General features: G+C 42.4%; 2 protein-coding genes across 9 annotated transcripts; both read left to right on the forward strand.

Moving 5' to 3' along the window:
• Window positions 1–14115: 14115 nt before the first annotated feature.
• Window positions 14116–17118, forward strand: LOC109892714 (arsenite methyltransferase-like). Its single transcript, XM_031826621.1, has 8 exons — window positions 14116–14316; window positions 14429–14565; window positions 14872–14941; window positions 15481–15562; window positions 15764–15895; window positions 16134–16276; window positions 16408–16530; window positions 16950–17118. Exons 1-8 carry the CDS (start codon window positions 14140–14142, stop codon window positions 17064–17066), a joined length of 981 nt encoding a protein of 326 aa, XP_031682481.1. The 5' UTR covers window positions 14116–14139; the 3' UTR covers window positions 17067–17118.
• A 469-nt stretch (window positions 17119–17587) lies between these two features.
• LOC109892715 (ubiquitin carboxyl-terminal hydrolase 25) lies at window positions 17588–66883 on the forward strand. Of its 8 annotated transcripts, none has more exons than XM_020485449.2 (26): window positions 17588–17800; window positions 22221–22298; window positions 23309–23510; window positions 26044–26167; window positions 26393–26555; window positions 27151–27237; window positions 28739–28876; window positions 31289–31362; window positions 31671–31744; window positions 34571–34725; window positions 42817–42944; window positions 43131–43226; window positions 44484–44648; window positions 44824–45053; window positions 45145–45215; window positions 45420–45648; window positions 46422–46652; window positions 46870–47012; window positions 53350–53586; window positions 54660–54755; window positions 55151–55329; window positions 55846–55924; window positions 58687–58766; window positions 59262–59385; window positions 62392–62584; window positions 66061–66874. In XM_020485449.2, the coding sequence occupies exons 1-26, from the start codon at window positions 17759–17761 to the stop codon at window positions 66231–66233; spliced, it is 3591 nt and encodes a 1196-aa protein (XP_020341038.1). In that variant the 5' UTR covers window positions 17588–17758; the 3' UTR covers window positions 66234–66874. The 8 variants fall into 8 exon arrangements, with proteins under 8 accessions (XP_020341038.1, XP_020341040.1, XP_020341044.1 ...); XM_020485451.2 differs by having other exon boundaries at window positions 23309–23453; window positions 31286–31362; XM_020485448.2 differs by having other exon boundaries at window positions 17625–17800; window positions 31286–31362; window positions 66061–66883.
• Window positions 66884–144179: the final 77296 nt, after the last annotated feature.

Raw genomic sequence — 144179 nt, forward strand, 5'->3', positions numbered from 1 at the left:
ACTGTGTTTCTTAGGTGGATAACGTCAGTGCCTGATTGAAATTGACAGTGTAAACATTAATAAATAAGTATTATCACTTTCAAATATATTATCGACTCTTTTGCGCTTCTGTCATGGCTGGCTAGCTAGCTAGTGTCGGGTAACTTTAGAAACTGTGGTGAAAGGCGAGAGTTGGCTGTTTATGCATTAGCATAGTGATTGCTGCATTAGCCGCCAGTTTGTTAGCTAGTTGTGTAGATGGCTGCATTCGTGCATATCTCTCACCCTTGAATTACAGTGCCTTCCACATTTTGTTGTGTTCAGCCTGAATTCAGAATGTATTTTTTTTAAAGTTCTACCCCATAATGACAAAGTGAAAACATGTATTTAGACATTTTTGCAAATGTATTGTAAATTAAATGCAGAAATATGTCATTTACACACCCCTGAATAAATAATTTGTAGAACCCTTTGGCAGTGATTACAGCTATGAGTTTTTCTGGGTAAGTCTCTAAGAGCTTTCCACACCTGGATTGTGCAACAGTTGCATATTATTGTTTTCAAAATTCTTCAAGCTCTGTCAAATTGGTTGTTGATCATTGCTAGACAACCATTTTCAGGTCTTGACAAAGATTTTCAAGCAGATTTAAGTCAAAACTGTAACTCAGCCACTGAGAAACATTCAACTCATCTCCCAGTGTCTGGTGGAAAGCAGACTGAACCAGGATTTCCTATAGGATTTTACCTGTCCTTAAATCCTAGAGGAAAATGTTTATTTTTTTATTCTGAAAAACTCCCCAGTCCTTAACAATTACGAGCATACCCATAACATGATGTAGCCACCACTATGCTTGAACTCAGTAATGTAATTTAGGAATTTGTAGCATTGGATTTGCCCCAAAAACGTAACACGGTATTCATGGCAAAAAGTGAACTACTTTGCCAAAAAATGTTGTGCCTTGTTGCAAACAGGAGCATGTTTTGGAATATTTGTATTCTGTACAGGCTTCCTTTTGTTTGCTCTGTCAATTTGGTTAATATTGTGGAGTAACTACAGTGTTGTTGAGCCATCCTCAGTTTTCTCCCATCACACCCATGAAACTCTGTGACTGTTTTAAAGTCACCATTGGCCTTATGGTGAAATCCCTGAGCGGTTTCCTTCCTCTCCAGCAACTGAGTTAGAAAGGATGCCTGTAACAGCATACCACCCAGCATCCCACTGCTGGCTTGCCTTGGAAGCTACTGTAAGCAGGGTTGGTCCTGGTTGGTCCCTGGATGGGAGACCAGATGCTGCTGGAAGTGGTGTTGGAGGGCCAGTAGGAGGCACTCTTTCCTCTGGTCTAAAAAATAATATCCCAGGGCAGTGATGGGGGACATTGCACTGTGTTGGGTGCTGTCTTTCAGATGGGACATTAAACAGGATTCCTGACTATCTGTGGTCACTAAAGATCCCATGGCACTTATTGTAAGAGTAGGGGTGCTAACCCTGGTGTCCTGTCAAAATTCCCAGTTTGGCCCTCATACCATCATGGCCCGCTTCCAATTGGTTCCTTCATCCCCCTGTAACTATTCCCCAGGTCGTTGCTGTAAATGAGAATGTGTTCTCAGTCAACTTACCTGGTAAAATAAGGGATAAATAGAAGTAGTGAGGGTGTGTATTCATACACCATCCAAAGTGTAATTAATAACTTCACCATGCTCAAAGGGATATTCAATGTCTGCTATTTTATTTTTACCCATCTACCAATAGGTACCCTTCTTTGAGAGACATTGAAAAACCTCCCTGGTCTTTGTGGTTGAATCTGTGTTTGAAATTCACTGCTCGGCTGAGGGACCTAATTGTATGTGTGAGGTACAGAGATGAGGTAGTTGTTCAAAAATAATGTTAAACACTATTATTGCACACAGAGTGAGTCCATGCAATTTATTATATGACTTGTTAAGCACATGTTTTACTCCTGAACTTATTTATTCTTGCCATAACAAAGGGGTTAAATACTTATTGATTCAAGACATTTCAGCTTTTAAATTGTTATTAATTTGAATAACATAAATCCACTTTGACATTATGGGGTATTGTGTGTAGGCCAGTGACAAAAAAAAAACTAAATTTAATCAATGTTAAATTCAGGCTGTAAAACAACAAAATGTGGAATGGTGTCAAGGGGTATGAATACTGTACTTTCTGAAGGCAATGTAGCTAGCTAGCTAGCATAATAAACTGTCAGCTGGTTGAGATTACTTGGGTATCACTTTATTTGGAAAGACCATCTGTAGATCAGTAACATTTCAACTATCTACTAACCCTAGCTCTAACACTAACCTTAACCCTTATTCTAACCCTAAACTTAACCCTTACCCTAGCCATAACACAAACCTTAACACTTACCATAACCCTTATTCTGAACGTAACCCTAAACATAACCTAGGCAAGAATGGTGCTGGAGGGGATGGCAGGAGGGGATGGTTGCCGTATTACAGGCTCCTTACCAACTGTGCTATTGCGTTAGTTTTTTCGCATTGTTTGTAACTTATTTTTTTACTTATTTTGTACATAATGTTGCTGCTACCGTCTCTTATGACCGAAAATAACTTCTGTATCATCAGAACAGCGATTACTCACCTCGAACTGTACAAAGATTTGTTTGTTAATGAGTCCGACGCGAAGGATATACTGCCTTCTCGGGAATGGGCGCAAATCCCTGTCATTTGCGTGGAGAAAAGACAGAGAAAAGGGGGCGGATGTCGGCCTTCTGAGAATTCATAGGCAAGTGAGTAAACCTCCACTACCATCTGTTCTATTGGCCAACGTGCAATCATTGGAAAATAAATGGATGATATACGATCAAGACAATCCTACCAATGGAACATTAAATACTGGAAGATCTTATGTTTCACCGAGTCGTGGCTGAATGACGACACGGATAATATAGAGCTGGTGAGAGTCTCCATGCATCGGCAGGACAGAGAAGCTACGTCTGGTAAAAGGAGGGGTGGGGTGTGTCTCTATTTGTCAATAACAGCTGGTGCACGATGTCTAATATTAAAGAAGTCTCAAGGTATTGCTCGCCTGAGATAGAGTACCTTATGATGAGCTGTAGACCACACTATCTACCAAGAGAGTTCTCATCAATATTATTTATAGTCGTCTATTTACCACCACAAACCGATGCTGGCACTAATCCGGCCACTTATAAGAAATCCTGCTACACCGTCAGACGAACAGACAAAGCATCAATACAGGATTGATATTGAATCCTACTACACCAGCTCTGACGCTCGTCGGATGTGGCAGGGCTTGAAAACTATTACAGACTACAAAGAGACACCCAGCTATGAGCTGCCCAGTGACGCGAGCCTACCGGATGAGCTAAATGCTTTCATGCTCGCTTCAAGGCAAGCAACACTGAAGCATTCATGAGAGAACCAGCTGTTCCAGACAACTGTGTGATCAAGATCTCCGTAGCCGATGTGAGCAAGACCATTAAACAGGCCAACATTCACAAACCTGCAGGGCCAGACGGATTACCAGGACGTGTACACAAAGCATGCACGGACCAACTGGCAAGTGTCTTCACTGACATTTTCAACCTCTCCATGACCGATTCTGTATTACTTACATGTTTCAAGCAGACCACCATAGTACCTGTGCTCAAGGGAGCGATGGTAACCTGCCAAAATGATTACCGCCCACATAATACTCACGTCGGTAGCCATGAAGTTCTTTGAAAGGCTGGTCATGGCTCACATCAACAGCATCATCCCAGATACCCTAGACCCACTCCAATTCGCATACCGCCCCAACAGATCCACAGATGACGCAATTTCAATCGCACTCCACACTGCCCTTTCTCACCTGGACAAAAGGAACAACTATGTGAGAATGCTATTCATTGACTACAGCTCAGAGTTCAACAACATAGTGCCCACAAAGCTCATCACTAAGCTAAGGACCATGGGACCCTGGTACTAAACACCTCCCTCTGCAACTGGATCCTGGACTTCCTGACAGGCCCCAAGGTGGTAAGAACAGTCTGCCACACTGATCCTCAACATTGGGGCCCCTCAAGGGTGCGTGCTTAGTCCCTTCCTGTACTCCCTGTTCATCCACGACTGTGTGGCCAAAAACTACTCCAACACAATCATTACGTTTGTAGATGACACAATGGTGGTAGGCCTGATTACCGACAACGATGAGACAGCCTATAGGGAGGAGGTCAAAGACCTGGCAGTGTGGTGCCAGGACAACAACATCTCCTTCAATATGAGCAAGACAAAGGAGCTGATCATGGACTACAGGAAAAGGCGGGCTGATCATGCCCCCAATAACATCAATGGGGCTGTAGTGGAGTGGGTCGAGTTTTAAGTTCCTTGGTGTCCACATCACCAACAAACTATCATGGTCCAAACACACCAAGACAGTTGTGAAGAGGGCACAACAACACATTTTCCCCCTCAGGAGACTGAAAAGATTTGGCATGGGTCCCCAGATCCTCAAAAGTTTCTACAGCTGTACCATCGAGAGCATCCTGACCGGTTGCATCACCTCCTGGTATGGCAATTGATCAGCATTTGACCGTGAAGAGCAACAGAGGGTAGTGCGTATTGCCCAGTACATCACTGGGGCCAAGCTTTTGGGGTCCAAAACATTTGTGTGTTGAAAATTCCTAACCACTTGTAAAGTCTATGCAATTCAAACAGACATACAGTTGAAGTCAGAAGTTTACATACACTTAGGTTGGAGTCATTAAAACTAGGTTTTCAACCAATCCACACATTTCTTGTCAGCAAACTACAGTTTTGGCATCTACTTTGTGCATGACACAAGTAATTTTTCCAATAATTGTTTACAGACAGATTATTTCACTTATAATTCACTGTATCACAATTCCAGTGGTCAGAAAGTCAGAAGTTTACATACATACATACACTAAGTTGACTGTGACTTTAACCATCTTGGAAAATTCCCAAAAATTATGTCATGGCTTTAGAAGCTTCTGTAAGATTAATTGACATAATTTGAGTCAGTTGGAGGTGTACCTGTGGATGTATTTCAAGGCCTACCTTCAAAATCAGTGCCTCTTTGCTCTACTTCCGGCGCCGACAGAGATGGCCACCTCACTTCGCGTTCTTAGGAAACTATGCAGTATTTTGTTTTTTAATGTATATTTTTTTTATGTATAGAACATCATTGGACTCTATGTAAACTGGAAACCACATATCCTGAGGCTGCATTTATTGTAGCTGGGAATATTAACAAGGCTAATCTGAAAACAAGGCTCCCTAAACCATCAGCATATCGAATGCGTGAGCCGGGCTGGCAAAATTCTGGATCATTGTCATTACTCATCATTACTCTAAATTCTGAAACGCATACAAAGTCCTCCCTCGCCCTCCTTTCAGCAAATCTGACCACGACTCCATTTTGTTGCTCCCAGCCTATAGACAGAAACTAAAACAGGAAACGCCCGTGCTCAAGTCTGTTCAACGCTGGTCCGACCAATCTGATTCCATGCTTCAAGATTGCTTCGATCACGTGGACTGGGATATGTTCCGGATAGCGTCGAACAACAACATTGATGTATACGCTGATTCGGTGAGCGGTTTGTTAGCAAGTACATCGGTAATGTTGTACCCACGGCGACAATTTAAACCTTCCCCAACCAGAAAGCGTGGATTGATGGCAGCATTCGTGAAAAACTGAAAGCGCGAACCACTGCTTTTAATCAGGGCAAGGCGACCGGAAACATGACCGAATACAAAGAGTGTAGCTATTTCCTCCGCAAGGCAATCAAACGAGCTAAGCGTTAGTATGGAGACAAGGTAGAGTCGCAATTAAACGGCTCAGATACGAGAGGTATGTGGCAGGGTCTACAGTCAATTACGGACTACAAAAATAAAACCAGACAAACTTCTTTGCTCTGAGGACAATACAGTGCCACTGACACAGTCCGCTACCAAAACCTAAAGGCTCTCCTTCGCCGCAGCCGACGTGAGTAAAACATTTAAACGTGTTAACCCTCGCAGGGCTGCCGGCCCAGACAGCATCCCTAGCCGCATCCTCAGAGCATGCGCAGAACAGCAGGCTGGTGTGTTTCTGGACATATTCAATCAATCCCTATACTGGCCTGCTGTTCCCACATGCTTCAAGAGGGCCAGCATGGTTCCTGTTCCCAAAAAAGCCAAGGTAACTGAGCTAAATGACTATCACCTCGTAGCACTCACTTCCGTCATCATGAAATGCTTTGAGAGACTAGTCAAGGATCATATAACCTCCATCCTACCTGACACCTTAGACCCACTCCAATTTGCTTACCTCCCCAATAGGTCCACAGATGACGCAATCACAATCACATTGCACACTGCACACTGCCCTAACCCATCTGGACAAGAGGAACAGTATCTCCACCCCACTGATCCTCAACACTGGGGCCCCACAAGGGTGCGTTCTCAGCCCTCTCCTGTACTCCCTGTTCACCCATGACTGTGTGGCCTTGCACGCCTCCAACTCAATCATCAAGTTTGCAGATGACACTACAGTGGTAGGGGAAAAAGCGCCTCATCAACCTCAGTAAGGCTGAATAAATTTGGCTTGTCACCAAAAACACTCACAAACTTTTACAGATGCACAATCGAGAGCATCCTGTCGGGCTGTATCACCGCCTGTTACGGCAACTGCTCCATCCACAACCGTAAGGCTCTCCAGAGGGTAGTGAGGTCTGCACAATGCATCACTGGAGGCAAACTACCTGCCCTCCAGGACACCTACACCACCTGATGTCACAGGAAGGCCAAAAAGATCATCAAGAACAACAACTACCCGAGCCACTGCCTGTTCTTCCAGAAGGCGAGGTCAATACATACTGGCTCAAATCTCTATCCACTTTAATAATAAAATATTTGATGTAATAAATGTACTACTAGTCACTTTAAACAATGGCACTTTATATAACGTTTACATACCGTACATTACTCATCTCATATGTATATACTGTACTCTATACCATCTACTGCATCTTGCCTATGCCATTCGGTCATCGCTTATCCATATATTTATATGTACATATTCTTATTCATTCCTTTACACTTGTGTGTAAAAGGTAGTTGTGAAATTGTTACATTACTTGTTAGATATTACTGCATGGTCGGAACTAGAAGCACAAGGCATTAACACTGGCATTAACATCTGCTAACCATGTGTATGTGAACAATAACATTTGATTGGATTTGACATCATGTGATAATCAAAACAAATCAACCAAGACCTCAGAAAAAAATTTGTAGATCTCCACAAGTCTTGTTCATCCTTGGGAGAAATTTCCAATGCCTGAAGGTACCACGTTCATCTGTACAAACAATAGCACACAAGTATAAACACCATGGGACCTCGCAGTCATCATACCACTCAGGAAGGAGAGACATTCTGTTTCCCAGAACAACAGCAAAGGACCTTGTGAAGATGCTGGAGAAAAAGGGTACAAAAGTATCTATATCCACAGTAAAACTAGTCCTATATCGACATAACCTGAAATGCCGCTCAGCAAGGAAGAAGCCACTGCCCCAAAACCACCATAAAAAAGCCAGACTACAGTTTGCAACTGCACATGGGGACAAAGATTGTACTTTTTGGAGAAATGTCCTCTGGTCTGATGAAACAAAAATAGAACTGTTTGGGCATAATGACCACCGTTATGTTTGGAGGGAAAAGGGGGAGGCTTGCAAGCCGAAGAACACCACCCCAACCGTGGAGCACGGAGGTGGCATTATCATGTTGTGGAGGTGCTTTGCTGCAGGAGGGACTGGTGCACTTCACAAAATAGATGTCATCATGAGGTAGGAAAATTACGTGGATGTATTGAAGCAACATTACAAGACATCAGACAGGAAGTTAAAGCTTGGTTGCAAATGGGTCTTCCAAATGGACAATGACCCCAAGCATACTTTCAAAGTTGTGGCAAAATGGCATCAGGACAACAAAGTCAAGGTATTGGAGTGGCCATTACAAAGCCCTGACCTCAATCCTATCGAAAATTTGTGGGCAGAATGAAAAAGTGTGTGCGAGAAAGGAGACCTACAAACCTGACACCAGCTCTGTCAGGATGAATGGGCCAAAATTCACCCAACTTATTGTGGGAAGCTTGTGGAAGGCTACCCGAAACGTTTGACCCAGGTTAAACAATTTAAAGGCAATGCTACCAAATACTAATTGAGTGTATGTAAACTTCTGACCCACTAGGAATGTGATGAAAGAAATAAAAGCTGAAATAAATCATTTTCTCTACTATTATTCTGACATTTCACATAATTAAAATAAAGTGGTGATCCTAACTGACCTAAGACAGGGAATGTTTACTCGGATTAAATGTCAGGAATTGTGAAAAACTGAGTTGAAATGTATTTGGCTAAGGTGTATGTAAACTTCCGACTTCAACTGTACGTACCCCACCAGATATGCCATTATGGGTTTCTTCACTGTACCCAAACCAGAAAAACATTTAATGCGTCACTCAGTTATGTACAGAGCCATGTCATCAACCACGAGAGTTTACTTGGGGGGAAAAATCTAATTTATCTTAAAAAAATAGAAAAAAAGCATCCCTCCTCTTTCTAAAGATCAAATTTAACTGTACTGCATATAAAAAAATATAATTTTTCATATATTATTAAGTTCTATGTGGACCCCAGGAAGAGTAGCTGCTGCATTTCCAGTAGCTAATGGGGATCCTAATAATCTAAATTAAACTGCATAAGGAACATTGGGGCTAGTTGTGGTCATATAGCTAGCTAGTCTACTGAATGTGCACAGAATGGCAGCTTGCTAGCTCAATACATTTGGTTATCAAGATCAGAGGCATCATGCCAACAGGCGGCACAGGGGAACATGCACCCTCAGATTAGTCATGTTCATATATATATATATATATATATATATATATTCAAAAAACAATTGGTTGTTGTTTCTCTGTAGCCACCTAGCAATTTTATGAACTTGGCTTTAGCTAGCCTAGATAGGTTTCCAGTCTCCCAACCACATAATCAGCTACAAAGAAGCCATTTCAGGCTGTCAATCAAGTTAGAGTAGTTAGCTTGTCTAATGTTTGGTTGACTTTAGAAGAGCAAGAAATTGCTAAATGTACTGAATAAGATTCACATTCCTTTCAATATTTTACCCTGATTTTAGCATAGATGCAGAGAGGGTTTGTCACGCCTTGGTCTTAGTATTTTGTGTTTTCTTTAATTATTTGTTCATGGGTTTATTGTGTTGTCATATTGGGGGTTTTGTAGGCATTGGGATTGTGGCTGATTAGGGGTGTGTCTAGCATAGGCTTGGCTGCCTGAGGCGGTTCTCAATCAGAGTCAGGTGATTCTCGTTGTCTCTGATTGGGAACCATATTTAGGTAGCCGGGGTTTCACTGTGTATTTTGTGGGTGATTGTTCCTGTCTCTGTGTAGTATCACCAGATAGGCTGTAATAGGTTTTCGCGTTCCGTTTGTTGTTTTGTATATATATATAGTTATTTCATGTATCACTATTCTTCATTAAAAGACATGAGTAACCACCACGCTGCATTTCGGTCCGACTCTCCTTCAACAGACGAACGCCGTTACAGGGTTGGCTAGATTCTTAACAAAATAATAATCACCAGTCAGGAGGATAAAGACAGCTGAAGACGTATGCTTAGATATGTAGAACAATAAACATATTTTTGTCATAGAATGAAGCATAATGATTATGGCTCTAGATAGCAGGAAATAAACAGTTTCAGGTGTTTGAAAAATGCTTTATTCTCCAACTACCCGACGGGGCCCCTCCGAACCATCTTTACATACAGTGGGGCAAAAAAGTATTTAGTCAGCCACCAATTGTGCAAGTTCTCCTGTCTGTCATAGTTGAAGTGTACCTATGATGAAAATTACAGGCCTCTCTCATCTTTTTAAGTGGGAGAACTTGCACAATTGGTGGCTGACTAAATACTTTTTTTGCCCCACTATAATTTGTGCCCCCTCTGATTTTTGGGATGCATGACACCCCTGATCAATATAACATATTTGAACAATGTAAAATCAAAGTAACTGATAGTGGAGATGTGGCTGAGGGAAGTGAGAGGAAAGACATCCGCAGCCACGTGCTCAGCCATCTACAGAGTCAGTGTTCACACCTTGCTAACGGGCTTGCTGCTAAATCACTATGCTGACGCATAAACAGCTACAGCAACTCTCGCCATTCCATCCAGTTGTTTTGTGCCCCGATAGAATCGCAAAACAATCAATAATATATTTTAAAAGGGATCATTACTTTTTTATCCACGTTTGAAGGGTCAATTTCAATCAGGCACTGACGTTATCCACCTAAAAAGCACAGATAAACTAGAAACAGAATTGAAGCAGAAGTGCAAGCAAATAATTGACCTCTGAAAATTCTAAAGCTGTGAGCTTTTTCACGCTTTGACGTCACAATCAGAGTCAATCAGAAGCGTGAAAATAATCACAATAATACGATTTTTCACATGGCATCCGACATTGTTCACTTGAAATTCTAAAGTTTGTCAAGGATCTGCAGATCTTTCCACTAATGAGGGTAATTCAAATGTACAAAAGTTCACAAAAGTGTGTTTAAAAAAAAAACTTTTATTGGGATGATGGTCATTGAAACTGTTGTTTTTATTTTCTGTCCTATTTTATCAAATCCTTTTGTTTACTCACATGGGGGCCATGCACTGCCAACACTTGTCTTTAGTTGTCATGGTGATTGTTCTAATGCATCCCCCCACAGATGTTCAGTCATCCCTGCTTATACTAGTATTTGATCTTTGAGCACATGGTTTGACCTGCCGTGTTTTGTACTGTAAACACACACAACAACTCCCTATGGAGGAGTGCAATTAACATTTTATGGGTAATGTGACCTCCTTTGAAAGAGGTGTGTCAGGCGCTCCTTGTCCTGATGAGAACTTCACAATTAGAAGTAAAAGAGTGAAAAAAAAGAGTAAACATACTAAGAAACCTTAAAGCATTTTTTATTTGATACAATAGATTAGCTCTTTGAAATTAGATGGTTTTAATACTTCAATGAATGGATGAAATTTGAAAGTAAAGGTAAAACTTGAAGAGAACCAACATAAAATCAAATAGAAAATAGAATAAACTAACCGGGGGAGGAAAATCCTGTTCTTAGAGAAAGAGGTCACATTTGTTAATTTTCCTGCCCTAACCTGTTTCCCCAATGGGGCCTTAGCTTTTGAAGATGTACCTCTTGTGAAGTCTGGAGCCTTAACCCCCAAAGGTCATAACCTCTGAACCTCCTCTCAGCCTGACTGCCCTCTGTCTCTTGGCAGCCCAGGATCAAGTGTTGCCCCGCAGCTGTGAGCTGGGCCCCCCTCCGCTTCACAATTCCATTCTTCAAAGGGCCTCCATAAATATAACAACTGGCAGCATGATTTCAGTTCTTTCTTTTAATCACACCTGATAGCCTTTTGACCTTTGACTTTCTCTGCTCCCAAGACCTCTCTGTGGGTGAACATAAATGTTTTGGTAATTATTACATGTCATAAATGAGTAATTATCTTGATGTGTGGAATGGCACTTTAAGATGATTTCCGTGGTTCTAGTGATAGTTACAATTCAATAGGTTAATATAGAATGGACTGAAAATATGATGGTCTATTAGAGCTAATGGATAACTGTTCTGTTTACTAAGACAATGTTTACTGTGTCAAGGAAACCTGTCTCAAAGACGCACAGGGTTCACATTTATTCATTTATTTGTAATACTTTTTTTTGCAGCAAAAAAACAAGTGAAAGACAAAAATACAGATAAAAAATAAACAACTAAAACGGTTTGCAGGTGAGGTTGGATGCCCAAGGTCTTATATGAAAACCAAACCACAAAAAAAAACGATATACAATACATAAGTACACAAATTTAATTGATCAGTAATCACAAAGAAATATATGTTTGGTTTAAATGTGTGTGTGCCCTAAATTATTGACAAGGTAAAAAAACAAACACATTTTGTATAGCCTGCATATTGATGGTCAAGTGAATACATGTAAACAGAGTGAGTGAAATATTAATGATCCCTAAGAGCGTCTCTCTGCAGTCAGAGCTTCAGTGCAGCAGCCTGCCTGTCTGTCCATTTGAGGGATCTTGGCTGACAATGAAAGAGCATGGCTGACGTCTGCAATGTCAGACAAGCACAAGGGTAAATGTTTTACAAACTGGCTGGGGAGAGCTAGTGGTGTCAATCTCCTGTCTGTTAATGTCTTCCTCCCAGGAAAGTACTCACATATAATCCTTTCCCCCACTATCCTTAAACAAAACCTTTTACTAATATTTATGCCCTTCGAGGTGAGTATACAGTATTCCTACAAAATGCCTAAAGATTTTTTGGGTTATTCGCAATTACCTAGGCCAAATGTCACACTGAGCAGTAAAGTTCAACATTGGCTAGAACTGAAACTGCACAGTTCTCAATTGTGACTATGTCCCCATTAGCCAAATCAAACAATTAAAAAAACAACAACAATGATTAAAATTGATTTGACCAATTTAACCCCATTTTCAATTCTCAAATATTTTTTTTTTAAAGAAACAGTTTAATTGTGATTGTCTGTGCAGTCCCACCACATATGATGACACTGTGGCCATGAACTTTCCAAGTAAACATTTCTCAAAAACACCAGTCGAATGAGAAAGGGCAGTTCAGTGTCAGCTGGTCTTGCTGAGACCAGATTGAGATGTAAACTTTGTGCCAGTGGAGTCCAAGGGCCATTTAGGGGAAACATGCAACATTTAACTCTGTTGTTGACTGGTTTCTGACCTGCAGTTCCATGGGTTGAGGGGAGGGACAGAGGCTCAACATTACTTACTGCATCTGCATTCAGAGGGGATTTTGAGACATCTCCAACTCACATAGCTTGCATATTTATGTTATTATGCTTTGAACTGTGAAAGATGTGCAGTCAGAGATGACACAAACTCTGTGTGGGACATGAGGGGATAGAGGAAAACATTTGCTATACGTGACTCAAAAAACAATGTTCAGTACAGTACAAAGAAAGTGCCTGGACAATTGACAGGTAAAATCATAAAGAACACATTAAGGAATACATTCATGAAAAACATGAATACAACTGAAAAACAATTGTAGTTTGTTGCATGAAGTGGGGGTAAGTGAACTTGGCCTCAACAAATCGTCAAAATCTGGTACTATCAAGTTTGGATGGATTTTACAGGACATAGGCCTCTGCTGGATGCCCTTTTTCCAAACTCAGCTGGCTTTAACTAGACCAATCAGTTGTCATAAAATCAATACTCACCTTGCTCTTAGATCTCAATAAATGCAGAGAGGGGAAAGGGAACATCAACTGTGAAGCGATCTTTCTAGCCAGGTAAGCTCTGTCATTTCGGTCAGTCCTACTACCAGCTAAAACATTGTATGAAAAAAGAATTATGTCAATTAAAATCAGCAGGGACTACAATAAATTCAAGGTGTGCTTACACCTTACACTAGTAGTATCTCTGTTACACAGTAATAGCAAATCCGCCCAACTGTCTTCTGGTATGTGAATGTTTCAGTGTGTGCAGCCTATTAGTTTTGTGTTTTGAACAAAAAAGTGTTTGTTTTCTTGGCAACAATTGAAGTGAAACCAGCTATAATCAGCCTAAAACATGGAAACCTTGGAATACCATGAACTTGTTCAGGTATATATTTTCCCTCACTAGCATACTGTACTGTTATTTAACAGATTTTTGTCACTGTATCTGATGTTAAATGTCTGAATCATATTTATTTGAACTACTATAATCCTCCTCACTGTAGAGATACTATGGCTCTCGCCTGGAGATACATGGTAATCTAAAGACCAGTGCATCATGCATGTCACCATCCACCCCAATACCCCAGAGCACTTTTGATGCACTTCGACTAGTCCACCCCTCGGTCTGCAAAAAGTATGCTAAGTCTCTCTGGTTTATAACCCCATATTGTTATATTGTTGTGTTCCTAATAATAAACATGTTGTAACTGATAACAGGCTAAATCAATAACATCTAATTCACTGTTTGTCTATGTGAAAAGCATCAATACTATATTTGCATTGCACCAGCATTGTTCACTCTCAGTAAGAATGCACCTTCAATGCATTAGTATCTACTATCATGGGTGCTACTGTGCTGTTCTGCAGATACTCTGGTTGTGGGCTGGTTGTTCCTGAGAAGCTACAGGGCTGTAAGGTGCTGGATCTGGGCAGTGGCTCTGGCAGAGACTGCTTCATTCTCAGTAAACTAGTGGGCCAGAGCGGTCATGTCATCGGCATTGACATGACAGCAGAACTGGTAGGCTTACCGTGCCGCATAATATATTTTGTGGGAATTCCCTACCTAATATCTTATCACAAAAAAAACTGTGGATCACAAGTGATTTTCATACTATGTATCCTAAACCCAGATCCTGGCATCACGCAAATATGTCCAGTACCACCAGCAGAAGTATGGCTACGAGAAGCCCAACACCATATTTGTGCAGGGTTACATAGAAAAACTGAATGAGACGGGAATACAGAGTGGTTCGCTGGATGTTCTGGTGTGAGTAAAGCTGTTCCTTCCTTCAACACCCTTAGGCTTGCTTTCTGCTGGGGATCTTTTCGAGTGAGTGTCTTACTGAAGAAAATCCCACACAACACATTTCCAATGACAATCCCTCCTCTCCATCTCCTTTGAGCTAATAGTCTGTTAAGGGAAAATGCCTTATCTATTTACCATTTATTCACTGATTGGTTCACAGATTGATTTATCAATTTGTTCCCTGATTGGTGACCTGATCGGTTCCCAAATACCCTGACTAACTGATGTCTCTGCCGTCTTCCTGCCTGTCTGTCTGTCTGTCTGTAGGTCAAACTGTGCCATGTGTCTGTGTCCTGACAAGAAGCCGGTTCTCAGGGAGGCTTTCAGAGTGCTCAAGGTAACCTTCACACTCTCTGGTGGTCAGCCAATACCTCAGCAGCATGCTGCATGCCTCACATAAATATATAAAATATTGATTAAGTAGCAATGCTGAAAATTGGAAACAAGACTATGTGATTTTAAAAGCTACTTGATTTACAAAGTGGCATCATTTTCATGAATCATTTGCTTTTCCTCATTTATCTTTGTCGGTATGTGAACCTATCGTTATGCAACACGCAGTGTGAAATCAGATACTCTATTGCCATCTGCTGATACTCTATTGCCATCTGCTGGAGAAACAATGAAATTTTACTTATGAGGATGTGGTTTGATTTACCTTCACCTACAACATTGTAAAACATTTATTTTTGTAAAGATTAGCACCAAAATACATGACCAAAATAAAATAATAAAACTATTCCCTCATAGTATATCACATGATCTTCATACAACAATATAGTATTTTGATTGTCTCTTGAGCCTTCTTGTCAGAACTCTGATAGGTTTTATAGATTGTAAAATGTTTAATTCATGTCAAATCCTATGTATTTACAGGAGGGTGGGGAACTTTACTTTAGTGACATATATTCCAGCAAGGCTGTTCCGGAACATTTGAAACAAGACCCAGTTCTGTGGGGTAAGAATGCTTGCTTTGTGACAGTTGACAGAGTTAAAAGTTGAATGTATGCTATCTGACAGGAATAATGATGTGGAGCCAATGCGAGACCCAATAACACACTGTTCTAGATACATTAAAATATCAACAACATAGCAGTGGAGGGGGTTTGAGTTGGTTGGGAATTGTTAATCTAATGTCATGTTTTCTGTGTTGTGACAGGTGAAGGCTTGAGTGGTGCCCTCTACTGGCGAGACCTGATCTCTCTAGTGCACGAGGTGGGCTTTAGTACTCCATACCTTCTCACTGCAAGCCACATCATAGTCCACAATAGTGAGCTACAGAAGAAAGCAAGTAAGATGGCACATTAATGTCTGCCTCTCAATGATCTCATGAATAGGACAATGAGATGAAGGTAGACTTCAATGTCTAGCAAGGTTCAACAGTTCCGTTCTCTGTTACCATCTCTCTTGAGCATTATTCTGAAACATGATTGGGTGAGAACAAATGAATATATTGTTTAATTTCAACCACTTCCATTACCAACTATCAGATCAAAACATCTGTTTCTTTGTTTTCTTGTTCCCCACAGGTGGCATCACACACACCTCTGCAACTTACCGCCTCTTCAAGTTGCCCAAAAATAGAAAGCAGAGCGACGCAGTTGTGGCTTACAAAGGAACGGTCCCTGACCATCCCGACCTACTCAAGTTTGACATGTATCATTGTTTTGAGGTGTGTCCAAGTAATTTGTCACCAAACCTATTCCCCTATTAAAAAGCTGGCAAGTATTCCTCTTCTCCCTTTCTGGACCTGCGTTTTGCCTCTGAAGAGCTGTGTTTTGTGTTTCTGCTTGATCCCTACAGACAGACATAGAGGTAAGCGTGGATGCAGAAATGGCAGCCGTACTTCAGCATTCCCGATTCTCCTCTGACTTCTCCATCCAAAGCTCAGACAAACCTGCACCAAGCCCTAAATGTGCCCCTCAGGTAAACCCTCTAGTATATTTCCTCTGGGCTATCCAGAAACCATCATGCATTTGTATATTTTTCCACCATACATATAGACCATAACAATATGTGCTACATTACATGAAGAGAAAGAAAGAGAAATTCTAGTTAGCAATTCTTATCATTGTAATTAATAAATCCTCATAAGTTGATCCTATGGTCATGTATCTGGCAGGGCTACATGTTCTCTGTTATGTAGAAGTACAGCACTTTCAGCACCTTCATCCCACTCAGGTCACAGCATCACTCTGAGCAGGAGGAGGAGGCTTACCACACAGCTCAGCCCACTCAGTGTCTCAAAAGCCCTACTGTTCGAATAGATAGCTATATGCAGTAGTCTGAAAGCACCAGTAGCTAATTCTTTCTCTCTCTCCTCTCCTTTGTGATGTGCTTTTCAGAGCTGCCACCTTAATAACCCATTCCTACTTGCTGATAACCTCAAACTTCATTCAAAGCCCTCCACCAAGATTGGGAACACTGAAGAACCAGTGGGAAAGTATGACACTACCAACTGAAGGGAGATACTATTTTCTTCATGAAAATGAATATAATAAACATGTTACATGATTTTGTTAACTACATTTTTGTGTGATTTGCAAATATATTTAATGTGGGCTCTGTTTAATTGTTAATACATTGCTATTAGAAATTGACTTGAGTTGGTCCCTAACCTTACACCACACATTTAAGGCATTAAAGTGTAATCTAGAAAATACACACATTGTATCAAGGCTGTCTTTCTCTCTTTGGGAAAAATAGTTATTATATTATATAACCCACATTATTACCCTTATTCATAGTCATTGGTAATCACACAAGACACAAATATGTTCAAACCTTTAATAGTGAAGCTGACATGTTATTAAACTAAATCCAAACCAAAATGATTGGTTTCGTATAGGAAGAAATGAAAAGGGAAAGTATGCAAGAATACAGAACTGAAAGTTGTTCATTACGTAATTCTAAAACTAGATCAGTGACGTAAATGCAGTCCAACAAGGCAATACTAATCGAGAACAGAAAAGCGATCGCTTGCCAGCTGCATTTATTTTTCCTCCATGCCTGCATTTCCCATGGCGCCCGCTATCGTGTTGGTTAACTGGGGGACATATTAACTGTTATTTCATTTAACTTGGATATAACTAGGTATTTTTTTAAATATTTTTTACCTTTGTTGAAACTATTTTCGTTTAATTCTCAACCGGCCATGACCGTGGAGCAGAATGTCCTCCAACAGCATTCTCAGAAGGTAGGTGCATCGTAGTGGCAATGTTTTCCTTCTCAGCCTGGTTGCTAGCTAGCAAAACTGCCAGAGAAAGTTAGCTTGATGTTTGTTCCCAAGTGTGGCGTCAGATCCTTTGATATTTTCTCAATCGATTGTACAGTCCCTGAAAGTATTTACAAACAACATGCATCGTTAAATAATCCCATTGCCTTGTCAAAGAAATCACGAAGGCAGATCGGTATACAACTACAGTAGCTAATTAGGTATCTAGACCTATCTACATTGTCAGCAAGTTAGCTAGCGCGTTATCTTGCTAACGTTACAGCTAGCCCCGCTAACATAAGTTTACCAACAGTGACACGCCTATGAGGGCAACGGCTAGCTAGCTGGGTAACTAGCTAATGTCGTCAATTCAGCATTACAAGCTGGTCGTTACTGGGTGGCCAAATGTTAGCTACCTCAAGTAAAGACAGTCTTTGCCCTGTGATCATCTGTCGTCAGATGCTAGCAGCTACCGTCAAATGTAGCTATATTGTTAGCTAGCTAGTCAGCTAAGGAGTCAGAAGCGTTAGAAGTAATTTACAGTTATTGACTGTTGAGGGGTTATAATAGCAAGTCACTATTGCTTTCAACATGCAAGCAAGACACTTGACCCAGGCTGTGTGCTTGGTCTGGTTTGCTAACGTTACTGAAATTACTGTTGGGATATGTTTGTTTACGTGCAGTGACTGCCAGGCAGCCAGGAGTGACAACGATGAGTGAATGCAACTGCATTACTGCAAGCTTGCTGGGTGTGGGTTGGTTAGTTTAACAGGTTACGTTAAAGAACATATTTGATAAATACGTATCTAGTAGAACTATGCAGATATGCATAATTGATTGTGTTTTGATTGTAAGATGGAAAAACATTGGTCACATTACACCTTATCTCTTATTTGTTAATTGGATTTGGAAGAGGAGGTGCAACAACATTACTTCTTAATTTTAGTTAATTATTAGAGGGCAGAATGAGCAATAGGTTGTTAACCAATATTAACTATATGAAGCAAATTATCTCGCCTAGTACTAGTGAGCTGGCTGCTGACAGCATAGCCCTCACACCATAGCAGCTGGTTACGTAACTCAACTCTTTTTAGGTAAGGTAGCTAGCTACCTACCAGCAGTATTACACTGCCATGGGATTTGTCTGAGGGTGTTACCATCCCTCAGGTTACCATCCAGCACCACATCCTTTGATCAGTGTTGATGGTGACATGATTTGGCAACATGTTTAGATTCTACTCTCTTATTGACTTAGTTCAGAACAGCAGGAGGTTTATCATCATCGTGTTATTGGACTATATACGGCTATTTATATTGCTGCACTGTGAAGTTGCAATACACCTAGGTAGTGACACACAGTTAGCATTCAAAACAGTATATTGCCTTCATGCCTGGTTGCATGTAGGCTTAAATTCACTCACATTGGATATGAGATAAGATTAGCATTCCTGAAACATTATTTTGTTGAAATAAACTGTTATCTCTGAGAAATTATGCAAATTGATTGCAAACAAATGGACTGCATTCATATAATCTTCAGTAACAATAGTACCTAATCAATTCACTTAATTTCTCAGAGAAAATTATATTTTGACAAAATAATGTTTCAGTAATGCTGATCTTATCTGTTTCTAACTGCAGAAATTATTTCAGAACAATCGAGTAGATGGTGGATGTCAATCCTCTTTCTTGTGCTTTTTGAGGTGGCATGACTAAAGGCTACTCCTGTAAACTCATTGGTCTTGTCACACTTAGGAATGCTCATTCCTGTAAGGCTCGCTGTGCTAGTGTCAATCACTGACCTCATGGTAAGGAGAGACTTTGTGCGACAGACAGACAGACGCTCTAGACTTGCCACATGAGGATGAGTTGAGGTGTGTTCCAGGCAACTGGAAGCTGGTAGCCTAGTGGTTAGAGCGTTGGGCTCGTAACCTAAATGTTGCAAGATCAAATCCCCAAGCTGACAAGGTGAAAATCTGTCGTTCTGCCCCTGAACAAGGCAGTTGGCAACATGTTTAGATTCTAACCCCCACTGTTCCTCGGCCGTCATTGAAAATAATAAGAATTTGTTCTTAACTGACTTGCCTAATTAAATAAAGGTCAAATTAAATCAAATATAAGAAGGCCTGACCCCTCTCACCCACGTTCACATTCTGCCTGCTTGTAGCTAGCCTATATAATGTGTTCATAAACGTGACCAAACTAAAATGCACTTTCTACAAGACAGTGGTTTGTTATTCACAACGCAAGACGGAGTGCCTGGATACAGCCCGTAGCCGTGGTATATAGGCCATATACCACTAACCCTCGAGGTGCCTTATCGCTTTAATAAACCGGTTGCAACACAGTAATGCAAGGAACTACAAATCTAAATAGAAAATGTTGCTTTAATAAGTCAATTCATAAATGCACTTTGCCTGAAGAAGTAGTACGGACAAAATTCTTAACCACATGCTAGCTAGCAAGCTTACATTAAATGTATGCCAATACCAAGCATTAGCGCCACTTCTAGAGTGACTAACACTCGCCAATTATTTATTAATGTTGATCTGAATGTTTCCATTTATTGTGCACGCATTAAATAAATTGTCCCATGTTATTGTTTGTTGGCTCCGCTGGAAATTGATGCCGTTCTTTTAGCTGGGGAAGATGCTGCTGTGTAGTGCTCCACCGCTTCCAGATTTGGCATCCAGTAACTTTGAAGCAAGGTTTAGAATCTGTGTCCACTGACATACATTATTTCTCGTGCCTCTAGTCCGGTATCCGACAGTTTCTGGATCATGGTGGTTCGGAGGCAGTGGTTGGTAAATCTGCGACCTGCCAGCTGTTTTGAAGATCTTTGGCAACATTGTTGCGAGGATGTTCACACCCATCGGCTCTTTTGTGTACCTGAAATGTAAGACAACATAACCTTAGCTATTAGTTAGGTCTACATAGAGACTGGTTATATTGCCAGGATACATTAGAATGATTTAGCTAGCTAGCTAACAGTGAACCATAAAAACCCTGTAGAATGAGGTTCCGCTCCGTTTTTGATGTATCCCCAAACTCACAATGTATACATTTTTCTTCACAACAGTCAGTGATGCAGGTAAGTGCCCACTTTGTTTATTTCACAATGTTCGTTTCGGATTCTCTCAAGTTCAATTAAACTCACATTTTCTACACCGGCATGTCAAGCTATTGTTGATGTAGCCATTTTATCAAGGTGAAAAGGCGCAATGATATCAAGCTGAAAAGACAAACCTCATGGTATACGGTGTCACATACACACGGCTAAATGCTGTTTTAGCCAATCAGCATCCAGTATCCAAACTACCTAGTTTATGATTAGAATTAAGAGACACCCAATAATAGTGAGATTCTTTTGAATTCCAGTATGGGGTGGATTGTGTTTGTTTGGCTCAAAGAGAACTTGGCCTAGCAGCTGTCTCTGGGTTTGACTTACTGTCCTAAGAGCACTGCCTAGTAGTGTTTACTGCCTAGCCTGCATGGGAGCTGGGCCAGAGAGAGAGAGAGCGACTGAGATGGAGGACTTGGTTGGTGTGTTGTTTATGTTCAGTTACTCTAACAGAGGTGTGAACTGTGTTTTCCCTCTCTCTCGTGGCCCTGTGAAACACAGGTGCCCCAGGCAGGACCAGAGTGAAACTCTTTCACTTTTAACCCCCTGTGAAATATCTGGAGCTAGTTGCTAAGGAGCTGCTGCACAGTGGACACAAGTGGAGAACTAGTACACACTACGCACCCATATATATTTTTACTCAAACATGGGCCGTTCATGATGACATCTTTGCAGCACAACAGTCACTTTTAACAGTGTAGGGCCTACTTACTGTACAACCCTCTATGGCTACGATCCTAGGACCTAGAATAGTGGCCTGAGCCTCAGGCCCTGACAGTAAGTGTTCTCCATCATTGTTTGGAGCGTTGGAGTGCACTTGGGCAGTGTGTGTAATGCACTGGCTCATTGTTTAGTGGACACAGCCATTGTGTGGTGGTAAGCCCTTGCATCCCAGCTGGGGTTGACATGCAACAGTTACAGCAGGGCAGACATGAGTGCACAGTGCAGTCTCATCCTCTCCACTAGCTAAAGCCTAACTGTCTGGTGTTTAGAGAAACGGTCAGGGGTCCAGATAAGGCCTGCATGGATTCAGTAAAACATTGTAGTCTACTTGCAATGCAACACCCTCTGCAGCCTAGCGAGCTTGGTTCACTTATGATTCAGTCAGACATTATGTTTTCCTGCTGATGTGTAGTGCAGTTAGTGAAGTGATGGAGAGTGATGTGTGTCCTGTCCTGTTATGTCCTCTTCTCGCTTTCTATGAATCTCTCTGCCTCTTCCCCCCCAACATCTCTGACTGCCTGTTTCTCTGATGATGTGTGCGTCTCTCGCTCCTGACAGCACCAGCAGACTCTACTGAACCAGCTGAGGGAGGTCACAGGCACCACAGACGTCCAGCTGCTCCAGCAGGCCCTGCAGGTAACACTCACACAAGGCCCTGCGGTACGGGTGCAGTGATGTCAAATTGCGAGATCTTGTTAGATTTCTCAATTTACAATGTCTGAGTGTTGATCAAGCTGTTGTATTTAGTCTGTAGTGCTGAACGATTTAAGTAAAATGTGTTGGTTGTTTAGTAACTGGAAAAAACAAATTACTCAAATTCCATTTCGTTTTTAGTTTTTTTGTGAGCCGAACATGCTGTTTCTTAGAGATAAATCAAATCATTCACTAGAGAAGTCAAGAACTATGGGACGCTAGGCTGAAAGGAGTTGTAGTTTTCATTTAGCAAATATCCAACCTAGTTCAGCACAGAAACGTGGTAATTAACTACTTAACTTTTTTCAGGCTCGGACAGAGTGACAGATTAGAGGGGAAGAGGCAAAGCTAGTGGTTTCTCTGTCCAAAATAAGCCCAATAAATTTATATTTGCTTAATTTGGACCTAAGTTTGTCTCCTTCCTTTTGGACGACTCCCCCCATTGGTAGGGCGGAGACATTCTATACAGATCTCTGGACGGTTACACTTTTACGCCTGCTACCTTAGGCTAGATCGTACAGTCATCGGGCTAGATGCATACAGACCGCATAGACCGCAACGAGGGGGATCAAGACAGTTTGTGAAAGTATGCCTTATCTACTTTGAAGAACGAGTAAAATGATTTAATCAGACAGCTCTGCAGCATACTTCGGCATATAGCTAAAAGGATGACTGTACAATATGGGGAGCACATAGATACCATTATATGGTCTGGCTGACTGACTGATACAGCCAGACCATATAGCGGATATTGATTTTCAGGGATGCATTTCAAAATGGTTTGACACAATTTGAAATGTTACCAATTTTATGTTCTGAAATCTCTAGTGGGAGTTCTGGAAATTGCTTATTTTCACCCAATTCATCAGCTTTATTGATATCCCAGAGTAAGTGTTGACAGTCTACATCTAAACCAGTCTGACAGTAGAGCTCTAACCCTGCTATCCCTGCAGGTCAGTAATGGAGACCTGGCGGAGGCGGTGGCCTTTCTGACAGAGAAGAATGCCAAGGTGCCCCAGCAGGATGAGGCTACCTACTACCAGACCACCCAGGTGGGCAACGACAGATACATCAGCGTGGGCAGCCAGGCAGACACTAGTGAGTACTTACCTCACCCAGCACTGCCCGGGGCAGTCCCTAGCCAGGGAGATACCAGTGAGTACCACTACCTACCTCATCTCTGGTGTGTGCATAAGAAAAAATCTGTAGGCCTCAAACCCATTATATACAATGCATTCGGAAAGTATTCAGACCCCTTGACTTTTTCCACATTTTGTTATGTTACAGCCTTATTCTTAAATGGATTTTTTTTAAATCCCTTATCAATCTACATACGATACCTGTTAACAACAAAGCAAAAACAGTTTATTTGATTTTTTTGCAAATGAATACAAAATAAAAAAACACATTTACGTAAGTATTCAGACCCTTTACTCAGTACTTTGTTGAAGCGACTTTGGCAGCAATTACAGCCTTGAGTCTTCTTGGGTATGACGCTACAAGCTTGGCACACCTTTATTTTTTTTGGGGGGGGGGTTCTCCCATTCTTCTCTGCAGATCCTCTCAAGTTCTGTCAGGTTAGATGGGGAGCGTTATGCACAGCTAATTTCAGATGTTTGATCGGGTTCAAGTCCGGGCTGAGCCACTCAAGGACATTGAGAATTGTCCCGAAGCCACTCCTGCGTTGTCTTGTCTGTGTGCTAAGGGTCATTGTCCAGTTGGAAGGTGAACCTTCCAACAGTCTGAGTTCCTGAGCGCTCTGGAGCAGGTTTTCATCAAGGATCTCTCTGTACTTTTCTCCGTTCATCTTACCCTCCATCCTGACTAGTCTCCCAGTCCCTGCCACTGAAAAACATCCCCACAGGATGATGCTGCCACCACCATGCTTCACCGTGAGGATGGTGCCAGGTTTCCACCAGACATGACACTTGGCATTTAGCCCAAAGAGTTCAATATTGGTTTCATCAGACCAGAGAATCTTGTTTCTTATGGTCTGAGTCCTTTAGGTGCCTTTTTTTAGCGAACTCCAGAGTGACCATCAGGTTCTTTGTCACCTCCCTGACCAAGGCCCTTCTCCCCCGACTGCTCAGTTTGGCCGGGCAGCTAGTTCTAGGGAGAATCTTGGTGGTTCCAAACTTCTTCCATTTTAAGAGTGAAGGAGGCCAGTGTGTTCTTGGGGACCGTCAATGCTTCAGACATTTTTTGGTACCCTTCACCAGATCTGTGCCTCAACACAATACCTGTCTCGGAGCTCTGTGGACAATTCCTTCGACCTCAGTGCATGTCAGAGCCAAATCCAAGCCATGTCTCTGGGACTTATAGACCGGTGTGTGCCTTTCCAAATCAATCAATTGAATTGTAGAAGCCACTCAAGCATGATCAATGGAAACAGGATGTACCTGAGCTCACTTTCGAGTCTCCTTGCAAAGGGTCTGAATACTTATGTAAGGTAATTCATTTTTGGGTGTGTGCAAACATTTATAAAAACCTGAGTTCACTGTGTTTTTATGGGGTATTGTGATGTTTGATGAGGATTTTTTATTTTATTTAATACATTTTATAATAAGGCTGTAACATAACAATGTGGAAAAAGTCGAGGGTTCTGAATTCTTTCTGAATGCACTATGTGAATGATTAACATTACTGTCTCCCCTAATTTATATTTGATCATATTTTGCAAATCTTTCCCATTTAGTTTCGTATTGAAGCTCGAAGTAAGCACTTAGCATTGTATAAAGGTCTGTGGGATGGCTTTTAGTAGGATGCCTCCTGGTTCTCATGTGAGACAAGGGGTTACTTTGTTGAAATTAAGTGATGTCATCTCTGTGGAATTTTCTGAGATGGGCACGAGAAGTCCTGCCTTTACTGCAGAGGCATATCCTTCTCTGTTCGGGAACACCATATCCTTCTCTGTTCGGGAACACCATATCCTTCTCTGTTCGGGAACACCATATCCTTCTCTGTTCGGGAACACCATATCCTGATACGCCCCTTTTGACTTTCATGCAGGAATGGCCTGATTAATGAACTTACTCACTCCTTTGGATATGTGTCAAATAAGGAAAACAACCTATAACAGGGGTGTCAAACTCCTTCCACGGAGGGCAGAGTGTCTGCAGGTTTTAGTTTTTTCTTTCAGTTAATAGCTAGACAACCAGGTGAGGGGAGTTCCTTACTAATTAGTGACCTTAATTCATCAATCGAGTATGAGGGTGGAGCGAAAACCAGCAGACACTCGGCCCTCTGTGGAATGAGTTTGACACGTGACCTATAATTTAACCCAGTCAATAGAATTGAGAGTTGTCTGAGAGGAGGGGAGAACCTTTTGCTCTATTTACTACTGTGATGATGACTCACCTTAGTCTTTTTATAGGTTTGTTTAATATTATAGGCTACTGCACCAAATTTTAAGCTCTCCTCTTCTCTTTGTGGTCTTTTAAGCTGGGCAAAAAAAAAGGATATTGTCTGCCCTTTCCTGTCTGTGAAACACCGCAGCATGACTGGGATTATAAAATCAGTAAGGGTGGGATTTGAACTTGGAGTACTTAACTTTAAGCGTAAATCGTGCATTGATGTCAGGGGAAGATTGGTGTGAAAAACTTGAGTTATGTTATGAAGAAGGTCTAAGTAATGTAAGTATGTATATGTGTGTATGCAAGTAAGAAGTTGTACGTATGTGTTGCTTTAGACGTGATTGACCTGACTGGTGATGATAAGGATGACCTCCAGAGGGCTATCGCTCTCAGCCTGGAGGAGTCCAGCCGGGCCTTCAGGGAGACTGGCATCACCGACGAGGAGCAAGCCATCAGCAGGTACACCACCGTCATGCCATCAGCTGGGCTAAGGGGAGAGGAGGAGCATTCAGGGAGTTGGAGTGTTTGAGTGGAAAAATGTCAATGATCTGCGCATTTGAGGGGATCAGACTGAGCAAGTTGCTGTGCAGTTTCGCTAGTGTGCTTTATTCATGTTAGGGCTTTGAAATAATAAAATATCCTTTTGATGAAAGTGCTTTCTTTAACTTGTTGTACTCTTTGCAGAGTTCTGGAGGCCAGCATAGCGGAGAACAAGGCGAGCCTGAAGCGGACACACACGGAGGTGTGGAGTGACTCGCCCAACCCTCACGACAGGAAAAGGATGGAGAACTGCCCCGTCGGGCTCAAGAACGTGGGCAACACCTGCTGGTTCAGCGCCGTCATCCAGGTGGGGATAAACACACACCCTCCATTTTGACTCTGCTAAACATCCTAAATCAATGTAATGTATTCAATATAGGCCTTGACATATATGTAGAGCTCTTTCTAGAGAGACTTGGAAAGACTAGCCCTCCCCGTCATACGGTATGGATTACGTTGTTAATGTATAGACCCCCTAGTAGAGGGTAAAGTGAGCTGAAATATTCTGAATGAACACTGGATACACCGTCACATGGTCCCTGTCTGCCTGTGTTTGGTCTCTAACCACAATTAGAGATTCAATGAAAGAAGGTGATAAAATGAAGTGACAACTCCACTAATCATTCTCCTTTACTAATTATTTAATATTTTTTTCAAAAGATATGGAAGTTTGGTTCGTAACTTGGAACGCTAACATTCTTCTGTAATCCATCATACCCATACAGCATTCCAGCTAGCAGCAACAGTGTGATAACATCCATAGTGTAAAACAGCTGTTGACTACCTCACTGTACAGCAACATGCATGCTCTCTTTTGATAGTGCACAAATGTTTAGTGCTGGTTCAAAGCTAAATTAATGTTATTCAAGAAAGCTGACTGGTTTCTATCTGTTTGTTTCTAGTCTCTGTTCAACCTACTGGAGTTCCAGAGGCTGGTGCTGTATTACTCTCCTCCTGCCAGAGTCCAGGACCTGCCTCGCAACCAGAAGGTGAACCACCTATCGTCCTCCACTCACCCAGACAACTCATATCAACTCTCAGCAGTGAAGCTTAGGTCAAATCCCCCAGACTAATACGCTACAGAGATAGTGGCACTGAAAAACTCCCCTTCTGTTAGGAACATATGTTAAACCCTATAGGCGATAGCTGGGGAAAGGTCTGGTTAGCTCTCTCCTGACTTTGAGATCCATGGCCCTCAGCTGGACAGCTATCATTCCTGTTAGCCTCTGAGCTGGGCAGTGGCCCTCTGAAGAGAGGCTCGACTCTCTGGGTTGTAAATACCCTCACTGTGCAACATCTCTATTTGGTTGCAGCATGATCTGATTTCCCCTCAGGTTCCGGTGGTTCACGCTCCCCCTGACTGCCCTGTCTATTTAGCACCCCCCCCTCTCTCTGTAGCAGCTGCAGTCTTTTCCTCATTGGTTTCCACAACTGCGATCTTATCTGCACAGCACGTTGCTCCCACCCGCTTCCCATGGAGCACGCCATAGGGTTAGTGGTTAGCACACATCCACTAATCTGGGATAAGCCTCTGCTGCTGTTGCCATATAGCGACAGACTAAACAATTTGCGCATTATGCCCGAAATCTTGATGTTTTTGTTCGTCATGGTCTTCGGGGCAGGTTTTTTTTCATGCTGTTCGTGCAAAAAAAACTTTTGGAGGCAAGTCGAAGTAGCCAAAGTCTACCCTCCTTCTTCGGTGATCGGTCAACAGTACTACTCCTAGTAGGAGTGGAACATTAAGTGTTTGTTTTCATTCAAAGAGAGAAGACTAGTTTTCCTGCACATTTTTTGACTTGAGAAATTCAGACTATTTTGAGGAAGAGTTTCTGGCTATGTTGTTGCTACGACGTCTCGAGGGGCAAATGCTAATATTGACCCTTTTTTAAAATTGTTTTTCAACAGAAGGGCTCCCATACTCATTCCTTTTAGGGCTTGGACCCTAACCTGTCATCAATAGCCTTGAGCACCGAGAGAACCTTGCTCCACTTTTCTTTTAATCTGCTATTTTCAAGGCTCGACTTCGAAGCAAGGCTTTGCTCTTTGCTTTTAACATCTACCATAGGCTTAGTGTGTAATTTATAACTCATTGATTCATTGCCAGTAGTTGTGGTGCAGCCATCCAGTCAGTGTCCTACTGTATATAGAGCAGTGGAGGACACCCTCTGGTTGTCACATCTCGCACCAGCTCAGATTTACTGGGTCAGCTAAGCATCGCTAGGATCCAACAGAAAAACACATTCCCTCGCATAAACTGGGAATATACCCGTTCTTCATATTTTGATAGGCACATTACCACCATCATAAAGCACTGAATGTGAACATATTATAATAGTATTACTTCTCAATGCAGTCTCTACGGTCTGAAAGATGGTTAACATTAACTGGAATATGACTGTGATTTGGAAACCATTATTCCCTTACTCTAGAAGGCGAGTTGTCATGGTAACTAACGTCCCTGTGTGTGTTGTTCCTGTTGTCGTTCCTTAGGAGCACAGGAACCTGCCCTTCATGCAGGAGCTGAGAAACCTTTTCTCACTCATGGTGGGTTCTAAGAGGAAGTACGTGGACCCATCGCGTGCTGTGGAGATCCTCAAGGACGCCTTCAAGTCCAGCGAGTCTCAGCAGGTAAACCTCCTAGCTATCACTCTACCCTTCAAATGTATTTATAATGCCTTTTTTACATAAACCGTTGTCACAAAGTGCTTTACAGTAACCCAGCCTAGACCCCTCAAAAAGCAAGCAACAGCACAGTGGCAAGGCAAGACAAAATGATTTATGAAGCCAGCTATGCCATGCATAGTCATCCAGACATCTGGTGTGATCAAATTCTGTGTATTATTTGATCCAGCAAGTGTAACTATGGGGTACATGGACAGGGCTACAGGGGCTTGCTGTAAAATAAATGTCTGACTGGAGCAAATGCTCTTATTGAGCAATCAATTTAATGTGATTATTCTACTTCAGTAGAACAATGTCTAATGTACACTACATTGCCAAAAGTATGTGGACACCTGCTCTTCGAACATCTCATTCCAAAATCATGGGCATTAACATGGAGTTAATGATATAACTTTCCACTAGTTGTTGAAATATTGCTGTGGGGACTTGCTTCCATTCAACCACAAGCAGTTGGAGTTCCAATTCATCCCAAAGGTGTTCAATGGGGTTGAGGTCAGGGCTCTGTGCAGGCCAGCAAAGTTCTTCCACACCGATCTCGACAAACCATTGGACTTCACTTTGTGCACGGGGGCATTGTCATGCTGAAACAGGAAGGAGCCTTCCCCAAACTGCTGCCACAAATCTGGAAACACATTATTGTCTAGAATTCCATTGTATACTGTAGCATTAAGATTTCCCTTCACTTGAACTAAGGGGCCTATCCTGAAACCATGAAAATTTCAAAAACAGATCATTATTCCTCCATCAAAATTTACAGTTGGCACTATGCATTGGTGCAGGTTCTCCTGACATCCACCAAACCCAGATTCGTCCATCACACTGCCCTGTGGTGAAGCGTGATTGATCACTCCAGAGAACGTGCTTCCACTGCTCCAGAGTCCAATAGTGGCAAGCTTTACACCACTTTAGCCAACGCTTGGCATTGCACATAGTTATCTTAGGCAGCTGCTCGGTCATGGAAACCCATTTCATGAAGCTACTGACGAACAGTTCTTGTGCTGAAGTTGCTTCCAGAGGCAGTTTGGAACTCGTTAGTGAGTGTGGTTGCAACACACTTCAGCAGTCCTGTTCTGTGAGCTTGTGTGGTCTACCACTTCGCGACTGAGACGTTGTTGCTCCTAGATGTTTCCACTTCACAATAACAGCACTTACAGTTGACCGGGGCAGCTCTAGCAGGGCAGACATCTGACCAACTAAATTGTTGTGAAGGTGGCATTCTATGACCGTGCCGTGTTGAATGTCACTGAGCTCTTCAGAAAGGCCATTCTACTGCCATTTGGTGGGTGGGTGCTAGGTCAGCTTGAGTATTGCCGATTGTGGCTTCTATCAACTGCCAATGCTTGTCTTTGGAGATTGCATGGCTGTGTGCTTGATTTTATACACCTGTCGGCAAAGGGTGTGGCTGAAATAGCCAAATCCACTCATTTGAAGGGGTGTCCACTTACTTTGTGTATATAGTGTATATCAGATATGTATGTCTTTTTTAAGTGACCAAGATACCATTGTTTTGTCAGTTGGTAAATGCATGATTAGAATTCTCTCCTACCTTCCCATTGTCCCTTGTCTCTTTGGCAGAGGACTGACCCCTCCCTTAACTATTTGGCTGAGTCAGCAAGGGTAACAAGGCCCAGTGGAAGTTGGAACACCAGGCCCTCCCCTGTCCCCCTGACACCATCAACCACGCTTGTCTATAATGTTAATCCCTAGACCACGATTAGCTCCTTTATGCTAATATGCTGTAATGTAATAGTAATATGACACAGTCCCAAAACTGTTCAGTATCTGCCCCCCAAAACCTGGTAACGATGAGCTAATGTTTCTGTTAAGGTCCTGTGAGGTCGGCCATCTGACCACTGTACTCATCAGTAATGTCTGCAGTACGCTCTGCTCTTGCCCCTTCGTGTGTCTGGGGTTAGAGAAGCGTTGACCCCAATCAGAGGGCGCAATGGACGTCTGTAAAGGATCCTCTGGGCTGTTGGTTGCTTTTGAAGCCTAACGATTAGATTTGACCCAACTGGTAAATTTGACCAACTGGTAAATTTAGCAATTTACGAGTCCCTCAGTATAATCCCACTTACCTCCTTTCCATGTTTTAAACCTTGGCTAAATTCTCCAGGTCTAGGAGTTCTAGGCCTATTATATTCTACAGTGATTTTAAGTGATTGGACCTGTGCTGCTGGGCATAGTTGGAGCCTGTGTAAACTCTTCACTCCTCACAGTTGCCCTTAAAGCATTGTTCTAATTGTCTGGTCTCTATGTTGTGCCCTGAAAGCAGCTTTCTAATTGGTTTGTCTTTGTGTGCTGCTTGTAAGTAGTGTTGTAATTGGTCTGTTTCTCTCTGTGTTCCCGGAACAGCAGGATGTCAGTGAGTTTACACATAAGCTGTTGGACTGGTTGGAGGATGCCTTCCAGATGAAGGCAGAGGAGGACAGGTATGGAAAAACATCTCGCTAATGTCTCACACATGATTTGTCAAAAAAGCACATGAAACACACACACACGCTGTGATTCATTCTCCTAGGGGACAATGGGACACATGCCCTCTCTGTGTTTTCATACAGTATGTACCGTAGTGACTTTAGTAACCATTTTATGAAGGTACCTGTGCAAAAGGGGCTAGGATCATTATTCATATAGCTTAGAGGCCTAAACATCCTCTTCCACGTGGGTGTGTGTGCATGCGCGCACTGTGACACCCCAATGAGTGTGTGTTTTGACTCTGACCTCTTTCCGTTCCCAGAGAGGGTGAGAAACCAAAGAACCCGATGGTTGAGCTGTTCTATGGCCGCTTCCAGGCTGTGGGGGTTCTGGAAGGTAAGAGAGGGAAGCAAACATGTTAGAACACCCCTGGTGTAGGAGGATAGATGACTGGAGAGGGATTGAGAGATGAGGCTCAGCCGTCTGTAGCAGCAATGAGAGAGAGAGAGTCCTTGCCCCCGGTAATGAAAGGTGACCTTGTTTTAAAGATGCACTCTCAAACGTTTGTATAATTTCAGACAGTAGTTTTGAAAGTGGTGCTCACGAGCCAAAGGTGGTCCCCATCAAATTGTGTACTAGGTCATCGATTTCGTATGATATGTTTGTCCCAGAAATCGGTCTTCTCACAAATGTCTGTAGCGTCCGAACAGTTTGACCTACAAACTATTATGACCACTCTCATGAACACGATGCTGTTCTCACACAAGTGTCACAAGAATCGTCTGAAGGTGACCGGTACAGGTTTAAAAAATGTATGGAAGTATGAAGGTAGTTTTGTGCCTACCCCAAAAAAGGGGTTAAATATCTCCTTGATATAGGACAGACACTTCAAAACCTTGATTCTTATCATTTATTTTTTTGACTGTCCTTTTTGCCATTTAGGAATGTTATATATATTTTTTGTATACGTAAAGGGCTCCTAAAATTCCAAATCAAATAGCTAAATGATCCATCTTAACACAATGCCATATGTCAGCTTCGACTAAAGAAATATGTTACGAATTTGTTGTGCTTAAGATCCTGGTGGTCATCTTTAATGAGATGTGGCACATGTGAAAGTACCGGGGCTGCAGTGCATTGATCCTGGAGGACCTTGACGTCTGATTGACATTGTGCTAATTATGCATGACAATACTGGCTCAGAACCGCCAGACACAAAGCTGGACCAGCAAGGCAGCTTCTGCTGTTCTTATGACCTTAATGTCTCATTAGCATGTCCGCTAGCTTTCCCTCTCCACTCCCTGGGTTCTGTTTTTTTTCTGGTCAGTCAGCACTCAGGTGCTGTAGTCAGCGCAGTGGGTCAGCTGAGGGTCTGTGCTGTATGCAGTCAGTTAGTGGATGTGATGGCAACATCTGGGTTCAAATGTTATTTGTTTGGTTGAGCTTGCCTGGCGCAATGGACCAATGGAAAAGGTATAAACCCTGCCCATCTGGCATCCCAGGCAGGCTCAATCAAATGCTTTAAGTATTTGAAACTAAACAAATCCTATTTGAAACCAGGCCTGGCTGATAAATTAGTGTGAAATGGGTCTCTCCTCTCTCACACGCCTGGGCCACTTTCTCCCTAGCCTCCCCATATGGCACGTGCTCGCAAGCTAGGGCTAGGCCATGGAGGAATAGTACTGCATAATCGGGTTCAACTGACTACCAAATCCCAGTGCTTCTTTAATTAGTTGTTGGGTATGGCCACAACTTTTATTGTGAGGTACATACAGTGAGGGGGGAAAGTATTTGATCCCCTGCTGATTTTGTACGTTTGCCCACTGACAAAGAAATTACCCGTCTATAATTTGAATGGTAGGTTTATTTGAACAGTGAGAGACAGAACAACAACAACAAAAATCCAGAAAAAACGCATGTCAAAAATGTTATAAATTGATTTTCATTTTAATGAGGGAAATAAGTATTTGATCCCTCTGCAAAACATGACTTTGTACTTGGTGGCAAAACCCTTGTTGGCAATCAGAGGTCAGATGTTTCTTGTAGTTGGCACCAGGTTTGCACACATCTCAGGAGGGATTTGGTCCCACTCCTCTTTGCAGATCTTCTCCAAATCATTAAGGTTTCGAGGCTGACATTTGGCAACTCGAACCTTCAGCTCCCTCCACAGATTTTCTATGGGATTAAGGTCTGGAGACTGGCTAGACCACTCCAAGATATTAATGTGCATCTTCTTGAGCCACTCCTTTGTTGCCTTGGCTGTGTGTTTTGGGTCATTGTCATGCTGGAATACCCATCCACAACCCATTTTCAATGCTCTGGCTGAGGGAAGGAGGTTCTCACCCAAGATTTGACGGTACATGGCCCCGTCCATCGTCCCTTTGATGCAGTGAAGTTGTCCTGTCCCCTTAGCAGAAAAACACCCCCAAAGCATAATGTTTCCACCTCCATGTTTGACGGTGGGGATCTTGTTCTTGGGGTCATAGGCAGCATTCCTCCTCCTCCAAACACGGCGAGTTGAGTTGATGCCAAAGAGCTCCATTTTGGTCTCATCTGACCACAAAACTTTCACCCAGTTCTCCTCTGAATCATTCAGATGTTCATTGGCAAACTTCAGACGGGCATGTAAATGTGTTTTCTTGAGCAGGGGGACCTTGCGGGTTCTGCAGGATTTCAGTCCTTCACGGCGTAGTGTGTTACCAATTGTTTTCTTGGTGACTATAGTCCCAGATGCCTTGAGATCATTGACAAGATCCTCCTGTGTAGTTCTGGGCTGATTCCTCACCATTCTCATGATCATTGCAACTCCACGAGGTGAGTTTGGAATCTGATTGATTGATTGGCTTCTGTGTAAGGTGTCTTTTTTATGCAGGTAACAAACTGAGATTAGGAGCACTCCCTTTAAGAGTGTGCCCCTAATCTCAGCTCGTTACCTGTACAAAAGACACCTGGGAGCCAGAAATCTTTCTGATTGAGAGGGGGTCAAATACTTATTTCCCTCATTAAAATGCAAATAAATGTAAAAAAAATTGACATGCGTTTATCTCGATTTTTTTCTTCTTCTTCTGTCTCTCACTGTTCAAATAAACCTACCATTAAAATTATAGACTGATAATTTCTTTGTCAGTGGGCAAATGTACAAAATCAGCAGGGGATCAAATACCTTTTTCCCCCACTGTAAATGTAGTTTACATTTCTGTGCTCCTGTTCCCTTCCTCACAGGAAAGAAGTTTGAGAACACAGAGATGTTCGGGCAGTACCCTCTGCAGGTGAATGGCTTTAAGGACCTGCACGAGTGTTTAGAGGCAGCCATGATCGAGGGGGAGATCGAGTCCCTACACTCATCTGCAGAGAACTCTGCCAAGTCTGGACAGGAGGTCAGTGCTGCTGCTCTCTGAGACACACCAACAATAAATGACAGTGGAGTTTGGCATTTTAACTGTAATAGATGTGTAAAAGGGAAAATGAAACTCAAAAACGTCTTCCAAATCTATGGTTATTCACACAAAATGTACAGGCAAAAAGGAAGTACCACTATGCTACTGTTCAACTACCAAATGTTATCAGTAGCCCACTAAACTGTGATTGCTGATCCTGAACACTGGGGCCCCTCAGGGGTGTGTACTTAGTCCTCTCCTGTACTCCCTGTTCACCCACGACAGCGTGGCCAAACATGACTTAAACACCATTATTAAGTTTGCTGATGACACAACAGTGGTAGGCCTGATCATCGACAATGATGAGACAGCCGAACAGGCCCCAATTAACATCGACGGGGCTTTAGTGGAGTGGGTCGAGATTTTCAAGTTCATTGGTGTCCAAATCACCAACAAACTATCATGTTCCAAACACACCAAGCGGTACCGGAGCGCCAAGTCTAGGACCAAAAGGCTCCTTAACAGCTTTTACCCCCAAGCCATAAGACTGCCGAACAATTTAATCAAATGCCCACCAGACTATTTACATTGACCCCCCCTTTGTTTTGTACACTGCTGCTACTTGCTGTTTATTATCTATGCAAAGTCACTTCATCCCCACCTACATGCCCCCTGTATATAGCCTCGTTGTTGTTATTGTGTTACTTTATATTATTACTTTTTATTTTAGTCTACTTGGTAAATATTTTCTTAACTATTCTTGAACTGCGCTGTTGCTTAAGGGCTTGTAAGTAAGCATTTCACAGTAAAGTCACACTTGTTGTATTCAGCGCATGTGACAGTTTTATTTACAGTTGGAATCAGAAGTTTACATAGACTTAGGTTGGAGTCATTAAAACTTGTTTTTCAACCACTCCACAAATTTCTTGTTAACAATCTATAGTTTTGGCAAGTCGGTTAGGACATCTACTTTGTGTATTACACAAGTAATTTTTCCCACAATTGTTTACATTATTTTACTTATAATTCACAGTATCACAATTCTAGTGGGTCAGAAGTTTACATTACACTATGTTGACTGTGCCTTTAACCAGCTTTGAAAATTCCAGAAATGTATGTAATGGCTTTAGAAGCTTAACATCATTTGAGTCAATTGGAGGTGTACCTGTGGATGTATTTCAAGGCCTACCTTCAAACTCAGTGCCTCTGCTTTACATCATGGGAAAATCTAAATAAATCTGCCAAGACCTCAGAAAAACAATTGTAGACCTCCACAAGTCTGGTTCATCCTTGGTAGCAATTTCCAAACGCCTGAAGGTACCACGTTCATCTGTACAAACAATAGTATGCAAGTATAAACACCTTGGGACCATGAGTCCTATATCGATATAACCTGAAAGGCCACTCAGCAAGGAAGAAGCCACTGCTCAAAAATCGCCATAAAAAAGCCAGACTACGGTTTGCAATTGCACATGGGGACAAAGATCGTACTTTTTGGAGAAATGTCCTCTGGTCTGATGAAACAAAAACATAACTGTTTGGCCATAATGACCATCGTTATGTTCGGAGGAAAAAGGGGGAGGCTTGCAAGCCGAAGAACACCGCAACCATCCCAACCGTGAAGCATGGAGGTGGCAGCATCATGTTTTGGGTGCTTTGCTGCAGGAAGGACTGGTGCACTTCACAAAATACATGGCATCACGAGGTAAGAAATTTATGTTGATATATTGAAGCAACATCTCAAGACATCAGTCAGTCATCAGTTAAACCTTGGTCGCAAATGGGTCTTCCAAATGGACAGTGACCCAAAGCATACTTCCAAAGTTGTGGCAAAATAGCTTAAGGACAACAAAGTCAAGGTATTGGAGTGGTCATCACAAAGCCCTGAGCTCAATCCCATAGAAAATGTGTGGGCAGAACTGAAAACGTATGTGCGAGCAAGGAGGCCGACAAACCTGGCTCAGTTACACCAGCTCTGTCAGGAGGAATGGGCCAAAATTCTTTTTTTTGTGGGAAGCTTGTGGAAAGCTACCCTTAAATGTTTGACCCAAGTTAAACAATTTAAAGGCAATGCTACCAAATACTAATTGAGTGGGAACTTCTGTCCCACTGGGAATGTGATAAAATAAATCAAATCTGAATTAAATCATTCTCTCTCCTATTATTCTGACATTTCACATTCATTTCACATTCTTAAAATAACGTGGTGATCCTAAATAATTGTGAAAAACTGAGTTGAAATGTATTTGGCTAAGGTGTATGTAAACTTCCGACTTCAACGTTGACTAGCTTTCTTTTGGATGGTGGACCATTGTTGATACACGAGTGTGAAAAACCCAGCAGTGTTGCAGTTCTTGACACACTCAAATCGGTGCGCCTGGCACCTACTACCATACCAGGTTCAAATAGCTAGGTAGCCCCCCTGTCAGGTAGCTAGCTACAGTTACCCATAGCTGGCTAGCTAGCTTTATAGTTTAGTAATATTTATTCCAATACATTTCAGAATTGCAAAAAATGCTTATGAATCTAGCAATGTTTTATAGACTCCTCACTACGAGACTAAGCCAATTTGCCAAATAAATAATATATAAACTCAGCAAAAAAAGAAACATCTCACTATCAACTGCGTTTTGTTTTCAGCAAACTTAACGTGTAAATATTTGTATGAACATAAGATTCAACAACTGAGACATAAACTGAACAAGTTCCACAGACGTGACTAACAGAAATGTAATAATGTGTCCCTGAACGAAGGGGGGGGGGGGTCAAAATCAAAAGTAACAGTCAGGTCAGTATCTGTAGTAGCATTAAGTACTGCAGTGCATTTCCTCCTCATGGACTGCTCACCAGGTTTGCCAATTCTTGCTGTGAGATGTTCCACCAAGGCACCTGCAATTTCCAGGACATGTCTGGGGGGAATGGCCCTAGCCCTCTGATCCAACAGGTCCCAGATGTGCTCAATGGGACTGAGATCCGGGCTCTTTGCTGGCCCTGGCAGAACACTGACATTCCTGTCTTGCAGGAAATCACGCACAGAATGAGCAGTATGGCTAGTGGCATTGTCATGCTGGAGGGTCATGTCAGGATGAGCCTGCAGGAAGGGTACCACATGAGGGAGGAGGATGTCTTCCCTGTAACGAGATTGCCTGCAATGACAACAAGCTCAGTCCGATGATGCTGTGACACACCGCCCCAGACCATGACGGACCCTCCACCTCCAAATCGATCCCGCTCCAGAGTACAGGCCTCGGTGTAACGCTCATTCCTTCGACGATAAACACAAATCCGACCATCACCCCTGGTGAGACAAAACGGTGACTCGTCAGTAAAGAGCACTATTTGCCACTCCTGTCTGGTCCAGCGACTGGTTTGTGCCCATAGGCGGCGACGTTGCCGGTGATGTCTGGTGAGGACCTGCCTTACAACAGGCCTACAAGCCCTCAGTCCAGCCTATCGAAGACAGTCTGAGCACTGATGGAGGGATTGTGTGTTCCTGGTGTAACTCGGCAGCTATTGTTGCCATACTGTATCTGTCCCCGCAGGTGTGATGTTCGGATGTACCGATCCTGTGCAGGTGTTGTTACACGTGGTCTGCCACTGCGAGGACGGTCAGCTGTCCGTCCTGTCTCCCTGTAGCACTGTCTTGGGTGTCTCGCAGTTCGGACATTGCAAGTTATTGCTCTGGCCACATGTGCAGTCCTCATGCCTCCTTGCAGCATGCCTAAGGCACATTCACGCAGATGAGCAGGGACCCTGGGCATCTTTCTTTTGGTGTTTTTCAGAGTCTGTAGAAAGGCCTCTAGTGTCCAAAGTTTTCATAACTGTGACCTTAACTGCCTACCGTCTGTAAGCTGTTAGTCTTAACGACTGTTCCACAGGTGCATGCTCATTAATTGTTTTATGGTTCATTGAACAAATATGGGAAACCGTCTTTAAACCCTTTACCATAAAGATCTGTGAAGTAAAAATCCATCTTTGAAAGACAGGGTCCTGAAAAGGACGTTTCTTTTTTTGCTGAGTTTATATACGGACGGACGCTCAAATTTGTTGGTACCCCTCCACAAAAAACAAAGTGTACAATTTTCTCTTAAATTGTTTATTCCAGATTTAATAGAAATCAGACTAAGATGTTTTTTTAAATTCAATATAATGCTATAAATAAAGAAACAAATGAATGGCATTTACAAAAATGAAGGGACCCTTAACCTAATATTTTGTTGCACCACATTTAGAGGCAATCACCTCAATCAAACATTTTCTGTTGTTCTGCACCTGTTAACAGAGTTTGGCCCACTCTTCCTGAGAAAACTGCCCCAGCTGTCTCATGTTTGATGGGTGCCTTCTCCAGACTGCAAGTTTCAGCTCTTTCCATAGATGTTCGATAGGATTCAGATCAGGACTCATAGAAGGCCACTTCAGAATAGTCCAATGTTTTGTTTTCATCCATTCTTGGGTGCGTTTTAGCTGTGTTTTGTGTCATTATCCTGTTGGAGGACCCATGACCTGCTACTGAGCCAGAGCTTTCTGACACTGGGCAGTACGTTTTGCTCCAGAATGCCTTGGTAGTCTTGAGATTTCATTGTGCCCTGCAAAGATTCATGGCACCCTGTGCCAGGTGCAGCAAAGTGGCCCCAAAACATAACTGAGCCTCCTCCATGTTTCACTGTGGGTATGGTGTTCTTTTTTGGGAATCTTATTTTTTTTGTCTGTGAACATAGAGCTGATGTGACTTGCCAAAAAGATCCAGTTTTAACTCATCTGTCCAAAGGACATTCTCCCAGAAGGATTGTGGCTTGTCAATATGCATTTTAGCAAATTCCAGTCTGGCTTTTTTATGTTTTTCTTTCAAAAGTGGAGTCCTCCTGGGTCTTCTTCCATGGAGCCCAAAAAAGTGCTCAAAAAGTGACAGATGATGCGATCAGAAACTGACGAACCTTCACCTTGGAGTTCAGCTTGTATCTCATTGGCAGTTATGCTTAGTTCTTTTTCTACCATTTGCACTATCCTTCTGTTCAATCTGGGGTCGATTTTCCTCATGTTACTGCGCCCAGGGAGGTTGGCTAAAGTTCCATGGACCTTAAACTTGTTAATAATATTTGTAACTGTTGTCTCAGGAACATCAAGCTGCTTGGAGATGGTCTTGTAGCCTTTAACTTTACCATGCTTGTCTATTTTCTTTCTGATCTCCTCAGACAAATCTTTCCTTTGCTTTCTCTGGTCCATGTTCAGTGTGGTGTACACAATGATACCAAACAGCTCAGTGACTACTTTACTCTGGTCCATGTTCAGTGTGGTGCACACCATGATACCAAACAGCTCAGTGAATACTTTACTCCGTTTAAATAGGCTGAATGACTGATTACAAGATTGGAGACGTGTGATACTAATTAAAGCAACTAATTAGTTTGAAATATCACTATTCCAATTATTTATTATCTTTTCTAAGGGGTACCAACAAATGTGTCCAGGCCATTTTGGAATATCTTTGTAAAATAAGCAATAATTCATCTCTTTTCACAGCTTCTTTGCTTAATTTTTTGACATACCAAAGGCATGCAAGTATACATGACAAAATATCTTTTAATTCCATCGCTTTTCAGAAGGAATTATTTCAATGAGCTGTAAGTGTACCAACAAGTAATTGTGTGTGTTAGGGATGCATGATATATCGGTGAACATATCGGAATCTGACGATATTAGCTAAAAATGCCAACATCGCTATCGGCCCGATGTCTAGTTTAACGCCGATGTCAAAGCTACCGTGCATACCTATATGATGTAGGTACAGGATGTAAAGACGCCCCGTAAAATGTTGCGAAACCCATTAAAGCCAAGATGATGGAATTCATTGCCCATGACAATCAATCGTTCTCTGTCCTGGGTGATGTTGTCTTTCGCCGACTGGTCGAGCACCGGTACACACTACCAAGTGTGCTATTTTTCCGATGATGTTGCCCTACCGGAGTTACACAGTAATAGCGTCACTGCCATTAGCTTCATGACATACATACTATGGAACTCCGTTTGGTTATTTTTTGTGTGTCAAAAAAGATACAGTAGCACTGTCAAAGCTGTACAAAAAAGTCTGCAAACACCAGCCACGAACAATGTGTTTACAATAGCGCGTTGGTAAAAAGCATAATTTGTTCGACCCCCAACTTCAGGGGTAGCTAGCTTTAACTTGCTACCTAGCTAGCACCAATACAACCAGCCTGAAAACCATGACCAGTAAAAACTGCAGTCATTTTCATTATTCTAAATAGCTAGCCAGCTACTTAACCCTGTTGCCCAAAGTTAACGTTATAAGCAGCCAGCGTCATCTGGCTAGTGAAGCTCGACCAGCCCGGATTATAAGGATTAGTCACAATAGTGGATTTTGCAGTTTGCCTTCAAAATAAAAGTAGGTAATTGACAGTGATACAAATTAATACAAATAGTAGTACTTTAATTTTGAAGGCTAAGCGTAAAGCCAACTACTGTGGCTAATCCTTATTGTGGCTAGCTTCACATAGATGGGTCCGACCACCATTAATCAAATAAGAACTGTCTTAAAAATTAGGGTTATTTTAGATGACACCTAGCAATATAGTTAGCTAGCTAACTATATTATAACTAATGAAACATTGTCGTTTTGCTATGTTTTTGGTGAAGAACTAGTTTGCATCCATGAGCTACCTAGCTTTTTTTTTATATGACCAGCACTGTAGGTGCGCTAAACAACTCTACCAGCATCATAGCATACGTATCGATGAATCGTTGTGACATATGAAATACGAGTGATTGTGTAATCAATGTGTAATAACTACGTAAAAAATGTATCAACGCATTAAATTATTATTTGAAGTACAGTTATATTCAGGTCCTGATTGGTCAACAAGCTTATTTGACACGTCAAATAGTGTTGTTTGACGTGCATCTTTTTTTGACACGCAAAGACCCAAATGGCGTTCCATAGAAATCCGACTGAACAAATGAACAACGAAACAGCACAGCAAATAAGTGAAAGAAATAGGTTTTGATTATGTTTTACTGGTAATGGGGACATATGTAAATGTCAGCAAAATAACTTTTGTGTGTGTGTAACCTTTTTATTTAACTAGGCAAGTCAGTTAAGAACAAATTCTTATTTACAATGACGACCCGGACGACGCTGGGCCAATTGTACGCTGCCCTATGAGACTCCCAATCATGTCTGTATGTGATACAGCCTGGATTCGAACCAGGGACTCTAGTGACTCCTCTTGCACTGAGATGCAGTGCCTTAGACTGCTGTGTGTGTGTGTTAATGCTTAAAAGGCCACTAAAATCTTTAATATCGGGTATCGTTTTTTTGGCAAGGAAAATATCAGATATCGCTCTCGGCCAAAAATGACATTTCAGTGCATCACTAGTGTATGTGTTTTAGCAAGCTAGCTTCATACTTTTTTATGACATGCCGAAACTTCACGGCCACCAGAGTTTGACATGTGACTACAGTTTGCATTGAATTGTGAGTCATATCAACCTTGCAAGTGAAAAGTTGTTCACTTGCTTCCTCGAGCTAAATTGATGGCCGAGGGGGCAAAGTTAGTGAATTGAACCTCCCCTTAAGATGGCAGTCAAACTGTATCTGGTTTCGATGGGGATTCCCCCAAGGGAAAGTGGATAGCGTAAGGGCTGAGGGGGTAAAAATGTGTTTGGACCGCAGCCCGTTTTCTCAATTGTCTCGAGGCTTAAAAATCTTTTAAGCCGTCTCCTCCCCTTCATCTACAATGATTGAAGTGGACTTAACAGGTGTAAGGGATCATAGCTTTCACCTGGTCAGTCTGTCATGGAAAGAGCAAGTGTTCCTAATGTTTTGTACACTCAGTGTATATACCATTATTTATGTCTGCTTGGACATAAATAATAGACTGGAGACACAACAATATTAGTGGGACAGGCGAGTCATGTAGGAATGATTTCTAAACACGCTACTCAAGACTACTCATTAAGAAGGGTCCAATTAAAACATTGTAAAATGTGGTGTTTATGGAAAACCAATGACTTATATGACCTATTTTAGAAAACGGGAACTCAATTATAATGACATATTTGGTATTTCCCCATCAGCACTGGTTTACCGAACTTCCTCCTGTCTTGACCTTTGAACTGTCGAGATTTGAGTTCAACCAAGCCCTGGGTCGACCTGAGAAGATCCACAACAAGCTGGAGTTCCCCTCCATGCTGTACATGGACAGGTAAGGAAAATGTTATTCAACTTGCATATAAAAAAAAAGTTGTGTGTTTAGGGCCTTTTTCTCTGACCCAGATTAAGCATATTCCTGGCCTCAAAAACACATTCAATGGAGATTCTCTATTGTGAAGGTATTTCAGTTCAGGAGAGGAATTTATGAACTTGTATGATTTCTGTTGTATTTCGTCAGGTATATGGACAGGAACCGAGAGATCACCAGGATTAAACGAGAGGAGATCAGGAGACTGAAAGAGCAACTGACTTTACTTCAACAGCGTCTGGAGAGGTACAGTAAACTGAGCTAGGCTGTCACACACACACACACACACATGGGGGGGGGGGGGGGGGGTAAACCATAAAGAATTTTATAACTATTTATTGACGGACCGGTTTGGCTTTTCACTTTACCTTCTACAAGGGTATTTTAATGTTTGATTTCTTACATTAAAATAATTCCTTAATGACAAAAATGGCGCTCAACCATTTTTATAGTGCTAGCTAACTTTCTAACAACAAGTCAACAACTTCAGGAGGGCAAGCTTGCCAAATAGATCCCTAGAAATCGTCCAACTACCTCTAGGGACAAAAGTAAGAACTGCAATTGATGCCAAAAATATAGAGGATAATAATTATTCTCCATAAATGTAATGTTTTTTTTTATGAAATGGAGGCATACTAAGATGAAATAAAACGTGACACTGTGTATGGTTACATGCACACACTAATGCAATTATTGTGGATAGTCAGATTTAATATAATAGTTTGTTTAAAATGTTAATATGATTTTGGGCCTCCCGAGTGCCACAGTGGTCTAAGATGTCACTACAGACCCGGTTCAATCCCGGGCTGTATCACAACCGGCCGTGATCGGGAGTCCCATAGGGTGGCGTACAATTGGCCCAGTGTCCTACTGCCATAATCCGTTTTAATATCGAATTATTAGTGTGCATTATGCAGGACATTAAGACGTTTTTATAAAAATTATTGAATGGAACAAATAACTGTAAATGGTAACCATTGGTTAAGTACCAGATTTTGATTCCTATGTAATGTTCTATAAATAAGACGGTCAGTTTTGTCCTCCTATTATTTTTTGTGAAAGTTTGGTTGAGCAGTATGGAGAAAGCCTATTAAAACCACTACCCATACAGAATATTTAGAAATGTTATTCAGAGACATTATATACCATCAAAAATATGAGATTTTTATCATATCGCCCAGCCCTAACACGTATAGACCTACACACACACCTCTGTTTACTTTCTTACATTGATAAACTATCAAAATGACTGGTCATTCCCTAGCAACAGTCATAGCAACAATACAATACCCACTCCTGGAGACAAAACAGAACAGTGTAATCATTAACAGCTGATTTTATTTCTGGCATTGTTGGTATGTACAACATGTCCCCAGCAGTCACATTCTGTTCAGAATTTCATACTTTAGTAATGCATTTAACATTTTATAATGCTGGTATGGGGTTTATAGAGGCTCTTTCATCCTCTCTCTTCCCCTCTCTCTCTCTCTCTCTCTCTCTCAGGTATCTGAGCTATGGCTCTGGTCCCAAGAGGTTTCCTCTGGCAGATGTCCTGCAGTACGCCATGGAGTTTGCCTCCAGTAAGCCAGTCTGCACCTCTCCCTTGGAGGACATCGACACGTCAGCACCACCCGGTGGCACAACGGGGCAGCTGATGCCTGCTCTAAGGCAAGTCATGCAACACCATGCAGCTACAACCTCCTTGTGTCAGGATTTAAGTGTACATGTTTCTGATACCTTTTTTCCCCCAGTAATTCTGTCTGATTGAACTGTTAAATAAGTGGGATTCAGAAGTACAGAGTTGTGATTTTAACTTCACACTCGTCTGCACCTGACATTACAGCACAGCCGAACAGGGTCCCTCCTGCACCCTTCCAGAGGGTTTGTCCCCCACACCCACCCAAGCTCCCTCCACCCAGCAGAGGGTGCCCATCCACAAGCCCTTCACCCAGTCCCGACTGCCCCCTGACCTGCCCATGCACCCAGCCCCACGCCACATCACTGAGGAGGAGCTCCGGGTGCTGGAGGGCTGCCTGCACCGCTGGAGGAGTGAGGTGGAGAACGACACCCATGGTACGAGGTCTTGTTTACCTCCATCTGTCTCATATGCTCTCAAGCACACAAATATCTTAATTCTAATGATGGGTTGATTTTGCTTCTCCAGATCTTCAGGGCAGCATATCCAGAATCCACAGAACCATCGAGCTGATGTATTCTGACAAGTCCATGATGCAGGTAAGAGATGCCCTGCCTAAACCCGACGAACCACCTTCACACAAAAAAAAAACATTTTTCACTGGCTGTAATACTTAAACACCAAATGGAGATGTTATTGTCTTGATTTGAGAGCACTCACATTTAACACACATTGAGTTAACACAAGTCAGGGGATTGCATTGGGTTTCTGGTCACTCCATTTCCCCCCCCCCCGGCTACCAGGTTCCGTTCCGGCTGCATGCAGTGCTGGTGCACGAGGGCCAGGCTAACGCTGGCCATTACTGGGCCTACATCTACGACCCCCACCAGCAGCGCTGGATGAAGTACAACGACATCTCGGTCACCAAATCCTCCTGGGAGGAGCTGGTCAGGGACTCATTCGGAGGCTACCGTAACGCCAGCGCCTACTGCCTCATGTACATCAACGACAAGAAGCCTTTCCTCATAGAAGGTAGCTACCGCTCACTGTAGATAAATATATTTATTTGGCTTTTGCCTTTCTTGTTATGGTATACTGTATTTTCTTTGTTCTTGTGTTAAAAAGCAGTAATTGCAGCTCTAATCACTATCCTTTGAGTATGTAATTAGGACATGGGCAAGCTTGTTGGTTATTCTTAGGGCTGTTTATGCTGTACATGCACATGACTTTCCATTTCTGAGCATGTTTATAATATACTGTTAAAGGAATTTAATTCCTATATGTTCATCAACCAATTAAAACACTCTGCCCATTTCTAAGAAACTTATTTGCATAAAATGGACAGAGACCAGTCTCAAAATCAATCAATAGCACTGATCATAATACAACGTACATTGGTTTATATCACATTTCGTCATAGCGTTTTGAATGCTGCTCCTCCTTCTCTCTGATACAATGGCAATATAGTCCACAAGCCTTCCCACATTGTCTGCCACCTGTTAAACAATCTACTACAAGCCCAAGGTCTCTCCCCTCCCTGGGTAGAGACAGTATGTCCTGTAAGGAACACAGCTCCATTAGTTTCTAACAAGGAACAGACAGTCCTTCTAATTCTGGATGAAAACTACACACATTACATTCAGTATTATGATTCATACATCCATACAGTAACATAGTAGTATTCTGTTTAGTCATAGTTCAGATTTATAAATGTATACATCATTTAGTCAATATTCATAAAAATCCCTTAACATATACACCTGGTGACTGTAGCTGACTGCCTGGTTGTGTTTGTGTCTCTGCAGAGGAGTTTGATAAGGAGACGGGTCAGATGCTGAGTGGTCTTGATAAGCTCCCTTCGGACCTGAAGGCCTACGTGAAGGAGGACAATGGCCTGTTTGACAAGGAGATCGAGGAGTGGGACACCCTGCAGGCACGCAAGGCCCAGCTGGCCCTGGCCGCAGCCACTGCAGCAGCAGAAACATCAACATCCCCTCAACCTATGAGCACAGAGCCCAGTCCACCAGACAGCTGGGGTGAGGACTAGGGTTCTTCTCTACAACAATTAAACACTACTGAGCTGGTCTGGTTACGCCTTGACCAAAGTTTCTGGACGTGTGAAAATAACATTTCCAGGCCAGCACAATAGTGTATCAATTATATTAGGCAGATTGAAAAATGTCATGAGTCTGAGACTTGTGCTTCCACTGCAGTGTTGGTTTATGTGTTTGTGTCTGTGTGTGGTTCCTCCAGGCCCTCAGCAGGACCCAGAGTACATGGAGCAGCCGTCCCCCACAGATGACTCCAAGCACCTGCAGGAGGACACAGAGAGGGCCATCTCCAAGGCTGCAGCCAAGAAGCAGGAGGAGAGGAGCCCTGAGGGACTGCTTACTGCAGTAAGACCAAACATCTCTCACACACACACTGTCACGTAGAGTAGGCCAGAAGGCTATACTGGAAAACCTAACCTCTATCAAAATAAAAAAGATGGCGGAGACGCAAAAGTTATTCTGTGTAAGGGTGTTTATTTACAAAGTGATTCCGGAACAAAAACAACCGTACTGCCATCAAACATATACCTTTTGGGCCAGCTAAAAACAGATCGAGCTGTGGGTGCTACCCCACCCACAGCTCAATCCAAAATGCCTCCCCATGAACAGAAAGAGAAGCTCCTTTTATAGGGCTAGCCCCTCCCCTCAGAACAATTAACCCATTACCTAGTCAAACCTACATTTTCCATTAACTAAACATACTAAAGGATATACATTGCAACACGTTTTTTAAACAATATCACCACAACATTTACAAAATTACATCACTACTGACGGTGTCTTTTTTAATATGCCCATTTATATTAATGAGCCATTTGGGACAGGCACTAGAAAGTCAGCCCAATTCCCTTAGCTCGGGTCCTTATCCAGCATACCCGGAAGCTACAGAGAGAGAGGAACAAAACAAACAACGCGCTCATCCACAACATAGATAAGTATAATACATATTACTTATATTACAAATGAACACTGACAAGTGTGAAATGTATGTACTATAACAGAAGTTAATGTGTGTCGACCAACATTGTTAACTTATCTTATAACGGAGGAGTGATGAATGTGTGCGTGCGTTAAAGAACCAAATGCCGCCCGCGACCAGTGACGGACTTCTATGTCACATTACCTTCCTCCTCTCCTGAAGCGACCAGGTTCGGGAGCCTTGTCATGGTGGACTACCTATCGTTTTCTTTTCCTGCCTTGTGACAGACACAGAACCTAAAGGGCTGGAGCTCTAGATACCACCTGGTATCACGAGAATTTCAGTCCTTCATGGTCTGGATCCAGGTCAGGGCTCTGTGGTCTGTGTGCAGGTCAAATTCCCTCCCAAGAAGATAGTAACGGAGGCTATCTAGGGCCCACTTTATAGACAGGCACTCCTCGATTTGTAGAATACCTGGTTTCCCTGGGCAACAGCTTCCGACTCAGGTACAGCACGGGAAGCTCTTCTCCTGGCTCTCCTTGGGCCAGTACAGCTCCAATTCCCACAGCCGAAATGTCCACCTGCACTAGAAATTTCTTCTGAAAATCAGGGGTCTGGAGAACGGGGAATGAGCACAGTCTCGGTTTTTCAGTTTCATGAAGGCTTCCTCAAACTCCTCAGTCCACTTCACAGGGTTGCTGGCCACCTTTGAAGTGAGGTTGGTCAGAGGGACAGTGATGGTTAAACTGCGGAATGAATTTCCGGTACCACCATTGCCAGTCCTAGGAAGGACTTCACCTGTGCCTTGGTTCTGGGTTGAGGGCTGTTCCTGATGGACTCCACTTTGTCCACCTGAGGCTGAACTTCACCCTTACCCAGCTGGTAACCCAGGTACTTTGTCTCCTGTTTTGCCCACTCACACCTCAGGAGGTTAAGCGGGAGTCCTGCATCATGGATCTTCCCCAGGATTCTGCTAAGATGCTGTATGTGCTCCTCCCAGGAGTGGCTGTAGATCACCACATCGTCAAAGTAAGCAGCACAGTAATCATCAGTCCTGGAGGACCTTGTCCATCAGCCTCTGGAATGTCGCAGGGGCCCCATGAAGGCCAAACAGCATGACCTTGAACTGGAACAGGCCCAATGGTGTCCGGAATGCAGTGTAGGCCTTGGATTGTTCATCTAGGGGCACCTGCCAGTACCCTTTGCAGAGATCCAATGTGGTGATTTAATGAGCTCTACCTATTCTCTCCAGTAAGTCATCAATTACGGGGCATGGGGTAGGCATCAAACTGGGAGATGGCATTCACCTTACGGAAGCCCATGCAGACGCGCAAAGACCCATCCTTCTTTGGGACAATGACAATAGGGCTGCTCCATTCACTTGAAGATGGCTCAACAACATCCATTTCTATCATGGTGTGGACCTCTTCCTTGAGGGCTACCACCAGCCTCTCAGGCACACGGTAAGGATGCTGGCAGACAGGGTTCTGGCCAGGCTTCAAACGAATGACGTGTTCTAGGACTTTGGTTCTTCCTGGTCTCGGACTGAAGAGGGCCGGATACTTGCCAAACAGCTGCTTCAGCTCATGTTGCTTGTTTTCTTCTAGGTGAGCCAGTATGACCTCTGCTCGTCCTTTCCATGCCTCTGTGACCCCATCCGACTCGTCTTCTACTCTGCGGACCAGAAAGGACTTTCCCTTGGAGAGTTCCTCTTTCTCCTCCCAGGCCTTGAGGAGGTTCACATGATAGGCTTGCTTCTTCTTACCCTTGTCTGGGTGCAGCACCTCGTAGGTCACCAGGCCCATCTTCCTCCCGATTAGGTACGGTCCTTGCCATTGTGCAAGGAGCTTGTTGGTAGACGAGGGAAGGAGGAGCAGGACTTTCTGTCCTGGCTCAAACTCTTTGTGGCAAGAGTGCTGGTCTTATCCTGCCTTCTGGGTTTGCTGAAGGTTTGCCCTAGCTTCCTCTCGGTACCACTCCAACCGGTCTTGCATCTGGAGGACGTACTGGACAATCCCCTGTCCTGAGGTAGCTACTGGGGAACCTGCACTGGCCATCCATAGTGGAGTTGGAATGGCAAGAAACCTGTCGATGCCTGAGGCACCTCCCTGTAAGCAGAAAGGGTAACCACTTATCCCAGTCTTTACCAGTGTCAGCCACAAACTTCCTCAGCATGTTCTTGAGCGTTTGGTTGAATCTCTCTACGGGCCCATCCATTTGGGGATGGTAGGGAGTGGTTCTCAAGCCTTTAATGCCCAGCTGTTGGTGGAGTTGAACCATCAGTCGCGAGGTGAAGTTTGTCCCTTGGTCCATCAGGATTTCATCAGGGATTCCTAAATGAGAGAAGAGCTGAACAAGAGCACTGATTAGGCTTCTGGGAACCGGGTGGCATAGTCACAGATCACCAATATATACTTGTAACCTGCGCTACTCTTCAAGGGTCCAACAATGTCCATTGCAATTCTCTTGAATGGAGTAGAGAACTGGCAGTGAACAGAGGAGCCCGGTCAGACCTACAGACAGCACTGTTTTTTTGGCACAAGGCATGATTTGCAGTAGGTTTGTACATCAGTATACATGGAGGGCCAAAAGAAACAGCAGCCTAAGATAAGACCTATGTTACCCTAGATGACCTGCCCATGGAACTGTATGTGCAAGGTTGAGAACAAGTGGTCTACGGGTAGATGGCACCACCAACTTCCTGCTATCTGCCTCTGACCCAAGGTAGAGTATGTGGTTGTCTACCACATACTCTACCTTGTAGCACATGAAGATTGACTGTCCCCAGCTAAGGCTTTGTCAAACAAACATTTCAAGGTTGCGTCAGACTTCTGCAGTGTATCAAAATTTTGCGTAAGATCCCATTGCACCTCTAACCCAGACACATCAGCAACAGGTATAGGGGTTCCCACATACTTCTCGAGACGCCGCTGGCGGCGTGACTTTCTGGGCCCTTTGGTTCCCCCTCGCACAGACTATTACACAAGTCAGACAGAGGTTGTAAACCAGCTTTGGCCTGGGCACGAGTTACAACTGAACATGACACCTGAACACCAGACTGGCAAACTGACTGCTCATATAGCTGACCCCCCCACACTTCACAACAGATCAGAGAGTACAGGCACATCCCTCCCCAAAATCATCTCAAAAGGTAGCTTCTCCATTACCCCAACTTTTGAGGAGGTATTTCTGACTGTGAGCTCAGCTGTGGGCTGCTGTGACTGGTCACCATGAACACATTGGATCAGCATCTGATGACCGTAATCAATATCATTAACAGGTACATTACCTTTTCTGATCAACGACAGGGAACTGCCGATGTCAATCATTGCAGTAAGACATTTACCATTCACTGTTACAGGTACCAAGCCTGACCCTTCCCGAGTCTGTCTATTCTGAACACCATCCCCTTCTCTGGGTACATAACAGTAACCTGAGAGCTTGGGTTTACGTAGCGGACACATTGAAGCTTTGTGCCCCTGCTGCCGGCAGTAAAAACAGGTCAGACCCCTCCCATCAGAGCGAACTGCATGAGCCCTTACCTCCCTCCTCCCAGACACATAACCCCCAGAGTTACCTCCACCATCTCTGGCATCGCTGATGTCCCTTGTGTCTCCGAGACTCCTTGGAGCGGGTGCTGCAGGTCGTGGTGGGCCCCCTTTACGTGCATTAAGGTACTGCAGTGCAATCTTGGCCGCCATAAGCCCGTCCTTGGGCTCGTGCTCTCGGACCCAGGTTCGAATGTCGTGTGGTAGAACTTGTAGAAGTTGCTCGAGGATGATGACCTCACCGATTTTGTCCTGTGTTTTCTCCTTTGTCGAACCCATTGTCGGTAGAGACCCTTAAGGCGGTGGTACGTCTCTGTCGACGATTCACCGGATGGCGTCGATGCAGCTCTGATGCTTTGACGGTAGGTCTCTGGGGAGATGTCGAATTTCACCAGCAGCGCTTCCTTCAAGCCCTTGTAGACATTGGACAGCCCCTCATCCAATGCTGTGTAAGCCTCTAAGGCCTTGCCAGTGAGCAATGGGGCCAGCCTGCAGGCCCACTCTACCTCTGGCCAATGCCACGTCTTGGCCATGCGCTCAAACCTCAGCCGGTAGTTTTCAATGTCCTCCCCCTGCTGGTATGAGGGCATCTTTGGCTCCTTCCTCAGGAATGCTGGAAGATGGACGTTAAACACTGCTGGACTAGTCTTCTGGTGCTGGGGCTGGCCTCATTACTGCTTGGGGATCCTGCTGTGGAGTTGAAGTCCCTGCTGCGTTGAGCCTTTGTTGTCATGGTGTTGGCAGACCCAATCTTGGGCTCTCACTGACGAGTTCCGCTTGGTGAGGAACTGTGAGGATAGATTGGCATAGACCCTGGAACTCCTGCTTGAGGTCTTTGTCCCTCCTCTCAAGGCAAGTGAACAGTTGCTGGAAAAGGGTTACCATTGTTGGGTGTGGTTCTGGTCCTCCAACTGTTCCTTCAGTCAGCTGGTCTTTTATGGCTGTATCTGCTGGTTCAACCGGTAGCTCAAACGGTTCTGGTTGTGTTTGGCCCCTTGGTCAGGCGTCTAGTTTCTCATACTTGACCTCTTCTTCACCAGACGATTCCATGGTATTCCACCCCGGTTCAACTTCAGGTACCGTTTCTGACAGTTGATGCTGCTGCTGAGAACGCAATCCTGTATGCATTCCTTTACCTCTCTTCTTGGAATTCACTGATTTGCTGTGTGCCATCCCACCATATGTCACGTAGAGTAGGCCAGAAGGCTATACTGGAAAACCTAACCTCTATCAAATTTTTAAAAAGATGCTGGAGCTGCAAAAGTTCTTCTGTGCAAGGGTATTTATTTACAAAGTGATTCCGGAACAAAAACAACTGTACTGCCATCAAACATATACCTTATAGGCCAGCAAAAAAAAAAAAAAAAATGCTACCCCACCCACAGCTCAATCCAAAATGCCTCCCAATGAACTGAAAGAGAGGCTCCGTTTGTAGGGCTAGCCCCTCCCCTCAGAACAATTAACCCTAATTAATTAAGCAATTACCTAGTCAAACCTACATTTTCCATTAACTAAACATACTAAAGGATATACATTGCAACATGTTTTTTAAACAATATCACCACATAACATTTACAAAATTACATCGCTACTGACAGTGTCTTTTTAATATGCCCATTTACATTAATGAGCCATTTGGGACAGGCACTACAAAGTCAGCCCAATTCCCTTAGCTCGGGTCCTTATCCAGCATACCCGGAAGCTACAGAGATAGAGAGGAACAAAACAAACAAACAACGCGCTCATCAACAACATAGATAAGTATAATACATATTACTTATATTACAAATGAACATTGCTGGACTAGTCTTCTGGTGCTGGGGCTGGCCTCATTACTGCTTGGGGATCACAAGTGTGAAATGTAAGTTAATTTGTGTGTCGACCCACATTGTTAACTTATCTTATAACAAAGCAGGGAGGAGTGATGAATGTATGCGTGCGTTAAAGAACCAAATGCTGCCCGCGGCCAGTGACTGACTACGTCTCACACACACACACACACACACACACACACACACACACGCTCGGACGCATACACCTCTTAACCACATTAACCACTACTCCTTCTACGCTTCTGTTACTGAACCACGTAGGCCTACCCCACAACCCCAGTTAAAGTTCTTCATTTCCCCCTTTTTCTTAGTTTCTCTTTCTGTTTAACGTTGCCCACCATGCCTCTCGCTCTTTCTTGTTTGTTCTCTCACTCTCTCCACAGTCCAGTGGAGGGAGTCTCTCCCCACCCCTTCCTCCCAAACCCCAGTCCGATGTTCAGGTGAACACTGAAACCCCCCTCGCCCCTCCCTCTGACCCTCAGCCTGTGGATCCTTCCCTCACCCCTCCCTCTGACCCCCCCATGGAGGATGAGCCCCTTTCCCAGCGTACGGTAGAGGTTGCCATTCCCCAGGTGGGAACCTTTGTCATCGAGTCAGAGGAAGGGGGGTACGATGATGAGGTAGCGCTCGACACTCAGCTCACCCAGCTGACTCTTCTTTGGTGTGCTGAAAAGTCTCTCTGCCTGTTTGGTGATTAGAATGAGGACATGTTCTCCTCTTGGCTCTTTTTATAGGGTTTTCACACTTGAGTAAATGTTCATTTAGAGCAGTCTTCAAACCAGAGTCATGGTTAGCTCAGGGCAAGTTTCTCACAGTTGGCATTTTCACCAAACTTCTTGGCAGACCAAGATAGCACTGCTATATTAGACTACAGCCAGTGTACTATCCTAGAAGATGAAACTAGCCTTGGGCTAGCTTTAAAACGATATTGTGTGAAAAGCCTATCCCTGTCAAGCCTACCTGCATCTAGCAACAGAATCACTCTCTTCTATACAAAACAGAAGCCTTCTGTTCTCATCAGAGATATATGGACATACATTTCACCTAAACATCGACTCAATTCTCTGGAGAGTTTATTTTTAACTGCATCTCTGCAGCAAATGTGAAAAGTAAATGTGATTTGCACAGTTTGTATTACATAGTTGATACATACTAAACTCTTGAGGGGAAAAGAAAAGTACAAGTTGAATAATGTAAGCGCATCGTCTCTCTGCTCCTAACAATAAATTATTTGGTTTTGCTTGGTTTGGCATTTTATAGTAGTGTGTGGCGAATAATGTTGTCAAAGTGCTGCAGTAGAATCAATGTTGTTTAGTTTCAAACCCCCTCAGATGGACCATAGGCTGTCTGTACCACAGTATGACTGTCTGTAGGGACTGTCTGTACCATAGGGACCTTGATCTTCACAGGGCTGCCTTTCAGAGGCCCTACTTCATAGGACAATTTAAGCATGTACTTCGTCCCTCACATGACAGGGGCTGTGTATGTACCTCACAGTAGTAGAATAACTATTAACATATGCATGGACTGCTGAGTGATGTACTGTATGCTTGTCGTGACAGAGTTGCATGGCCCAGGGCAGCTCAAATAGTGCTGTGCCAAAAAGGTGTATTATTTTTAGGGCTTTCTCCGAGGGGTCCAAGGGATCTATTTTCTACTGTTGTAACATGCTTCCCCTCCTTGGCTACTGCAGGCCATGATGACTCCAAACATGCAGGGTATTATAATGTCCATTGGCAAGGCCAGGAGTGTGTTTGAAAAGCTTGGGCCTGAAGCCGCCTTCTTCAAGGTACATACATCCAGATCCCATTTCTCTTTTCTCTTTCACTCCTTTATTTATTCACTCACTATTTCACTGCATGCCTCTCCACAACCATCCTCTCATCCCTTTTTACATGGCATTTCTCCATCTGATCTTTTTGAGTTAGTTGTTCTATTCAAAAGCATCTTCCAGAAGTGGGATTTGAGATTAATTTGAACAAAGCAAACTTGAAACCAATCTTTGAGTTTTGGATGAGAAGGATAATGATGATGATGATCTTGACAACTCTTACACGGAAGACACTAGTTTTGTCTCCTGCTGCTGTAGATGTTTGTCAGTGTTGTAATATAGGCCTACACTCTGAAGTTCTAATGCTTATTGGGCCTACCATGTCCTTTCACCCAATGCTTTTTGTTTTTCAGGCCATTAAGGTGGAGTACACCCGTCTGCTGAGGTTTGCCCAGGAGGACACGGCCCCGGAGAATGACTACCGTCTGCAGCACGTCATTGTCTACTTCATCCATAACCAGGCCCCCAAGAAGATCCTGGAGAGAACCCTCCTCATGCAGTTCGCAGACCGCAACCTAAGCTTTGACGAACGGTCTGTATGGGTTACACCACCATGACCGTTTTATCTTTATTAAAATAGTGGTTAGAGTCGAAAGGTTGCTAGATCGAATCCCCGAGCTGACAAGATAAAAATCTGTCGTTCTATCCCTGAACTGTTCCTAGGCCGTCATTGTCAATAAGAATTTGTTATTAACTGACTTGCCTAGTTAAATTTAAAAAATGTAAATAAGTTAAAACAAAGACAACACCAGATTATTACTGCTGAACTTCCCAAATTCACCTGCAGAGGGTAGCAAAAAGCAAAGGCTTTGAATATTTTATGATCTGAAATGACCTGAAGTGGTTTATGAAGTCAACTATAGCTTGATAATGTCTGTTAGATTTATTCCAGTAGGACACGGCCGCGAGACCATGTGTAATATTTAGTCTCCTGGAGTAGCTAGTACTTCACCAGTACTCATTGTGCCAAGCTGCTGTAACATCACTCTCCCTTTCTCCCCACTTTCCTCTTTCCCTTTGTCTCCATTCCCCCCCTTCTCTCTCTCAGGTGTAAGAGCATTATGAAGGTGGCCCGTGCCAAACTAGACCTTGTTAAGCCAGAAGAGGTCAACATGGAGGAGTATGAGGTCAGCGTTCTGCAACACTCTGGTTTTGACTGGTTTCAAATGTTTGGTCTGGTACATACAGTACCAGTCAAAAGTTTGGACACACCTACTCATCCCAGGGTTTTTCTTTATTTTTACTATTTTCTACATTATAGAATAATAGTGAAGACATCAAAACTATGAAAAAACACATGGAATCATGTAGTAATCAAAAAAGTGTCAAACAAATTCCTCAAAGTAGCCACCCTTTGCCTTGATGACAGGTTTGCACATTCTTGGCATTCTCTCAACCTGCTTCATGAGGTTGTCACCTGGAATGCATTTCAATTAACAGGTGTGCCTTGGTAAAAGTTAATTTGTGGAATTTCTTTCCTTTATGCGTTTGAACCAATCAGTTGTGACAAGGTAGGGGGGTATACAGAAGATAGCCCTATTTGGTAAAAGACCAAGTCCATATTATGGCAAGAACAGCTCAAATAAGCAAAGAGAAATAGTCCATGACTTTAAGACATGAAGGTCAGTCAATCATGGAAAATGTCAAGAACTTTGAAAGTTTCTTCAAGTGCAATCGCAAAAACCATCAAATGCTATGATGGAACTGGCTCTCATGAGGACCGCCATAGGAAAAGGAAGACCCAGAATTACCTCTGCTGCAGAGGATAAGTTCATTAGTTTGCTTCGGAGTTCAAGTAACAGACACATCTCAACTGTTCAGAGGAGACTATGTGAATCAGGCCTTCATGGTTGAATTTCTGCAAAGAAACCACTAATAAAGGACACTAATAATAAGAGACTTGCTTGGGCCAAGAAATTCGCAATGGAGCAATCTGTCCTTTTGGTCTGGAGGAAAATTTTTGAATGTTGGTTCCAACCGCCGTGTCTAAGGGATTTGTGAATATTCTATAGCAATATAGAGTGGGAAAGCGGCCGTGCGTTTCGATAATTAATAGACACTGCCGTAAATAAAACCGAAATAAAAACATCTGTCTTGTCCGGGAGTAGAGTCTATGCAGACCGAGTGCACCATTGCCAATCAGAGAGCTACATTAGGTCTACATGCAAACAAACCATTTGCTACAAGGGCCTGCCATCATTCACTTTGATCTGGACTGTGTGTTTACAGGCAGTTGCAACAGCGCAAATTTGAATCATTAGAACACATTCTGCAAAAGCCACAAAATACACTTGAATTGTAAGACCTCTTACATTTGTGAACTTTACGGTCCTATTGGCCAAACAACCTACCTTTTTTATGGTTATCTTTTACTATATGCACATCAACAAGATCAACCACTAATGCTAGGCAGAGCAAGATGAGCTAAAATCTAAAGAAGGATCGTTAGATAAACCCTCAAACTTTTTCAGCTAGTTGGCTGTCAAAATTGCACTGATAAACGATGGGGAATAGCCTGCTCTTCCTTCTGCAGCTTGCCTGCCGATACATGCGTCATCCCAACCAAGCACCCAAGCTAACTGGCTAAGGTAGCTAGCTACTTCCAGACACAAATGAGAGAGCACGTCACTGAGCATTTTACTCGCCCTAGCAGAGCTGTTTACATGTTATATAGAGCGTTCCTGAGGAACTAGTGCTTTTTTTGCCTACGTTTACTGACACCGGTCATATTCAGCGGGTCTTACTGCATAACAGTCATTCAGAATAGCTAGCTAGTATAGTGATTCACATTTCTTGCTAGCTAACCAAATGACACATGCATCTCTAGCTGTGTAGCCACTGTAAAATGATATGAGGAGACAGTCAGTCACTGCATGTGTGGTTCCCACCGTGAAGCATGGAGGAGGTGGTGTGGGGGGTGCTTTGCTGGTGACACTGTCGGTGATTTATTTAGAATTCAAGGCACCCTTAACCAGCATCGCTACCAGAACATTCTGCAGCGATACACTGTCCCACCTGTTTTGCGCTTAGTCCCACTGTCATTTGTTTTTCAACAGGGCAATGACCCAACATTTCGCCAGGCTGTGTGAGGGCTATTTGACCAACAATGAGAGTGCTGCATTAGATTACCTGGCCTCCACAATCACCTGACCTCAACCCAATTGAGATGATTTGGGATGTGTTGGACTGCAGAGTAAAGGAAAAGCAGCCAACAAGTGCTCAGCATATGTGGGAACTCCAAGTTGGGAAAGCATTCCAGGTTAAGCTGGTTGAGAAGGCCAAGAGTGTGCAAAGCTGTCATCAAGGCAAAGGGTATCTACTTTGAAGAATCAAAAATATATTTAGATTTGTTTTTAAAAAATTGGGTTACTACATGATTCCATATGTGTTATTTCATCATTTGATGTCTTCACTATTATTCTACAATGTAGAACATAGTAAAAATAAATACCTTTCAATGAGTAGGTGTGTCCAGTTAAGTCAGTTAAGAACAAATTCTTACTTACAATGACGGCCTACCCTGGCCAAACCCTAACCGGGACGATGCTGGGCCAATTGTGCACCGCCCTATGGGACTCCTAATCACGTCCAGTTGTGATACAGCCTGGAATCGAACCAGGGTCTGTAGTGATACCTCAAGCACTGAGATGCAGTGCCTTAGACCACTCTGGAGCCCAAATGACATAAGATGAGCGTGTGCACAATATTTAGCATTAAAGTAAAAGGTTTAAATGATTATAATCTCTACATTTGAACTGATACCACTAACCCTTCTATCCAATGGGAAAAAAACACGGATGTGATGTTAATCTTCAATGTTAGATCCAGATCCGTCCTTAAAATCCTTTAGAGCTCATTTATGAATCTTTGGCCCCTACATTTTTCCCAGATGTGGCATCAGGACTACAGGAATTTCCGCGAGACAACAATCTTTCTGATGATTGGCTTAGAGCTGTTCCAGAAGAAATGGTGAGACTCTGCTAATTGGCAGGACTGTTATTACATTCTGCTCTCCACGATGCAGAGCTTCTAACTCGTGTCCTTTTCTTACTTTAAGCGTGAACTGATATTCTTGAACCATTTCTGTATTGAATATATTGTTTGGAAAATAGAGCTTGAAATACACTCTGTAGATGATTGCATTATTATTGGTAGGACCTGAACTTCCTAAAGTCACCTGCAGAGGGCAGCAGATCCCAGCAGATCCTTCTGGAGCATAGAGCTCAGTCTGGCATTGATCAAGATGGTTGTTCATGTATTTGGTTATTTCTTCTGTTAATTCTCCCTCCAGTACATCCGTTTTTAAATCCTCTATGAAAAAAGCCTGATAGTTCCTTCTCTAGTTTCCTTTTGTAGACACAGCTAAACCTGATGTTCTCTGCTGCCTCTCCTTGTGGTTAAGTTTGTACCACCCTGATGCTTCTATAATGTATCTTACTCTCCTGTGTGTCTGCTTTTCTGCAGCTTTGTGGAGGCCTTGATGTACCTGATCTACTCGTACCAGTACAACAGAGAGCTGTTGGTCAAAGGGCTGTACAGAGGTCACAACGATGAGCTCATAGGTCACTACCGCAGAGAGTGCCTGCTGGTGAGACAAACCTCTATCACTCACAATCATACAACTGAACCACTGCACTATTGCAAACCTCTGTCAGTAGTTGATTTTATTTAGTTAGTAAGTTCATGTAGGATTTTCTGATGCTAGCAGGTTTAGCATTTGGTACAGACATTTTTTAAAGAGACAAAGTTGCAGCCTAAATGAGAGGAAGTGGTCGGAGTTAATCCATAGTGTTTTAAAGATCATCACAAGTTTCCAGTCAAAACAATAGGTCACCGTGGAAGTAGTTAAGTTATTCTCTTTGAAAATGAATACCGCTATCGTCTTATCAGCAAGGCTGTCTGTCTCTGACCTCTTAACTCATCCTTGCCTTCCCTTGAGTCACGTTGACTCAGCCAAACTGTGATGTCGACCAAGATCATCCCTCCACCCAATAATCTCTAGGATTGATGCAAGGCTTGTTCCTGTTCTCGCTGAGATATTACATTTGTCTTTTTTATTGCCCATAAAGATTCCCACAGAACTTTTCTCAGCAAATGCTCTTGGTGTGGGGGAAAGATCCTAATCTTTTCAATATTCTGATCAGACTACAGCTTCACTTTTGTTTTTCATATCCCATATCCAAACTATTTGTTAGGGCTTAGATGGAATGATTCCCTGGTCGGTCAGATCAAGCTGTGACTGGTCTGAACCGGGAGAGAAAGAGGGGTAACCCTGATTCTCCTCGGTTGGCCCTGTTGCTGCTCCTGCACTCAGTAACCCTACACCGGCATTGTGCTCCTAATGTAATCATCCGAGTAGGAATAGGAAGCAGTAGGCCCAGCAAGTGTAAACACATTACCAGGAGACATGGCTGTGTCCTGAGCTAACCTTGGCTCTGCTCCTTCAGGGCTCTGCTAGAGTTAGCCACCATCTCAGATCTCCGGCCAGAATGAACCCCTGGCTCCCACTCCAGCCCCCTCCAGCCCTGCTCCCTCCAGCCCCGCTGTTTACCTCCTTCTCTGTTTTAATTGAAAACACTGCTGACATTGACACATTGTGAACCCCCACCAAGTCTCTCTGGTTCCGGAATGGCCGTCTGCATCTGTGTAAGGTACCCAGGTCAGGGAGTTTCTGTGTCAACAGCATTGCAAGGCTTAGCTAAGGCGAACATAGCAAAGTGTCTGTGTGCATCATGTAGTATGTCACTGCCCACGTCAGTACCACAGGAGGAGGAGCACTGCCAGAGCCCTGCAAAATGACCTCCAGCAGGCCACAAATGTGTTTGTGTCTGCTCAAACGGTCAGAAACCGACTCCATGAGTGTGGTATGAGGGCCGACGTCCGCAGGTGGGGGTTGTGCTCACAGCACAACACCGTGCGGGACGTTTGGCATTTGCCAGAGAACACCAAGATTGGCAAATTCGCCACTGGCGCCCTGTGCTCTTCACAGATGAAATCAGGTTCACACTGAGCACGTGACAGATGTGACAGAGTCTAGAGAAGCCGTGGAGAACGTTCTGCTGCCTGCAACATCCTCCAGCATGACCGGTTTGGCAGTGGGTCAGTCATGGTGTGGGGTGGCATTTCTTTGGGGGCCCGCACAGCCCTCCATGTGCTCGCCAGAGGTAGCCTGACTGCCATTAAGTACCGAGATGAGATCCTCAGACCCCTTGTGAGACCATATGCTGGTGCGGTTGGCCCTGGGTTCCTCCTAATGCAAGACAATGCTAGACCTCATGTGGCTGGAGTGTGTCAGCAGTTCCTGCAAGAGGAAGGCATTGATGCTATGGACTGGCCCGCCCGTTCCCCAGACCTGAATCCAATTGAGCACATCTGGGACATCATGTCTCGCTCCATCCACCAACGCCACGTTGCACCACAGACTGTCCAGGAGTTGGCAGATGCTTTAGTCCAGGTCTGGGAGGAGATCCCTCAGGAGACCATCCGCCACCTCATCAGGAGCATGCCCAGGCGTTGTAGGGAGGTCATACAGGCATGTGGAGGCCACACACACTACTGAGCCTCATTTTGACTTGTTTTAAGGACATTACATCAAAGTTGGATCAGCCTGTAGTGTGGTTTTCCACTTTAATTTTGAGTGTGACTCCAAATCCAGACCTCCATGGGTTGATAAATTGGATTTCCATTGATCATTTTTGTGTGATTTTGTTGTCAGCACATTCAACTATGTAAAGAAAAACGTATTTAAGAAGAATATTTCATTCATTCAGATCTAGGATGTGTTATTTTAGTGTTCCCTTTATTTTTTTGAGCATTGTATATCAACCGCAAATGTCTTTCACAGTAGGAGACAGAAAGGAAATGGCTGTCCAAATTCTGTTGCGCAAGCCAAACTCATGTGACCACTTGACTCAATGTTATTGTTCTGGCTCATTTTTCAAAATAAAAGCCTGAAACTATGTCTGAAGACTGACACCTTGAGGAAGCGATAGGAAGGTTTTGTCTGCAATATCAGTTCTGTTATACTCACAGACAATATTTTGACAGTTTTGGAAACTTGAGTGTTTTCTATCCAATACTAATAATAATAATAATATGCATATATTAGCAACTGAGACTGAGGAGCTGGCCGTTTACAATGGGCACCTTTTCATCCAAGCTACTCAATACTGCCTCTGCAGCCATAAAAAGTTAAGAACAAATTCCTATTTACAATGACGGCCTAGGAACAGTGGGTTGACTGCCTTGTTCAGGGACAGAACGACAGATTTTTACCTTGTTAGCTCGGCGATTCGATCTAGTAACCTTTTGGTTACTGGACCAATGCTCTAACTACTAGGCTATCTGCCGCCTCCAGCAATGCAAATGGTCTGTGTCTTACCTGGGCTGCAGCCCCTCACACAGAGGTGGTCTCTAATGTAAAATACATATACATTAATAACATAGGGACATGTAATACCTGGCTGTCCTGTAAATCTGTTTTGACAGAGTAGCTAATACTGGTAAATTTGCTAGCATACCACTTCAAGCTAATCCCTAGCATATGAAGCAAATCCAGAATTCATCGATCTATATGCATGTGCTTTGCCCATAGAAACTGAACGAGAATGCGGCGGGGATGTTTGAGTCTGGTGAGGAGCCGGAGGTTTGCAATGGGCTGAGCATCATGAATGAGCTGGTGGTGCCGTGTATCCCCCTACTGCTTGTCCACGACACAGAGAAGGACCTGCTGGCTGTGGAGGACATGAGGAACCGCTGGTGCTCCTACCTGGGGCAGGAGATGGAGCGTGAGTTTTTGTTTGTTTAGATTATTTTTTACCCAAATTTGAAGATTAGGGGACTAATCTACCAAGAGTCTAAAAAGGTCATAGGGCAGAGGGACCACAGAGCATTTTCACACTACTGACCCAGCTGTACTGTACTGTGCTGTATGTACCCATAAAACATTGTAATATACGATGCTATCGCCCTATTGTGTTAAAGCTTTTATGATCGGCCTAGTAGGAGGATAGGTTATTGGCCATTTTTTGTTTTTGTTTAAAATTTTACCCCCTTTTCTCCCCAATTTCGTGATATCCAATAGTTAGTATCTACTATCTTGTCTCATCGCTACAACTCCCGTACGGGCTCGGGAGAGACGAAGGTCGAAAGCCATGCGTCCTCCGAAACACAAACCAACCAAGCCGCACTGCTTCTTAACACAGCGCGCATCCAACCCGGAAGCCAGCCAGCTGCGATGCAGTGCCCTAGACCACTGTGCCATCCAACCCGGAAGCCAGCCAGCTGCGATGCAGCGCCCTAGACCACTGTGCCATCCAACCCGGAAGCCAGCCAGCTGCGATGCAGTGCCCTAGACCACTGTGCCATCCAACCCGGAAGCCAGCCAGCTGCGATGCAGCGCCCTAGACCACTGTGCCACCCGGGAGGCCCGCCATTTGGTTTTCTACCTAGCATCGAGGGATATTCACGGCCCGACTGGATAATTTTTTTCTTAAAAAGCTTCAATTTCAACTTGTCATTCGATTTTTCTATTGGCTATTGATATTGTTTGTTCCTTCTCATTATTAGTCCCCTAGCTACCTTACCCTTTTAGGGTATTCAAATAACGTTTTGAGATGGAACTCCGTTACATTCATTGTTTGATCAGGAGAAAGCCATGCACAGAACGATGAAGCATAGCCTTCCGTCATGAAGAGAGAAGGCAATATAGGCTGTGTTTTTTTTCTTTTTAACACAAGATAGTTAAAATAATAATAAGCGAGCACTTCGATATGGTAATTGTCACGTTTTCATAAATTCTTAAATGTTTGGTAATTACTAAGGCATTTGTGAATATTCTATAGCAATATAGAGTGGGAAAGCGACCGTGCGTTAATAGATTAATAGACACGGTAGGAGTCTATGCAGACCGAGTGCACCGTTGCCAATCAGAGAGCTACAGTAGGTGTTCATGCAAACAAACCATTTGCTACAAGGGCCTGCCATAATTCACTTTGAACTGGGCTGTGTGTTTATAGGTAACAGTGTAAATTTGGATCATTAGAACGCGTTCTGCAAAAGCCACAAAATACACTTGAATGGATTTCTGCAAATATGTAGCTAAATGCCATGGAAGTCCTCTTACATTTCTGAACTTTACAGTCCTATTGATCAAACAACCATAAAAAGGTAGGTTATATTTTACTATATGCACATCAACTAATGCTAGCCAGAGCAAGATGAGCTCAAATCTGAAGAAGGATCATTAGATAAACCCTCAAACTTTTTCAGCTAGTTGGCTGTCAAAATTGCACGGATAAACGATGGGGAATAGCCTGCTTGTCCTTCTGCAACTTGCCTGCCAATACATGCATTGTCCCAACCATGCACCCAAGCTAACTGGCTACGGTAGCTAGCTACTTCCAGACACAAATGAGAGAACACCTCACTGACCATTTTACTCGCCTTAGCAGAGCTGTTTACGTGTTATATAGAGTGTCCGTGACGAACTAGTACTTTTTTTTGCCTACCTTTACTGACACCAGTCATATTCAGCGGGTCATACTTTTAAAATAATTCATGCTATCTGCATAACAGTCGTTCAGAATAGCTAGCTAGTAAAGTGATTCACATTTCTTGCTAGCTAACCAAATGACACGTGCATCTTTAGCTGTGTAGCCACTGAAAAATTATACGAGGAGATAAGTCAGTCACTCACCCTCTCAAATCAAATTTATTTATATAGCCCTTCGTACATCAGCTGATATCTCAAAGTGCTGTACAGAAACCCAGCCTAAAACTCCAAACAGCAAGCAATGCAGGTGTAGAAGCACGATTAATATAATTCTCCAATGACATGACCTCCTAGCTAGATAAATGGATACGCTAGCATATTAACCACGTTACGATTGACTTGTGATCATTGTATTGACATTCCCAGCCTTAGTTACATTTCTGTTTCTGTCAAAAATATTTAGTCATTGGAACTGACAGTGGAACTGAATGGAGGCAGCAAACAATGTACCAGGCCAGCTATGATTTGAAACCTTATAGCAGTAGTTTTTGGACTACCAAGAAATGTATTGGTGAATTATATTAATCATGCATTGAACTACATTGCTCTATTCTGCCAACAATGCCTTATTTTTGACTGATATATTATGATTGTCTGTTTCATATCTGCAAAGTAGCTAAAATGCTGTCAGTTTCACTTTGAGTGTCCATTATTTGCCGCTTTGGTGGAATTCTCCGCTCGGTCTAGCCTACATTTAAATCAAATTTCAAATCAAATTTATAAAGCCCTTCTTACATCAGCTGATATCGCAAAGTGCTGTACAGAAACCCAGCCTAAAACCCCAAACAGCAAGCAATGCAGGTGTAGAAGCACGGTGGCTAGGAAAAACTCCCCAAATTCCTTGTCTCTTGCGTTCTGTAGGCTATATAACATATTTATTGAAATAGCCTATAGAAATAGGAAAATTACTCACTTACTTACTGTGTAATGCCCTGCTGTGCGCTGCGGGACTGTTTTTTATTTTTATTGCCAGGCTCCAGTCAAGTTCAAATAGGCTAAACCATAATCTTTCACATCACGATGTTATCTCCATCGACAATGGCTGTCAATCATCGTCGATAGACGGTGCTATTGTAATATCGTCTTGCCCTATTAGGCACCCTCGGTAGTTGCTGGAACCAACAATAACATATCTGAGGCAACACAGTACGGTTTGGGCTAGTGCAATAATCTGAAAAGAGTACAAGAGCCTAGAGGCAGGGAGGTTTGATTTTTGGTACTAGAGATCTGTTGGATGATTGGTTATTTTTCTGCTGTAGTTTAATTTGGGAGTTACATGGAACATGGTCAGGGACACGGTCAAATTAGTTGATATTAGCAGCCAAAACAACCAGGGATATACCCACTTTGTGTTGGCAGAATGTGACCCAAATTGTTAGTTCAGAGAACATGGTTCAGTGGAGTTCTAGCCTCTACTCCAAGAAAAAGTTTGATTGGTTTTCAGAAAAGTGACCCAGCAGCATCTTCTTAGAACTACAGCCAACCCTGGGCGCCTCATCTTGTTTTCTCAATCTGTGTTTTCCTAGAGGAGCATGCTTACAAAGAGCTTGTGCTATCACACTGAAAATATTTAGCTTATGATTTATCTGTTTGGTAACTGGATGTGACTCTGAAGAGTGACGCAAGCAAGGACTTTGAAATAATCACACTCTCCAACTCTTTCTTTTTTTCTCTGCCCTCTCTGTTATTGTTCTCCCCCTCCTGCTGCAGCCAACCTGCAGGAGAAGCTGACTGACTTCCTACCCAAGTTACTTGACTGCTCGACAGAGATAAAAAGCTTCCACGACCCTCCAAAGCTGCCCACCTACTCCACTCTGGAGTTGGTTGAGCGCTACGGCCGTGTCATGGCCTCCTTGAGCCGGGTGCCTGCGGACGGGAGATGAGCTGAGGGGGCAGCAGCCCCCTTCACAGTCCCACGGCCCCCTCAGCACCCAGGCCACTCACCAATGGAACTCTTTTAACCCATGCCTTCCTTATAAACCAGGGGTCACTCGCTATAGCTGTTACTCACTCCTCTATCTCTTTTGCTGCTATAGGTTTTATCATTATAATAATTATTATTTCAATCCAATTTAAGTAAAACGCAACAGAAATGAATGAACAGACAGTTGGAAAAGGAAGAGCAGGGGTAGTGGAAATGGCGCTCTTGCAGTGATTGAAAGCCAGTGCATGCTGCTCCAAGCTTTAAATGAGGTGGGGTGTTTTTTTGTTGTTGTTCAGTTTATTTCCCCTCCCACCCCCACCCGCCTCTTTCTTAAAGCACCCCTTCTCTGCAGAAGAATGGGTGCTCTGCCACCAGTTTGGTACAGTATTATCACGTTTTTGTTTTATTTTTCTAAAGGAAGCGACAAAATGAGAACCTTGAGATTTTATCAGCGGCTTTAAGTATCTCAAGTGGGTCTGTGAACTCTGGACTGCACCAGAATGAGAAGTTTTAAGTGCTGTGGTAGACAGCCATGGACACTCTGTGGCTTGTTAATAAATCAAGATAATAAAATTTTATTTATGGCCCTTTTAGGCCAAATACATCGTTCCTTTGTCTGATGTCCCATATCTTTATTTCTGCACTAACACTGATATGATGCAATCATGTATTACATGCCTGTTAACTGTGTGAAGGTAGAGGTAACTGCCAAAATAAAGGAAACACCTAAATAAAGTGTCTTACAGGTCCAATTCAGCCATTTCTATCTCAATATCAAATCATTTCTGGGTAACAAGTAAGTTGCTGTGATTATTTTTTTCTAATAAAATGGTCAAAATAAACTATAGCTTTTCAGCAAAGAGCAATTTCTCAAGCAAGAATTTAGCTAGGACTGTCTGGGAGTGGACTGAGTGTGGAGGGGAAAACTGAAAACTACAGTTGAAGTCGGAAGTTTACATACACTTAGGTTGGAGTCATTAAAACTAGTTTTTCAACCACCACAAGTTTCTTGTTAACAATCTATAGTTTTGGCAAGTCTGTTAGGCCGTCTACTTTGTGCATAACGCAAGTCATTTTCCCAGCAATTGTTTACAGAGATTATTTCACTTACAATTCCAGTGGGTCAGAAGTTTTGAGAATGACAAATTAATTTTTACAAAGTCTGCTGCCTCAGTTTGTATGATGACAATTTGCCTATACTCTGCTGACTGCTGAGGACAGGGGTAAAGTCATTTTCACTGATGAATCCCCTTTCCGATTGTTTGGGGCATCCAGAAAGAAGCTTGTCCGGAGAAGACAAGGTAAGTGCTACCATCAGTCCTGTGTCTTGCCAACAGTAAAGCATCCTGAGACTATTCATGTGTGGGGTTGCTTCTCAGCCAAGGTAGTGGGCTCACTCATCTTTTTGCCTAACAACACAGCCATCCAAGAACAGTTTGGTGACGAACAATGCCTTTTCCAGCATGATGGAGCACCTTGCCATAAGGCAAACGTGGTAATCAAGTGGCTCGGGGAACAAAACATCGATATTTTGGATCCATGGCCAGGAAACTCCTCAGACTTTAATCCCATTGAGAACTTGTGGTCAATCTAAGAGGTGGGTGGACAAACAAAAACACAAATTCTGACCAACTGCAAGCGTTTTTGCTGTTGTTCAGTTTATGCCCCCTCCCACCCCCACCCGCCTCTTTCTTGAAGCACCCCTTCTCTGCAGAAGAAGAAGGGGTGCTCTGCCACAATTGATTATGCAAGAATGGGCTGCCATCAGTCAGGATGTGGCCCAGAAGTTAATTGACAGCATGCCAGGGCGGATTACAGAGGTCTTGGAAAAAGAAGGGTCAACACTGCAAATATTGACTCTTTGCATCAACTTCATGTAATTGTCAATAAAAGTCTTTGACACTTATGAAATGCTTGTAATTATAATTCAGTATTCCATAGTAACATCTGACAAAAATATCTAAAGACACTGAAGCAGCAAACTTTGTGGAAATTATTTTGTCATTCTCAAAACTTGTGGCAAAATAGCTTAAGGACAACAAAGTCAAGGTATTGGAGTGGGCAGAACTAAAAATGTGAGTGTGCAAGCAAGGAGGCCTACAAACCTGACTCAGTTACACCAGCTCTGTCAGGAGGAATGGGCCAAAATTCACCCAACTTATTGTGGAAGGCCTTAAACGTTTGACCCAAGTTAAACAATTTAAAGGCAATGCTACCAAATACTAATTGAGTGTATGTAAACTGACCCTCTGGGTATGTGATGAAAGAAATAAAAGCTGAAATGAATTATTCTCTCTACTATTATTCTGACATTTCACATGCTTAAAATAAAGTGGTGATCCTAACTGACCTAAAACAGGGAATTGTTACTAGGATTAAATGTCAGGAGTTGTGAAACACCGTAGCTAAATACTTTAAACTCAGTTTATGTAAACTTCTGACTTCAACTGTACCTGTTATTGGCAGAGATGTTTGGATCTTTCTTTCCTATGGGTCTGTTACCTGATTTACCACCTGGCATGCCAAAACTTGTGTGATCACGCTCTCCAAAGCCGATGTGAGCAAGACCTTTTTAAACAGGTCAACATTCACAAGGCCGTGGGGCCAGACGGATTACAAGGACGTGTACTCGGATGAGTCTGTAATATCTGCATGTTTCAAGCAGACCACCATAGTCCCTGTGCCCAAGGAAGCGAAGGTAACCTGCCTAAATGACTACTGTCCCGTAGCACTCAGGTCGGTAGCCATGAGTGCTTTGAAAGGCTGGTCATCACTCACATCAACACCATCAGGGGCAGAACGACAGAGTCGTACCTTGTCAGCTCGGGGGTTTGAACTTGCAACCTTCCAGTTACTAGTCCAAACGCTCTAACCACTAGGCTACCCTGCCACCCTTAAGGACTATGAGACTAAACACCTCCCTCTGCATCTGGATCCTGGACTTCCTGATGGGCTGCTCCCAGGTGGTAAGGGTAGGCAAAAACACTTGCCACGCTGATCCTCAACACGGGCCCCTCGGGGGTGCGTGCTTAGTCCCCTCGTGTACTTCCTGTCCACCCAAGCACAACACCATTAAGTTTGCTGACGACAACTTTGTAAGGCCTGATCAACGATGAAACAGCCTATAGGGAGGAGGTCAGAGACCTGGCAGTGTGGTGCAGTGTGGTGCCAGGACAACAACCTCTCCCTCAATATGACGAAGATGATTGTGGACTAAAGGAAAAGAAGGTCCGAACACGCCCCCATTTACATCGACAGGGCTGTAGTGGAGCAGGTAGAGAGCTTCAAGTTCCTTTGTGTCCACATCACCAACAAACTGTCAAAGTTGTGAGGAGAGCACAATGCCTTTTCCCCCTCAGGAGACTGAAACGATTTGGCATGGGACCGCAGATCCTCAAGTTCTACAGCTGCACAATCGAGAGCATCCTGAACGGTTCCATCACCGCCTGGTATAGCAACTGCTCGGCATCTGACTGTTCTCTCTGCTACCGCACGGCAAGCGGTACCGGAGCACCAATTCTATGTCCAAAAGGCTCCTTAACAGCTTCTACCCCCAAGTCATAAGACTGCTAAACAATTAATCAAATGGCCACCTGGACTATTTGCATTGTCACACCCCCCACCCTGCTGTTACTCGCTATTTATTATCTATGCATAGTCACTTTATTAACCCTACCTACATGTACAAATTACCTCGTCTAACCTGTGCCTTTGCACATTGACTCGGTACAGGTACCCCCTGTATATAACCTCATTATTGTAATTTTTTTGGGGGGGCTATTAAGAAAATATTTTCTTAACTCTATTTTCTTAACTGCATTGTTGGTTAAGGGCTTATAAGTAAGCATATCATGGTAATACCTGTTGTATTCGGTGCATGTGACAAATACAATTATATTTTAAATATAAGACACAGCAAACTATTTGGGATTTTCAACACAATGTTTCTTATAAAAATAAGGGATGCAGTTCGTCTCTCTTCAACTCTTAGCCAAGAGAGACTGGCATGCATCGTATTAACGGTGCATTCGGAAAGTATTCAGACCCCTTCCCTTTTGCCACATTTTGTTGAGTTACAGCCTTATTCTAAAATAGATTTCAAATAAATATTTTCCTCATCAATCTACACACAATAATTAATGAATTGCACTATAACAGTGACAAACGGTGCCCACAAACTGGCAAGGTAAGATGCCTATATAAAGCTGTCCCAACAGCAGTCCCAACACCTTACCACTGCTACAGTTCATTCAGCCTCATTTACTGTCTTAAAAAAACAAACATAGTTGATATGGCTGACTTGTTAAAACAAATGTGGTTTCTACTGACAATTGAGATGTACAAGCTATGGCATAAGGGGACGACAAGCGGATAAGAGGCAATCCGTAATTTCGATTAAGACAATGAGCAAGAGACGATGGACGTAACCAATATAACTTTTGAAATGTACAGTGACAAAATTAAGAACATGGACTGTTCTTACAAATAAACAGACAAATCAAATCAAAGTTTATTTGTAACGTGCGCCGAATGCAACAGGTTTAGACCTTACAATGAAATGCTTACTTACAGGCGCTAACCAATAGTGCAAAAAAGCTATTAGGTGAACAATAGGTAACAGTAGAAAGCTCTTACAACATTCAATGATTCAATTTCTCTAAACATTGAACGCCGTTTGGGTCTTTGCATGTCAAAAAAGATACACGTCATAACACTATTTGACGTGTTAAATTAGCTTTTAATTTGACATAAAATAATTCAATTCTATTATAGAATGTTGTGTGTGCTGAATTTGCACATGGAAGCCAAGCGCCACCACTACTATCAGTAGCACTGTCAAAGCTGTACAAAAAAAGTTGCAAACAAGCAGACACCGGCCACGAACAATGTTTACAATACCGTGTTGGTGAAAATAGACCAAATTATTATTACATGGGCTACTAACAGCTTACTACACAACATACAATTTAGTATTACTTTAGCTACAGTATACATATCTCTCTGGCATCCTATATAATTTATGAAGCAACCTAAGACATTTTTGTGATGTGCTTGAACAGGAAAGCGGTGCAGCGGTCCTTCGTCAGGAAATGTTGTCATCAAAGAGAAAGATGCCGGATTTACAATTCCGAGTTGAATGACTGTTCAAAACTTATTTTCCCAGTCGTAGCTCGTTTTTCCCTAGTTCTCAGTTGTCTTGAACTCAGTTAGCCACTAATTCCTTCCCAAACCGCTCATTGTTGAATTTGCGATTTCCAACTTGTGTAATGTTTATGTCCGATGAGCACCGAGACGTTTTATCTCTAATTTCTCTTCATATGGCAAGGATAGAAAAGGATTTGATTGTCGACTTGATTCATGGTGACGACTGCTAGCTAAGATTTTGAAAGTATGATGTTGACATGATCAGTCCAATCAAAGCTACCGTAGATAGAATGACATCAAATCACGTTATCTGTGGCCAATGACCTTGAGCCTTATTGGATGGGCACTTCTAATATAACTCTATGGCAGAACCCAAGGTGCTAAAATTTTCAAGCTCTATCCTTATAATTGGAGATGACGTACTGTCCCATGAGTGACAGAAAACTGAGCCAATCAGGCGCCGCGCTCTGTATTTTCTGCTAGCTAGCCCCACCACAAATCACTGAGATAGGCTGAAACACCTGCATTTTGGAGCTGCCTTTCTCAAGAAAGCAAAAAAGAGACCATGTTTGTATGCGGCGTTATTAACTCAATTACATTGTTTGCAAACTAATATGTGACACGTATTATTTTGACAAGCAAAACAGGCAAGCCCCCCCCCCCAAAAAAATATATATATATGTGTAATTGCTGCCAAAGGTGCTTCAATAAAGTACTGAGTAAAGGGTCTGAATACTTATGTAAATGTGATTTCATTTGTTGTTGTTGTCTATAAACCTGTTTTTGCTTTGTCATGGGGTACTGTGTTTAGATTGAGGGGGAAAAAATGTTTTAATTAATTTTAGAACAAACCTGTAACAAAATTTGGAAAAGGTCAAGGGGTCAATACTTTCTGAATACACTGTATATCAGCCCTCTGATTACAATGAAGAGCAAGACATGCCACTCTGTTCTGGGCCAGCTTAACTAGGTCTTTCCTTGCAGCACTTGACCACGACTGGTCATTAATCGAGATCACACAAAACTAGAGCAGAGCATCTCTTTATTACGGACAGACCTCTCCCCATCTTTATAACCATTGAATCTATATGTTTTGACCATGACAGTTTACAATTAAGGTGATGCCAAGTAATTTAGTCTCCTCAACTTTTTGTGTTTTGTTGATGGTGGTGGAAAACACTAAGGTGCCGCTACGGAATCTCCTATAAGTGTTCAATTAGGTAGCGATTTGGTGACAGACACACACACCCTTTTAACCGGTATGCTCCTTTGGCTGTTTAGACAAGCAGCCCAATTCTGATATTTTTTCAAGATCACAATTAGTCTGCCTGTCTAAACGCAGCCTTTGAGACACTGCTCTCCCACCCATCCAGGACATCTACTCGAAACGGTGCCTGAGGAAGGCCAGCCGCATCAAGGACCCCACACACTAGAGGTCGCCCGATTAATCAAGTTTTCATAACAATCGGTACTCAGCATTTTTGGACGCAGATTACATTGATCTCCACGAGGAGACTGCGTGGCAGGCGGACCACCTGTTACACGAGTGCAGCAATGGGCCAAGGTAAGTTGCTAGCTAACATTAAACGTATCTTATAAAAAACAATCAATCTTAACATAATCACTAGTTAACTACACATGGTTGATGATATTACTAGTTTAACTAGCTTGCCCTGCATTGCAAATAATCTATGCAGTCAGTGCCTGTTAATTTATCATCGAATCACAGCCTACTTCATTAAACCGGTGATGATTTAACAAGCACATTCGTGAAAAAAGCACTGTCGTTGCACCAGTGTACCTAACCATAAACATCAATGCCTTTCTTAAAATCAATACATACGTTTTTTTTTTTTTACCTGCATATTTAGTTAAAAGAAATTCACGTTAGCAGGCAATATTAACAAGGGAAATTGTGTCACTTCTCTTGCATTCTGTGCAAGCAGAGTCAGGGTATATGCAGCAGTTTGGGCCACTTGGCTCGTTGCAAACTGTGTGAAGACCATTTCTTCCTAACAAAGACCGTAATTCATTTGCCAGAATTTTACGTAATTATTACATAAAATTGAAGGTTGTGCAATGTAACAGCAATATTTAGACTTAGGGATGCCACCCACCACCAGCTTTCAAATGTTCTCATGTTCTGAGCAAGGAACTTAAACGTTAGCTTTTTTACATGGCACATATTGCACTTTTACTTTCTTCTCCAACACTGTTTCTGCATTATTTAAACCAAATTGAACATATTTAATTATTTGAGACTAAATTGATTATATTAAGTTAAAATAAGTGTTCATTCAGTATTGTTGTAATTGTTATTATTACAAATATATATAAAAATCGTCAGATTAATCTGTATTGTCTTTTCTTTGGTCCTCCAATAATAGGTATCGATGTTGAAAAATCATAATTGGTCGACCTATACCACACACCCCAGCCATGAGCTGTTCACTCCCTTACTGTCCGGCAGACAGTATCGGAGCTTGAGGTCTGATACCATCAGGCTCAGAGACAAGAAAATATGTTTTGTCCTCACTATAGAAGGCTATATTGGTTTACAGGACTAGTAAAGGCCCAGTGCACTACTTTTGGAAGATTTTTTTTAATTCCAGATTTCTTTTAGGGGGTGCTGCACCCCTAATTCCCACGGCTATGGCTTCACACACGCATCACAACTGCTACTACCAGACTCTTGTTATGATGCTAAATACTGCACAATTTAAACACTCCCACAAAACACATGTAAATATTGGACTATTTATTTAACTAGGCAAGTCAGTTAAGAAAAAGTCTTATTTTCAATGACGGCCTAGGAACAGTGGGTTAACTGCCTGTTCAGGGGCAGAACGACAGATTTTTTACTTTGTCAGCTCAGGGATATGAACTTGCAACCTTTTGGTTACTAGTCCAACGCTCTAACCACTAGGCTACCCAATTGTGCCTTCCTGTATTATATTTATGCTAAAATATTTATTCTATTCTACTGAGCCAGTTACTTTATGTTCGTATTATTATCTTTCATTATTTCTTACTGTTATTGCATTGTTGAGAAGGACCCTGCAAGTAAGCATTTCGTTGGATGGGTATCCCATAAGTACCACTATTACATCTTGAAACTTTCAAAGTCACTGAGATTTCTTCTTCCAGCCATGGTATCCAAAATAATGGGTAACTTGGCGTTTTTATTCATGACCCTAAGCATGATGGGATGTTAATTGCTTAATTAATTCAGGAGCCACACCTCATTTACTCAAATGTGTCCATTATTTAGGCAGCTACCTGTATCTCTGATTTGCTTTTTGGATACTCTTTGTCACGGGTAGGCAACTACACTGAACACAAATATAAACACGATTTAAAAGATTGTACTGAGTTACAGCACATATAAGGAAATCAGTCAATTTAAATAAATAAATTAGGCCCAACTATATGGATTTCACATGACTGGGAGTACAGCTATGCATCTAGTAGGGGAGTGGATCAGAAAACCAATCAGTGTTTGATGTGACCACCATTTGCCTCATGTAGTGCAACACATCTCCTTCTCATAGAGCTAATCAGGCTGTTGACTGTGGCTTGTGGAATGTTGTCCCACTCTTCAATGGCTGTGTGAAGTTGCTGGATATTGGCGGGAAGTGGTACACGCTTCCAGGAATTGTGTTCAGATCCTTGCGACATGGGGCCATGTATTATCATGATGAAACATGAGGTGATGCAGCGGATGAATGGCCGACAATGGGCCTCAGGATCTCGTAACGATATCTCTGTGCATTCAAATTTGAATCAATAAAATGCAATTGTGTTCGTTGTCCATAGCTTATGCTTGCCCATACCATAACCCCACCGCCACCATGGGGCACTTTGTTCACAACGTTGACACCAGCAAACCGCTCACCTACACGACTCCATCAACCCAGTACAGTTGAAACCTGTATTTATCCGTGAAGAGCACACTTCTCCAGCTTTCCAGTGGCTATCAAAGGTGAGCCTTTGCCCACTGAAGTCGGTTACTACACCAAACTGCTGTCAGGTTAAGACCCTGGTGAAGACGATGAGCACTCAGCTGAGCTTCCCTGAGACGGTTTCAAACAGTTTGTGCATAAATTCTTTGGTTGTGCAAACCAACAGTTTCATCAGCTGAGGCTTATGGTAGAGAAATTAACTAGCAACAGCTATGGTGGCTATTCCTGCAGTCAGCATGCCAATTGCAAGCTCCCTCAACTTGAGACATTTGTGGCATTGTGTTGTGACATCTGCATAGGAGTGGCTTCGGGACAAGTCTCTGAGTGACTTGAATCCGATCTAACATCTCTGGAGAGACCTGAAAATAGCTGTGCAACGACGTTCCCCATCCAACCTGACAGAGCTTGAGAGAATCTGCAGAGAAGAATGGGAAAAACTCCCCAAATACAGGTGTGCCAAGCTCACGTAATGGCTCCGGAGAAGATGGCTGCCGTTTTATTGGCTCTTAACCAACCGTGCTATTTCTTTTATTTTTTCGCATTGTTTGTAACAACTTACTTTGTACATAATGTTGCTGCTACCGTCTCGTATGACCGAAAAGAGCTTCTGGACATCAGGACAGCGATTACTCACCTTTAATGAGTCGGACGAGAGGGATTTACTCCAGACACCCGAACAGGCCCTCATCCCCTTCATTTGCAGGAGAAAAGGACGGAAGAGGTATCGCAGAAGGAGACCGCGGTACCTTGTGAAGATCCGCCGATGAGTGGCTAATCTGCCTTTGCCATCGTTCCAATAGGCCAAAATACAATCTCTGGATAATAAATTGGAAGAAACTAAAAGCACGTATATCCTACCAACGGGACCTTAACTTTTTATGGCTGGGGGGCAGTATTGAGTAGCTTGGATGAATAAGGTGCCTAAAGTAAACGGCCTGCTCCTCAGTCTCAGTTTCTAATATATGCACTTTATTATTAGTATTGGATAGAAAACACTCCAAAGTTTCTAAAACTGTTTGAATGATGTCTGTGAGTATAACAGAACTCATATTGACAGGCAAAATCCTGAGTTGAAATCAAAACAGGAAGTCAGAAATCTGAGCTTTGTATGTATTCACCAGAGTCCCCAATGAAATCCCCTTGAGATATGAATGATGTTGCACTGCCTAGGGGTTCCACTAGATGTCAACCATCAATAGAAATTATAATGAGACTTCTATGATGTTGTTGGAGTGAATGATAGCAGAATCAGTCAGGTGTCTGGCAGTCAGCCATTTTCTGATCATGTTTATTTCGTGGTAGTCACTTGCGTTCCATTGCTCACGAAGACAAGAAGGAGTACTCCGGTTGGAACTTTATTGAAGCTATATGTTAAAAACATCCTAATGATTGATTCTGTACTTAGTTTGAAATGTTTCTTCGACCGGTAATATAACTTTTTAAAGTTTTCGTCCGATATAACGCTGACCAGAATTAGCGTTGGGATATGTATACCAAACGAGCTAACAAAAGAAGGTATTTGGACATGAATAACGGACATTTTCGAACAAAACAAACATTTATTGTGGACCTGGGATACCTGGAGTGCTTTCTGATGTAGATCATCAAAGGTAAGGGAATATTTATCATGTAATTTCTTGTTTATGTTGACGCCATCTTTGCGGCTGTGGTGTTTTTACTTTTGAGCGCCGTCTCAGATTATTGCATGCGTTTCTTTTTCCAGATTTAAAAAAATATATCTGACACAGGGGTTGCATTAAGGAGAGGTATATCTATAATTCCATGTAAATAACTTGTATTATCATCTACATTTATGATGAGTATTTCTGTTGAATGATGTGGCTATGCAAAATCACTGGATGTTTTTGGTCTAGTGAATCTAATATGCCAATGTAAATTCAGATTTTCTGATATAAATATGAACTTTATCAAACAAAACATGCATGTATTGTGTAACATGAAGTCCTATGAGTGTCATCTGATGAAGATTATCAAAGGTTAGTGATTCATTTTATCTCTATATGTGCTTTTTCTCTCTCTCTCTTTGGCTGGTAAAATTGGCTGTGTATTTTAGTGAGTTGTTGGTGACCTAGCATAATCATTTGTGGTGCTTTCCCCGTAAATCCTATTTGAAATCGGACACTGTGGTGGGATTAACAACAAGACGATCTAAGAAACGATATGTTTGAGGAATTTTAATTATGAGATTTCTGTTCTTTTGAATATGGCGCTCTGTACTATCACTGGTTGTTGTTATATCGCTGCCGGTTACGGGATCTCAGCCAGAAGAAGTTAAAAACTGTAATATCTTATGTTTCACCGAGTCGTGGCTGAACAACGACATGAATAACATACAGCTGGCGGGTTAAACACTGTATCGGCAGGATAAAACAGCAGCCTCTGGTAAGACAAGGGGTGGCTATCTATGTATATTTGTAAACAACAGCTGGTGCACGATATCTAAGGAAGTCTTGATGGTTTTGCTCGCCTGACGTAGAGTATCTCATGATAAGCTGTAGACCACACTACCTACAGTGCCTTGCGAAAGTATTCGGCCCCCTTGAACTTTGCAACCTTTTGCCACATTTCAGGCTTCAAACATAAAGATATAAAACTGTCTTTTTTTGTGAAGAATCAACAACAAGTGGGACACAATCATGAAGTGGAACGACATTTATTGGATATTTCAAACTTTTTTAACAAATCAAAAACTGAAAAATTGGGCGTGCAAAATTATTCAGCCCCTTTACTTTCAGTGCAGCAAACTCTCTCCAGAAGTTCAGTGAGGATCTCTGAATGATCCAATGTTGACCTAAATGACTAATGATGATAAATACAATCCACCTGTGTGTAATCAAGTCTCCGTATAAATGCACCTGCACTGTGATAGTCTCAGAGGTCCGTTAAAAGCGCAGAGAGGATCATGAAGAACAAGGAACACACCAGGCAGGTCCGAGATACTGTTGTGAAGATGTTTAAAGCCGGATTTGGATACAAAAAGATTTCCCAAGCTTTAAACCTCCCAAGGAGCACTGTGCAAGCGATAATATTGAAATGGAAGGAGTATCAGACCACTGCAAATCTACCAAGACCTGGCCGTCCCTCTAAACTTTCAGCTCATACAAGGAGAAGACTGATCAGAGATGCAGCCAAGAGGCCCATGATCACTCTGGATGAACTGCAGAGATCTACAGCTGAGGTGGGAGACTCTGTCCATAGGACAACAATCAGTCATATATTGCACAAATCTGGCCTTTATGGAAGAGTGGCAAGAAGAAAGCCATTTCTTAAAGATATCCATAAAAAGTGTTGTTTAAAGTTTGCCACAAGCCACCTGGGAGACACACCAAACATGTGGAAGAAGGTGCTCTGGTCAGATGAAACCAAAATTGAACTTTTTGGCAACAATGCAAAATTTTATGTTTGGCGTATAAGCAACACAGCTCATCACCCTGAACACACCATCTCCACTGTCAAACATGGTGGTGGCAGCATCATGGTTTGGGCCTGCTTTTCTTCAGCAGGGACAGGGAAGATGGTTAAAATTGATGGGAAGATGGATGGAGCCAAATACAGGACCATTCGGGAAGAAGTCTGCAAAAGACCTGAGACTGGGATGGAGATTTGTCTTCCAACAAGACAATGATCCAAAACATAAAGCAAAATCTACAATGGAATGGTTCAAAAATAAACATATCCAGGTGTTAGAATGGCCAAGTCAAAGTCCAGACCTGAATCCAATCGAGAATCTGTGGAAAGAACTGAAAACTGCTGTTCACAAATGCTCTCCATCCAACCTCACTGAGCTCAAGCTGTTTTGCAAGGAGGAATGGGAAGAAATGTCAGTCTCTCGATGTGCAAAACTGATAGAGATCAACAACAAGTGGGACACTTGCAAAATTATTCAGCCCCCTTAAGTTAATACTTTGTAGCTCCACCTTTTGCTGCGATTGAAGTCGCATACCCCAAGCGACTTACAGCTGTAATCGCAGCAAAAGGTGGAGCTACAAAGTATTAACTTAAGGGGGCTGAATAATTTTGCATGCCCAATTTTTCAGTTTTTGATTTGTTAAAAAAGTTTGAAATATCCAATAAATGTCGTTCCACTTCATGATTGTGTCCCACTTGTTGTTGATTCTTCACAAAAAAATACAGTTTTATATCTTTATGTTTGAAGCCTGAAATGTGGCAAAAGGTCGCAAAGTTCAAGGGGGCCGAATACTTTCGCAAGGCACTGTAGAGAGTTTTCATCTGTATTTTTCATAGCTGTCTACATACCACCACAGACGGATGCTGGCACTAAAACCGCACTCAATGACCTGTATAACGCTATAAGCAAACAGGAAAACACTCATCCAGGGGCAGCGCTCCTGGTGGCCGGGCATTTTAATGCAGGGAAACTTAAATCCGTTTTATCTCATTTCTACCAGCATATTAAATGTGCAACCAGAGGGGAAAAAAACTCTAGATCACCTTTACTCCACACACACAGAGAAGTGTACAAAGCTCTCCCTCGACATCCATTTGGCAAATCTGACCATAATTATTTTCTCCTGATTCCTGCTTACAAGCAAAAATTAAAGCAGGACGCACCAGTGACTCGGTCAATAAAAAAGTGGTCAAGATAAAGCAGAAGCTGAGCTACAGGACTGTTTTTCTAGCACAGAATGGAATATGTTCTGGGATTCTTCTGATGGCATTGAGGAGTACACCACATCAGTCACTGGCAGTGACTGGCAGTGCATTGATGACATCGTCCCCACAGTGACCATACGTACATACCCCAACCAGAAGCCATGGATTGCAACATCTGCACTGAGCTAAAGGCTAGAGCTGCCACTTTCAAGGAATGGCACTCTAACCCAGAAGCTTAAAAGAAATCCCGCTATGCCCTCCAATGAACCATCAAACAGGCAAAGGGTCAGTACAGGACAAAGATTGAATCTTACTACACCGGATCTGATGCTCATCGGATATGGCAGGGCTTGCAAACTATTACAGACTACAAAGGCAAGCACAGCTGAGAGCTGCCCTGTGACACGAGCCTACCAGACGAGCTAAATTCCCTTTATGCTCGTTTCGAGGCAAGTAACACTGAAACATGCATGAGAGCATCAGCTGTTCCGGATGACTGTGATCACGCTCTCGGCAGCCAATGTGAGCAAGACCTTTAAACAGGTCAACATTCACAAGGACGCAGGGCCAGGCGGTTTACCAGGATGTGTACTCTGAGCATGCGCGGACCAGCTGGCAAGTGTCTTCACTGACATTTTCAACCTCTCCCTGTCTGAGTCTGTAATACCAACATGTTTCAAGCAGACCACCATAGTCCCTGTGCCCAAGAACACTAAGGTAACCTGCCTTAATGACTACTGACCCGTAGCACTCATGTCTGTAGCCATGAAGTGCTTTGAAATGCTGTTCACGGCTCACATCAACGCCATTGTCCCAGAAACCCTAGACCCACTCCAATTTGCATACCGCCCCAACATATCCACAGATGATGCAATCTCTATTGCACTCCACTCTGCCCTTTCACAGCTCATCACTAAGCTAGACCCTGGGACTAAAAACTTCCCTCTGCAACTGGATCCTGGGCTTCCTGATGGGCCACCCCCGGGTGGTAAGGTTAGGTAACAACACGTCCGCCACGCTGATCCTCAACACGGGGGCCCCTCAGAGGTATGTGCTCAGTCCCCTCCTGTACTCCATGTTCAATCATGACTGCACAGCCAGGCACGACTCCAACACCATCACTTAAGTTTGCAGATGACACAACAGTGTTGGCCCGATCACCGACAACGACGAGACAGCCTATAGGGAGGAGATCCGAGACCTGACTGTGTGGTGCAAAGAAAACAACCTTTCCCTCAACGTGATCAAGACAAAGATGATGATTGTGGACTACAGGAAAAGGAGGACCGAGCACGCCCCCATTCTCATCGACGGGGCTGTAGTGGAGCAGGTTGAGAGCTTCAAGTTCCTTGGTGTCCACATCACCAACAAACTAACATGGTCCAAGCACACCAAGACAGTCGTGAAGAGGGAACGACAAAACCTATTCCCCCTCATGAGACTGAAAATATTTATCATGGGTCCTCAGATCCTCAAAAGGTTCTACAGCTGACGTGTTCCATCAGTGCCTGGTATGGCAACTGCTCGGGCCCCCGACCGCAAGGCAATACAGAGGGTAGTGCGTACTGCCCAGAACATCACTGGGGCCAAGCTTCCTGCCATCCAGGACGTCTATACCAGGCGGTGTCAGAGGAAGGCCCTAAAAATTGTCAAAGACTAAAGCCACCCTAGTCCTATACTGTACTCTCTGCTACTGCACGGCAAGCGGTACCGGAGCACAAAGTCTAGGTCCAAGAGGCTTCTAAACGGCTGCTACCCCCAAGCCATAAGACTCCTAAACATCTAATCAGATGGCTATAGTTAGTTAAACTATAGGCATAAATAGTCCTGAAAGGCTAACCTTGCCAAACCTCTATTAGGTCAACAGAGGCATCCTTCTCTTCATTCAGTGAATAATTGATTTGTAATCCCTTCTGGGGGCTTTCTTTAAACTTGGTCTGGTTTTCAAAACAGGGTTTGCACATGTTGCTTGAAGTAGTTGAATGTGGCAAACTGAAATTACTGGAATATCTTAAATATCTTTATCTTAAATCCTATATTTTCTTAAATAGGTAGCCTACTTTGAAAGTATCGGAATTTAAATAAGAGGAGAACAGAATGATGTTCATATTTAATATGTAATGTTAATATGTAAATATATTGGTCTTGCGAATGAATTTCCAGGCAGACTACCGAAAGTGTTTTTTTCCCCCTCAAGTGTTTCGAGCTCTGGTTGTAAGGCGAGCACGCTCATTCCACCCACACTTCAATTCAGCCAGGCTGGTACAGAACTGACTGAGTCACTGCCTAATATCACATCGATAGCAAAATTGCCCTGCAAATGTAGATTTAAGCCTGCCTGGTAAGATATTAATGTTTATGATTGGGTTTTACCAGACCCAACCAATCCCCAAAGTGCAAAAAAATGCGTAAAATACTGACATTGTGAGCTTGGGTGAATCAGCCCTGAAGAGCCGCAGGAAGGGGGAGAGACAAAGTTGCAGCAGGGGCTAGTGCAGGTTCTACATTGCATGACCTTTTCTCTGCAGTAACCTCCAGAGCTTCAGCAGCAACAAAACAACCAGCAGCACAACCAAACCAACAGGCAAATAAACATTTCAAACATGAATTAGTTATCAGTATAGCTACATTTTGAATGATGAATAGAGCTAGCTAGCCTGTTAGCAAGCCAGAGTTTACCAGCTAGCTTAAGCTAGCCAATTAGCGAGCTAGTTTTCTTAGCCAAGGAACTGAAGCTGAAGTATTAAACTATTTATAGGTAACTATAGCACTTTATCTATGCCTCCTTCAAGGAAGTTGATATGGGACAGTGAGTGAGTTGGGCGAAATTATGCTAGCCAGCAAACGTTAGCCAACTTGGCTAAAATAGATAGCAAGCCACTACAATGTTAGTTAGCTAACATTTGGCTAGTTAGCTAGCACTGTTAATTTCTGTATACAGAACACTGATGTTACATTTTTCCATCAAAGCCAGTGAAGATCTTCTAAGTTAGGAACTAGGCATCATTCAGCACCATTGTTGAAAGTAGTTTCTACATCTGCTCTTTATGGCAAGCAATAACGTTAGGCATCTAATACATTTCTTGTGAAACCATAGTTTTAATTACCATTGTTCTATTTGTTTGTTTAATGTCTATAATATGGTATGTATGTTTATTATGTCTGTTCAGTGATTATAAAGCTACAGGCATGGGTTTGAAGGGAATATTAAAATACTTGCAATATGTAGGTACGGTAATACTGACAAGTTAATAATTGTTATTTGTTTTCTTGCTTGCAGAATCCTCAACCTGAGTCCTCTTCAAACCTCTCTTCGTGGGTCCGAAACAATGATTCATAGCGTGCAGAGATCCTATGGGCAATGAAGTGTCTTCTCCCACTACTCCTGCAAAAGTGCGGAGGACAACGCCACAATTTTCACCTGGATGTTTCCGGAAAGTGCTATATCCAAGTCATATGCCTGTGGGGAGAAGACAGCCTACATGATCAGTCATGGTTTTGCACATTACTTTCGGCACCACCTCCTGGACAAGTTGCAGAAGAATGAAGGTTATATGCTGCTTTTTGACGAATCGCTCAACAAACCACATCAGCTCAAACAAATGGATGTCCACATAAGATTTTTTGACCCCACAACCAACAAGGTTACCATGCACTATCTGGACTCACCCTTCATGGGACATGGCACAGCTAAGGACTGTCTTTCTCACTTCAGAGTTGAGAAACTTAACATGTCCCATACTCTACAAATTTGATTGATGGACCAAATGTTAATCACAAGTTTTACAAGAATTCACATCTGTCCTTGCAGAAGCCACAGATTTAGAGCTAATTGACACTGGAACATGTTCCTTGCAGTGTCCATAAAGCATTTCGAAATGCATTTGACTTCATAAACTGGGGTGTAAAGGGCACTTTAAATACTTTCTATAGACTGATGATGCATGACGTTCCATCAAGACGGGATGATATTATGACAATCGCAGATTCCTCAGTTTTCCCTAAAGTTTTGTTGACATTGTTGGGTAGAAAACAGAAGTTGCAACTAGAGCCTTAGAGGATTTGCCAAACCCAGTAACAATTGTACAAATGGTCGAAAGCGATAAATCCTACAGAACGCCGACATGCATTACATTCACAGCTGTAAAAGATGCAATAGCAGACCAACTTCTCCCAGCAACCAGTTTGGTACCTTCAAAGCTACCAAACTGAGAGTCCCATAATCACATTCCTGACAGGAGACTGGCAGACTTATTGACCAATGTCATGAGTAGAGTCTTGAAGAAAGAGGTGAGACACATTGACACAGCCCCCAAAACTCTCAAAATGCTCTGTGACAGAGGTTGATGTCGTGGACATTGGGATTTCTACATGTAAGTTGCTAAAACAAGTAGCTAGCAAAGTGAGAGGATGACTTTTTTTGTTTAAGTGACACAAAGTACCTCTTTCAGTTGTTGAGGCTCAAAACCACAATCAAGACCAGTTTTGTGAGACAGGCTGCTTGTCCCGACCCACAACAGATGGCATGGAATCTTGCATTTTGAGAGCAAATTCAAACATCTTTTCACACGCTTTATTGACCTGAAGCGTTTTCCTCAGACATGATGTCACGATGCCCAAATGCAGGTGGAGTGTTTCATACAGCAGGAGGTGTTGAGACATCACAGACATCGTGAGTATGATCTGCAGAGGACTGCTCTGGACATCTTTTTTTTAGAGCATCTGAAGGGTAAGGAGAATTACAGAGACCTGTGACAAGTACAGTGCCTTCCGAAAGTATTCGGCCCCCTTGAACTTTGCGACCTTTTGCCACATTTCAGGCTTCAAACATAAAGATATAAAACTGTATTTTTTTGTGAAGAATCAACAACAAGTGGGACACAATCATGAAGTGGAACGACATTTATTGGATATTTCAAACTTTTTTAACGAATCAAAAACTGAAAAATTGGGCATGCAAAATTATTCAGCCCCCTTAAGTTAATACTTTGTAGCTCCACCTTTTGCTGCGATTACAGCTGTAAGTCGCTTGGGGTATGTCTCTATCAGTTTTGCACATCGAGAGACTGAAATTTTTTCCCATTCCTCCTTGCAAAACAGCTCGAGCTCAGTGAGGTTGGATGGAGAGCATTTGTGAACAGCAGTTTTCAGTTCTTTCCACAGATTCTCGATTGGATTCAGGTCTGGACTTTGACTTGGCCATTCTAACACCTGTGCTAACACCAATATGTTTATTTTTGAACCATTCCATTGTAGATTTTGCTGAGACAAATCTCCGTCCCAGTCTCAGGTCTTTTGCAGACTCCATCAGGTTTTCTTCCAGAATGGTCCTGTATTTGGCTCCATCCATCTTCCCATCAATTTTAACCATCTTCCCTGTCCCTGCTGAAGAAAAGCAGGCCCAAACCATGATGCTGCCACCACCATGTTTGACAGTGGGGATGGTTTGTTCAGGGTGATGAGCTGTGTTGCTTTTACGCCAAACATAGCGTTTTGCATTGTTGCCAAAAAGTTCAATTTTGGTTTCATCTGACCAGAGCACCTTCTTCCACATGTTTGGTGTGTCTCCCAGGTGGCTTGTGGCAAACTTTAAACAACACTTTTTATGGATATCTTTAAGAAATGGCTTTCTTCTTGCCACTCTTCCATAAAGGCCAGATTTGTGCAATATACGACTGATTGTTGTCCTATGGACAGAGTCTCCCACCTTAGCTGTAGATCTCTGCAGTTCATCCAGAGTGATCATGGGCCTCTTGGCTGCATCTCTGATCAGTCTTCTCCCTGTATGAGCTGAAAGTTTAGAGGGACAGCCAGGTCTTGGTAGATTTGCAGTGGTCTGATACTCCTTCCATTTCAATATTATCGCTTGCACAGTGCTCCTTGGGATGTTTAAAGCTTGGGAAATCTTTTTGTATCCAAATCCGGCTTTAAACTTCTTCACAACAGTATCTCGGACCTGCCTGGTGTGTTCCTTGTTCTTCATGATGCTCTCTGCGCGTTTAACGGACCTCTGAGACTATCACAGTGCAGGTGCATTTATACGGAGACTTGATTACACACAGGTGGATTGTATTTATCATCATTAGTCATTTAGGTCAACACAGAGATCCTCACTGAACTTCTGGAGAGAGTTTGCTGCACTGAAAATAAAGGGGCTGAATAATTTTGCACGCCCAATTTTTCAGTTTTTGATTTGTTAAAAAAGTTTGAAATATCCAATAAATGTCGTTCCACTTCATGATTGTGTCGCACTTGTTGTTGATTCTTCACAAAAAAATACAGTTTTATATCTTTATGTTTGAAGCCTGAAATGTGGCAAAAGGTCGCAAAGTTCAAAGGGGCCGAATACTTTCGCAAGGCACTGTAAATTGTCAAATTGTCCTTGTGCTCTTCCACGGACAGGCCTCAGTAGAAAGGGGGTTTGGAGTCAACTCCGCTCTCACTGTTGTCAACAAAAAGGAGCAGTGCTACACAGCACAGAGACTGGTGTATGACACTAGAGAATTTGGGTAGACTTTTAATTTAAAAAAATATATTGTAAGTCAACCTCACCAATTACATCCTCCTCCAAGGCAGAAATATCAAGACTACCTAGATGCACAGCAGAACCACATGATGGCAGAGAAAAGAAAAGAGGAAGAACAAAGACCTGAAAGAAAGAAACGCCTGGAAAAGGACATAGAACTACTGCATAAAGAAATGGAAAAGGTAGTTGCAGAGGCAGACCTCAAAGTCCAGAGAATGTATAATCAAGTTTAGCAGCTTCTGAAGATTAAAGGTTGAGCTTGGGCTGTTGTGAGCACACTCTCTAGTATAATTGTATTAACTTTATTGACATGGATAAAAAAAAGAATGTATTCAGAGAGAGAAAGGTCTGAAGGATCTATCAGGTGAGCGGTGAAGTTGATCTTTGCAATGTCCACACTCTATTCTCGCCTTCATCCACCATTTGCTTTCAACCATTATGACGATTAGTTAAACAGCTTGTTGCATAGTCTCATCCCTCTGATATACTGTTCAGACTGCCACCTGTTATACTTTATATACAATGTCAAGAATACATATGAACATACTTCTCTCTCTTCCCCCCTCTCTCGCTCCACTTCAATTAATTCAATCCATTTGTTGCAAATGGTTAAACATAACATTTTGGTCTGTAACTAGTGCTGAGCAATTAGTGCTTTTTGAGGTTGGTTCGGTTTCAGTCAGATAATAAATAGACATTAAATGCACTATGCATTATGTGGGTTTAATGCTGTAACAACACTGAATAAAACAATTCATAAAAGGCCCATGATGGTAGTGGCTGCCGATTTACTGGTTATCACTTATTAACGATCGGTATTCACATGTAAAAAAATGTATTTAAAAAATATAGGATAACTTCGTTATTTCATTCCAAGTCATCTCATCTCTTTAGAGCTGCAGCCTATTCTGTTCTTAAAAGTAAATGAGGAATACTTTTATGATTGTTGAATACCAACTATCAATCACTTAGATCATGTATTCTCAGGCTCACGAAGCAACTGCTTTCTATCCTCGATTGAGCATTCTCTCTCCTCTTAGTCTGTCTGCCTCGCACCGACCAGACAAATTTAAGCGGGCTCGCAATGGATTATGGTCAATGTAGTTAAGTACCATGTTTTCTGTACTAAACATTGTAAAACATTGGCCTTTTGGAAACTACAACTCCCATCTACATCGCACAGTTCAGGCTTCATCTGATTTATCTGTACAGAAAATGCACATTTGGCTCACAGAAAGCCCTCGAAATAAATGGAATTCCAGTAACTGAACTGATGTCGGGTCAATTGGTTGTTTAAAAAAACCATTTCAGTTTAATCGCTCAGTACTACTGTATCTGTAACCTAAAATAGTTTTTTTTCGCTTGCTTGTTTGATTGTTGTCACTGAGTCTTAGTTTGAAAAACGTATCATGTTGATCTCATTGACTGTCCTGATGGTTGATCCATAGCTCAATTAATTAACTAGAATTCTCCAGCAGCAGTCTTTTGTGGCTTCAAAAATTATTGCGGCTATAGTTTATAAATAAAATGAAACACATATTGGGATATCAATTAAACAATATTACATAGCATGAACACGATTGCATAGTTACCACACTACTTAGTAGCTATTCATTCTTCAGAGTCTAAGATGGGGGGGGGGGGGGGGTGCTAAACTGACAAATGGAATTGTTTTAAGATGGTCATACTATGGATTATTTAGCTATTTCGTTTTAATTTGAGGACCTTTAGGTATAAAAAATCTAAATAGAATTTGGCCTTCTAAAGCCCATAGACACGCATAGAATAACACGTTCATAAATGGCAAAAAGAACAGTAAAAAATAAACCATATATATATATTTTTTAGGTGGGGATTTAGCCTTTGACTAGGCAAGTCAGTTCATAAAGAAATATTATTTACAATGACAGTGTACCCCAGCCGACGCTGGGCCAATTGTGCGCCGCCCTATGGGACTCCCAGCCATGGCTGGTTGTGATACACCCTGGAATCGAACCAGGGTCTGTAGTGACACATCTCTAGCACTGAGATGCAGTGCCTTAGACCCCTGCGACACTCAGGAGGTCAATAAGAAATATATACAGTACCAGTCAAAAATTTGGACACACCTACTCATTCAAGGGTTTTTCTTTATTTTTAGTCTTTTCTACATTGTAGAATAATACTGAAGACATCAAAACTATGAAATAACATATGGAATCATGTAGTAAACAAAACAGCGTTAAACAAATCAAAATATTTAAAATTTGAGATTCTTCAAAGTAGCCATCCTTTGCCTTGATGATAGCTTTTCACACTCTTGGCTTTCTTTCGACCAGCTTCATGAGGTAGTCACCTGGAATACATTTCAATTAACAGGTGTGCCTTGTTAAAAAAAAAGTGGAATTTCTTTCCTTAATGCATTTGAGTTGTGTTGTGACAAGGTAGGGGTAGTATACAGAAGATAGCCCTATTTGGTAAAAGACCAACTCCATATTATGTCAAGAACAGCTGAGCTAAGCAAAGAGAAATGACAGTCCATCATTACTTTAAAACATGAAGGTCAGTCAATGCGGAACATTTCAAGAACTTAGAACATTTCTTCAAGTGCAGTTGCAAAAACCATCAAGCGCTATGATCAAACTGGCTCTCATGAGGACCGCCACAGGAAAGGAAGACCCAGAGTTAACTGGATCTTAGATTGCAGCCCAAATAAATGCTTCACAGAGTTCAAGTAACAGACACATCTCAACATCAACTGTTCAGAGGAGTCTGGGTGAATCAGGCCTTCATTCACGAATTGCTGCAAAGAAACCACTACTAAAGGACACCAATAAGACTTAGAGACTTGCTTGGGCCAAGAAACACGAGCAATGGAGATGTATTTATTTAATTTTTATTTAACCTGGCAAGTCAGTTAAGAACAATTTTTCTTCTCACAATGACAGCCTAGCAAAAGGCCTCCTGTGGGGATGGGGGCTGGGATTAAAAAGAACAACAACAAAAAATTATATATAAAAATAGGACAAAACACACTTCACGACAATAGAGACAACACTACATAAAAAGATACCCAAGACAACATAACAAGGCAGCATGGTAGCAACACAACATGACAACAACATGGTAGCAGCACAAAATATTATACAAACATTATTGGGCACAGACAACAGTACAAAGGGCAAAAATGTAGAGACAACAATACATCACGCAAAGCAGCCTCAACTGTCAGTAAGCGTGTCCATGATTGAGTCTTTGAATGAAGAGATTGAGATAAAACTGTCCAGTTTGTGTGTTTGTTGCAGCTCATTCCAGTCGCTAGCTGCAGTGAACTGAAAAGAGGAGCGACCCAGGGATGTGTGTGCTTTGGGGACCTTTAACAGAATGTGACTGGCAGAATGGGTGTTGTGTGTGGAGGATGAGGGCTGCAGTAGATATCTCAGATAGGGGGGAGTGAGGCCTAAGAGGGTTTTATAAATAAGCATCACCCAGTGGGTCTTGCGACGGGTATACAGAGATGACCAGTTTACAGAGGAGTATAGAGTGCAGTGATGTGTCCTATAAGGAGCATTGGTGGCAAATCTGATGACCGAATGGTAAAGACATCTAGCTGCTTGAGAGCACTCTTACCTATAAATGATGTCTCCTTAATCTAGCATGGGTAGGATGGACATCTGAATCAGGGTGAAAGAGATACAATTACGATAGAGGAAACCAAGTCTAGATTTAACTTTAGCCTGCTGAGAGAAGGACAGTGTACCGTCTAGCCATACTCCCAAGTGCTTCTATGAGGTGACTACCTCAAGCACTAAACCCTCAGAGGTAGTAGACATACCTGTGGGGAGTGTAGCATTCTTCTTACCGAACCACATTACCTTTGCTTTTGGAGGTGTGCAGAACTAGGTTAAGGGCAGAGAGCTTAGTGGACACCAAGAAAGCTTTGTTGTAGAGCATTTAACACAAAATCAAGGGAGGGGCCAGCTGAGTATAAGACTGTATCATCTGCATATAAATGGATGAGAGAGCTTCCTACTGCCTGAGCTTTGTTGTTGATGTAAATTGAGAAGAATGTGGAGCCTACTCCCTTGGTGACAGGCAGTAGCTGAGACAGCAAATTTTCTGACTTTATACACTGAACTCTTTGAGAGAGATAGTTAGCAAACCATGCCAAGACCCCTCAAGAGACACCAATATTCCTGAGCCTGCCCACAAGAATGGAATGGTCTACCGTATCAAAAGCTTTGGCCAAGTCAATAAAAAGAGAGAGAATACTACAGACATCAAGAAAGCCAGTCAGTTGATTATTGACAAGTTTTTCCAACACTTTTGATAAACAGGGCAAAATAGAAATAGGCCTATAAGAGTTAGGATCAGCTTGATCTCCCCTTTAAATAAAGGATGAACCGTGGCTTCCTTCCAAGCAGTGGGAACAGGTACAGGCCGATGCTGATGGAGGACGATAGCACCCAGCAACATTCAACAAAGAGCTATTTGAAAGTTTAATGCTTAAAGCCATCAAATCAAATTGTCTGGGGACAGACTTGGTGGAGACAAGCGAGCACTGAAGGTGATCCTTGGTAAAGATTGCCACTCCCCCACCTTTGGAAGATCTGTCTTGCCGAAAAAGGTTATAACCAGAGAGATTAACATCAGTATTCAAAACACTCTTCCTTAACCACGGCTCAGTAATGACCAACACATCTGGATTGGAGCTGTGAACACACATTTTCAATTTGTCATTTTAGGTAATAAGCTTCTCGTGTTAAAAGTTCTTTGGGATAGGGGGCAGCATTTTCACTTTTGGATGAATATTAGTATTGGATAGAAAACACTCTGAAGTTTCTAAAACTTTTTGAATTATGTCTGTGAGTGTAACAGAACTCATATGGCAGGCAAAAACCTGAGATAAAATCCAAACAGGAAGTGAACTCACCCCTATCGAATACACAGTGGGATATGGGTTATTTTGAGGCTTCCACTAGATGTCATCTGTCTTTAGAACTTTGTTTCAGGCTTCTCATGTGTTTGACTAAGGGGTCTGCCTGCAGCCTCGTCATCAGTCATGCGCTTCCACATGAGGGCGACCTGCGTTCCATGGCTTTTCTACAGACAATGGAATTCTCCTGTTGGACCATTATTGAACTTTTATGATAAAAACCTCCTAAAGATTGATTCTATACTTAGTTTGACGAGTTTCTTCGACCTGTAATATAACCTTTTGAATGTTTCGTCCGACTGGACCAGATCGTGCTTTTTGATTTGTTTACCAAATGCCCTAACAAAAGAAGCTATTGGACATAAATGGACATAAATGATGGACATTATCGAACAAAACAAGCATTTATTGTGGAACTGTGATTCCTGGGAGTGCATTCTGATTAAGATCATCAAAGGTAAGTTAATATTTATAATGCTATTTCTGACTAATGTTTACTACCCAACATGGCTGATATTTCTCTGGTTGGTTTGGGCTCTGCTTTCAACCGCTGTGTCTTTGTGAGACGCAGAGTAGGTGAACGGATGATCTCCTCATGTGTGGTTCCCATCGTGAAGCATGGAGGAGGAGGTGTGATAGTGTCACCAGCAAAGCACACCCACACCGTCAGTGATTTATTTAGAATTCAAGGCACACTTAACCAGCATGGCTACCACAGCATTCTGCAGCGATACGCCATCCCATCTGGACTATCATTTGTTTTTCAACAGGTCAATGACCCAACACACTTCCAGGCTGTGTAAGGACTATTTGACCAAGAAGGAGAGTGATTGAGTCCTGCATCAGATGACATGGCCTCCACACTCATCAGACATCAATCCAATTGAGATGGTTTGGGATGAGCTGGACTGCAACGTGAAGGTGAAGCAGCTAACAAGTGCTCAGCATATGTGGGAACTCCTTCAAGACTGTTAGAAAAGCATTCCTCATGAAGCTGGTTGAGAGAATGCCAAGTGTGTGCAAAGGGTGGCTACTTTGAAGAATCTAAAATCTTTTTTTCATCTATGTAGAAAATAGTAAAAATAAAGAAAAACACTTGACTGAATATGTGTCCAACTTTTGCCTAGTACTGTAAGTTTTGAGATCCTTTACTCAGTACTTTGTTGAAGCACCATTGGCAGCGATAACAGCCTCTTGGGTATTACGCTATAAGCTTGGCACACCTGTATTTGGGAAGGTTTTCCCATTCTTCTCCGCAGATCCCCTCAAGCTCTGTCAGGTTAGATGTGGAGCGTTACCCCATGCCACCGTATGTGTGTGTGACTTCTCAAGGCCATTAATACTTGATGAGGAACATAGTGGTGAAATCATCATTCACCTTATTTCAGCGTGCATCACACATTCTTGTCTTGATCCTAAGAATATTGGATCTATACTCTCATCCAAGCGCTCATGTTTTTTTACAGAATTATCTGGTGATTGACTGTCTACACTAGGACTGTATGTGAGTGACCACCTAAGAAAGGCATTTTGTTATCTGCTCTCTGAACAGCCTTAAAAAAAATAGCCAATCATTTCAGGTCCAGTACCATTGTTGGGCCACGGGTGTGAAAGATTCAGCAGACTGCTGACATTACACATCATGCCAGCAGCATACCACCCTGCATCCTACTGCTGCCTTGCTTCTGAAGCTAAGCAGGGTTGGTCCCTGGATGGGAGACCAGATGCTGCTGGAATTGATGTTGCAGGGCCAGTAGGAGGCACTCTTTCCTCTGGTCTAAAAAATATTCTAATACACCGGGCAATGATTGGGGATAGCCACTTTTATTGATAACTTTGACACCTTCTGGAAACAGAAGATACTCTACAGGAATGACGGAGTCCATCCAAATCATCTGGCCTCCTGGACTCTGTCCACGCATTTCAAGGCTGTGTTGAAACAATGACTGGTAAATGATCCAAGACCAGCTCAGTTAATCCCTACCATTGTGACAATGAGTCGTCATAATGCTGCATCAAATGTACATGATCTTAGGGGCATTGGTAAACACAAGTCATTTAATTGATGTACCCCTAATTGCACCGTATACATCTGTTTATCCTCCAGCTATTGTAAGCAGTAATCATGAGCCTATAAACCAGAGTTACACTGTTAGCACTGGCACGGTGTGCAATAGTAGGAAGAACACTTTATGCAACTCACCCTGCACTATCAGCTCCAATGTAAATAACATGAGTAAGTCTACCTCTGATAAGCTTCCCAGTAAAGCATTAAAAACAATCAAGCAACCCAGAAAAGTGCAAAAAATAGATCATATTAACATATGTAGCCTAAGAAACAAGGTCCATGAAGTCAATAACTTGCTTGTAACATATGCCATTAATATTCTATCTCTGAAACTCACTTACATAATACCTTTGATGATACAGTGGTAGCAATACATGGTTATAACATCTACTGAAAAGAAAGAAATGCCAACGGAGGTGGTGTTGCGGTCTATATTCAGAACCCCAGTCCTATAAAGCTTAGAGACTATCTAATGTTAAATAAAGTAAGTAATATGGCTACAGGTTCATCTGTCTCACCTAAAGCCCATTCTTGCGGGAAGCTGCTATAGACCACTAAGTGCTAACAGTCAGTATCTGGATAATATGTGTGAAATGCTTGATAATGTATGTGATATCAACAGAGAAGTATATTTTCTGGGTGATTTAAATATTGACTGGCTATCATCAAGCTGCCCACTCAGGAAAAAACTTTAAACTGTAACCAGTGCCTGCAATCTGGATCAGGCTGTCAGTCAACCTACCAGGGTAGTTACAAACAGCACAGAAATTAAATCATTAACATATATTGATCACATCTTCACTAACGCTGCAGATATTTGCTTTAAAGCAGTATCCAAATCCATAGGATGTAGTGATCACAATATAATAGCCATTTCCAGGAAAACCAAAGTTCCAAAGGCTGTGCCAAATATAGTGTATAAGAGGTCATACAAGAAGTTCTGTAGTGATTCATATATTGATGATGTACAGTGGCTTACGAAAGAAAGAAAGAAAACTTGAGCATGCATAACTATTCACCCCCCCAAGTCAATACTTTGTAGAGCCACCTTTTGCAGCAATTACAGCTGCAAGTCTCTTGGGGTATGTCTACAAAGCATGGGACATCTAGAAACTGGGAGTTTTGCCCATTCTTCAAGGCAAAACTGCTCCAGCTCCTTCCTTCAAGTTGGATGGGTTCCGCTGGTGTACAGCTATCTTTAAGTCATACCACAGATTCTCAATTGGATTGAGGTCTGGGCTTTGACTAGGCCTTTCCAAGACATTTAAATGTTTCCCCTTAAACCAGTCGAGTGTTGCTTTAGCAGTATGCTTAGGGTAATTGTCCTGCTGGAAGGTGAACTTCTGTCCCAGTCTCAAATCTCTGGAAGACTGAAACAGGATTCCCTCAAGAAGTTCCCTGTATTTAGCGCCATCCATCATTCCTTCAATTCTGACCAGTTTCCCAGTCCCTGGTGAGGAAAAACATCCCCACAACATGATGCTGCCACCACCATGCTTCACTGTGGGGATGGTGTTCATGGGGGGATGAGAGGAGTTGGGTTTGCACCAGATATAGCGTTTTCCTTGATGGCCAAAAGCTAAATATTTGTCTCATCTGTCCAGAGTACCTTCTTCCATGTGTTTGGGAAGTCTCCCATATGCCTTTTGGCGAACAGCAAATGTGTTTGCTTATATTTTTCTTTAACCTGTTCACCCCACACGTACCTCTAGGGGTACCATCCCCCCCTGCTCAACTGACACAGTGGCGCACAGAACGCAAAAATATTCTTAGAAATATTTAACCTCCACACATTAACAAGTCCAATAGCTCAAATGAAAGATAAACACCTTGTTCATCTAGCCATTTCAGATTTCTAAAATGTTTTACGGCGAAAACATAGCACATATTTATGTCAAACCACCACCAAAAGATAGGCTAATTTACATAGCCATATTTGTAGAACAATAGATGCAATCACAAAAGCAGGATTAAAAGAAAAATAATTCACTAACCTTTTGAAAATCTTCATCAGATGACAGGAATAGGACATGTTATACAGTACATTTATGTTTTTTTCAATAATATGCCATTTATATCCATAAATCACTGTTTACATTGAACGTCATGTTCAAAACATGCTACTAGAATGTCCAGAGAAATTATGATAACTCTGCCAGATAACAGAAATACACATCATAAACGTTGACTAAATATACATGTTCTACATATAGTTAGAAAGATACACTTCTTCTTAATAAAACAGCTGTGTTACATTTATTTTTAATGTTACAGAATTCGTTCACTTGTCAATAATATGAGACGGCGCTCATAGATTAGCAATATGGCTCCGCTATTTCGGAGTCCACAGAAACACATAATAACCACATAAATATTCCCTTACCTTTGCCGTTGTTCGATCAGAAGTCGTGGAAGAAGTCATACTTACCAAAACCAGCGTTTGCCTTTCAAATGTGTGTCTTTGGGTTATCAAACGCGACTAATTTCGGCTGAAATGCACGCAAAATTCTATGGGTTGCGCATCAAAACTTCAAAATTACATATTATATGTCGACTAAACTGGTCAAACTAAGTTCAGAATCGAGCTAAAACATGTTATAAACATACATAAAAATCCTTAGCCCGAAAGGACAAACCTATATCGTTTGGTGGATCTTGGAACGAAGAGAGCGAAACACCGAGGCGCGCACGTATTATTGCGTGACCCGAGGGTTTCTTCCCACCAAAGGGTGAGGACATTGAAAGAGGACATCGCGCTGAAGAGATAGGAACTGTTCCCAGATCTGTAGCTGATTGGGAAGGGTGGGGGCGATGACGTCAAAGTTGGGCCAACCCATCTGCTGACAGAAAGAGTTTGGAAGAATGGCTGCCCTGTGAGTTCTGCTTTACATAGAGACATAATTTGAACGGTTTTAGAAGCTTTAGAGTGTTTTCTATTCAATAATATTTATTATATGCATATATTAGCAATATTTTACGGATTTTTTGTCAGTTTACTATGGGCACGCATTCCTCCAAAGGAGGCAGTATTCTGCCCTAGCCTTAACAGGTATTAAGCAATGGCTTTTTTTCTGGACACTCTTCCGTAAAGCCCAGCTGTGTGAGGTGTACGGTTTAAAGTGGTCCTATGGACAGATAGTCCCATCTCCGCTGTGGAGTTTTGCAGCTCCTTCAGGGTTATCTTTGGTCTCTTTGTTGCCTCTGATTAATGCCCTCGTTGCCTGGTCCGTGAGCTTTGGTGGGTGGCCCTCTCTTGGCAGGTTTGTTGTGGTGCCATATTCTTTCCATTTTTTAATAATGGATTTAATGGTGCTCCGTGGGATGTTTAAAGATTCAGATTTTTTTTTATAACCCAACCATGATCTGTACTTCTCCACAACTTTGTCCCTGACCTGTTTGGAGAACCCTTTGTTCTTCATGGTGCCGCTTGCTTGGTGGTGCCCCTTGCTTAGTGGTGTTGCAGACTCTGGGGCTTTTCAGAACAGGTGCACAGTATATATACTGAGATCATGTGACAGATCATGTGACACTTAGATTGCACATAGGTGGACTTTATTTAACATAAGTATGTGACTTCTGAAGGTAATTGGTTGCACCAGATCTTATTTAGGGGCTTTCCAGCAAAGGGGGTGAATACATATGCACTCACCACTTTTCTGTTTATTTCATTTTAAAAAAGTATAAACAAGTCATTTTTTTCATCTCACTTCATCAATTTGGACTATTTTGTGTATGTCCATTACATGAAATCCAAATAAAAATCTATTTAAATTACAGGTTGTAATGCAACAAAATAGGAAAAACACCATTGGGGATGAATAGTTTTGCAATGCATTGTAAAAAATATTTGCTGTTCTGTGGTGTGTAATGAGGAGCAACATGATTCTGCACTTGACGCATTTATGAAACTACTTATTCTATCTACTAATAAGCATGCACCCATTTAGAAAATGACTGTAAAAATGGATAAATCCCGTTGGATTGAAGAGGAATTGAAAAATGGTATGGTTGAGAGGGATGAGGCAAAAGGTATGGCAATTAAGTCTGGCAGCCCAACTGATTGGCAAATGTACTGCATGTTAAAAAATCATGTGACTAAATTAAAGAAAAATAAACTACACTATGAATCAAATATAAATTATATAAAGAATTATAGTAAAAAGCTTTGGGGAACCTTAAATGAAATCTTGGGGAAAAAAAGCCAACTTCGCTCCTTCATTCATTGATTCAGATGGCTCATTCATCACAAAGCCCACTAATATTGCAAACTACTTGAATGACTTTTCATTGGCAAGATAAGCAAACATAGGGATGACATGCCAGCAACAAATGCTGACACTACACATCCAAGTATATCAGACTAAATTATGAAAGACAAGAATTTTACTTTTGAATTCCGTAAACTCAGTGTAGAAGAGGTAAAAAATGTATTGTTGTCTATCAACAATGACAAGCCACTGGGGTCTGACAATGTGGATAGAATATTACTGAGGATAATAGCAGACAATATTGGCACTCCTATTTGCCACATCCTCAATTTAAGCCTACTAGAGAGCGTGTGCCCTCAGGCCTGGAGGGAAGCACCCTTTACTGGCTCAATAGCTGACCAATCAGCCTGTTACCAACCCTTAGTAAACTTCTGGAAAAAATGTGTGTTTGAAAGATACAGTGCTATTTCACAGTAAACAAATTGACAACAGAATTTCAGCATGCTTAAAGGGAAGGACACTCAGCAAGCAACTTGACTGATGATTGACTGAGAGAAATTGTCTTGTTAGACTTCAGTGTAGCTTTTGACATTATCGATCATAGTCTGCTGCTGGAAAAACGTATGTGTTATGGCTTTACACCCCCTGTTATAATGTGGATAAAGAGTTACTTGTCTAACAGAACACAGAGGGTGTTCTTTAATGGAAGCCTCTAAAATGTAATCCAGTTAGAATCAGAAATTCCCCAGGGTAGCTGTTTAGGCCCCTTGATTTTAAAATTCTTTACTAATGACATGCCACTGACTTTGAGTAAAGCCAGAGTGTCTTTGTATGCAGATGACTAAATGCTATACATGTCAGCTACTACAGCTACTGAAATGACTGCAACACTCAACAAAGAGCTGCAGTTAGTTTCAGAGTGGGTGGCAAGGAATACGTTAGCCCTAAATATTTCTATAACTGAAGGCGTTGTATTTGGAACAAAACACTCACTAAATCCTAAACCTCAACTAAATCTTGTAATAAATCATGTGGAAATTTAGCAAGTTGAGATGACTAAACTGCTTGGAGGAACCCTAGATTGTTAACTGTCATGGTCAAAACATATTGATGCAGTTGTAGCTAAGATGGGGAGAAGTCTGTCTATAATAAAGCGATGCTCTGCCTTCTTAACAACACTATCAAGAAGGCAGGTACTACAGCCCTTAGTTTTGTCGCACCTTGAGTACTGTTCAGTCGTGTGGTCAGGTGCCACAAAAAAGTTGCAATTGGCTCAGAACAGGGCAGCACAGCTGGCCCTTGGATGTACACAGAGAGCTAATATTAATAATATGCATGTCAATCTCTCCTGTCTGAAAGTGGAGGAGAGATTGACTTCATCATTACTTTTATTTATGAGAGGTATTGACATGTTGAATGCACCGAGCTGTCTGTCTTAACTACTGGCACATAGCTTGGACACCCATGCATACCCCACAAGACATGCCGTCTCTTCACAATCCCAAAGTCAGGCTATGGGAGGCACACAGAACAGGCTATGGGAGGCACACAGTACTACCTAGAGCCATGACTACACAGAACTCTATTCCACAAGTAACTGAGGCAAGCAGTAAAATTTGATTTAAAAAAACAGTGTGTTGTGAAATCTGTGAATGTACTGTAATGTGAATGTACTGTAATGTTTTAAAAATTCTACAAACTGCCTTAATTTTGCTGCTTTGGCAGCAGCTAATGGGAATCCATAAGAAATACAAATACAACATTTGAGCTGGTGTTGCATTTTTCCTTTTGTGAATTTGGTGATAATTAATTTAAGTGAAAAACATTAATATGATGCCTTATTATTTCAGCTTAAAAAAATTCTAAATTCATTAATAAAACAGTTGGGCTTTTAGGTGTGTGGTTAAACATTGACATTAACATTACGCTATTTTCTATAGAGAATTAATGCACTCTTGCCACTAGTAATTGTGTGTCGCATTTATGGGGTCTGGGATTAATCACACTTCCTGGAACACTTCCTGTTGTTGAGGGTTTTGTTATCCTTTACCCATTTGGTTTGCATTAGGCCTACTGGCTGAGCTTTTGCATAATAACACCTACTGTGTAGGGGGAAGAGGAGGAGGGTGCACGCTGCCTGGCTGCCACCTGTTTTTCTGTTTGTTTTCGAGAGAGCATGCATTCACATTGTAATTAATCTGATGCAATGAAACAGGACCCTCCGTAAGACAGACAGTGACTCGGCAGCTATGGTTTTATGACCACATCGGGTTTGAATAAATGAGCAGTAAATAAGCCCTAGTCTATCGCCCGCTCGCCTGCGCCAAAACACTGGCTACCAGACAGGCTGCATCATGGCTGGCACCTAGCCTAGCTATTGTGCTGGTCCCTGCCACAGTGAGCCAAGCACTGATTGTCCAGAGAAGGTAGGAAGCACATAAGCAGACAGTTCATGATAGATGGCAGGAGAAAACAGTGGTCTATTCTGTTTGTCTGATACATTTGATACCACTTCTACCTATTCAAGCTGAAGTTCCAAAAAAACTCAACTACTCAACAAGGATGCCACATGTTTTTTTATTAAACCATTTATTTTTGCACGAGTCACCTTCCATCTTGGCCTCGACTGGCTGAAGAATTTGCAAAGAAAGAGATTTATGAATCTAGCCGTAGCACCAGAGGTGCCAGCCTCTTTTGTGGGAGCAAAAGGCTATTTAAATATTGGCAGCTTTGTGTTCACACCGCTGGCAGTCTGCAGAATAGAAAGCATCAGAGGACATTCTTTTCAAAGCCATTCAGCGCAGATATTTTCTCTTTTTTGTTCACTGACGTCTTTTTCTTCCATGAACTGAATATCAATCAACCGACACCTCTTTAGTCGGTATAAAGCTTGAGAATATTACTCAGTCCCCCCCCCCCCCCAAAAAAGACTTGGATGGAAGAAAAGAAAACCAGAGCTCAAATTGCTGTCTGTTCACTTAGAGCTTAATGATGCTTTCTAAGAGCTTTCTCTCGTAGGACTCTGTTTTACAGTCTGATAAAAGTTACCAGGGGGAAAAATGCCGTCTGGGCACGGTGCCAGGGGCTGGTGTTTCATGGCAGCCTCTGCCTCGCACCAGGGTGTGCTGGGAATCTGGGTGAAGAGGGGATGGGGTTAAGGGACAGGGAGGCGAGGAAGGGAATGATGGCGGGTAGGCAGGGGGAGCAGTTGACCCTCCTAAGGTACCACTACCATGGAGACACAGCTGGGCTGAACAAGACTCCCATCAGTGCACAAAACTTATGCAGCGCTCTCCAGAAAATCTAGCTACCTGGCCCGGCACCCTGCTCCAACCCATCGCTCAGCTCCACGTCAATCCCAGCCAATCACTGACTTCACTGAGGAGGAAGCTCATTTACATCATGCGGTAATAAATTATGTTTAGCATATTGCCTTTCTCACATAGATTACACTGTGTCTATTAGTTGTCCAGCTGGTCGGGGTAATCAGCATCTCAATTTTGTGTTTGTCCCATTTTGTGAATTCTTGGTTGGTGAGCGGACCTCAGACCTCACAACCCATAGAGGTCAATGGGTTCTATAACTGATTCAAATATTTTTTTGCCAGATCCTAATTGGTATGTCAAATTGTATGTTCCTTTTGATTGCATAGAAGGCCCTTCTTGCCTTGTCTCAGATCATTCACAGCTTTGTGGATGTTGCCTGCGGCACTGATGTTTAGACCGAGGTATGTATCATTTTTTTTGTGTGCTCTAGGGCAACGGAGTCTAGATGGAATTTGTATTTGTGGTCCTGGCAACTGGACATTTTTTGGAACACCATTATTTTTGTCTTACTGAGATTCACTGACAGAGCCCAGGTCTGACAGAATTTGTGCAGAAGATCTAGGGGCTGCTGTAGGCCCTGCTTGGTTAGTGACAGAAGCACGAGACCATCAGCAAACAGTAGATATTTGACTTCAGATTCTGCTAGGGTGAGGCCGGGTGCTGCAGACTGTTCTAGTGCCCTTGTCAATTTGTTGATATATATGTTGAAGAGGGTGGGGCTTAAGCTGCATCCCTGTCTCACCCCACAGCCCCATGGAAAGAAATGTGTGTTTTGTTTTGCCAATTTTAACCGCACACTTGTTGTTTGTGTACACCTGATTTTAGAATGTTGTATGTTTTTTCCCCAACACCACTTTCCATCAATTTGTATAGCAGACCCTCCTGCCAAATTGAGTCAAAAGCTTTTTTGAAATAAATCAACAAAGCATGAGAAGACTGCCTTGGTTTTGGTCTGTTTGTTTGTAAATTACGGTGTCCAGGGTGAATTAGTGGTCTGTCGTAGAGTAATTTAGTAAAAAGCATTGACATCTGCTTAGTACATTATTTTCACTTAGGAAATTAACTAGTCTGCTGTTAATGATAATGCTGAGGATTTCCCCAAGGTTGTTGTTGACGCATATCCCACAGTAGTTATTGGGGTCTCAAGTTTATCTATCTCTAAATCTATCTTTTTGTAAAAACATGCTGAAAAATGCAGGAGCTCATCTGCTCATGACCTCTCTCTCTCATGACCTCATCTCTCTCCATCACCTCAGTCCGTAGAGCAGCCAGCTCTCTCAGACAGCCGTCTATCTTCACCTTCTGCCCTCTGGGTCTTGTTGGGGGTGGTGTTGTTGTGCTGGTCTGTTTTGTGGGTTTGTTCTGTCTCTGTATTGTGTGGACTAGCTCTCTGAACTCCACCATGTCTCTCTCCAGCTCTATGAAATTTTCCCTCTCAATGATGGAGGAGCAGTGCAGTTGTGGGACCTGAGTGTGTTCACTGCTGGTGGGATGACTATCCTCGTATTTCTCTCTGTGTATCCTCTCTCCCCCTTCTCTTTTTCTGAATTATCTCTTCCCCTGCTCTCTCTCTCTCTCTCTCTCTGTGTGTGTATCCTGTCTTCTCCTCTCTCTATTTATGTATTCTCTACAACCACTACGATTATTATTTGACACTGCTGGTATTCTAAACTCCCTTTTTCATGTCCCTGTCTTTCAAAGATAATTCGTAAAAATCCAAATAGATCCACGTAAAAATCCACAGATCTTCATTATTAAGGGTTTAAACACTGTTTCCCATGCTTGTTCAATGACCCATAAACAATGAATTCAAATGCACCTGTGGAACAGTCATTAAGACACTAACAGCTTACAGACGGTAGGCAATTAAGGTCACAGTTATGAAAACTTAGGACACTAAAGAGGCCTTTCTACTGACTCTGGATAAATGGCAAAAGAAAGATGCCCAGGGTCCCCGCTCATCTGCGTGAATGTGCCTTAGGCATGCTGCAAGGAGGCATGAGGACTGCAGATGTGGCCAGGGCAAAAAATTGCAATGCCCGTGCTGTGAGATGCCTAAGACAGCACTACAGGGAGACAGGACGGACAGCTGATCGTCCTCGCAATGGCAGACCACGTGTAACAACACCTGCACAGGATTGGTACATCCAAATATCACAACTGCGGGACATGTACAGGATGGCAACAACAACTGCCTGAGTTACACCAGGAACACACAATCCCTCCATCAGTGCTCAGACTGTCTGCATATAGGCTGAGAGAGGCTAGACTGAGGGCTTGTAGTCCTGTTGTAAGGCAGGTCCTCACCAGACATCACCAGCAACAACGTCACCTGTCGGCACAAACCCACCGTCACTGGACCAGACAGGACTGGCAAAAAGTGCTCTTTACTGACGAGTCGCGGTTTTGTCTCACCAGGGGTGATGGTCGCATTTGCGTTTATCGTCGAATGGAATGACCGTTACACCGAGGCCTGTACTCTGGAGCGGGGTTGATTTGGAGGTGGAGGGTCCATCATGGTCTGGGGCGGTGTGTCACAGCATCATCGGACTGAGCTTGTTGTCATTGCAGGCAATCTCAACGCTGTGCGTTACAGGGAAGACATCCTCCTCCTTTATGTGGTACCCTTCCTGCAGGCTCATCCTGACATGACCCTCCAGCATGACAATGCCACCAGCCATACTGCTCATTCTGTACGTGATTTCCTGCAAGACAGGAATGTCAGTGTTCTGCCATGGCCAGCGAAGAGCCCGGATCTCAGTCCAATTGAGCACATCTGGGACCTTTTTGATCGGAGGGTGAGGGGCTAGGGCCATTCCCCCCAGAAATGTCCGGGTACTTGCAGGTGCCTTGGTGGAAGAGTGGGGTAACTCACAACAAGAACAGGCAAATCCGGTGCAGTCCATGAGGAGGAGTATCTGGCCACACCAGATACTTTTGATTTTGACCCCCTCTTTGTTCAGGGACACATTATTCAATTTCTGTTAGTCACATGTCTGTGGAACTTGTTCAGCTTATGTCTCAGTTGTTGTTATGTTCATACAAATATTTACACATGTTAAGCTGAAAATTAATGCAGTTGACAGTGCAGTTGACAGTTGACAGTGAGAGGACCTTTCTTTTTTTGCTGAGTTTATGACTGTTTGAACATCTTGAAGAACGATCTGGCCTTAATGGCAATGTACTCTTATAATCTCCCCCTGGCACAGACAGGAGAGGACTGTCCACCCCTTAGAACCTGGTTCCTCTCTATGTTTCTTCCTAGGTTCCTGCCTTTCTAGGTGTTTTTTTCCTAGCCACCGTGCCTCTACATCTGCATTGCATGCTCTCTGGGGTTTTAGGCTCGGTTTCTGTATAAGCACTTTGTTACAACTGCTGTTGTAAAAAGGGCTCTATAAATACATTTGATTGATATGCTCTCTCTCTCTCTCTTTTTCTCTCTCGCTCTTTCTCTCTCTGTGTGTATCCTTTCTTTCTTTCTGTAATAATGTGCCTCAGTCTGGACTATGGGAACTTACTTGAAAAGAAATAGTATAAAAGTGCCTCCAGGTTTGTCTGCCTACACACTGTTCATGCGCTCCATGCAATCAGTCTATGTAGAAAGCGGGCCAGTGGGTGGTCACCCATAGATAAGACTTCAACAAGATGCAGCACTGACACCAGAGGATGGTCACAGTCAGGGGTTCCTATGTTTATGATAGTCAGCCACCTTTGCATTTCAGTTAGTTAAATACTTTCCACATGCTTTGTGTAGTAATTTCTATCTATTTTATCTCATAGAAACATGTTAGGCATCTATGTGAAGAGTTTGGGCCAATGTTAAAGAAAACACTATTTGTACTTGCCTTCGATAACAGATATTCTAAGAGACTAGGACCATTATACTGGCAGTCATTGTGGTTCAGGCATTTCGAGGCACCATCTGAACCATATTTTTAGTTTGCCATTTTTTTGTTCATTTAGCTAAATGACATGCATATTTCAATCCCAACCTTGTGACGAGAAGTGGGCACTGGTCTCTTTATGTGCTGAGTGTCCTCAGCATTCGCCCTGCTCATGAGTATTGACAGAGACTGAGGTAAAGAGAGCGAAGGACGGGGAAAGGGAGTGACAGAGAGAGGCCCTGTCATGGGTAGGTTGCAGGCAGAGCAGGCTTCAGACCTCAGGCATGCCATTAACCATGCAGCCAAAGCCAGAGTTATATTCAGCAGAAAATGCCTCGATCTGCTTCTTCATGTCAAGCCAGCAAACGAGAAATGTATTTAACGTATGAAGAAACATTCATTTCAAACCGCAGGGTTATAAATCGTTATCTCAAGCCCCTTCAGTTAGTTTTTTCAACTCCATTAATTTGCCCTCCCCTAGCTCCCGTCTCAGATCAGAGGGACTCACTAAGAGCATTGTTTCCCCTGCCAAATCCCTTGGCATATCTAGTTTTATGTATAACCCGTGAAATATTTGGCAGGAGGAGCGAATAACTTGCATTAAAGGTATTTATGAGATTGTCCTCAAGAAACCTTTCTTTATATCAGCAGTTTGACTGATCTAGATGACAGTGAACTTACTTTTTGAGAAGGTTTTGAAAACCCCTTTCTACAGTGAGTAATGTCTGACTTGTCCTTGCCAAACCTAAATGTATTAATTATGATACGTTTACAAACACAGGCGCTCTCCACGAAAGAACGTTTGCATATTTGGCGTCTCCTTCTTTGCCCACACTCTTATGTATTACAATTTCCAACAGTTGTTCTATTTGATCCTCACCCTTACCTGGAGCATAGATTTACATTGGATGTGATAGAATTCAGAAAAGAGTATGGATAAGAACTTTACTGTGGTTGAGTGACTTCTAAACTTTACACTGGAAGAGGAAAAGATTTCAAAGGGAATTATGCATATTAACGTGTTCACTGTGAAATTCACTTTGGAAAATCCTATTATTTGTAACATAGACATACTGTATATCATTACTTATTTGTTTCATGTTCTTAATTTTATATATATTGGTAGCAGCTTATAATTAAAGTATTTGCTAATCAGATGTATGATTTATATCATTAAAGAACTCTACATACTGTAGTACTGCCAGCTTCAACAGCAAAGAAACTGGTCGTGGCCAAATGGAGAGCAACGTTTGCCATCATTCCTCTCCCTAATTTGCAGTTGACATGTCATCCAAAAAACACAGAGACTATGGGGTTAGTGAGTTAGCTGAGTTCATTCAAGCAGCCGGTTGTAATTGTCCCTCATTTTCATCCGAAGGTTTGGATGCAGCCTGAGCCCTGTGTCTGCGTCATCCACTCATACCCAGTGAGCTGTGTCATTAATCTATCAGCAGCACATTTCTCCTTGGCTGGAAGCATGCGTGTTTTTGCCTTGTTTCTAACTTTGATAGGTCAGACTGAATAAAGACAGGACTGAGGAGCCATCCCCCTCCCCCATTTCAGGGAGTTCGCAAAGTAAATACCTAGTTTGGTAGACGACTCTGTTTTGTTTTATCTATGCACCCTCTGTAACTACTCAATGGAAAGCAATGGGCGTAAGTACAGTGTCTTCAGAAAGTATTCATAACCTTTGACTTATTCCATTTTGTTTTGTTACAGCCTGAATTCAAAATGGATTAAATATATGTTTTCCTCTCACCCTTCTACACACAAAACACCATAATGACAAAGTGAAAACATGTTATTAGACATTTTTGCAAATGTATTGAAAATGAAATACAGAAATATCTCATTTAGTATTCACACCACTTCGCTTTGACACACCAAATTGAGCTTTGGTGCATCCAATTTCCTTTGATCTTCCTTGAGATGTCACTACAACTTGATTGGAGTCAACCTGTGGCCAATTCAATTATTTGGACAAGATTTAAAAAGAAACACCGATGTCTACAGTTGTGGCCAAAAGTTTTGAGAATGACACAAATATTAATTTTCACGTCTGCTGCCTCAGTTTGTATGATGACAATTTGCATAAACTCCAGCATGTTATGAAGAGTGATCAGATGAATTGCAATTAATTGCAAAGTCCCTCTTTGCCATGCAAATGAACTGAATCACACAAAAAAAACATTTCCACTGCATTTCAGCCCTGCCACAAAAGGACCAGCTGACATCATGTCAGTGATTCTCTCGTTAACACATGTGTGAGTGTTGACGAGGACATGACTGGAGATCACTCTGTCATGCTATTGAGTTCGAATAACGGACTGGAAGCTTTAAACGGAGGGTGGTACTGGAATCATTGTTCTTCCTCTGTCAATCATGGTTACCTGCAAAGAAACACGTGCTGTCATCATTGCTTTGCACAAAAAGGGCTTCATAGGCAAGGATATTGCTGCCAGTAAGATTGCACCTAAATCAACCATTTATCGGATCATCAAGAACTTCAAGGAGAGCGGCTCAATTGTTGTGAAGAAGGCTTCAGGGTGCCCAGGAAACGTCCAGCAAGCGCCAGGACCATCTCCTAAAGTTGATTCAGCTGCGGGATCGGGGCACCACCAGTACAGAGCTTGCTCAGGAATGGCAGCAGGCAGGTGTGAGTGCATCTGCACGCACAGTGAGGCAAAGACTTTTGGAGGATGGCCTGGTGTCAAGAAGGGCAGCAAAGAAGCCACTTCTCTCCAGGAAAAACATCAGGGACAGACTGATATTCTGCAAAAGGTACAGGGATTGAACTCCTAAGGACTTTTCATTTTCTCTGATGAATCCCCTTTCCGATTGTTTGGGGCATCCGGAAAAAAAAGCTTGTCTGGAGAAGACAAGGTGAGCGCTACCATCAGTCCTGTGTCATGCCAACAGTAAAGAATCCTGAGACCATTCATGTGTGGGGTTGCTTCTCAGCCAAGGGAATGGGCTCACTCACAATTTTGCCTAAGAACACAGCCATGAATAAAGAATGGTACCAACACATCCTCTCCCAACCATCCAGGAACAGTTTGGTGACGAACAATGCCTTTTCCAGCATGATGAAGCACCTTGCCATAAGGCAAAAGTGATAACTAAAACTAAAACTAAAAAGTGATAACTAAAACATCGATATTTTGGGTCCATGGCCAGGAAACTCCCCCGACCTTAATCCCATTGAGAACTTGTGGTCAATCCTCAAGAGGAGGGTGGACAAACAAAAACCCACAAATTCTGACCAACTCCAAGCATTGATAATGCAAGAATGGGGTGCCATCAATGTGGCCCAGAAGTTAATTGACAGCATGCCAGGGCAGATTGCAGATGTCTTGAAAAAGAAGGGTTAATACTGTTTTCAACCAAGATCTCAGTGATCACTGCCTCATTGTCTGCATCCGTAATGGGTCTGCGATCAATCGACCACCCCTCATCACTGTCAAACACAGCACAAAAACATCCTGTGGCATTCTGCATTAGCATCAAATAGCCCCCGTGATATGCAACTTTTCAGGGAAGTTAGGAACAAATATACACAGGCAGTTAGGAAAGCTAAGGCTAGCTTTTTCAAACAGAATTTTGCATCCTGTAGTACAAACTCAAAAAAGTTCTTAGGAACAAATATACACAGGCAGTTAGGAAAGCTAAGGCTAGCTTTTTCAAACAGAATTTTGCATCCTGTAGTACAAACTCAAAAAAGTTCTTAGACACTGTGAAGTCCATGGAGAATTAGAGCACCTCCTTCCACCTGCCCACTGCTCTGAAGCTAGGAAACACTGTTACCACCGATTAATCCACTATAATTGAGAATCTCAATAAGCATTTCTCTATGGCTGGCCATGCTTTCCACCTGGCTACCCCTACCCCGGTCAACTGCCCGGCCCCCTCCACAGCAACCCGCCCAAGCCCCCACCATTTCTCCTTCACTCATATCCAGATAGCTGATGTTCTGAAAGAGCTGCAAAATCTGGACCCCTACAAATCAGCCGGGCTAGACAATTTGCACTCTCTCTTTCTAAAATGATCTGCCGAAATTGTTGCAACACCTACTACTAGCCTGTTCAACCTCTCTTTCGTATTGTCTGAGATCCCCAAAGATTGGAAAGCTGCCATTGTCATCCCCCTCTTTAAAGGGGGTAACACTCTAGACCCAAACTGCTACAGACCTATATCTATCCTACCCTGTCTTTCTAAGGTCTTCGGAAGCCAAATTAACAAACAGATTACCGACTATTTTGAATCCCACCGTACCTTCTCCACTATGCAATCTGGTTTCAGAGCTGGTCATGAGTGCACCTCAGCCACGCTCAAGTTCCTAAATGATATCATAACCGCCATCGATAAGAGACATTACTGTGCAGCTGTATTCATCGACCTGGCCAAGGCTTTCGACTCTGTCATTCACAATATTCTTATTGGTAGACTTGACAGCCTTGGTTTCTCAAATGATTGCCTCGCCTGGTTTACCAACTACTTCTCTGTTCAGTGTGTCAAATCGGAGGGCCTGTTGTCCAGAACTCTGGCAGTCTCTATTGGGGTGACACAGGGTTAATTTCTTGGGCCAACTCTCTTCTCTGTACACATCTTGCTGCTGGTGATTCTCAGATCCACCTCGACGCAGACGACACCATTCTGTATACTTCTGGACCCTCTTTGGACACTCTGCTAACTAACCTCCAGGCGAGCTTCAATGCCATACAACTCTCCTTCCATGGCCTCCAACTGTTCTTAAATGCAAGTAAAACTAAATGCATGCTATTCAATCGATCACTGCCCGCACCTGCCTGTCCGTCCAGCATCACTACTCTGGACGGCAACTACAAATACCTAGGTCTCTGGTTAGACCGTAAACTCTCCTTCCAGACCCACATTAAGCATCTCCAATCCAAAATTAAATCTAGAATCGGCTTCCTATTTCGCAAACAAAGCATCCTTCACTCATGCTGCCAAACATACCCTCGTAAAACTGACCATCCTACCGATCCTCGACTTCGGCGATGTCACCTTTAAAACAGCCTCCAACACTCTACTCAACAAATTGGATGCTCCAGCAGGTATATCTCACTGGTAACCCCCAAAGCCAATTCCTCCATTGGTCGCCTTTCCTTCCAGTTCTCTGCTGCCAATGACTGGAACGAATTGCAAAAATCACTGAAGCTGGAGACACATATCTCCCTAGCTAGCTTTAAGCACCAGCTGTCAGAGCAGCTCACAGATCACTGCACCTGTACATAGCCCATCTGTAAACAGCCCATCTATCTACCTCATCCCAATACTGTATTTTTTATTTATCTTGCTCCTTTGCACCCCAGTATCTCTACTTGCACATTCATCTTCCGTACATCTTCCATTCCAGTGTTTAATTGCTATATTGTAATTACTTCGCCAGCATGGCATATTTATTGCCTTAACTCCCTTATCTTACCTAATTTGCACTCACTGTATATAGACCTTTTGTTTTATTTTTCTACTATATTGTTGACTGTATGTTTTGTTTATTCCATGTGTAACTCTGTGTTGTTGTGTGTGTCAAATTGCTATGCTTTATCTTGGCCAGGTCGCAGTTGCAAATGAGAACTTGTTCTCAACTAGCCTACCTGGTTAAATAAAGGTGAAATAACAAAAATTAAAAACTGCAAATATTGACTCTGCATCAACTTCATGTAATTGTCAATAAAAGCTTTTGACACTTATGAAATGCTTGTAATTATACTTCAGTATTCCATAGTAACATCTGACAAAAATATCTTAAGACAGTGAAGCAGCGTATATTCCGCTAGCTGAATATCCATGTCGTCATTCAGCCACGATTCCATGAAACATAGGTTATTACAGTTTTTGATGTCCCATTGGTAGGATATTCGTGATCGTACCTCATCTAATTTATTGTCCATTGATTGCACGTTGGCGAATAGTATTGACGGTTACGGCAGCTTTCCCACTCGCCTTCTCCGTGTCCTGACCAGGCATCTGGCTCTTTGTCCTCTGTACCTGCATCGCTTCCTCTTGCAAATAACGGTGATGTCGGCCCTGTGGGGAGTTTGAAGAAAGTCTTGTGCGTCCTCCTTGTTGTAGAATAAATCTTTGTCTAATCCGAGGTGAGTGATCGCTGTCCTGATATCCAGAAGCTCTTTTTGCAGTAAGATACGGTTGCAGAAACATTATGTACAAAATAAGATACAAATAAAGCGAAAAAAACCCACATAATAGCACAATTGGTTTGTCGCCTGTAAAACTACTGCCATTTCTTTCGGCGCCATTTTAGAGAAAATCAATTTTTGCAGAAAATCCCCAAATACAGATGTGCAAAGTTAATACAGACATACCCAAGATGACTCAAATCTGTAACCGCAGCCAAATGTGCTTCTACAAAGTATTTCCTTGGGTTTGAATACTTATCTAAATGAGATATTTCTATATTTAATTTTCAAGTAATTTGCAAACAATTCTAAAAACATTTTTCCATTTTGTTATTGTGGGGTATTGTGTGTAGATTGGTGAATAGATTTAATACATTTTGAATACAGGCTGTAACAGAACAAAATGTGGAACAAGTCAAGGGGTATGAATACTTTCTAAAGGCACTGTAGTTTGTAAAAATCTTAGTATTAGGTAGTAAAGTTGAATTGTGAATCATAGTGATGTTAAACTGACTGTCTTGCAGTAAATTAGGTCTGGGACGATGCCAGTATCGCAATATGTGTTAGTTTGGTGGCAAGGAAGCAACACAAAGTGGATTCACTTTAGAAAAACAGTCCTAATGTTGGAAACAAACATCATTATGTTGTCATCCAGAGTCACATTTATTTTCCAGGCTATTGCACACAATATTTACATACAGCAGATTTTTAAAGGACTAAATAGTTTTGTCTGCTTCGTGTTTTCATTTTTGCCATTAAAAAAATATTGCGATACTGGTATCGTCACAGCCCTAATAACCATGCTTTAACCATGTGAGTGATGCTAGTAGTATTTACGTCTGCTGCTATGAGAGTAACTAGAAACCGCTTTATCTTTGTTAAGTGGCTCTAGGTCAGGTTATGCGATCTCATGAGGCAAAACTGGCCACAGAGATTTTAGTATACTCTTACTCGCACACACACACACACACACACACACACACACACACACACACGCACGCACGCACGCACGCACGCACGCACGCACGCACACACACACACACACACACACACACACACACACACACACACACACACACACACACACTTCAACCCCCTCTTCTCCATTCCCACCTCTCCAGCTCGCTTGCTGTGTCTGACCCTTGGGTCACTGTGCAGTGACTCTGAGGCTTGTCTAACTGGGCCTCTTGAAACTCTGGCCTTTACATTCCAGGGCCCCAAGGAGGGGGTCGTAGCCAGGCTTATTAACAGAGAAGGAGAGGGGGGGAGCGAGAGGGAGTGTGGGGGAGAAGGAAGTCTCTGCCGGCAGGGATTATGTGCTGTTTCCTTGCCTGGAAGCTCTTGCCTTGTACCCTCCCACTCTCTCTCCCAGCTGAGCGGTTCTCCCGCAAACTATAGGAAACGGCAAAAACGTAAACCTGCTATTCTCCAGCTGCCACTGCCTTCTCACTGACTGCCCTACTTGTTTTATTTTGTGCTCCCTCTTTCCCTCCCTCTTTCCCTCTCTCTGTGCTGGTGTGTGTGTGTGTTGGTGTGAGGGGATCACTTTGTTTCCATTTTCTGCTGTGCCGCAGGCACACATAGTGTAGAGGATTGGTGAAGATACTGATGGGGATGCACAGCTGCACGGAGAAAGCAGAAGCCGGTTCTCACTCTTCAGCTCCCCATCCCAACAACGGGACTACCGCCATCCTCCCTCTCCGAGGTGGGGGGGGGGGGGGGGGGGTTGCCATATAGGGGCTCAGAAACATGGAGTGGATCCGAGGAGGGAGAGGGGAATCTTTTCACTCCTGGTGTTGGATGTCATGCTCTGCTCTGCGTAGTGGTAAGTGTTTGTTTCTCTCTCCTTCTTCTTCTTTTTCTTACTCTATGGAACAGTTACTTAAGCACCAAATTGTGCTCTTAGGAATGCGCGGGTTCCGAAACTGATGCTTCATATTCTTGTTGTTCATTATTTATTGTTTATTTTTATTATCTCTATTGTCTTATCATCATTTTCTATTTTCTTATCATACTTTTCAATCTTTTCCTTTTTCTATTTTGATTTCTAACTTTTCTTGGTCTCTAGTCGGCAGAAAACTGGTGATGTATTATGTGTTTGAATTTCAGTGTTACAGTGAAAATAGGGCTTTGTGCTTTTGAATCGTGTTGGAGGGTCAAGGTGGAAGGTGAGGGGGAAGGGAATGTGTGTGAGGGGGTGTGAGGGGGTTGTGTGTTTTAAACAAACCAGATTCATAATATCAGGTCAATAATAATGGCATAAACTCAGCAAAACTGCTGCTTGTCTTTTTCCTCATCACAGCCCACAGTGCTTGTCAACTAGTGCTAGTGCTTGTTCTAGTGAAACATGCCTTCCTTAAACTGGAAAAGGACTGAACCTCAACTGGCTCATTGGTGTTTTCTTTACTGGTGCCATCGTCATTGATTTATCGAAAGCATTTAGTTTATCATGCTATCTTACTAGGAAAACTTACACATTGGTTTCACTAACAGATCACTAAACTGGTTCCATGCAATAGAAAATATGTTTTCATAGAACACAAATCACAACTTCTTGGACTCAGTAGAGGTGTACCTGAAGGCTCAGTATTGGCCCCCCTTTTCTCTATATTCATAAATGAATGACTTCTAATTTGGCAGAATACACATGTTCACTTATACACTGATGATACAGTGCTCTATACATCAAGTTAAAATATTTTGCAGATTTTAGCGCAACAAAAATGGTGTCTTGCAAAGATGTTGGTTTTATATAAAACAAAGTCCTTTTTCATGCTTTTTGGTACACAGCAAAGAATAAACTCCACAACTGGCATTTTCAAAATTCTTGCAAGTGATAAAAAAATGTTGATACCTGGGTTAGAGGATATATTCTGAATATCTTTTGGAAAGCATATTGATTATATTACTAAAACCTTAGGTTACTATAAAGATCTAATAATTGTTAACTGTATCCATTAGAAAGACCTTAGTAACCCAACTACTGCTTCCTAGACTATGGTGACATCATCTATCACAACGCAACTAAGACCGTCTTTTATTACAATCTTTGCAGATGCATTCTTGTTTGCCATTATAAGACACATTGCACAATGTATGAATCAATAAATTGGCTGTCACACAGATGACTGCATTGGTACCAATTTCTTTTTAAACGTGTCAACTTAAATTTCACCATATATATTATGGAACACCTTAAATTACAAGACTCACACAATAGCAATGGCAGCAATGACAAATTCCAAGGGCACATCATGTCATTTGGAGTAAGATCTTTCAAACACAAAGGCCCAATTGACTGGAATAATTTACCTACGGAAATCTGAGAATTAAAATCACACAGAGAGTTTAAGAAAGCCCTTTTTGAAATGTTAAGAACAAACTGTCTTTTTAACTAATAGAATCATCACAATGTGAAAATATTTGTAAATATGCATGTATATTTTATAGGTTCTTAGTTTTATTCAGTATTTTTTCGGGACGCCTATGTCCAAACAGTAAAATGTGTAAATTTCAGGAAATTAGGCTTTAAAAAATGTTTTTATTTTTTATTTTCACTGCTGCCAGCAGGAGGGCCTCTAAAATATTCGGTCAGCGAATGCACCATTGGCCACGCCCTCGCCACGCGCCACAACCTAAGTCCCATTTTGATCCAGAAATTACCCTGGTTTTATTATTTGTATTAGTAGTTGAACAAGTTGTTATTAGTTGTAGGCCTATTAATAGTTGTACAACTACTACTTTTTTATGCGGTTGATATAATTTGTTTGTGTTTTAGAATCTCATTGTTATTATTATTATTATTAGACAGGCATATTATTATTTTTTAAAGTTTTTTACTAAGTATTGTTTTGATTTGTTTTATTGTATTTGGACACTCTTGAAAATGAGATGGTGCATCTCAAGAGATTTCATCCTGCAAAATGCAGAATAAATAAATAAATTGTGTTGCAGCTCATTGAGCTAATTTAGAGTATGCCATGTGCACTGTGTGGTTCACTGTTTGTCCACAGACAGAGGCATAATCCTGACGTTGTCATGCTCTGGACTGCTAGTATGCCTCATAATCCTGACGTTGTCAGGCTCTGGACTGCTAGTATGCCTCATAATCCTGACGTTGTCAGGCTCTGGACTGCTAGTATGCCTCATAATCCTGACGTTGTCATGCTCTGGACTGCTAGTAAACCTCATAATCCTGAAGTTGTCAGACTCTGGACTGCTAGTATGCCTCATAATCCTGAAGTTGTCAGACTCTGGACTGCTAGTATGCCTCATAATCCTGACGTTGTCATGCTCTGGACTGCTAGTAAGCCTCATAATCCTGACGTTGTCAGACTCTGGACTGCTAGTATGCCTCATAATCCTGACGTTGTCAGGCTCTGGACTGCTAGTATGCCTCATAATCCTGACGTTGTCAGGCTCTGGACTGCTAGTATGCCTCATAATCCTGACGTTGTCAGACTCTGGACTGCTAGTATGCCTCATAATCCTGAAGTTGTCAGACTCTGGACTGCTAGTATGCCTCATAATCCTGACGTTGTCAGGCTCTGGACTGCTAGTATGCCTCATGAATCCTGATTTCAATAGAAAGGCTGCTTGTTGGCAGTTTGTTTGGGGTTCGTCTTTATGAAGTAGCGTCTCGTAACTGGTTATGAGGAAAATAGGGCTTTTTGTTCAATCAATCAATCAAATCTATTTATATAGCCCTTCGTACATCAGCTGATATCTCAAAGTGCTGTACAGAAACCCAGCCTAAAACCCCAAACAGCAAGCAATGCAGGTGTAGAAGCACGGTGGCTAGGAAAAACTCCCTAGAAAGGCCAAAACCTAGGAAGAAACCTAGAGAGGAACCAGGCTATGTGGGGTGGCCAGTCTTCTTCTGGCTGTGCCGGGTGGAGATTATAACAGAACATGGCCAAGATGTTCAAATGTTCATAAATGACCAGCATGGTCGAATAATAATAAGGCAGAACAGTTGAAACTGGAGCAGCAGCACAGTCAGGTGGAAGTTGAAACTGGAGCAGCAGCATGGCCAGGTGGACTGGGGACAGCAAGGAGTCATCATGTCAGGTAGTCCTGGGGCATGGTCCTAGGGCTCAGGTCAGTTGAAACTGGAACAGCAGCATGGCCAGGTGGACTGGGGACAGCAAGGAGTCATCATGTCAGGTAGTCCTGGGGCATGGTCCTAGGGCTCAGGTCCTCCGAGAGAGAGAAAGAAAGAGAGAAGGAGAGAATTAGAGAACGCACACTTAGATTCACACAGGACACCGAATAGGACAGGAGAAGTCCTCCAGATATAACAAACTGACCCCAGCCCCCCGGCACATAAACTACTGAAGCATAAATACTGGAGGCTGAGACAGGGGAACTTTGCTATTTTGACATTGACATGACCTTTTTCGTGGTATCAAATTGGTAGTTAGTCTTGTCCCATCGCTGCAACTCCCGTATGGACTCGGGAGAGGCGAAGGTCAAGATCCCTCCAAAACTCAACCCAGCCAAGCTGCTCACTTAACCCAGCCTGCCACAGGAGTTGCTAGCATGTGATGGACAAGAACATCCTTGCCGGCCAAACCCTCCCCTAACCCAGGCGACGCTGGGCCAATTGTGCACCGCCCCATGGGTCTCCCGGTTGCGGCTGGCTGTGACAGAGCCTGGACTTGAACCAGGGTCTCTAGTGGCACAGCTAGCACTGCCTCCCACTCGGGAGGCTCTTGTGAAAACAATTTCTAAGATACATACTTTCAGTTTTTCTGAACTCATTTCACTTGAGTTCAGAAAAGAGAGAGGCTTGCACTACTGGTGTTGGCACATGCGAAGATCAAATACACTGCTGGAATGCCGATTAAGCTGTTTACATGCCCTAATAATTCGAAAGATTTGTTCAGAAAACCAGGTTTTTAAATCGGTGTATGCTTACTTCAGTTTTGACCTTACTCCGATTTAAGATAAGCAGAGTAAGTGTGTTTACATTAATATATCCATCCTCGGCCTACTACCATAATCAGTTTAATATTGAATTATTAGTATGCATGTAAACATACTCGTTGTTATACATTATATTTGTATAAATTGACTGTGACATTGTTTAACTTCCCAGGATTATAACAGGGTTTGATTCTCCGAATGTCAGATACGATTGGCTGACAGCCGTGGTATATCAAACCATATACCACGGGTATGACAAAACGTTTATTTTTACTGCTCTAATTACATTGGTGACCAGTTTCTAATAGTAATAAGGCACCTTGGGGGTTTGAGGTATATGGCCAATATACCACGGCTAAGGGCTGTGTCCAGGCACGACGCCCTTAGCTGTCGTATATTGGCCATATACCACATCCCCTCGTGCCTTATTGCTTAACTACTGTATCCTCGCTCAAAGGGATCAATCAATCAGATTTGTCTGACTGATTAGAACTATGAAACAGATTGAGTTGGTTCTTCTCACTTCTCATTAGACTATATGAAATCGCATTAGACTATATCAAGAACCCTCTCATTTGACATGTAGACACAGGCTTTTTAACGTGAAATAGCTACTAGCAATACTCTGAGAATTACAGTCGATTTTACTCTGAATGACCCAGCAACTCTATTTAGCCTACACACAGAATATCTAGCCTCCTTGATGGAGTTCTCTGCTACACTCTTTTAGAAAAAAGGGTTCGGAAAAGGATATTTGGCTGTCCCCATAGGGGAACCTTATTTTGGTTCCATGTAGAACCCTTTTTGTTTCCAGGTAGAACTATTTTGGGTTATTTCAAAGTGTTCTCCTATGGGGACAGCCAAAGAACCCTTTAAGGTTCTAGATGGCACCCTTTTTTAAAGAGTGTACACTACTGTGGTAAACAGCACAACCCACTGTGAATGGAGAGACCTGGAAATAGCTGTGCAGCGACGCTCCCCATTCAACCTGACAGAGGAAAGGATCTGCAGAGAAGAATGGGAGTACAGGTGTGCCAAGCTTGTAGCGTCATACCCAAGAAGACTCGAGGCTGTAGTCACTGCCTAAGGTGCTTCAACAAAGTACTGAATAAATGGTCTGAATACTTATGTTAATGTGATATTTTTATTTTATTTTATAAATTGGCAAACATTTCTAAAAACATGTTTTTGCTTTGTCTTTATGGGGGTATCTTGTGTAGATTGAGGCAACAAAAAAAAAAATATCCATTTTCGAATATGGCTGTAACGTAACAAAATGTGGAAAAAGTCAAGGGGTCTGAATACTTACCGAATGCACTGTATGTTTACATTGCCAAAACAACTGAAATAGGCAATAAACAAAATTTAAATAAATAATCAGAAATGAACAGTAAACATTCATCACAAAAGTTTCAGAAGAATAGAGACATTTCAAATGCTCTCCTCCTCTCTCTTTCCTGAGTGTCCATCCATCAGATGTCCCTGTGACACAGGAATGAAGTGTTTTGACAGGCGTTAATGGACTGCTTTCTCCTGCGAATGTTGGTATTTCAGAACAAGGCCCCCGGCATGGAAAAGGAAAGCAAAAAAATGTGGAGTAACGCTAGCATGATTTTATTTTGGGTTCCGTTCGCTGTCACTGCCAACGTCTTTTTCTGGGGCACAACTTGAAGTGTTCGTATGAAGAGAGGCAAGATATCAAGGGCATTGACTGTCTGTCATCCCAGCACTTTTATAAATACACACAAAGTATGTCCTCTACAGAATCTAGTTCTCTATTTTGGGCATGTAGGTCACTATCTCCTGAAGTAGCAGAATCACACACCTTCCCTAACGAGGCCTGATGATAAAGTCATTGTGGTTTTATTTTGGGCAGATAGAAGTGGCTGCTGCTCCACATTACAGGCCCTTCAGTCATACACCTACTTCTCTCTCTCTCTTGTTCTCTTTCTCTCTCTTTTTCTCTCTCGCTCTCTTTCTCTCTCTCTCGCGACATGGCTGTCTGCTTTCAATCTGTCCTCCTTTAATCCCAGCTATCTATCATATCCCACCAGCTATTCTTGGCGTGAAAGTAACCTGAGACAAACTGAACTATAGGTGCCTTCTAGGAGATGTGCGCTTCTATAATACAGCAGAGTAGCTTCAACTAATTTCTGGAAACACGGTGGCAAGAACCACCAGACTTGTGAAGCCAGAATGATTTCTTTCTGGCTGTTTTGGTGGAGATCTGGTGACATATTTTACCTGTGTCCGGTTGAGGTAAGTGTCTTATTAACCTGTGTTGTACCTTAAGCTTATGTCAGGTGTGTCTATGTTGCATCCTCTGTAAAAGTAAGTTGTCTGTATCTGTACCAGGTCATGTCTTTTTCTATGCCTTGGATAGGCATCTGTTTATCTATAATGGTGTTTAGCCCGTGTCTGTATGTCTGTCTGTGACAGGTTACTCAGTGTGTCCCTCCCTCAGCCTCTCATCATTCTATATATTAGTCTCATTGCTGTTAGTGGGGAATGGAAGGAAAAGCTCAATTAGCCCTAGTGTTTTATTAACTGCTAGCGTGCTGCCAACTGCTAGTTGCTAAGTGACTGACAGAGGTACCATTCAGGATGAAAACACAACCCAGAGACCCTAACAGGAACCAAGACTCAGATTCAGGAAACAGCTTTTCTCAGAACAGCAGGAAAAAGAGAGACTTGTGTCGTGTACTGTATGTTGCCATGGTTTGAAGGTATTATGAGTTATTTTGTGTATGGACTGATTTTTATTTATGTCCTTTTTGGTACACGTGATGCTGAGCCATAGTTAAGGGGTTTGAACAAATGACTAGATGTGAACATTGATATCATTATCACACTCATTGATTTGGCCTTGTATAAATCAGATATGATATGTTACAAGCCCATATTCCTTATGGAAGAAATTGGTACAGTTAGTAGGTCTATGTCAATTAAATTGATAGGACATCCAAATCAAATATATGCAATACACTCAGCACATATGCAGACACACACATGTGGATAGAGCTCTCCCACTACTGGTTCCCATCGGGTTGGTTGTACAGAGAATGATGTCATGTCTGCCATGGTGACTGTGTGTCCCTCCACCACTGATCCGTTTCTTATCCAGCTGTCCTGACTGACACAAAACAGAGAATGAAAGGGGGGGTTGTATTTTCTCCCTCAATGCCACCCACCACCATTCCCAATTCTCAAGCAAATGTATCCCTTTTTTATTTAGCCAGCTTTACATAGATAAATGTATTCACGACTAATAAAAGAGATTAGGGCCAGACTAAGAGACTCTGCCCAAACTTGAACGATTCCAACACGTTATTTATGTAAAGTGCTGATGTTTCTTCTGTGGCTGGTTGCTTTCCGATTTAGGTATTGTAACATTTTAAGAAGAAACTACTAGACATTGGCTGCTAACAGCTGAGAACTGCTAGTTTACTGGCAAGCACGAAAACAGTCAAAAACTTTGGAAGTACAGACTCCTAGAAATCAGATGATCTCCCTCTAGTGGTGAACTGCTGAAAATTCACAGTCAAAGATGAGAATTTTTATTCTGTCAAGAAAAAGTTATTTTTGTATTTTTCTTTATGGAGGCATATTAAGACGAAAGAAATGTGAAAGTGTGTAAATAACACATTAGTGCAGGAAATTAAGAAATTGATTAAAATGCTGGAAATAAACAATTAACAATGCAAATAAGCAAAAGGTGTGTGCATTAAGGAAATAGAAGCCTTGCTCTCTAATAAGCGCCTGTTGTGTTCAGTAATTTAAACAAATAAACACCTGGGCTATTAATTTAAGTTTTACAGTATTTTCCATTGGGCAGAACTAAGTTGTCCAATTTTGTTTTTCATCAGTTTAAGAGCAGTTTATTTTGGGCAGTTACCCTGTGTTTGAGGGTCAAGAGATCATGGGGCAATTTGTCTCCTCTCCTTTGGAGCTGACAGGAGCTCATCCTCTGTGTTTGCAAGGGAGGCTTGTTTCATTGGCTTGTGAGTTGTGTGTTGGGCTGACTGGTGTGAGCCACATGACACTAGCCTCTGGACCATTTTAACCACCTCTGCTCCAGGCCAGCCTTTTGATGGGCCAGTCATACAGACAGACAGACAAAGGTGGGGGTGAGTGGGAGGGGACTGAGAGGGGGAGGAGTGGACGTGCCGTACTTAGGGGGTATATTTGGAAATGGCTTCCATAATTATATTTTCTGCCTCCATCTTGGGTGTGTGTGTGTGAGTGTGTGTGTGTGTGTGTGTGTGTGTGTGTGTGTGTGTGTGTGTGTGTGTGTGTGTGTGTGTGTGTGTGTGTGTGTGTGTGTGTGTGTGTGTGTGTGTGTGTGTGTGTGTGTGTGTGTGTGTGTGTGTGTGTGTGTGTGTGTGTGTGTGTAGAGGGGGTGGGGTAGAGGTGGAGGATAATGCAGGCACAAAAGGCTAAGGCAAACATTGGCTGTAAGACAAAGGACTGCCCTATGCAGGTCACCGGGGGGCTAACTCGTCCCATTGTCTGACACTAGTGATCTTAATTGAGGGAGGTTTTAAACCCCACTGGCAAATTAGGGACTCTGCAACTGAGTGCTGAGACACTGGGGTGTAGGGTAGGGTCATGGTCAAAGCCTGGAAGATGGGGAGAGAGAGGAAGGCTGTAGTTTGGACAGCAGTCAGTCAGACACAACACCACACAACATGGGGTTGTGTTAACACAGAGCCTGAATATTCACTATGGTATTATCATAGCCAGGCTATTTACTCAGACCAGGGGAGCCAACAGAATATTACACAGTTACAATTAGAATAGTACACGTTTTAAAGGATACAGTTCTCTAAAGAAAAGGTGCTTTGACTGTAAATTCAAAATCAGAAAATATTATTCTTGATTCTTGGTGACAAAACAAATCATGCTTATGTCAGACCATAAAGAAATGACCCTAACGTATAAATTACTGTCATACTTTTGGTTGAACAAATGTTTTATTATCCAGTTATCTACTGATCTAATCAGCAGTGTTTGCCCCATAATGATGATAGTTTAGTTGAGCATTTACAACAACGGTAGTAACTATTTATTCAGTAACGACACACTTTACCAGATGAAATGCTTTACCATAACATGACAATGACGTGGTTATTATGTGCTTGCAAAGCTAGAGGAGAAAACATTCTTGCTATTGTTTTTTTAGATTCTTCCTCATATTTTTTTACTAATTGTAAATCTACTATAAATTGGGTTTATTTTAAGAATATACATTTTAGGAACCATTTTAATTCTAGAGAAATGTGAACATTCCACTCAAATCAGGTACAGGACAAATATCTATTTACTATTTTTAAAATGTTTCAAGTGAAGGTGTGTGTATGTGTGTTATTCTGCATATGTGTGACTAAAGGGCTGTAGTGAGACAGGTTTAGAAGCTTTTAAAGAAGATTGGGGGAGTGGAAACCTAACACTGCTTGGCTGTTGCTCTGTGTACATGAACCTTACAGCTGCTGGATAGAAAGAGGGAAGACGGGAGAGAGTGAGGGAGTGTGGTGTGCGCAGTAATTAGTTGTCTGGTTTTCTATTGACCAGTCTGGTGCGGGGGCCTTGGGGACTGTTAAATTTGCCATTAAAAGTGAAAGGATTACGCACCCAAAAGAAATAAAAGAGCCAATGAATAGATGGTGGGCCAAATGGAGGACTGCTGTTTTCCCCTCTCTTTTCCCCTCCATCTGTCCTGACATATTTTGCTGTAAAAACCAGAAACCTGGTGAAACCTCATTCTTTTATGATGAGTGAATAAAAAACATATAGGTCATGATATGTTTATGTAGTGGTTATGACCACCATTCTTTAAGGAGAACTAAAATAGTGTTTCTATAATAAGGGTGATTCCTCACGACATTTAATCAAAAGGGTGCTTTGGAGGAAGTATTGTTGCCATATGTTTGAGATTTGTATCTTCTAGTATAATTGATAAATAATTAAATGTGGAATATTTGTGACATTTTGTCCTTACTCAGGCCTCCTTTATGATTCATGACAGCATAATGTTTATTTGTGACGCTAAAGCAAACATTGGTGTCGTATTAAGCTTTACTGCTTGCTCTGTAATCGGAGTATTCTTTTTATTTCAATAACAATGATCTTAGATTCATTTATAAATATTGAAAATATTGAAAAAATACTATTTTTGATTTGGCAATATGTTCCATAGATTGTTGAACATAATATACTCTACGGGCATATCAAAGTTCCAGAGTGGGATCTCAGCTACTTTCAGTTAGGATCCAATTTGTAAGCATTACCAACAATGTGAATGTGAAAATTGATTTTTAAATGGTCGCCTTATGCTGGTTATTTGCAGGATGTGCAATGATACAAGTAAAAGGAGGGCTGTGATTGGTTACAGTGCCTACTATGCCAATTTCTCTGTGTAGAATGGGCCATACCTTTGAAATTAGCAGAGATACCACTCTGGAACTTTGATATACCCATAGAGTATACTATGTTCAATAATATATCGACAAATTAGCCAAATATGTTTTTTATTAATGTAAGAAAACAAAATACTACTAATATTAAAGGAAGCTGTAGTGCTTCATATAACACACATTCCTGCTATGTAGCACCTACAGATGAAACATTATGGAGTAATTATGGGGTAAGGACAAAATGTCACAAATGTTCCAACTTCATTTCAATATGAAATATGTCAACAATTCTTCCTACAAAGGACACTTTTATGTGGATTAAATGTCATGAAAATCCAACAAATCCTGGTATTTTTCTTGTTCTAGTTTAATGAGGAATCACCCTAAACCAGGGATCATCAACTAGATGTTTTTTTCATGAGTGTTTTATTCTGTTTTCTGGAACATAATTACAAATAATTTATAGACTGGCATAATCATTTCAAACCTTGCTGACATGTGTATACTATCAGATGTGACTTTCTATTATGTCGGGGAATATTTGGGAACAGATTTCTAAAATTCAAATCACTTGCAGCTGGTTTCCGGGTGGTTTTTTCTTTTTGCTCAGAACTTAGGGGGCCAAATAAAACCACCCGTGGACTAAATTTGGCACGTGACCCGTTAGTTTGGGAACCCTGCCCTAAACTCACTGTCAAAGTTTCAAACATTGGGAAGCGCATGTTTGTCATAGAAGACTATTTCCAAATCATTTCCTGGTGTTCGCCATGAACAGCGCGACATTAACTGTGCGAGCCTGCGTGCATGTGTTCAAATGTGTGTGTTCAATAAAACTCCTGCTGTGATTGGTCTCACTTTCAGAGAGAGAGCTCGAGACAGACAGACAGAACATCTGCCCTAGTCACTGGGCCCACAGAGAGAGAGCTAGAGACAGACAGACAGAACATCTGCCCTAGTCACTGGGCCCACAGAGAGAGAGCTCGAGACAGACAGACAGAACATCTGCCCTAGTCACTGGGCCCACAGAGAGAGAGCTAGAGACAGACCGACAGACAGAACATCTGCCCTAGTCACTGGGCCCACAGAGAGAGAGCTCGAGACAGACAGACAGAACATCTGCCCTAGTCACTGGGCCCACAGACAGAGAGCTAGAGACAGACCGACAGACAGAACATCTGCCCTAGTCACTGGGCCCACAGAGAGAGAGCTAGAGACAGACCGACAGAACATCTGCCCTAGTCACTGGGCCCACAGAGAGAGAGCTAGAGACAGACCGACAGACAGAACATCTGCCCTAGTCACTGGGCCCACAGAGAGAGAGCTAGATACAGACCGACAGACAGAACATCTGCCCTAGTCACTGGGCCCACAGAGAGAGAGCTAGAGACAGACCGACAGACAGACGGCAGAAAAGAGGGAGACCAAAAGAGACTGCTCTCGGTTGATGCTCACTTACAGTCCAGACCGGTCAGTCCGCAGCGGGGGTGAGCTGTCTAAAGCTCTCTGTCGCCAGACATATGGGGGTCTGGCGTGGTGGGGGGTCAGGAGTGCGGCTAGGGGGAGGGGGGTCAAAAGCCCCAGACCAAGCAGTAACACGATCTCCTTGTGATGACTGCCAAGGTCTGTTTGAGAGGGACGGTGGTGGGACGGCTGGTTGAAGAAATGGTGCGTACAGTATGAGGGATCTGTCATAGTGAGTTAACATTATCTTTCTTGTGCGTAGCCTGCTGAACTGTAAGCCTTGAGCATATCTTTGGGATGACAGGGGAATGATGTCATGTTCTCTCTGTGTTTGTCTAGCTGGTACAGCTGGGGGGAGGCGGTGGATGACCTTACTTACTCTATGACTCAGTTAGGACACACACAGTTTGGGCCATCAGGACACTATCCAAACAAGAAGATAAAAACCACAGGCCTTTTTCTCTTTTGGGTTTTGTAACTCTCTCACCACAAAACTCTATGGCTCGATTAGAAGAAGAAAAAAATGACTTCAAACAACTTTTTTGTTGCCTTTGTTGGATCGTATTTTTCCTTTGATTGGGTTTGACATGATTTGAACTCTGAGTTTGTTTAAACTGGATGATTTTATCAGACTTGGCTCATATTTCTGACAGGCAGCTTTTTGATCCAGGCGAGAGTGAGCACCCTTGTAGATAAGACACCCAATCTGGTTGAGATCCCGGTTTGATTACCCCAGTGTAAATACAGCAGAGAGACTGGCCTACAGTTGGCCAGGCAGGGAGGGCCTGAAGGGAATCAGACAGAGACCCAAATATCCAATATGACTTTATCACTGTGTATCATACGTTTTAATGTGTTTGATTCCATTCCATTTATTCTATTCCAGCCATTACAATGAGCATGTCCTCCTATAGCTCCTCCCACCAGCGTCCTCTGGTATATGAGTGTCACAGAAGAACAATTAGAAGAATAGAAGGCATGAATCCCAGTTTGTTACAGCATATCAATATCATAAAAGAAAAAGAACAATATCACAATGAGTACGTGCACACAATAATGCGATTTATTGTGGATAGTCAGATTAATGTAATAGTTTGATTAAAACGTTTACATGTTTTGCAAAATGAACGATTTCCCTAATTATCCTGTTTACATGGACACATCTGAAATCAGGTTACCTGATGGCATTCGGACATATGAAGTTTGTATGTGAAAACTACTTCTAAGGCAGATACATTCAGTTGTTGGCCCGCTCAGCTGGTGCTATCACATGCGTAAATCAAATACACGCCGATTAAGGTGTTTACCAGTGGCGGTCAGTGCTTAAACGGCACTTTTTTTTTTATGAGCACATCCTTATTTCTATTACAGCACATTGGATGACTGTCATTCATATTCCATTCAGTCGGCTCAATGTAGCAACGACAGGTTTAGGCTAATACATGATACTAATTTTCCCTATACCCATCATCAGGTTACTACAACCTAGCCTATGAATGAAACTTACGTGCACAGGTTGAGAGAAATGTAAGTGCTCAAGGTGACAGACACTGACACATTGAATACGGCCTTGCATACTCTTGCCTGCATCTAGCTGATCTAGGGTGTAATCATTTGTCAGAGGGGGTGGATGCTATTTCACAGGCTCCTAACCAACTGTGCTATTTTGAATTCCATTTTGCCTCATTTATACCAGAATGTGCAACCAGAGGAGAAGAAAAACTCAAGACCACCTTTACTCCAAACACAGAGATGCATACAAAGCACTTCCTCGACATCAATTTGGCAAATCTGACCATAATTAAATCCACCTGATTCCTGCTTACAAGCAAAAACTAAAGCAGGAAGTACCAGTGACTCACTCAATACGGAAGTGGTCAGATGACGCGGATGCTACACTACAGGACTGTTTTGCTAGCACAGATTGGAATATGTTCTGGGATTCAACCAATGGCATTGAGGAGTATACTACCTCAGTCACCGGCTTCGTCAATAAGTGCATCGACGACATTGTCCCCAGAGTGACCATACATACATAGCCCAACCAGAAGCCATGCAATACAGCCAACAACCACACTGAGCTAAAGGCTAGAGCTGCCGCTTTCAAGGAGCGGGACACTAACGCCCTCAGACGAACCATCAAGTAGGCAAAGCATCAATAAAGGACTAAGATTGAATCCTACTACACCGGCTCTGACTCTCGTCGAATGTGGCAGGGCTTGAAAACTATTACGGACTACAAAGGGAAATCCAGCCGCGAGCTGCCCAGTGACATGAGCCTACCAGACGAGCTAAATGCCTTTTATGCTCGCTTCGAGGCAAGCAATACTGAAGCATTTATGAGAGCACCAACTGTTCCGGACAACTGTGTGATCATGCTCTCCGCAGCCGATGTGAGCAAGACCTTTAAACAGGTCAACATTCACAAAGCCGCGGGGCCAGACGGATTCCCAGGACGTGTACTGAAAGAATGCGCAGACCAACTGGCAAGTGTCTTCAATGACATTTTCAACCTCTCCCTGACCGAGTCTGTAATACCTACATGTTTCAAACAGACCACCAGAGTCCCTGTGCCCAAGAAAGCGAAGGTTACCTGCCTAAATTATTACCGCCCTGTAGCCCTCAGGTCGGTAGCCATGAAGTGCTTTGAAAGGCTGGTCATCATTCACATCAACACCATAATCCCAGAAACCCTAGACCCACTCCAATTCGCATACCGCCCCAACAAATCCATGGATGATGCAATCTCAATCACACTCCACACTGCCCTTTCCCACCTGGACAGAAAGAACACCTATGTGAGAATGCTGTTCATTGACTACAGCTCAGCATTCAACACCATAGTACCCACGAAGCTCATCACTAAGATAAGGACCCTGGGATTAAACACCTCCCTCTGCAACTGGATCCTGGACTTCCTGACGGGCTGCCCCCAGGTGGTTAGGGTCAGCAACAACACATCTGCTTCGCTGATCCTCAACACTGGGGCCCGTCAAACGTGCGTGCTTAGTCCCCTCCTGTACTTCCGCTTCACCCACGACTGTGTAGCCAAGCACAACTCCAACACCATCATTAAGTTTGCTAACAACACATCAGTGGTAGGCCTGATCAACGACAATAATGAGACAGCCTATAGGGAGGAGGTCAGAGACCTGGCAGTGTGGTGCCAGGACAGTAACCTCTCCCTCAATGTGAGCAAGACTAAGGAGCTGATTGTGGACTATTGGAAAAGAAGGGTCAAACAGTCCCCCATTAACATCGACGGGGCTGAATGGGAGCGGGTCGAGTTTCATGTTCCCTGTTGTCCACATCACCAACAAACTATCATGATCCAAACACATCAAGACAGTCATGAAGAGGGCACGACAACACCTTTTTCCCCTCAGGAGACTGAAAAGATTTGGCATGGGTCCCTGCACCATTGAGAGCATCCTGACCGGTTGCATCACCGCCTGGTATGGCAACTGCTCGGCATCTGAACGTAAGGTGTCGCAGAGGGTAGTGTGTATTGGCCAGTACATCACTGGGTCCAAGCTTCCTGCCATCCAGGACCTATATACTAGGCGGTGTCAGAGGAAGGCCCTAAAAATTGTCTACAACTCCAGTCACCCAAGTCATAGGCTGCTCTCTCTGCTACCGCACAGCAAGCGGTACCGGAGCGCCAAGTCTAGGAGCAAAAAGGCTCCTTAACAGCTTCTCCCCCAAAGCCGTAGAATGCTGAACAATTGGTCATATGGCCACCTGGACTATTTACATTGACCCCCCCCCCCCCCCCCCCCTTGATTTTACACTGCTGCTACTCGCTGTTTATCATCTGTGTATAGTCACTTTACCAATTACCTCAACTAACCTGTAGCCCCGCATATTGACTCTGTACCGGTACCCCCTGTATATAGCCTCGTTATTGTTACAGCATGTACATTTCTTGTGTTACTTGTTGTTGTTTTTTTCTTTAGTTTATTTAGAAACTGCATTGTTGGTTAAGTAAGTAAGTAAGGAAGTAAGCTTCTCACGGTAAGGTATCTGTTGTATTCGGAGAGATGTGACAAATAAAATTTGATTTGATTTACAGTTGCAAACAAAAGTTTTGATTGGACAAATTCAGGTACGTTTATTCCCGTTTCGTTCTGTTTACTTCCGTTTAAGAAACGTTTTTCAACAGAATCTGCTAAATTAATACACCGCTGATTACACTTAAGCACAGTTACTTCTCACATCTATGTGCTCTCCTCCGCTCACATTTTCCCTTCACTTGTGGACTTCAGTGTACAACACACATGATGTCTGTGACCAGGCGAAAAAACCTTTCCAAGCCAAACCTCCATATCATAACCGCTAACCGCTTCACACAACCTACATGGCTGTCACCATATTAACGTCATAGTCAACATAGCTCCTAGAAATAAGGCATTAGTAAACCCGGTACAATTGTGCAGTACTATGTACAGTCTACAGCAAGCATTTTAGCAGTTACAACGGCGTGCCCAGGTGCCAATAAATTAATACAATCAAAAGCTTTCTTTGACTTGGAAGACTTCCAGTTTGATGGCCATAGCCGGCTAGATAACATAGCATCTCCCTCTGTTTGAGTGGGGTGTTTGAGTAGGCTAAACTAGCTAGCTGCATTCGCTAGCTAATTCAAAGTGAAAGTGAAAAAAATTGAACTAAATATCTCTCTCTCTTGCTTCTCCTTCATTTTTGAAGAAATGAATTTGTTCAAAACTGTTCAACAATTGTCTGTCTTTCTCTTTGAGTCAACTACTCACCACATTTTATGCACTCCATTGCTAGCTGGCTGTAGCTTATGCTTTCTCTGATCCTTTGATTGGGTGGACATGTTAGTTCATGCTGAAAGAACTCCTATAGGTTGGAACACATTCTCCAGAAGTTGTCATAATTGCAGTGTACAGTGCATTCGGAAAGTATTCAGACCCTAAACTTTTTCTACATTTTGTTACATTACAGCCTTTTTCTAAAATGGATTAAAGAAATGTTTTTACTCATCAATCTACACACAGTATCCCATACTGACAAAGGGAAAACTGTTGTTTTTTTTGCGAATTTCTATAAAATAAAAAACAGATAAGTATTCAGACCCTTTGCTATGAGACTCGACATTGAGCTCAGGTGCATCCTGTTTCCATTGATCATCAACTTGATTGCAGTCCACCTGTGGTAAATTCAATTGATTGGACATGATTTGGAAAGGCACACACCTGTCTATATAAGGTCCCACAGTTGACAGGGCATGTCAGAGCAAAAAGCAAGCTATGATGTCGAACGAATTATCCATAGAGTGCTGAGACAGGATTATGTTGAGGCACAGATCTGCAGAAGGGTACCAAAACATTTCTTCAACATTGAAGGTCCCCAAGAACACAGTGTCCCCCATCATTCTTAAATGGATGAAGTTTGGAACCACCAAGACTCTTGCGAGAGCTGGCTGCACAGACAAACTGAGCAATAGGGGGAGAAGGGCCTTGGTCAGGGAGCTGACCAAGAACCCGATGGCTACTCCTACAGAGCTCCAGAGTTCCTCTGTGGAGAGGGGAGAACCTTCCAGGAGGACAACCATCTCTGCAGCACTCCACCAATCAGACCTTTATGGTAGAGTGGCCAGACTGAAGCCACTCTTCAGTAAAAGGCACATGAGAGCCCGCTTGGAGTTTGCCAAAACGTGGCACCTAAAGGACTGTCTGACCATGAGAAACAAGATTCTGATGAAACCAAGATTGAACTCTTTGGCTGAATGCCAAGCATCACGTCTGGAGGACACCTGGCACCATCCCTACGGTAAAGCATGGTGGTGGCAGCATCATGAAGAGGGGATGTTTGTCTGTGGCAGTGACTTGGAGACTCGTAGGGATCGAGGGAAAGATGAATGGAGCAAAGTACAAAGAGATCCTTGATGAAAACCTGCTCCAGAGCGCTCAGGACCTCAGACTGGGGTTCACCTTCCAATGACCCTAAGCACAGTCAAGACAATGCAGGAGTCTCTGAATGTCCAGAGCTAGGATTTGAACCCGATCAAACATCTCTGGAGAGACCTGAAAATACAGTTGAAGTCGGAAGTTTACATACACCTTAGCCAAATACATTTAAACTCATTTTTTTCACAATTCCCGACATTTAATCCTATTAAAAATTCCCTGTCTTAGGTCAGTTAGGATCACCACTTTACTTAAAGAATGTGAAATGTCTAAATAACAGTAGAGAATAATTTTTGCAGCTTTTATAAATTTTATTACATTCCCAGTGGGTCAGAAGTTTACATACACTCAATTAGTATTTAGTAGCATTGCATTTAAAATATTAAACTTAGGTGAAATGCTTAGGGAAGCCTTCCACAAGCTTCCCACAATAAGTTGGGTGAATTTTGGCCCATTCCTCCTGTCAGAGCTGGTGTAACTGAGTCTTCTGATAGGCTAATTGACATAATTTGTAACTGAGTCAGGTTTGTAGTCCTCCTTGCTCGCACACGCTTTTTCAGTTCTGCCCACAAATTTTCTATATGATTGAGGTCAGGGCTTTGTGATGGCCACTCCAATACCTTGACTTTGTTGTCCTGATGCCATTTTGCCACAACTTTGAAAGTATGCTTGGGGTCATTGTCCATTTGGAAGACCCATTTGTGACCAAGCTTTAACCTGGTGCTTCAATAAATCTACATACAGTGGGGCAAAAAATCATTTTTATTCAGCCACCAATTGGGCAGGTTCTCCCACTTAAAAAGATGAGAGAGGCCTGTAATTCTCATCATAGGTACACTTCAACTATGACAGACAAAATGAGAAAAAAAATCCAGAAAATCACATTGTAGGATTTTTTATGAATTTATTTGCAAATGATGGTGGAAAATAAGTATTTGGTCACCTACAAACAAGCAAGATTTCTGCCTCTCACAGACCTGTAACTTCTTCTTTAAGAGGCTCCTCTGTCCTCCACTCGTTACCTGTATTAATGGCACCTGTTTGAACTTGTTATCAGTATAAAAGACACCTGTCCACAACCTCAAACAGTCACACTCCAAACTCCACTATGGCCAAGACCAAAGAGCTGTCAAAAGAAACCAGAAACAAAATTGTAGAACTGCACCAGGCTGGGAAGACTGAATCTGCAATAGGTAAGCAGCTTGGTTTGAAGAAATCAACTGTGGGAGCAATTATTAGGAAATGGAAGACATACAAGACCACTGATAATCTCCCTCGATCTGGGGCTCCATGAAAGATCTCACCCTGTGGGGTCAAAATGATCACAAGAACGGTGAGCAAAAATCCCAGAACCACACGGGGGGACCTAAGAGAGCTGGGACCAAAGTAACAAAGCCTACCATCAGTGACACACTACGCCAGTGTATCCACCACCAGAGGAAAGGAGGCTGTCTGTCCTCCCTGGATGAGGAGCCTATATCCTGGCCTCCTGATTGGCTCCTTCTAAATAGAAAACACACACAATGCTCACTGTGTGCCAACGATGCACAGCAACAAATATTTCTGATACTCTCTCTTTCGCGCGCGCGTGCGTGGTACTTAGGCACGTGTGGATTGAAGCCTGGTCTGCTTTGAGTCCTCCTCAGGAAAACACTGATGTGAGAGAGAAAAATAACAGAGATGGAGGAGGAGAGCTTCACTCCCGCCAAGCGCTCAGCGCAGCCAAGTATTTACCGTTTTATGTGAATGCAATTAGCTAGCGCCCAGCTTGTTTTTAACCAAATCACACTGCGATATTATCATAGTGGAGTGCTGCTTGCTTTGCGCTGTGTTGATTGTTTATGATTACTGCCGTACAGGCCAGCCTGCGGCTTGCGCTACAGCCCCTCCATCAGACAAGGAGAGCACAGTGTCGTTGTTTCCACACAAGCTTTAATGAATAAATTAGTTGTTTTTTTCTTTTAGATACTGTGAAGTTTAACTTAAAATAAGTCTCCCACCCAGGATTCATCATCCACTACATCAGGTGGTGTGTGTCTGTGTTTGTGTGATGTTCTACTCTTACTGTGCGGTCTGATCCAGTGGTGGAGGTAGGCTGGCGGTGGCTCTGCACTGTGCTCTGTGGTGGTCATAAACCATACAGGCTAATCTCTCTTGTGTCTCCATAGAGGAGCTATGTACATCACCACACGTTTCTTATGGCCAGTCCAAGTTTGTGAATGTATTCATTATTGCAAGTGTATGTCCGTAATCATTTTTTTGTATACATATGTGAGAACAAAGGTGTTCTGATTTTTTCTCGGTTTCTTTGTGTCTATCCGGCATGTGTGACAGTTTGAAATATCAGTGTGAGTCGCTAGCATTGTCGCAGTGCTGCTTACTGCTCCTCGCTGTAGAGTCACTCTGGCTCCACTCTTTGTCTAGATGAACTCTGTTACTGAGGTGCTGGGGTGCAGCTTGGGCGGAATTCTAAGTGTGTGTGTATGAGTCTACACGTGCGTATGCATTAGTGTTTTGATTCACAAGCTGCTGTGCTGACAATGGGTTGACCTTTGTGCGTGTGAGTGCACGCACGGCTGTCCGTGTGTGTGTGTGCCTGTGTTCGCTGTTTACGACGTGCATATGGCAGGGTCATCCACATGATCTGAGAGCTGGGGAGGTGCAGGGGGTCTGTGAGCTATGTATTATCCAGGGGAGAAAATGTGTGTTTTCCCTCCTTGCGTCGCCTCCTTGTTCTAGGGATCGTGCGGTTTTCTTAAGCATTCATATGGAAATGGTGGGTAGGTTCTCACATTAACTTGATGTGGTAATGAATGGCAGCCAGTGCTGGCTTAAAGCTGAGCTCTGCATTAGGGGAAACAGTGCCACTGACCGCCACAGGCACATTTGTTATTGTTTTTGTTTTGTTTGTTTTTTACCTGGAGAGGAGCTCGAGCATCAATAAAAAAAATGTTTTAATCTACTCTAGGGTTGGGTCGTATCCAGATTTTTATTTCCTCATACCGTCCTTCTCTCACACCGGGATTTACGGTATTACCAATTTAGAACACAAGGGGGCGCACACAAAAGTATGCAAAAATGGCCATTAGGCGTCTATTACCAGAATGCAAACAAAATTAGCACAAGTAATAGTACATTTCCATGGAGACTGCTAGCTAAATATGCTAACGAGAGCAAACGAAAATGGCAAAGACAGGCAATACAGCTCATAAAGTTATACATAAATAGGTATACAAATAATAATAATCTTGCTGTGTTTTGTAAACACAGATCTAAAATGCTTCTTATTTGAATTTCAGCTCAAACAAATGTTGTGCTTCAGTTGCACTTCTCCACTCCACAAATGGACATTCTATCAAAAGACAGGCTGTGTATCTACTTTTCCCTGGTTCTTTTCTTTTTGTAGCCTGCCTACTTTTCTCTGGTTCTTTTCTTTATGTAGCCTGTCTACTTTTCTCCTGTAAAATGCTAGATTAACTTTAAGCAAAACATTAGGAAATGTAGCTGGTTACATTCTTTCTATGATAAACATTAGAAATTTGATGGCCATGCATCGTTTTTTTTGCAAAAAAATACCTTGCTTTTTCATTTAGTTGTGTGGCTGCCAGCCAAATAGTGTTGCACTTCTGTTGTCATCGGATGACAATGAAGCTATTTTCTGCAGATTGTGTGGCACTAATTTATTTTCTGTGAAGGAAAACTATAGTTGCACGTCCCTGATCACTCTATTGAAGCAGAAAAACACTGACTTCCAATATAAAACGCGACCCTGTCAATAGACAGCTAGACTCACCTGCTCCCGCTTTCTCCCGTTTTGCTATTTACAAACAAACATGTGACTGGCTCGACTGTTTTGGGGAACTACAGTAAGCTTCATAATGTAAAATAATGTGACAGGTGAAATGAAGAAAGCAATCTGCTTTATCTCCTAATGTATTGCACAAGCTTACTGTATGTATTTACTTAAAAAGTAGCTACAAATATATGAAAATGTATTGAAAAACGTTAAAAAAACTAAATGTTTCAAAGGTATTGACGGTATTGAAAAACCATCCTGTGGCTATTTCCAAATACCCAGGTATACGGTATACCGGCCAAGCCTAATCTCCTCTGCTGTTCTATCACGCATGCACTGATGTGCAATCAGAAGAAAAGTCAACAGTGTTCGTTGTTTGAAGTAATGTCTTTGTTGGTGTAATATCACAAACGGACGTGGCAGTTTCACCACTACGGATTCCAGCTTTAATGCCGCTGGCGGCCTTCGGCTCCCGGACCAGGAGAGAGCTGAAAGGAAAGCACATTCCAACAGCACTATACACACTCACACTCACACACATTCTGGAATTCACACACACTCAAACTCATACATTCACACACATATGTGCGCGCACACACACTCTCACCAACAGACACTGAAACTCGTTCTCATAATGTACACACACTTGCACAATTAGGTACACATGAATATACAGTAGACGGATAGTCATGCCCCAAGATTCGTCCTCTTCTGTCATTTCGTATCCTTTCCCCTCCTTACGCTCTCTCTTTTGTGTGTTGACCAGCCAAACTGTTAGTATGGCTCTATGACCATGATTCTCCTTGACTAAGCGGATGTATTTCCCTATCCTAAGAGGCCTTCATTTCAATTTACATTTTAATTGGTTTAAAGTTTTCACTGTTAAGCCACCTAGGCAGTTTTTTTCTGCCTTAATACCCAACAATATTACTCAATGAAATACTGACCAATTTCAAAGTTCTTTCATTTTTTTTCTCTTAGATAAATTTAATTTGACATTTTAGTTATTGTATTTGTTTAAATTGTGTATTGCACTCAGTTTGGTTAAGCAATATTTTATGTGTAAAAGGTAATTCAATATCCTAGGCTTCTTGCCAAAACGTACTGTGGCTGACTAAAGACGAATGAGTCACAATGTATAACCTCAAAAGTTCTTTAATTCAATTCCATGGTAATTCGTAAACAAAATTGTGTGTTTTTATTTGCATTTTAGATTATCTCCTTGTATTATTATATGTGAATTTAAATCATATTTCAGGACCTCCATCTTTAATACATTGAATACATTGCATTTCCTTGTATGTGTTCCTGTCATACAAAGTAAAGTCATCTCCAGACTGAACTATATCAGCAAGGTTCCATAATGACATTTTTCTCAGTGGATATGCTGTTTTTTTTGTCCTACAGGATTAAATGCTATCACCCGATCGGCTGCTAATATTACTCTGTGTTGCAAAATGGTTAAATACAGACAGGGTGCTATGTTTGTGCCCTTACGTATTTTAAAAAGAGATATACTTAATTGTTTCTTAAAAATAATTAATAGGTCATTATTTAAAAAATATGGAATCACACATTGAAAGAAATGTTCTTTATTCAAACATTAATTGGCAGTCTATTCCCCCCACGTGTCAAACAAAATCATCTTTACATATTAAAGAATAATCACACATTTTTACATAACTTTGATTTATTTTTCATCTGAGAAACTTAATTTAAAAACATGTTTACATAAATTATATAGGTTTTAGTAATTATGGCTGCTCAGAAAATGAGAGAAAATCGTCTGCCTTGTGTTGCCTTCGGAAATCTATAGGCTGATAAAGCATGTGTAATTTTTCCATGAAATTGTAATATTATTTTTAGATTTTTTGGGGGAAATATATATTTAGTTAATTTGCATGTTTATTTAGCCAGATGTATTTAGTAATATGGGAGTATACAGTTCCCTGACCATATACCATTTAATCATATCATTTTGATCTTGATATTTACCGTTTTCTTTATGACATTTTCAAGACTGTCATCAGCTCATTAGCAGTGATGTGTAGTGCATTAGGTAAAAGACACCATAGTGTGGTGATCACTAAAAGAGCAACCACTCTCCTAAATGATTGTGTGCTGCTGTTTTGTTTCTCCATTAGGCCTAATTTAAACAACAATTGAGCAGGACAAGCAGACGGTGGGCTTGTTAACACACACAGGCTATTTGTAAGGCGGCGCGGTGTGTGTGTCTTAGTGAGAGGGACGCTCCTTCGGTGGCGTTATGAGGACGAGTGTCTTTCACTGACAATCCACTCCACCACCACAAGTGTCCTCTTCTCTGTGAATAGGGAGGATTTGTTGCTTTCCACCTAATTAAAGGGCCTTCTGAGTTGTGGTAATGGGACTGGCTTCTTTGTTCTGAGGCAACAACAGCATCTTCTAAAGCTAGTGTTTTTCTGTGGTGACGGAAGCAGGGTATGGCTGGCTTTCACACTGCTTTTGTGATTATCTCTCACATGGTGCATAGGTTCTGTATCCTAAAGTAGTCTACTGCTTAGCCTATCCTCTTACAAATGATATACATGAGTTATATCAGTTTAATTTGTCAAACTAAATTTGTTGAAATGAGAGGCTTTTCTGTGTTTGTATGTACTACACAACTGTACCAATCTACCGCAGTCATTATCCTAGCTTCTGTGTTTGTGAGAGTCGTTACAAAAATGTTATTTTGCAGTCAACTCCAGAATTTGTTAACAATAAAATTATAGAAAACATTTCTGAGCACTGCCAAATATGGTATGTGTGTAATACAGTATTCTGGCAGAGTTGTGGATTTTAGGGAAATGTACTCATATGACAATGTCAGCTCATGTTATTTGCTTTAAAATGAACCATTTAAATGTAATTCGTCAGCTTGTGTGATTCTCTTTTTAAATGAACTTTTAAATGTTGTGGTAATTTTGGGCAACCATCAAGAGCCAGATTACTAATGATGTTTTCTGCTGTTGCCTGACTGCCTGCATGCCTTAGGCTAGTGTTGGAGGGCCCTAACTACGTAGGATGGGGAGATTATGATGCACTCAATGCTTTGTGTGGGTGCCTGTGGGCTTGACCTGAGAGAGGGTGTGACAAGCCTTTGTGGGTGTTTGAGAGGGGAAGAGGGATTGAGAGCGACAGTGTCGGTGTTAAACTAGTGTGTGTGTGGGGTGGGGGTGGGGGGCGTGTATGTGCCATAGTACGTGGAATGGTGGTGGAAAGCAACAGTGTCAGTGAGCGTCCCCTCCCCAAAGCACACAGTACCGGGATCAAAACTTCAACGCAGAGATGTCACATGTTAGCTTATGAGTCACATGGTATGCTGCCCATCCAATCGCCATTCAAAAAGGCAAGAATGGTCTAGACACGACCAAAACGTAGGGGACAGACAGAGTTATCTATCTGACAACTGAATGGACTGTGCATTTCTCCAAGTTTTGAAAATGTCTAAAGTTTCCCTTGTAGCTCATTGACATTCTCTGCTCTTAACGATGTGTAATGGCTCTGTGCTAGGATACATGGGTCACCTCTCTGCTGCTCTGACATTGCGTCACTAGATTGTATTGTAGTGTGTAGTTTGCTGATGCTGCTGCTGTCTCTAGGCAGGGCCATGGTGACGGAGCTGCTTGTTTGCGTTCAGGTCACGGGCCAGGCTGACCATCGGAGATGGGCTTGTTGATGAGGATAGCTGGTGGGGGGGGGGGGGGGGGGGGTGTAAACAGGGCCCGAGACAGTGACTTGCACCGAGGAAATCAAAATATGTCTCGTTACCTTTTAATCGATTTCTGTTCTGCTGTCATTCAAATGTGAGGAGCCAAATGTGATGGATGGTTTACAATATGTGCAATATCAGGCTGGACCTGCTTGGTCCAATGCTGAAAGCTTGCTTTCATTCTGCTCGGCTTTTCATTATAAGTGGTGGTCAAGGTTAAGTTGAAAATTGTATTGAACTGAATTGTGTCTTATCATGATGACATGACTGATTTGTTCCAGCACTTGCTGTGGCTTGACTATTTTAGGGGAAGATACTCATAGCTTTTAATTCTATACAAAATGGTGTATTTTATATTATGGCAGTACTTTATCCCATGCAGATCCCATGCATTAAATATACTGAGACTGCAGAGAGTAAATATAATACATGAATTGCTTCTAGAATAACTGAATTCAATGTTATTAATAATACTATAACGAATGCAAGATAAAGTATTTGCTGTATTTTATCATTGGGTTTTATGTGTGTGTGCCAGCATGTTTGAGTGTGTCTGTCTTCATGTTGCCCTACACAGTGGCTGATTTTTGTCAGTCTTTCCGTGTCGGTGCGGCACATATCTTCACAGAGAGGTTTAAACTCGAACCCTCCGCGCTCCGCGCTCTGTGACCCAGTGCCCCTTCGGTGGCTATTGTTCCCACCGAAGGGGCACTGTCTGTGTGGCAGTCCTTATGTCCTCTCCTGGCCAATGAGCCCCAGTCACATACTTATCTACCTCCCTATCTCCACCCCTCTCTCCCCTTTAGTTTCTCTAGACTTCAATACACATTTGTCTCCTCAGATGTCTCACCATATCTCTCACAACTCACTCTTTCACCCTTCAGACTTAAATTGTTCATATGGTGTTATGCTCTCATATAAGGCATGTCATTTGCTTTATTTCAAGCAGTTAAATTGAATTAGCAAAGTACAAGTTCTTTGTTAAAAATCTATTTACATTCATACATTTTCATATAAAAGTCAAACTAGTTTTTTGTTATAAATTCTCACAAACCGCACTTATCCTACAGACTGAAGCTCATATACTGAATATTGAAGGGGTTTTATTTGACCAAGAAATACCTACTTTGATGAATTTATAACCTGATGTTTAGTTTTCACACAAGTTGAATCATAAAAGTAACAGAAACAATGGTTAAATTGTTTTAGTTTGATTGGTATTATTTGCAACTCATTCATAATAATCGATTCAATGTGAGTTTATAATACTATATAATATCTAATGTAGCCTAGATTATTATCACAATATGAATATGACAGAAATACAAAAGATTGGCTTCAAATAATATAATTTCTTAAACTCAGCTTCCAAAAATATTTGAACTAAACATTTAAAATCATACTTAAACGGATGTTATGTGTACATGTCAGTATGGTGTATTTATATGTTCATCTTTTAAATCCATTGTCATAGTTGTATGCACTCTGTCGTTTGTATTTTGATTCAAGTTTTCAATTATACTAATCTATTAGTCCATTTTACCCACAATCTACCATTCCATTTATTCCTTGCCACAACATGCCGTTTTAGCAATTTACATGTATTCATCATATGCATTTAGATGCTTATGTTCACCTAGGTTTCACATAATTGCCTGGATGTGTTTTTTTCTGTAGCTCAGAACAAAGTGCTTGGGAAGTGCATCTGTTCTCTTTTCTATCTCTGTGGTATAACCCCAACACCAGCCCTCTCAGTCTGTCTGTTAAAGTGATGTGGTTGTGTGTTTATGCACTGCTTCCTTTACTGTGTGTTGCTCTGTGGTGGATGTGGGCTGTGGCAGCAGTAGAAGTGGTGGCAGCAGCAGTAGCAATGTGTTTCAAGGCAGGCTAGTGTTCATTATGGAGGCCTTGATTGTTTTAGGGATCCTGAGGACACAATGCCTTTGTCTTCTCACTCCACACATTATTTTCCTTCTTCTGCCTTTGAATTTGCTCATTTTCTGCCCCGTTTTGTCCCGCTTATGCCCTGCCTCCACCTCCTCCGTAGCAACATGTCAAATGGACAGCAGTAGATAGCTGCTTCTCATTGCAAGGCTCTAGAATTTAGAACTACAAAAATCAACATAATTATGTTTAGCAAGTTTTCTCTCCTGAATTTGATTTTTCAATGTTCTATTGTAATCCCATTTTATTGTGTAAAATAAGCCATCATTACCAGTGACAATAGACATGGGTCGTATGTTTAACTCGACATTAAAAAATATCTTACATTTACATACGTATTTAGTTGTATCCCTGACAACGTGCGTAGCATACCAATATATTCAAGACAATAGAGTAAATGGAATAGGAACTTCTCAATAAATGTCCTCAATTATATTCACATAGCAAAATATCTATTTTTTTGTTGCACATTCGCTTCTAAACAAAATCTATGTAAAATAAGTCACTGATTAATAAAGGAAAACAAATCAATAACCAATATTTTTAAACAATTTAGATCTAAAAATAAATCAAATTGTAACATGAGGAGTAAAATAAAATACACAAGAATGGAGCTATATACAGGAGTTACCAGTACCAGATCACTGTGGAGCTATATACAGGAGTTACCAGTACCAGATCATTGTGGAGCTATATACAGGAGTTACCAGTACCAGATCATTGTGGAGCTATATACAGGAGTTACCAGTACCAGATCATTGTGGAGCTATATACAGGGAGTACCAGTACCAGATCATTGTGGAGCTATATACAGGAGTTACCAGTACCAGATCACTGTGGAGCTATATACAGGAGTTACCAGTACCAGATCATTGTGGAGCTATATACAGGAGTTACCAGTACCAGATCATTGTGGAGCTATATACAGGGAGTACCAGTACCAGATCATTGTGGAGCTATATACAGGAGTTACCAGTACCAGATCACTGTGGAGCTATATACAGGAGTTACCAGTACCAGATCATTGTGGAGCTATATACAGGAGTTACCAGTACCAGATCACTGTGGAGCTATATACAGGAGTTACCAGTACCAGATCATTGTGGAGCTATATACAGGAGTTACCAGTACCAGATCATTGTGGAGCTATATACAGGGAGTACCAGTACCAGATCATTGTGGAGCTATATACAGGAGTTACCAGTACCAGATCATTGTGGAGCTATATACAGGAGTTACCAGTACCAGATCACTGTGGAGCTATATACAGGAGTTACCAGTACCAGATCATTGTGGAGCTATATACAGGAGTTACCAGTACCAGATCATTGTGGAGCTATATACAGGAGTTACCAGTACCAGATCACTGTGGAGCTATATACAGGAGTTACCAGTACCAGATCATTGTGGAGCTATATACAGGAGTTACCAGTACCAGATCATTGTGGAGCTATATACAGGAGTTACCAGTACCAGATCACTGTGGAGCTATATACAGGAGTTACCAGTACCAGATCATTGTGGAGCTATATACAGGAGTTACCAGTACCAGATCATTGTGGAGCTATATACAGGGAGTACCAGTACCAGATCACTGTGGAGCTATATACAGGAGTTACCAGTACCAGATCATTGTGGAGCTATATACAGGAGTTACCAGTACCAGATCACTGTGGAGCTATATACAGGAGTTACCAGTACCAGATCATTGTGGAGCTATATACAGGAGTTACCAGTACCAGATCATTGTGGAGCTATATACAGGGAGTACCAGTACCAGATCACTGTGGAGCTATATACAGGAGTTACCAGTACCAGATCATTGTGGAGCTATATACAGGAGTTACCAGTACCAGATCACTGTGGAGCTATATACAGGAGTTACCAGTACCAGATCATTGTGGAGCTATATACAGGAGTTACCAGTACCAGATCATTGTGGAGCTATATACAGGAGTTACCAGTACCAGATCATTGTGGAGCTATATACAGGAGTTACCAGTACCAGATCATTGTGGAGCTATATACAGGGAGTACCAGTACCAGATCATTGTGGAGCTATATACAGGAGTTACCAGTACCAGATCACTGTGGAGCTATATACAGGAGTTACCAGTACCAGATCATTGTGGAGCTATATACAGGAGTTACCAGTACCAGATCACTGTGGAGCTATATACAGGAGTTACCAGTACCAGATCATTGTGGAGCTATATACAGGAGTTACCAGTACCAGATCATTGTGGAGCTATATACAGGGAGTACCAGTACCAGATCATTGTGGAGCTATATACAGGAGTTACCAGTACCAGATCATTGTGGAGCTATATACAGGAGTTACCAGTACCAGATCACTGTGGAGCTATATACAGGAGTTACCAGTACCAGATCATTGTGGAGCTATATACAGGAGTTACCAGTACCAGATCATTGTGGAGCTATATACAGGAGTTACCAGTACCAGATCACTGTGGAGCTATATACAGGAGTTACCAGTACCAGATCATTGTGGAGCTATATACAGGAGTTACCAGTACCAGATCATTGTGGAGCTATATACAGGAGTTACCAGTACCAGATCACTGTGGAGCTATATACAGGAGTTACCAGTACCAGATCATTGTGGAGCTATATACAGGAGTTACCAGTACCAGATCATTGTGGAGCTATATACAGGGAGTACCAGTACCAGATCACTGTGGAGCTATATACAGGAGTTACCAGTACCAGATCATTGTGGAGCTATATACAGGAGTTACCAGTACCAGATCACTGTGGAGCTATATACAGGAGTTACCAGTACCAGATCATTGTGGAGCTATATACAGGAGTTACCAGTACCAGATCATTGTGGAGCTATATACAGGAGTTACCAGTACCAGATCACTGTGGAGCTATATACAGGAGTTACCAGTACCAGATCATTGTGGAGCTATATACAGGAGTTACCAGTACCAGATCATTGTGGAGCTATATACAGGGAGTACCAGTACCAGATCACTGTGGAGCTATATACAGGAGTTACCAGTACCAGATCATTGTGGAGCTATATACAGGGAGTACCAGTACCAGATCACTGTGGAGCTATATACAGGGAGTACCAGTACCAGATCACTGTGGAGCTATATACAGGGAGTACCAGTACCAGATCACTGTGGAGCTATATACAGGGAGTACCAGTACCAGATCACTGTGGAGCTATATACAGGGAGTACCAGTACCAGATCACTGTGGAGCTATATACAGGGAGTACCAGTACCAGATCATTGTGGAGCTATATACAGGGAGTACCAGTACCAGATCATTGTGGAGCTATATACAGGAGTTACCAGTACCAGATCATTGTGGAGCTATATACAGGGAGTACCAGTACCAGATCACTGTGGAGCTATATACAGGAGTTACCAGTACCAGATCATTGTGGAGCTATATACAGGGAGTACCAGTACCAGATCACTGTGGAGCTATATACAGGGAGTACCAGTACCAGATCACTGTGGAGCTATATACAGGGAGTACCAGTACCAGATCACTGTGGAGCTATATACAGGGAGTACCAGTACCAGATCACTGTGGAGCTATATACAGGGAGTACCAGTACCAGATCACTGTGGAGCTATATACAGGGAGTACCAGTACCAGATCACTGTGGAGCTATATACAGGGAGTACCAGTACCAGATCACTGTGGAGCTATATACAGGAGTTACCAGTACCAGATCACTGTGGAGCTATATACAGGGAGTACCAGTACCAGATCACGGTGGAGCTATATACAGGGAGTACCAGTACCAGATCACTGTGGAGCTATATACAGGGAGTACAAGTACCAGATCACTGTGGAGCTATATACAGGGAGTACCAGTACCAG

This window comes from Oncorhynchus kisutch, linkage group LG6 (genome assembly GCF_002021735.2).
Source record: "Oncorhynchus kisutch isolate 150728-3 linkage group LG6, Okis_V2, whole genome shotgun sequence".
Classification (NCBI taxonomy): domain Eukaryota; kingdom Metazoa; phylum Chordata; class Actinopteri; order Salmoniformes; family Salmonidae; genus Oncorhynchus; species Oncorhynchus kisutch.

Excerpts from the sequence above, each read along its gene's own strand:
- LOC109892714 (XM_031826621.1), top strand. The coding sequence starts at position 14,140 with ATGGGTGCTACTGTGCTGTTCTGCAGATACTCTGGTTGTGGGCTGGTT. Across the intron at positions 14,566-14,871 it reads GGTTCGCTGGATGTTCTGGT|GTCAAACTGTGCCATGTGTC; the intron begins GTGAGTAAAGCT and ends GTCTGTCTGTAG. Across the intron at positions 16,277-16,407 it reads ACATGTATCATTGTTTTGAG|ACAGACATAGAGGTAAGCGT; the intron begins GTGTGTCCAAGT and ends TGATCCCTACAG.
- LOC109892715 (XM_020485448.2), top strand. The coding sequence starts at position 17,759 with ATGACCGTGGAGCAGAATGTCCTCCAACAGCATTCTCAGAAG. Across the intron at positions 26,168-26,392 it reads GAGGAGCAAGCCATCAGCAG|AGTTCTGGAGGCCAGCATAG; the intron begins GTACACCACCGT and ends TACTCTTTGCAG. Across the intron at positions 46,653-46,869 it reads CAGTCCACCAGACAGCTGGG|GCCCTCAGCAGGACCCAGAG; the intron begins GTGAGGACTAGG and ends TGGTTCCTCCAG.